The 122,509-nt window shown below is 41.9% G+C and overlaps 10 protein-coding genes, 1 long non-coding RNA gene and 2 pseudogenes across 17 annotated transcripts; 3 read left to right on the plus strand and 10 right to left on the minus strand.

Annotated features, from left to right (window-relative positions):
- Positions 1-6,404: 6,404 nt before the first annotated feature.
- Positions 6,405-6,764, minus strand: LOC121748107 (E3 ubiquitin-protein ligase RNF167-like). Its single transcript, XM_042142323.1, has one exon. It carries the CDS (start codon positions 6,762-6,764, stop codon positions 6,405-6,407), a length of 360 nt encoding a protein of 119 aa, XP_041998257.1.
- A 12,238-nt stretch (positions 6,765-19,002) lies between these two features.
- On the minus strand, positions 19,003-19,422 carry LOC121748109 (receptor homology region, transmembrane domain- and RING domain-containing protein 6-like). Its single transcript, XM_042142325.1, has one exon. It carries the CDS (start codon positions 19,420-19,422, stop codon positions 19,003-19,005), a length of 420 nt encoding a protein of 139 aa, XP_041998259.1.
- A 21,697-nt stretch (positions 19,423-41,119) lies between these two features.
- Positions 41,120-44,197, minus strand: LOC121749778 (E3 ubiquitin-protein ligase SIS3-like). The gene is made up of 10 exons (XM_042144408.1): positions 43,938-44,197; positions 43,710-43,748; positions 43,460-43,526; positions 43,285-43,358; positions 42,833-42,971; positions 42,649-42,741; positions 42,412-42,477; positions 41,904-42,026; positions 41,722-41,835; positions 41,120-41,632 (listed from the first exon to the last, which is right to left on the minus strand). Exons 1-10 carry the CDS (start codon positions 43,964-43,966, stop codon positions 41,264-41,266), a joined length of 1,113 nt encoding a protein of 370 aa, XP_042000342.1. The 5' UTR covers positions 43,967-44,197; the 3' UTR covers positions 41,120-41,263.
- A 903-nt stretch (positions 44,198-45,100) lies between these two features.
- LOC121746756 lies at positions 45,101-47,120 on the minus strand (annotated as a pseudogene).
- Positions 47,121-48,343: 1,223 nt separating this feature from the next.
- On the plus strand, positions 48,344-51,064 carry LOC121748311 (annotated as a pseudogene).
- A 99-nt stretch (positions 51,065-51,163) lies between these two features.
- On the minus strand, positions 51,164-52,647 carry LOC121748313 (bidirectional sugar transporter SWEET5-like). 2 transcript variants are annotated; one of them, XM_042142589.1, is made up of 6 exons: positions 52,549-52,647; positions 52,422-52,458; positions 52,073-52,292; positions 51,839-52,000; positions 51,646-51,765; positions 51,164-51,414 (listed from the first exon to the last, which is right to left on the minus strand). In XM_042142589.1, the coding sequence occupies exons 1-6, from the start codon at positions 52,592-52,594 to the stop codon at positions 51,283-51,285; spliced, it is 717 nt and encodes a 238-aa protein (XP_041998523.1). In that variant the 5' UTR covers positions 52,595-52,647; the 3' UTR covers positions 51,164-51,282. The 2 variants fall into 2 exon arrangements, with proteins under 2 accessions (XP_041998523.1, XP_041998524.1); XM_042142590.1 differs by having other exon boundaries at positions 52,556-52,624.
- A 2,598-nt stretch (positions 52,648-55,245) lies between these two features.
- Positions 55,246-58,546, minus strand: LOC121748310 (benzaldehyde dehydrogenase, mitochondrial-like). 3 transcript variants are annotated; one of them, XM_042142588.1, is made up of 11 exons: positions 58,306-58,546; positions 57,792-57,926; positions 57,578-57,687; positions 57,350-57,503; positions 57,036-57,265; positions 56,822-56,911; positions 56,560-56,733; positions 56,345-56,482; positions 56,126-56,263; positions 55,744-55,805; positions 55,246-55,662 (listed from the first exon to the last, which is right to left on the minus strand). In XM_042142588.1, the coding sequence occupies exons 1-11, from the start codon at positions 58,403-58,405 to the stop codon at positions 55,389-55,391; spliced, it is 1,605 nt and encodes a 534-aa protein (XP_041998522.1). In that variant the 5' UTR covers positions 58,406-58,546; the 3' UTR covers positions 55,246-55,388. The 3 variants fall into 3 exon arrangements, with proteins under 3 accessions (XP_041998522.1, XP_041998520.1, XP_041998521.1); XM_042142586.1 differs by having other exon boundaries at positions 57,578-57,720; positions 58,306-58,545; XM_042142587.1 differs by having other exon boundaries at positions 57,578-57,720; positions 58,336-58,544.
- Positions 58,547-75,853: 17,307 nt separating this feature from the next.
- On the plus strand, positions 75,854-76,590 carry LOC121749589. Its single transcript, XR_006039644.1, has 2 exons — positions 75,854-76,051; positions 76,113-76,590. It is a non-coding gene; the product is annotated as an uncharacterized LOC121749589 (long non-coding RNA).
- Positions 76,591-80,714: 4,124 nt separating this feature from the next.
- On the minus strand, positions 80,715-83,234 carry LOC121747193 (abasic site processing protein YoqW-like). The gene is made up of 8 exons (XM_042141194.1): positions 83,107-83,234; positions 82,833-82,986; positions 82,526-82,611; positions 82,190-82,302; positions 82,028-82,093; positions 81,721-81,830; positions 81,563-81,628; positions 80,715-81,352 (listed from the first exon to the last, which is right to left on the minus strand). Exons 1-8 carry the CDS (start codon positions 83,199-83,201, stop codon positions 80,912-80,914), a joined length of 1,131 nt encoding a protein of 376 aa, XP_041997128.1. The 5' UTR covers positions 83,202-83,234; the 3' UTR covers positions 80,715-80,911.
- A 3,417-nt stretch (positions 83,235-86,651) lies between these two features.
- LOC121746828 (RING-H2 finger protein ATL47-like) lies at positions 86,652-88,276 on the minus strand. Its single transcript, XM_042140767.1, has one exon. It carries the CDS (start codon positions 87,777-87,779, stop codon positions 86,859-86,861), a length of 921 nt encoding a protein of 306 aa, XP_041996701.1. The 5' UTR covers positions 87,780-88,276; the 3' UTR covers positions 86,652-86,858.
- A 4,727-nt stretch (positions 88,277-93,003) lies between these two features.
- Positions 93,004-97,889, minus strand: LOC121748512 (protease Do-like 9). The gene is made up of 9 exons (XM_042142918.1): positions 97,276-97,889; positions 96,059-96,258; positions 95,783-95,963; positions 95,027-95,218; positions 94,114-94,346; positions 93,906-94,007; positions 93,771-93,821; positions 93,530-93,634; positions 93,004-93,440 (listed from the first exon to the last, which is right to left on the minus strand). The coding sequence occupies exons 1-9, from the start codon at positions 97,856-97,858 to the stop codon at positions 93,342-93,344; spliced, it is 1,746 nt and encodes a 581-aa protein (XP_041998852.1). The 5' UTR covers positions 97,859-97,889; the 3' UTR covers positions 93,004-93,341.
- Positions 97,890-101,757: 3,868 nt separating this feature from the next.
- Positions 101,758-109,792, minus strand: LOC121746498. 3 transcript variants are annotated; one of them, XM_042140357.1, is made up of 5 exons: positions 109,669-109,742; positions 109,212-109,579; positions 107,642-108,013; positions 103,208-107,497; positions 101,758-102,522 (listed from the first exon to the last, which is right to left on the minus strand). In XM_042140357.1, exons 2-4 carry the CDS (start codon positions 109,323-109,325, stop codon positions 103,247-103,249), a joined length of 4,737 nt encoding a protein of 1,578 aa, XP_041996291.1. In that variant the 5' UTR covers positions 109,326-109,579; positions 109,669-109,742; the 3' UTR covers positions 101,758-102,522; positions 103,208-103,246. The 3 variants fall into 3 exon arrangements, with proteins under 3 accessions (XP_041996291.1, XP_041996292.1, XP_041996293.1); XM_042140358.1 differs by having other exon boundaries at positions 101,758-102,511; positions 109,212-109,792; XM_042140359.1 differs by having other exon boundaries at positions 101,758-102,514; positions 109,212-109,792.
- Positions 109,793-114,935: 5,143 nt separating this feature from the next.
- On the plus strand, positions 114,936-117,924 carry LOC121746410 (nucleobase-ascorbate transporter 6-like). Of its 2 annotated transcripts, none has more exons than XM_042140233.1 (12): positions 114,936-115,176; positions 115,541-115,626; positions 115,701-115,975; positions 116,063-116,138; positions 116,224-116,283; positions 116,360-116,544; positions 116,618-116,714; positions 116,786-116,931; positions 117,007-117,098; positions 117,171-117,248; positions 117,323-117,483; positions 117,573-117,924. In XM_042140233.1, the coding sequence occupies exons 1-12, from the start codon at positions 115,086-115,088 to the stop codon at positions 117,789-117,791; spliced, it is 1,566 nt and encodes a 521-aa protein (XP_041996167.1). In that variant the 5' UTR covers positions 114,936-115,085; the 3' UTR covers positions 117,792-117,924. The 2 variants fall into 2 exon arrangements, with proteins under 2 accessions (XP_041996167.1, XP_041996168.1); XM_042140234.1 differs by having other exon boundaries at positions 115,541-115,614.
- The last annotated feature ends 4,585 nt before the right edge of the window (positions 117,925-122,509 follow it).

Below are 122,509 nucleotides of genomic sequence, written 5' to 3' on the forward strand. Positions count from 1 at the left end.
TCGAATCAACCCTAGGGTCCTTAGTCTATAAATAGGGCGAATTGTTCATAAACTTTCAAGAAATAAAATATCATCAATTGCCCACATATTTTGTGTTATCTTGAGAAGCAAGTTATCGAGCCTGATCGCCTGACGGGAGAGGATTCCCGCACACGATCCGCTCGTTGTCCGTCGACCCTGACGCAGGGCGCCGGAGAAGTAGGTTCGCCGAGGCTAAGCTTGGCGAGGTTAAGGGGAAAACCCTTAACAACTGGTGCTTTCATCCAGTACTCATGAAGCGATACAACAATAACGGCAAGGCCGTGTGGGGCTCAAGCCGTCAAGATACGTATCCACCAACCAGGTTTGGTGGACGTGTTCCGCCTTTTGGAGGCCGCCGCGATCAGGGTGGGTTGCAGCGGCCTGGTCTGGAGGCTAGTGATTTCGACGCAAGATTTGGGGAGGATTCGACCCCAGAGGATCAGGTTAGTCACAAACTGGATCGATTACTCGAACGCTTTGATAAGTTGGACGTTTGGCGCGATGAAACGGACCGACGGTTTGAAAATCTCGAACCACACTTTTCTCGCGAGGCTGATCCACCGTTGGGTATGGGGGACGGTGACGAGTGGGAGGACGAGGGTAATCGTTGGCGGTATTCGGGGGATAGAGTATCGCGTCCTCGGACCTTCACCCCAGGAGGTCGCGAGACCGGGATGGACTGTCGGGGCCGTCGGGAGACGGGATATCGCGCAGGGTTTGGGGGGGACCAGACCGGCGTGTTCGCGCAACCAGGGGAGCGACCGCTGTCGTGCTGGGACCCACCCCAGCGTTTCCAAGCAGCGGGGTACGATAAGCCGGAGCGAGTTAAAATGCAGCCTCCGCGTTTTGATGGGACAGACGCAGCAACATGGATCTCAAAGGTCCAATATTACTTTAATCATTTGATGATGCCCGAGGCCCAGCGCTTGCATTATGCGGTCATGTTGTTCGACCAACCGGCAGCAGAGTGGGTTTTCAACTATTGCTCAAATAATGAATTTGTGACGTGGCGTGAATTCTTGGAGGATGTACGTCACCGTTTCGATCGACAAAGCTTCAAGAATTTCTATGGGCTGATCGCAAAACTGACACAGACGGGAACGGTGTTGGAATATCACGACACATTTGAACGATACTTGAATCGTGTTAAAGGAGTCCCGGAATCCGATCTGTTCACCCTATTCGTTGCGGGGCTTAAGCCCGATTTGCGGGAGAGATTGGAGTTGCACAGACCGCAGTCCTTGGCGGCCGCTATGGCCCTAGCACTGGAGTTGTCCGATACTATGGTCGAACGCACACCCCAACCATCGACAGGTGCGCGACGACCCTGGCAGAACAGGGACGCGAGGGGACCGCAGAGCGTTACCCCTGCGCAGCAGCCTGCCCAATCACCGGGAGGGACGGCTCAGCCCCAAGGGGGTTCGGGACGGCCAGCCATGCAGTTACGGGCCCCGATGGTCAGGGTTTCGCAGGCGGAAAAAGCGGAACGGGCTCGGCTGGGGCTCTGTTATTACTGCCCCGATAAATGGGCGGTGGGCCATGTCTGCAAACAACGTTTGCTGTGCTAGGCTGAGGAAGATGAAGGCGTGGGTGCGGACGGTGAGTCCGTAACAGAGGAGAATGAGGCATCGGATTTTACCCGCATCCAAGCGATGAAAGGGGGTCAACGGTCACGTCCCCTTAAGGTAACGGGTTTGATTGGAGACAGAGAAGTCTGCATCTTGATTGACACCGGGAGTGACAGAGACTTCTTACACCCTAGGATCGCGGAGGGCCTTCATCTGCCTCTATCGCCAATCCAGCCTTTTCGAGTGGTCGTCGGGAACGGTGAAGCACTGCTCTGTACTCATGTTTCGAAACAAACAAGGCTGGCGGTCCAGGGAACGGTCTTCGTGGTCGACCTGCATATTCTACCTATCCATGGCCCGGACATTATTTTGGTTATGGATTGGTTGGAATCCTTAGGGAAAGTGACGGCAGATTTCGTGGGGAAGACGCTCGAATTTGTGCATGGAGATAAGACGGTTGTCTTGAGGGGGATTCTGCCCCAACCCAGGCGCCTTAGTCTCCATTCTCTGCTAGCCTTGTCATCGTCTCGCACGACGTGTGAATTCTATGAAGTCCTACTATTGGATGCGGGAGATGCCGCCCTGACCGTAGCCGCGAGCGAGGAATTCCCGCCGAACCTACAACCGGAGGTAGCGGCCGTACTAGAACGGTTTCGTCAGGTGTTTAATTTGCCGGAAGGCCTTCCCTCGGCAAGACCATTCGATCATCGTGTCCATCTATTGCCAGGGGCAAAGCCCGTTAACGTAAGACCCTACCGCTACCCGTATTTTCAAAAAAACGAGATAGAGCGGCAGGTCAGGGAAATGTTGGAGCAGGGAATTATCCAAAGAAGCAACAGCCCTTTCTCGTCGCCGGTTCTTCTAATCCGCAAGAAAGATGGGACTTTCCGTTTTTGTATTGATTATCGAGCATTGAACAACGCCACGGTTCCCGATCATTTCCCGATTCCAACGGCGGACGAGCTCTTTGATGAGTTGGGCAAGGCAAGGGTATTCACCAAATTGGACTTGCGTTCTGGGTACCATCAAATTCGAATGAACGACAAGGATATATTCAAAACGGCTTTTCGCACGCACGACGGCCATTTTGAATTTCTGGTCATGCCATTCGGATTGACGAACGCCCCGTCCACGTTTCAGGCGGCTATGAACGCGATTTTCCAACCAATGCTACGGAAATTCGTTATCGTTTTTTTTGACGATATACTGGTGTACAGCCCGTCGCGGGAAACCCATGCAGAACACTTAGCGGCGGTCTTATCGGTGCTACAATGTAACAGTTTCTTTGTTAAACTTTCTAAATGCTCCTTCTGCAGCACCACAGTAGAGTACTTGGGCCACTTGATAAGTGAAGGCCTCCTCAAGGCCGACCCGGCCAAACTTAAGGCGATGACGGCGTGGCCGCAACCAAAGACCGTAAGGCAACTCCGGGGTTTCCTGGGCTTAACAGGGTACTATCGTTGGTTTGTGGCGGGGTATGCAATGGTTGCTGCCCCGTTGACGAAGTTGCTTAAGAAAGATGGGTTCGAATGGTCAGCCGAGGCAGAGGCGAGCTTCAAGGACTTGAAATCGGCCATGACGACGGCGCCCGTTCTAAAGCTCCCGGATTTCGACACCCCCTTTTGCATAGAGACGGACGCCTCGGACCTAGGCATAGGGGCTGTGCTTATGCAGAACAATCACCCAATTGCTTATTTTAGCAAGAAACTGGGTCCCCGCCGTCGAGCAGCGTCAACATATCACAAGGAGCTATATGCGATTGTGGAGGCGGTTCAAAAGTGGAGGCAATACCTACTGGGCCGCGAGTTCATCATCAGGAGTGATCAAAAGAGCCTAAAGGAATTACTCCAACAGGTCGTCCAGACCCCGGATCAACAGTTGTATGTCCGGAAACTCATGGGTTACAAATTCACCATCGAGTATAAGACGGGTAGTTCGAATAGGGTGGCAGATGCTTTGTCACGACGCGATGAGTCGGCAAGGGAGTCAACCGACGGTGCCGTGAATCAACACGGGGAGTCGGCTGCCGAGGCCGCACACGCCGGTGCCCTGCTGACTGCGGCCACCCAACCAGTGCCGCAGCTGCTCGATCTGTTACGACGCGAGACATCCTCCTCCCCGGAAATGAGGGAAATCACCCAGACAATCAATGAAGGAGCCGCACCGCCCCATCTGACTTGGGCGAATGGCCTAGTATATTACAGCCGGCGGATTTTTGTGAGTTCCCGCTCATCTGCGCGAATACCGATACTCACCGAATACCACAGCTCGCCGTCAGCAGGGCATCAGGGTTTTGAACGGACCCTGCGGCGAGTGAGTAGAGACTTTTATTGGCCGAACATGAAGAAGGAGGTGAAACGGTTTGTGGAGTCGTGTGTCGTCTGTCAAACCACGAAGTATTCCACGCAGAATCCTGCAGGATTGTTGCAGCCCTTACCTATCCCGTCACAGGTTTGGGAGGATGTGTCCATGGATTTCATCACAGGACTTCCGCCATCACGTGGGTACACTGTGATAATGGTGGTGGTGGACAGGTTGACGAAATACGCGCATTTCGCACCGCTACCCACTAAGTTTGACGCCATGAGGGTAGCACACTTGTTTGTCAATACGGTGGTCCGACATCATGGGTTTCCCAAAACTTTAGTATCTGATCGGGATTCGGTATTCTTGAACTAGGTGTGGGAAGAGATCATGCGACTAAGTGGAACCAAATTGAATTTCACTACGGCTTATCATCCGCAGTCGGATGGCCAGACGGAGGTGAGGAATCGGGGACTCGAACAGTACCTGCGCGCCTTCACGGCTGATCGACCGGCGCGCTGGACCAACTTCCTGCCTTGGGCGGAGCTGGCCCTCAACTGCTTCCACCATGCGAGGCTGGGGGTATCCCCGTTCAAAGCGCTGTATGGCCGAGACCCGCCGAACTTAGTCTACGCGGCGCCTGGAGCAGCTACTCCCCCATCCGTGGCCGACCTAATCATCGAACGTAGCAAGCTAATCGTTGAACTGCGGAGAAATTTAGAGCGTGCTCAGCAGCGGATGCGGGACTCCGCAAATAAGCATCGCCGTCACGTGGAATATGGAGTGGGCGATAGGGTTTTACTCAAGTTGCAGCCATACCGACAGCACTCGGTGGCGCGGCCTTTATCCGCGAAGCTGGCTCGGCGGTATTATGGTCCTTTTGAGGTGTTAGAACGCGTGGGACCGGTGGCATATCGGTTGAAATTGCCGGAAGGAAGTCGAATACATAACGTATTTCATGTTAGCTTGTTACGGCCGTTCGTAACCAGAGATGGCGAGGCGGCATGCGGTGACTTGCCCACGGAATTTTTAGGGGATAGGCCGGTGGTTTATCCGGTACGGGTGCTGGACAAGAGGGTTCTTTGGCTGGGGGGACGGCCGTAGGACCACGTGCTCGTCCAGTGGTCCGACGGGTCGGAGTCGCCGACTTGGGAGCCGCTAGAGTTGATCAAACGCAAGTTTCCCAATGTGCTCCTTGAGGACAAGGATGTTGCTATCGAGGGGGGAGTTGATACGGTCCCGCAGCCAAGGGAACCGTCTCCTCCTGCAGAGCCGCGACCGACGGAGAATACGGAGGCAAGGCCAAGGGAAGGGGAGTCGATTGCGACGACAAAACCAAAAAGGAACGCTAGACCACCGAAGAGGTTGGGCGACTTCGTCGCCAAATAGAATACTGCCTTAGTTTATATCCTTTATTAATTTTCGGTTATTTTTGTTTTTTTAATTATTAGTTTTATTATTTATTTTACGTCGGGTTTTCTTTGTTGATTCTTTCCCGATAAGAGTAGGATTAGGTCGAATCAACCCTAGGGTCCTTAGTCTATAAATAGGGCGAATTGTTCATAAACTTTCAAGAAATAAAATATCATCAATTGCCCACATATTTTGTGTTATCTTGAGAAGCAAGTTATCGAGCCTGATCGCCTGACGGGAGAGGATTCCCGCACACGATCCGCTCGTTGTCTGTCGACCCTGACGCAGGGCGCCGGAGAAGTAGGTTCGCCGAGGCTAAGCTTGGCGAGGTTAAGGGGAAAACCCTTAACACTGATCCTCCTAGTCTTCGACTTAATTCTCCAGAGCGGTATCGTTCTGGGAAACTTGCAAACGACCAAAGTAATGGATACCAAACAGGAGAACTAAGCTTAAAAGACTAGTTTATTAGAAGAAAGAACTCATTTGGTCTAAATACCCCACACCAGTTGTTTTCACAACCGATGTGGGAATTGAGACCGCAACACAAAGGCATCCTCTCAAGTATGACGAAATTGGGCATTTTGTATGATGTTCCCTCTAGTGTAAATATCATCACCAGATTCATCTATTTTATTTACATATACATTCTCAGGGTAGTGATAAAATGCAAACTCATATATTGTACAAACTTCAAACTTTTCAACACAATATCAGCACAATGTCAACACAGTGTAAAATTTCAAGATTTTGATGTTAAACAATGTCAACACAATTTCAACACAACATCAACCGTTGACATTGTGTTGACATTTTTTGTTGCTATTATTTTATCATCTATTAATATTTTCTAACGGTTCAGATTATAGTACGGTTCAGATTATAGTTTGGAGTTTGTACAATATTTAGAGTTTGTATTTGATCACATTCCCAAATTCTCATCTCTCTAAATATATCTAGTTTTACTTTTTCCCCGACTAAGCGTAATAAATAGAAACCATTTGAAAATATATTTGTATACATATATACCAAAAAAAAAACAATGACAATTACCAATTTGTCCAAAACCCTAACTCTCCAAATTTGAAAAAATACATCCAATCAAACAATAGGTCGCCGGAGAGCCCTAGCTTTGCAGATGGGGCAGAAATTCTGGCCACGGCGGAGCCACCTCTCAATGCACTCCCCGTGAAACTCGTGGCGGCAGTGCAGAGTCGCGACGAGCCCACAGTGCAGCTGCTCGAGACATACGCAGCATATATCCGCCTCTTCTCCATCATCGCCGGTACTGTTGTAGCGATGCGTCTCGAACTGTGAGAGAACCTCGTTGTCGGAACTGTCCTCTTCGACTCCCAGCCATTCCCGAATCCGCCTCTCGAGGTAGCTGGAAATAGCGTAGGCGAGTTGCCTGGCGGCCACGGTCGCGAGACGGCTTATTATCTCAACCACTTCTCTCTCCATTACATACAAAGTTTACGATATGACGAGAGAGATGAAGGAAAGGAATTGAATGAATGATCTCACAAGTATAATATTGGTTGGTTTCTTTCTTCCCAAGAAATCACACCATCGATGGTTACTTGATGTTCAAGTAACCCATAAGGAATCTATTTAGGGTTTCCGTTGTTTAATATTCCAGTCTATACCTCAAATTAGGGCATTTACAATAAGGCCGTGAATCTGGCCCGTCGCTCGTTGATGAATCCGCGAATTATTGATGATGATGAATGCTCGTAAAAATAAATTACGACACGGTGAATTTACGTGGTTCGATTTACTGAGGTAAATCTACGTCCACGGGAAGAAGGGAGGGCAAGATTGTATTGCTTGATCTGGGATTACAGCTTACAACACAGACTTGCTATATGATTTTATCTCTAGAGAGCTTAACCCTTTTCTATCTGATCTAAGTTCTATTTATACATTGAACTAGGATCGTGGTTTGCAGCCCCACTAACAAGATCGTGGGTGAGCAATAACTGCTCAATAACTGCTTCGTACCACTAAATAGATCGTGGGTATAGCGGAGGTCGTGGAGGCCTTTCATGAGTCCACTAACTCCTAGTTCGGTCGAATGCTGAGACCGAACTGCTGGACTTTACCGATCAGCTCTTGCCGATCTGAGAGGAGAGCTTGACTGGTCGGCTTTTACCGAGCTGTAGGCTGAGTCCGAACTCTTTGGTCGTGCCGAACTCTTGGTCGTGCCTAACTCTTTGGTGCCGAACAGGTACTCTTTCTTGGGCTCTGGGCTGATGGGCCGTCACTGTTATTGGGCTTGCCATTAGGGTTTAGTTCGTACCCCATCACTACCCCCCCCGAAAAGCGACGTGAATCACTTCGGCGAGGTGAGTCACTTCGGCACTCTGGATAATGGTAAGGGGGAGGCTGACGTCAGGGGACATGCCTTGCGCGTGCCTGCATTAAATGCGACAGTAAAATCCGGCCGTTGAATCCTGAAAAGGTGGGATTCGAAACGGCGCAACGATCTCGAAATCTTTCCCGTATCTAATAAATATGCTTTTTCTTCCTCATTTGAACACCTTTGCTGTTGCGTCTTCTATACTCTCTCTTTCTCGAGAAATTTTCTTCCGCTTTCAAGAGCTTCTTCAGACTTTCTTCACCTTCAAAAAGTAAGAAAAAATGTCTTCTTCTTCTTCGGAGTCGGGTAGCGGTAGGAAAGGGGATAAGGGGTCTTCTGGCCGGAAAGGGTCCGGGGAGAAGACCGTAGAGTATTTCCATAGTATTTTGAGTAAGGATACTGTGATATCCCTACCCGAAAAATACTTTTTTCCTGGGGGGAAGGCGGTGGTACCTGACGGTGATCATAGGGCTGACTCCCCGCCGGAGGGGTACGCCACCGTGTACGAGGCCTGCTTAGAATGCGGGCTTCGTTTCCCCCTCCCTTCCGCCTTTATAGATTTACTAGATTTTTTTCAGCTTCCTTTAGGCCAAGTGACTCCGAACTCTTGGAGGCACTTGTCGGCCTTCGCTGCCGAACTCCGTAGGTTAGGAAGGGATTTGTCTTTGAAGGCGATCCTTAAATTTTTCCAATTTAAGAGGAAGGGGTCTTGGTTTTACTTGATCCCTTTACAACCCTTTAGGGCCTTTTGTAAAACGAAGTGGCCGAAGTGGCAAAATCGCTTCTTCTACTATGATAGGACCGCGGCTCCTAGTTTTCCCTGGAGAGGGCCGGAGTCCGTTATCCGTCACCCTCGGCCTGAACCGTTGGACGCGCTCGATGGCGAGCTCAACAAGATTCCCATAGTTAGGAAACAATACACGGAGTCTGAGCTCGTCAAGGGCGACGTCGTGTTCGACATCTCGTCTTCGGACGAAGAGGCCGAGGGTGAGGATTTCTCTTTATCTTTATGCTCTACTGCTTTAACGAAGAAAATCTGACTTTGCTTTCTTGCTATTTGGCAGTGTACATGCTGAGTAAGGCTAGCCGCAAATCTTCGGAGTCCAAGGAGCCGGAGAGGCCGAAAACCACCAGCTCGGCGTCTGATGCCGAGAGGACTCCGAAAAGGCAAAAAACCTCTTCGGATCCGAAGAAGCCGGAGTCGACTTCGGCAAAGGGGAGGGGGAAGGCCCAGAAGCCCCCGAGAGCGCCAGAGAAAGACGTGGTCTTGGCGCCTCCTTCGGAACATATCTGTGAACCGTTTTTATGGCCCACGGACTTCGCCGAGGTGAATTCTCTTCTTGATTTTCTGGCCTTACTTTTTTCCTGTATTTTTTGTGGCCCCTTTGTTGACTTTTTTCTTTATCCATTTTCAGAGGAACGATATGCTCTCCAAGCTCGTCGCCGTCGAACTCTCCAAAGCGTCCAATGACTATGCCGAGATGCAGAGGAAGTTGGCGGCTGCTTGTCATCGGGCCGAACAGGCTGAGGCTAACTTTGAGAAGGCCAGAGCTGCTAGGATTTCGGCCCAGGATGAAGCTCAGTTTGCCAAAAACCAGCTCGTCATCCAGCGAGAGCAGACGAAGCGGAGCGATGCTGCTGCCGTGGTTGCCCAAGGGGAGGCTCTCCGTGTTTACACGGAGAAACTCTTTTTGAGCAGCCAGTTCTCGGCCTTTGTCGGTAGCCTGGTAAGGCTAATTGCCGATAAGGGCGAGCAGGGGGCCGACGTCGTGCTGCCTCTGTACAGCCGAGAGATAGCAGCTCGGCTTCAGAATCTGCCGCTCCTTGAGGAGCTCGCTTCATCCTCGGTCCTGCTTTCTGCAGACCGAGTCCGGAGTTGTCGAGCTGATCGGGACGAGAACCTGGAGGCTATCTTTGCCTCCGTGGGACCCGTTTCACCTGCTTCGACTTACAACGGAGAGGGTGAGGCCGAGCCGCCGGAGCTGGAGGCCGAAGTCGAGCGGGCCGGGCATCCGGAGAAGGAGGCCGATCAGGAGGCGGAGGCGAGGCCGGCAGGAGGCGAGGCGGAGGCTGAGGTAGTTCAGGAGAAAGAAGCTGAACCAGACCAAGGAGCCGGAGACGAAGCTGGCGGAGTATGATTTCGTCTCCCTTCTCTTAGTCCAGTTTCTTCCTTGTAAAATGGCCTTGAAGCCCTCCTAGTGTAAAAAATTTTCCTTGTGAATGAAAAATTCTCTACACTTGTCTTCGTATAGCTTTTCGTACTCGCCTTTATTCCTGTTGTATTTTACTATCTGCTCGGTACAGCTGCCGAACTAATATAGCTGCTTTGTACTCAAGGAGATGGAGATACTTCACTGGAAACGGCTGTACTCTTCGGCTTTAGACGAAGCTGAGCAAAGAGCTATAGCCGATCAGACGAAGAATGACGAGCTTCTGGCTCGTTTAGTGAAGCTGGAGGCCGATAATAAGGACTTAGAGTCCGATAAGAAGGATCTGGAGGCCGAGTTGAATACGACCGTTGCTGAGAGGACTGCGTACGAGGATTACATCCGTGTGCGCGGGGGATTGACCATATCAGACGTTCAGAGTCGAGTTGACGAACTGTGGGAGGAATATCATGTACTCCGGAGGAACAATGCGCTGGAGAGCTCGGCTTGCCAACAAGTTGTGAAATCATTACGGCGCTGGGCTTCTCGGTACGACATTGTTCTTTCTCGGCGCCCCTCCATAGAAAGATTCCTTCGGCATGTCGTGCTAACAGATGCTCGCACTCCAGATCAAGCCTCTGGTTCCCTTGTTCAAAATCCTACTTCCAGTCAACAACGAACTCCGGAACAGCCGGAAACGTCAAGACGAGAACGGGCTCAGGAGCAACCGGAATCGTCAAGACAGGGACGGACTGAAATTCGCCGAGGAGTTGTGACTATGAGCGAGCAAGATCAGCAGATGATTATTGCAGAGACTCTTCATCGCCGAGGTGTTAGGACTTCTCGGGCTCGGGGAAGAGGCGTTGGGTCGAGGATAGCATCTCGTCGACCTGCTTATTCTTCATCTGCTCGGAACAACCGAACTCGGCTTCCAGAGGATTTTGCAGATAGGTGGCTTAACTTCAGCAACCCTGGACAGTAGAATAGTCCTTTGTAATAGCGTAACGCCATTTTGTAGGGTAGCTGAGTTGTATGCCGAACAAGATTTGAAAAATGAAATTTTGTTTTCGCTTCTAACACTGTACTTACAGCTTAGCGAAAAAATTTCATCGTACTTGTCCTCGGTCTTATGAAGTAAACTTCTTTGACCGGACTCGTCTTTGGTCTGATGAAATAAACATCTTTGACCGGACTCGTCTTTGGTCTGATGAAATAAACATCTTTGACCGGACTCGTCTTTGGTCTGATGAAATAAACATCTTTGACCGGACTCGTCTTTGGTCTGATGAAATAAACATCTTTGACCAGACTTGGTTTGTGTTCTAATTTGGCGATTTTTGTCGCCGGGATCGAACTTTCCCTTGTCCTAATTCGGCGAGTTTTATCGCGTGGATCGGACTTTCCCAGTTAACCGAAGTGGTCTTATGCAGTAAACCTCTTTGACCAGACATGGTCGTCCCCGGTCTTATGAGGTAAACTTCTTTGACCGAACTTGGTCGTCCTAATTCGGCGAGGTTTATCGCGTGGATCGGACTTTCCCTTATTGCAGTTCGTTTCAGACGAAGTGCTTGTTAAGCTGAATTGCGGTCTTGTATCCTCCTTGGAAGCTTGGACTCACAATCGTTGGCTTATTGCAGTTCGTTTCAGACGGACTGCTTGTTAAGCTGACTTGTGGTCTTATATCCTCCTTAGAAGCTTGGACTCACAATAGTCTTTAATAATCGATCTAAAAAGGGGATCAGTCTTTAAAGAACGATATACCTTGGTACCATTTGTAAGAGACGACAAGCACATAGAGACAAAACACATAGGGAAAAAAATGAAAAAGACGAAAGAAAAAACTTTAAACTTTTTATAAAACGACAAGTAAACAGTACAAGTAAAAGCAAACAAATAAAAACATGTACCCCTATGACCGAACTAGACACAAGACAGACTGACCGGACTTTGTCTCTTACAAGTGGAACTTCTTGAGGTTGGAGACGTGCCATGTTCGGGGTACTTGTTCTCCTGACATGTGAGTCAATTTATAAGACCCTTTGCCGAGGACTTCTGACACCCGATATGGACCCTCCCATGTGGGTTCGAGTTTGCCCAGCTTTTCTGCTCGGCTTACTTCGTTGTTTCTCAAGACGAGATCTCCCACTTGAAATTGAAGCTTTTTCACCCTTTGGTTATAATACCGGGCTACTTGCTCCTTATACTTGGCTGCTTTTATGCACGCCAATTCTCTTCTTTCTTCGGCGAGATCTAGTTCGGCTCTCAGTCCGTCGTCATTCATTTCTGAGGAGAAGTTTAGAGTTCGGGGACTGGGTACGCCGATCTCCACCGGAATTACGGCTTCAGTGCCGTACACCAGACTATACGGAGTTTCACCGTTGGAGGTTTTGGGTGTAGTTCGATAGGACCATAGGACTTGAGGGAGATTTTCTACCCATTGTCCTTTGGCTTGTTCTAACCGAGCTTTTAACCCTTTCACCAGAATCCGGTTCGTTACTTCCGTTTGTCCGTTTGCTTGGGGATGGGAGACCGAAGTGAACCGCTGTTGAATGTTCAGCTCTTGGCACCAATTCTTGAACGTCTTGTCGGTGAACTGAGTCCCATTATCCGAGATGAGGATGTGGGGTATGCCAAATCGGCACACTATGTTCTTCCAGACGAAGTCCAATGCCTTTGAGCTCGTTATCGTAGCTAATGGTTCAGCCTCCACCCACTTCGTGAAGTAGTCCACGGCAACGATAAGGAATTTCATTTGCCGAGGAGCTTGAGGAAGTGGTCCCACTATGTCTATGCCCCATTGCATGAAAGGCCAGGGGCTTTGCATAGTGTATAGATCGGTCTGCGGCATCCTTGGGACATTTGCATGAATTTGGCACTTCGTACACTTCTTGACGAGCTGCACTGCCTCTTGTACCATGGTTGGCCAATAATATCCCCATCTCAGAACTTTTTTAGCTAAAGCTCTGGCTCCGATGTGGCTACCGCACGATCCTTCATGAACTTCTCTGAGGATGTAGTCCGTCTCTTCTGGTCCTACGCACCGCAATAACGGCTGGAGGTAAGACTTTCTAAAGAGGACTCCTTCATGAAGTTCGTACCGAAGTGCTCGGCATGTGATCTTCCGAGCTTCTCTCTTATCCTCGGGCAATTGTCCTTGATCCAGATACTGCAAGATCGGCGTCATTCAGTTCGGCGAGCTGGATACTGAATGTACCTCGGCTTCATCAATGCTTCGATGCATTAATTCTTCCGCCTTTGAGTTCGGATCTGAGGCCAACTTACTTAAGGTATCTGCTCGGCTATTTTCCGCTCTGGGAATGCGGATTATCCGAAAATAGGAGAAACTTCGGCTGATGCTTTGCGCTTTGTCCAAATACTTCATCATTCTCTCGTCACGAGCTTCACTTGCACCCAACATGTGATTTACTATGACTTGTGAATCACAATGGACTTTGAGAGATTTGACGAGCAGACTTTGCGCTAACTGGAGTCCGGCCAGGAGGGCTTCGTACTCGGCTTCATTATTAGTAGTGGGGAATAGGAACCGAAGTGAGTAGGTTACCTCGTGTCCGTCGGGAGCGACAAGTAAAATACCAGCTCCACTTCCCATCTTGTTTGAAGCTCCATCTACGAATCCGCTCCAGCAGTCCGGCGGCTCTACTTCGGATTCCAAGGGCTGTGCTAGCTCGGCATTGGCAGAATTCTTCTGTTCGGCAATAACAGGAATTGCTTGATCGAACTTTGCTTCTGCAAGAAAATCTGCCAAGGCTTGTCCCTTGATGGCTTTCCGAGGTAGATATTCAATTGTGTGCTCTCCCAACTCTATAGCCCACTTGGCGATTCTGCCTGATGCTTCTGGTTTGGTCAACACTTGCCGAAGTGGCAGATCAGTTAAGACGCATACCTTGTGAGCATAGAAGTATGGCCGCAGTCTCCTTGCTGCATTTACTAATGCCAGAGCAATCTTTTCCAGTGGTTGATACCTTGTTTCTGGACCTCTTAATGCTCGGCTTGTAAAGTAGATGGGAAGCTGCTTTAGGCCTTCTTCTCGTACAAGCACCGCGCTGATGGTTTGATCCGATGCCGCTAAGTATAAGAATATTACTTCGGCTTCGGTTGGAGCAGAGAGAATAGGAAGCTCGGCTAGATAACTTTTGAGCTCGTCAAAGGCCTTTTTCTGCTCGGCTCCCCACTCGAACTTTGGTGCCTTTTTCAACACCTTGAAGAACGGCAGTTGCTTTTCGGCTGCTTGGGAAAGGAATCGATTCAGTGCGGCTAGACATCCGGTTAGCCTTTGCACGTCATGTATGGACTTCGGCATTGCCATGTTCTGAACGATTTGAACTTTTGAGGGGTTTGCCTTGAGTCCGTCCTTTGAAACCCAACAACCCAGAAACTTTCCCGAATCTACCAAAAAGGTACACTTTTGGGGATTAAGTTTGAGGTTGGCTTTCTTGAGCACGTTGAGAGTGGACTTGAGGTTGTGCTCGTACTCCGAAGTGCTTTTGCTTTTGACGACTATATCGTCAACATACACTTCGACCTCCTTTCCAATCAGGTGCCGAAAAAGCTTGTCTACCATCCTTTGATAAGTGGCTCCGGCATTCTTTAAACCGAATGGCATCTTTTTATAAGCGAAAATGCCGAAATCAGTAATGAAGGCCGTTTTTGAAGCGTCAATCTCATCCATTAAAACTTGATGGTATCCTTTGTACAGATCAAGAAAACAAAAAAATTTCAAAGCCTACCAAAGCTTCTACTTTTTTATCTATGTTCGGAAGGGGATAGCAATCTTTGGGACAGTGCTTATTTAGATCGGTGAAATCTATGCACATCCGCCATCCTCCTTCCTTTTTCTTGATCATGACAGGATTGGCCACCCACGAAGGATACTTCACTTCGAATAACACATCCGCCTTCAATAATTGACGGACTTCGTCATGGATGACTTGACTTCGTTCTGCCGCAAAGAGTCTTTGCTTCTGTTTTATCGGCCGGACTGAAGGATCAATATTTAACCGATGAGTGATTACCTCGGGGGGCACTCCGGTCATGTCCAACGGAGACCATGCAAAGACGTCTTTATACTCCTTGAGGAGCTGAATGGTTTTTTCCCGAAGTAGGGGCGTTCCCGCGAAGCCGATCTTAACCGTTCTGGATGGATCGTCTTCGTACAGCTGAACTGTCATCGAGTTCGGCTCCGGTATGACTTCGGTCATCGCCTCTGACTCCGGCTGCTGTGATTGCTATGCTTGGTGGTGCCGATCTGACTGCTCGGCACTTCTAAGCGCAATTTGCAGACATTCCTTTGCTCTCTTTTGGTCACCTCGGATGACCGCTATCCCTCCTTTAGTAGGGATCTTGATGGTGAGGTGATAGGTGGAGCAAACGGCCCGAACTGTGTTGAGCCAGTCTCTTCCCAGGATGACGTTGTACGGGGACCGAGCTTTCACCACGAAGAACTCAATCATCGTACTGGAGCTAGTAGGCGCTTTCCCCACCGTGATCGGAAGGCTGATAATACCTTCAGGGCGGGTGTCCTCCTGAGTGAAGCTCTTCAGGGGAAGCGGAGCCGGACTGAGCCGAGCTGGGTCCACTTCCAGTTTGTCGAAGCACTCTTTAAAAAGAATGCTAACCGACGCTCCTGTATCCACAAACACCCTGTGGATCAGTTTGTTTGCCACTCCGGCTTGGATGACAATGGCGTCTTGGTGAGGAGAGATGGCCGGGACGGGATCAGCAGCCGAGAACGTAATCACTTCGTCCTGCTTCAGCCTTTTATGCGTTGGCTCCTCTCGATTGGAGCCTCTGCGCTCTGACTTTAGGGACGACTTGGTCTTCCCGGCAGGGAGCGCGTCAATAGTCTGGATTACTCCATCATATTGCGGCTCGTCATCGTCTTCGGGATCCGGCTGCCTTTTCGGATCCTGAGGAGCGCAGTTCGCACCACTCTGCTTTTTATTCTTCTTTGGCTGCTTACTTCGGTATTTTTTCAATGTCCCTGCCTTCACAAGAACATCGATGCCTGCAGCCAAGTTTCTGCACTCCTCAGTATCGTGACCGTGGTCTTGATGGTAGGAGCAGTAGTTATCCTGTGGTCGGCGCGCGGCTGATTTCGTCATCCGCTTTGGCTTTTCGAACAGGTCAGAGTGCAGTTCGAAAATTTCCGCTCTCGGCTTGTTCAGCGGTACGAACTGAGCGGGCGGCTTCTCGGGATTGAGACGAGGTCCCAATCTGTCTTGCACCGGAGCCCTTTGAATTCTTTCAAATGGAGTCCGGCGAGGATGCCCCTGATCGCTATGATCGGGCTTCCTTCTGTCTCCTCGGGACGATGAGCTGTCTAACGACCGTTTGCGACGGTCTGCCTCATCGGCCCGGGAGTACTGGTCCGCAATGTCCCACATTTCCTGAGCTGTCTGCGGACCGCACTCAACGAGCTTCCTGTAGAGAGCTCCGGGCAAGATTCCATTTTGGAATGCCGAGATGACAAGCAGATCGTTGAGATCGTCTACTTGCAGGCATTCCTTGTGGAATCTTGTCATAAAGTCGCTGATTTTTTCGTCGCGACCTTGACGAATGGAAAGCAGCTGAGCCGAAGTGATTCGGGCTTCCGCTTTCTGAAAGAACCTCCTGTGGAAGGCATCCATTAGATCTCGGTAAGATCTGATGCTGCCCTGGGGGAGGCTATCGAACCACCTTCTTGCGTTCCCGATGAGCAGCTCGGGAAACAGCTTGCACATGTGGACCTCGTTGAGACCCTGGTTCGCCATGTTATATTGATAGCGCCCCAAGAAATCGTGAGGATCCACGAGCCCGTCGTAAGTCATCGACGGAGTTCGGTAGTTCTGTGGTAGGGGAGTTCGGGTGATATCGTCCGAGAACGGAGTCTTCAGTGCTCCGTACACGGCGAATCCGATATCTCGTCGGTATGGAGGAGATTGAGTTCTCCTGTGATTCCGGTACCGAGGAGGAGCTGGAATATGTGGGGGACGGGGATTCTTTCTCCTGGGAGATGCGACACTACTGCGGTAGTGACTTTCTTGTGCGGAGGGAGAAGGAGAATCCGTCGTTTTCGTCTCCGGCTGCTTTTGGCTTTTTCGCAGGAAGGTTAAGAATTCCTCCTGCTTTTCAGCCAAAAACTGCTTGACAGCCTCATTCAAATCGGGCTGCTGGGAAGACTCAGTGGGACGATTTTTGGAGCGGCTTGTTCCTTCGCCATGAGAACTGGTGGTGGATTTATCCCTAGGCTGTTTTCCCGACCTATGGGATGGATTGGCTTCCTCCTGGTTCTCACGGGCTGGAATACGGGTGTTCTGCGATCTGGTATGCATTTTTTGGGTGGAAAAAATGGATCAAAAATTCGCTTTATCACAAATTTTGTTCTCTGGTTCCCACAGACGGCGCCAGTGATGAATCCGCGAATTATTGATGATGATGAATGCTCGTAAAAATAAATTACGACACGGTGAATTTACGTGGTTCGATTTACTGAGGTAAATCTACGTCCACGGGAAGAAGGGAGGGCAAGATTGTATTGCTTGATCTGGGATTACAGCTTACAACACAGACTTGCTATATGATTTTATCTCTAGAGAGCTTAACCCTTTTCTATCTGATCTAAGTTCTATTTATACATTGAACTAGGATCGTGGTTTGCAGCCCCACTAACAAGATCGTGGGTGAGCAATAACTGCTCAATAACTGCTTCGTACCACTAAATAGATCGTGGGTATAGCGGAGGTCGTGGAGGCCTTTCATGAGTCCACTAACTCCTAGTTCGGTCGAATGCTGAGACCGAACTGCTGGACTTTACCGATCAGCTCTTGCCGATCTGAGAGGAGAGCTTGACTGGTCGGCTTTTACCGAGCTGTAGGCTGAGTCCGAACTCTTTGGTCGTGCCGAACTCTTGGTCGTGCCTAACTCTTTGGTGCCGAACAGGTACTCTTTCTTGGGCTCTGGGCTGATGGGCCGTCACTGTTATTGGGCTTGCCATTAGGGTTTAGTTCGTACCCCATCACTCGTGCAGGAGGAAGCCCGCCAAGGGAACCGCAGCTGTGGCGGCGACACTATTGTGGGGCGTTTCTTCCCCGGATTTGAATTTTTTAAAATTTTATAGTATATGTATTTTACTCTATAAATATTTCTAAGTTCCATGAGTTTATTTGTGAACATACTTTAATGCTCGAGAAAGAAGTTCATGCTCAACTCTAGCGAGATATGATCAAAGAAATTTGGTCCCGTAATTGTTGAAATTGAAAATAAAATGTAATTAGTTAGGTTGATTAGTGTAATTAGTTAGGTTGATTAGTGTAATTAGTTAGGGTGATTAGTGTAATTAGTTAGGTTGATTAGTTGGTTTTTTGCTATTCTACAGAGCCTATATATAAGGCTTCATTCTCATTGTAATTTGTAGTCAACTCTTTCAAAATGTAGTCAATAAAAGATATTTTCTCATTATCTCTTTTTTCTCCAGTAATTGACGGTTTCTGCATTTCTCCATCCTCTTCAATGGAGGTTTCTCCATTCCTTTTCAATTCTCCTTTTTCAACGGTAATTATTGAAGTTTGTTTGTACCTTTTTTTTCTAGTTTGTTTCTCGTTGTATTTTTTCTGCAATATTACGTAGATTTTAATATTGTGTTTTTAAAAACTTAAAAATGGTGAAAAAAGTTGGGGCAGATTTTGGGACTAACGCAATTGTAGGTGCTAAGACTGGAATTTAAAATGGATAGGGCAAAACTGAGTTGGAATTTGAAACATGGTCGAATATTTGTTGTGACTTCTTTTTAACTGATTTAGAAGCTAGACAGATCATATTATGCTGTAGATAAATAAAAATAATAAATGATCCATCACCAAATATTTGTCGGGGGCACGTGTTTTGAAAAAAATAATAAATATTTAAAGTAAGCGATATGTGAATAATGTAGAAGAGTTTTTATTTTTATTTATATTTCTTTAATTTTCATCCCACTATATTTGCTTATGTATGATAAGTAGTGCCTCTTGTGAGTTGTGACCAACTAATTTAAATTTATGATGGTGTCACTGTTTCTGACTAAAGGCATATCCAAACACCAACTCGCCAAATATAAATCAATGTATCTAATCAAGCAATAAAAATAAAGCTCCATATATATATATAATAACCTCAATATGAGATGGACTATGTAAATAACTAAATATGAATGTGATCACAAAACACATGCAATAGAAGAACATGACTTAATTAAAAGCCCTTTGCAGAGGGGGCAGAAATTCTTGCCACGGTTGAGCCACCTCCCTATGCAGCAGCCGTGAAACTCGTGGCGACAATGCAGAGTCGCAACGAGGCCACGGTGCAGACGCTCGAGACATATGCAGCAGTCATCCTTTTCTTCTCCATCATCTTCTTGGCCGTTGTAACAATGCGTCTTGAGTTGGGAGAAAAGGTCATCTTTATCCTCAGACGGTGCGGAATGGGTTTCGCCGGAATCAGGCGTCAATGGGCCGAGGTAGTTGGGAATAGGGCCAGCCTCGGACAGGAGGCGCCTCCTAAATATTGTCCTCACCACTTCAGCCATAGCTTCTTCTGCTATCCTCTCCGACTCAGCTATCCGTTCTTCCATGGCCATGACCTTAAGAGACAAAGTTTACGACAGAGAAAGGAAAGGAATTTAGTGATTTGAAAAGTAAATTAGACTTTGATTTGGGTGTCTATTTAACGGGAGAGGGGAATTATTAACTATACCATATGGAACTAGGAGAGAATCTTGATTGGCATTATCTCTTCGTTGTTTAAATTGTGATTTCGGATATTAATAACGACTTTTCAGATATATAGTCTATCTCTACTTTGGGACAACATGTACTACTACTAATAAGCCCTAGAGCCCCGTGGAATGTGGATTGCGTTTAGGATTAATTTTTTGTTAATCATATACTAGCGCATTTATAAATTGAATTAAATTTATAAATTTTCAACTTTTTGCAATTGCTATATTCTATCAAATTCATAAGTTGAATCGGCCTTCTCATTTCTTCTCTATTCTGCCTGAACCCTAATCCCTCTCTCCCATTCTATTCTGGTCTGGTTTTGCCCAAGTCTGAAGCTGGAGACCAAAATTTGGGTGTTTGACATACAAATCTACAACTACACCTTATAATTATCTATATGGCGATGCTTTCAATGAAAAGGATTGTGATTTCCTGCTTGAGAAAGTGAAGCTGTGAAATCAGTCGAGCTCTGCTAACCTCTATCTCGTTGCTTGATTTTGTGCAACGACAGTAGAGAGTAGAGTGGGTGTGGGGAGGAGAGTGTGAGTTCTTTCTATGTGCGTGCATATATAGTGTGTATATATATATACACACACTATATATATATATATATATGGTATGCCTTTTTGTTGGTCCTGAATCTGAGAAATTAAAGGAGCTGTGCCCAAATCTGTTAGCTGTTCTGTTGAAAGTATCGATGGTGCAACTGCCAGAATATTTGGCCTATGTTTCTTGGCATTAAATATCATCATACATGGCAATGGCAGCCTCTTATTCACTCTTGCTGTTTTAACAACTTCTCATTTATACTCTCTGGAGAGCCCTAAACTATTGCTCTTATTTGGCTGTTGCAGAGTGATGGAGTACGTACTAAACAAGCCCAACAGCAGTAAAGCCCATCAGCCTAAAGCCCAAGAAAGAGTATCAGTTCGGCATGACTAAAGAGTATCAGTCCGGCATGACTAAAGAGTTCAGTTCGGCACAACCAAAGAGTTCGGCCCCAGCCTACAGCTCGGTAAAAGCCAACCAATCAAACTCTGCTCTCAGGTCGGCATCAAGCTCTACTCTCAGATCGGCAAAAGCTGCTCGGCAATAATTCAGCAGTTCGGTCTCAGTATTCGACCGAACTAGGAGATAGTGGACTCATGCAGGATTTCCACCTCCACTACACCCACGATCTATTTAGTGGTGTCAAGCAGTCATTAACTCATGCAGGATAGTGGACCCATGCAAGATCGCCACGATCTCCACGACATCCACTACCTAGTAAATGGTGCTGCATGCCACGATCTGGTTCAATGTATAAATAGAACATAGATCAGATAGATAGGGTTAGCTTCTAAAGGGACTGTCTCGCTTTCTAGAGATCAAATACAAAATAGCAAGTCTGTATTGTAAGCTGTAGAAAACAGATCAAGCAATACAACTCTGCCCTCTTTTCTTCCCGTGGACGTAGATTTACCTCAGTAAATCGAACCACGTAAATTCTCTGTGTCGTGATCTGCGTTTTTCCTGCATTCATCACCACCAAAAATTCGCCGATTCATCACTGGCGCCGTCTGTGGGAAACAGAGAACCAAATTTGTGATAAAAGCGAATTTTTGACCCTTTTTCCACCCCAAAAAAATGCATACCAGATCACACACTACCCGTAATACCGTTCGTGATAACCGTGAGAAAGCTAGTCCAGCTCGCAGGTCTGAAAAACGGCCTCGGGAGACATCTACCTCCGGTTCTCACGAAGAAGGAACAAGCCACTCCAGGAGAGATCACACCGAGTCTTCCCAACAGCCCGATTTAAATGAAGCTGTCAAGCTGTTCTTGGCCGAGAAGCAGGAGGAGTTCTTAACCTTCCTGCAGAAGAGCCAACAGCCGGAGAAGACAACGGCGGATTCTCCCTCCTCATCCAGACATGAAAGTCACTACCGCAGTAGTGACGTGTCTTCCAGGAGAAAGAATCCTCAACCCCGACATGTTCCTGTTCCTCCTCGGTACCGGAACCACAGGAGAACTCCATCTCCTCCGTACCGAAGAGATGTCGGGTTCACCATGTACGGAGCATTAAAGACTCCGTTCTCGGACGATATCACCCGAACTCCTTTGCCGCGGAACTACCGGACACCGTCAATGACTTATGACGGGCTAGTGGATCCTCATGATTTCTTGGGACGCTATCAATATAACATGGCGAACCAGGGTCTCAACGAGGTCCACATGTGCAAGCTGTTCCCCGAGCTGCTCATCGGGAACGCCAGAAGGTGGTTCGACAGCCTTCCTCAAGGCAGCATTAGATCCTACCGAGATCTAATGGATGCTTTCCACAGGAGGTTCTTTCAGAAAGCGGAAGTCCGAATCACTTCGGCTCAGCTGCTTTCCATTCGTCAAGGTCGCGACGAAAGAATCAGCGACTTTATGACAAGATTCCACAAGGAATGCCTGCAAGTAGACGATCTCAACGATCTGCTTGTCATCTCGGCATTCCAAAATGGAATCCTGCCCGGAGCTCTCTACAGGAAGCTCGTTGAGTGCGGTCCGCAGACAGCTCAGGAAATGTGGGACATTGTGGACCAGTACTCCCGGGCCGATGAGGCAGACCGTCGCAAACGGTCGTTAGACAGCTCATCGTCCCGAGGAGACAGAAGGAAGCCCGATCATAGCGATCAGGGGCATCCTCGCCGGACTCCATTTGAAAGAATTCAAAGGGCTCCAGTGCAAGACAGATTGGGACCCCGTCTCAATCCCGAGAAGCCGCCCGCTCAGTTCGTACCGCTGAACAAGTCAAGAGCGGAAATTTTCGAACTACATTCCGATATGTTCGAAAGACCAAAGCGGATGACGAAATCAGCCGCGCGGCGACCTCAGGATCAATATTGCTCCTTCCATCAAACCCACGGTCATGATACCGAGGAGTGCCGAAATTTGGCTGCAGGTATTGATGTTCTTGTGAAAACAGGAACGTTAAAAAAATACCAAAGCAAGCAGCCGAAAAAGAACAAAAGGCAGAGAGGTGCGAACTGCAATCCTCAGGATCCGAAAAGGCATGAGGATCCCGAAGACGACGACGAGCCGCAATATGATGGAGTAATCCAGACTATTGATGCTCTCCCTGCCGGGAAGACTAAGTCGTCCCTAAAAGCAGAACGCAGAGGTTCCAATCAAGAGGAGCCAACACATAAAAGGCTGAAGAAAGACGAAGTGATTACATTTTCAGACGCCGATCCCGTCCCAGCCATCTCTCCTCACCAAGACGCTATTGTCATTCAAGCCGGAGTGGCAAACAAACTGATCCACAGAGTATTTGTGGATACAGGAGCGTCAGTCAGCATTCTTTTTAAAGAATGTTTCGATAAAATGGAAGTGGATCCAGCTCGGCTCAGTCCGGCTCCACTTCCTCTGAAAAGTTTCGCCCAGGAGGACACCCGCCCTGAAGGTATTATCAGCCTTCCGATCACGGTGGGAAAAGCGCCTACAAGCTCCAATACGATGATCGAGTTCTTTGTGGTGAAAGCTCGGTCCCCGTACAACATCATCCTGGGGAGAGACTGGCTCAACACAGTTCGGGCCGTTTGCTCTACTTATCACCTCACCATCAAGATCCCCACTAAAGGTGGGATAGCGGTCATCCGAGGTGATCAAAAGAGAGCAAAAGAATGTCTGCAGATTGCGCTTAAAAGTGCCGAGCAATCAGTTCGGCACCATCAAGCATAGCAATCACAGCAACCGGAGTCAGAGGCAAGCGAGATGACCGAAGTCACTTCAGAGCCGAACTCAATGACCGTTCAGTTATACGAAGATGATCCATCCAGAGCGGTCAAGATCGGCTTCGCAGGAACGCCTCTACTCCGGGAAAAGACCATTCAGCTCCTCAAGGAGTACAAAGATGTCTTTGCATGGTCTCCGTTGGACATGACCGGAGTGCCCCCCGAGGTAATCACTCATCGGTTAAATATTGATCCTTCAATACGGCCAGTAAAACAGAAGCAAAGACTCTTTGCGGCAGAAAGAAGCCAAGTCATCCATGACGAAGTCCGCCAATTACTAAAAGCGGATGTACTATTCGAGGTGAAATATCCTTCTTGGGTGGCTAATCCTGTGATGATCAAGAAAAAAGAAGGAGGATGGCGGATGTGCATAGATTTTACCGATCTAAACAAGCACTGTCCTAAAGATTGCTATCCCCTTCCGAATATAGATAAAAAAGTAGAAGCTTTGATCGGCTTCGAAATTTTCTGTTTTCTTGATTTATACAAAGGATATCACCAAGTATTGATGGATGAGAGTGACGCTCCGAAAACAGCTTTCATTACCGATTTCGGCATTTTCGCTTATAAAAAGATGCCATTCGGTTTAAAGAATGCCGGAGCCACTTATCAAAGGATGGTAGACAAGCTTTTTCGGCACCTAATCGGAAAACAGGTTGAAGTGTATGTCGACGACATAGTTGTCAAAAGCAAAAGCACTTCGGAGTATGAAGACAACCTCAAATCCACTCTCAACGTGCTCCGAAAAGCCAACCTCAAACTCAACCCCCAAAAATGTACCTTTTTGGTAGATTCGGGAAAGTTTCTGGGTTGTTGGGTTTCAAAGGACGGACTCAAGGCAAACCCCTCAAAAGTTCAAGTCGTTCAGAACATGGCAATGCCGAAGTCCATACATGACGTGCAAAGGCTAACCGGATGTCTAGCCGCACTGAATCGATTCCTTTCCCAAGCAGCCGAAAAGCAACTGCCGTTCTTCAAGGTGTTGAAAAAGGCACCAAAGTTCGAGTGGGGAGCCGAGCAGAAAAAGGCCTTTGACGAGCTCAAAAGTTATCTAGCCGAGCTTCCTATTCTCTCTGCTCCAACCGAAGCCGAAGTAATATTCTTATACTTAGCGGCATCAGATCGAACCATCAGCGCGGTGCTTGTACGAGAAGAAGGCCTAAAGCAGTTTCCCATCTACTTTACAAGCCGAGCATTAAGAGGTCCAGAAACAAGGTATCAACCTCTGGAAAAAATTGCTCTGGCGTTAGTAAATGCAGCAAGGAGACTGCGGCCATACTTCTATGCTCACAAGGTATGCGTCTTAACCGATCTGCCTCTTCGGCAAGTTTTGACCAAGCCAGAAGCATCAGGCAGAATCGCCAAATGGGCCATAGAGCTGGGAGAACACTCAATCGAGTACCTACCTCGGAAAGCCATCAAGGGACAAGCCTTGGCAGATTTTCTTACAGAGGCCAAGTTCGATCAAGCAATCCCTGTCATTGCCGAACAGAAAAATTCTGCCAATGCCGAACTAGCACAGCCCTTGGAATCCGAAGTAGAGCCGCCAGACTGCTGGAGCGGATTCGTAGATGGAGCTTCAAACAAGATGGGAAGTGGAGCTGGTATTTTACTCGTCGCTCCCGACGGACACGAGGTAACCTACTCACTTCGGTTCCTATTCCCCACTACTAATAATGAAGCCGAGTACGAAGCCCTCCTTGCCGGACTCCAGTTAGCGCAAAGTCTGCTCGTCAAATCTCTCAAAGTCCATTGTGATTCACAAGTCATAGTAAATCACATGTTGGGTACAAGTGAAGCTCGTGACGAGAGAATGAAGAAGTATTTGGACAAAGCGCAAAGCATCAGCCGAAGTTTCTCCTATTTTCGGATAATCCGCGTTCCCAGAGCGGAAAATAGCCGAGCAGATACCTTAAGTAAGTTGGCCTCAGATCCGAGCTCAAAGGCGGAAGAATTAATGCATCGAAGCATTGATGAAGCCGAGGTACATTCAGTGTCCAGCTCGCCGAACTGGATGACGCCGATCTTGCAGTATCTGGATCAAGGACAATTGCCCGAGGATAAGAGAGAAGCTTGGAAGATCACGTGCCGAGCACTTCGGTACGAACTTCATGAAGGAGTCCTCTTTAGAAAGTCTTACCTCCAGCCGTTATTGCGGTGCGTAGGACCAGAAGAGACGGACTACATCCTCAGAGAAGTTCATGAAGGATCGTGCGGCAGCCACATCGGAGCTAGAGCTTTAGCTAAAAAAGTTCTAAGATGGGGATATTATTGGCCAACCTTGGTACAAGAAGCAGTGCAGCTCGTCAAGACATGCCCGAAGTGCCAAATCCATGCAAATATCCCAAGGATGCCGCAGACCGATCTATCCACTATGCAAAGCCCTTGGCCTTTTATGCAATGGGGTATAGACATAGTAGGACCACTACCACAAGCTCCTCGGCAAATGAAATTCCTTATCGTTGCCGTGGACTACTTCACGAAGTGGGTGGAAGCTGAACCATTAGCTACGATAACGAGCTCGAAGGCATTGGATTTCGTCTGGAAGAACATAGTATGCCGATTTGGCATACCCCACATCCTCATCTCGGATAACGGGACTCAGTTCACCGACAAGACGTTCAAGAATTGGTGCCAAGAGCTGAATATTCAACAGCGGTTCACTTCGGTCTCTCATCCACAAGCAAACGGACAAACGGAGGTAACAAATCGTATCCTGGTGAAAGGGTTAAAAGCTCGGTTAGAACAAGCCAAAGGACAATGGGTAGAAAATCTCCCTCAAGTCCTATGGTCCTACCGAACTACACCCACAACCTCCAACGGTGAAACTCCGTACAGTCTTGTGTACGGCACTGAAGCCGTGATTCCGGTGGAGATCGGCATACCCAGTCCCCGAACTCTAAATTTCTCAGCAGAAATGAATGACGACGGACTGAGAGCCGAGCTAGATCTTGCCGAAGAAAGAAGAGAATTGGCATGCATAAAAGCAGCCAAGTACAAGGAGCAAGTAGCCCGGTATTACAACCAAAGGGTGAAGAAGCTGCAATTTCAAGTGGGAGATCTCGTCTTGAGAAACAACGAAGTAAGCCGAGCAGAAAAGCTGGGCAAGCTCGAACCCATATGGGAAGGTCCGTATCGGGTGTCAGAAGTCCTCGGCAAAGGGTCTTACAAATTGGCTCACATGTCAGGAAAACAGGTACCCCGAACATGGCACATTTCCAACCTCAAAAAGTTCCATTTGTAAGAGACAGTCCGGTCAGTCAGTCTTGAGTCCTGTTCGGTCAATGTGCTTTATTTGGTTTACTTGGTCTTTGTTTGTCTCTATGTGCTTTTTATTTGTCTATATGCGTTGTCTGTCTATGTGCGTGTCGTCTCTTACAAATGTTACTGAGGTATCTTGTTCTTCGAAGGCTGATCCCCTTCTTAGAACATATACAAGCCAACGATTGTGAGTCAAAGCTTCTACAGAAGATACAAGACCACAATTCAGCTTAAACAAGCAGTTCGTCTGAAACGAGCTGCAACAAGCCAACGATTGTGAGTCAAAGCTTCTAAAGAGGATACAAGACCACAATTCAGCTTAAACAAGCAGTTCGTCTGAAACGAACTGCAATAAGCCAACGATTGTGAAGTCCAAGCTTCTAAAGAGGATACAAGACCACAATTCAGCTTAAGAATCAAGCACTTCGTCTGAAACGAACTGCAACGAAAGTCCGATTCTCGCGATAAAACTTGCCTGAATTAGGACAAGGGAAAGTCCGATCCACGCGATAAAACTCGCCGAATTAGGACAAGGGAAAGTCCGATCCCCAAATTAGGACAACGGAAAGTCCGATCCGAGCGATAAAACTCGCCAAATTAGGACACAAGCTTAGTCCGGTCAAAGGTGTTTATTTCATCAGACCAAAGACGAGTTCGGTCAAAGAAGAGTTCACTTCATAAGACCGAGGACAAACATCAACTTACCCCGTACCTTTATCCAGAATGCCGAAGTGATTCACTTCGCTTTCCGGGGGGGGTAGTGATGGAGTACGTACTAAACAAGCCCAACAGCAGTAAAGCCCATCAGCCTAAAGCCCAAGAAAGAGTATCAGTTCGGCATGACTAAAGAGTATCAGTCCGGCATGACTAAAGAGTTCAGTTCGGCACAACCAAAGAGTTCGGCCCCAGCCTACAGCTCGGTAAAAGCCAACCAATCAAACTCTGCTCTCAGGTCGGCATCAAGCTCTACTCTCAGATCGGCAAAAGCTGCTCGGCAATAATTCAGCAGTTCGGTCTCAGTATTCGACCGAACTAGGAGATAGTGGACTCATGCAGGATTTCCACCTCCACTACACCCACGATCTATTTAGTGGTGTCAAGCAGTCATTAACTCATGCAGGATAGTGGACCCATGCAAGATCGCCACGATCTCCACGACATCCACTACCTAGTAAATGGTGCTGCATGCCACGATCTGGTTCAATGTATAAATAGAACCTAGATCAGATAGATAGGGTTAGCTTCTAAAGGGACTGTCTCGCTTTCTAGAGATCAAATACAAAATAGCAAGTCTGTATTGTAAGCTGTAGAAAACAGATCAAGCAATACAACTCTGCCCTCTTTTCTTCCCGTGGACGTAGATTTACCTCAGTAAATCGAACCACGTAAATTCTCTGTGTCGTGATCTGCGTTTTTCCTGCATTCATCACCACCAAAAATTCGCCGATTCATCACAGAGGTTGGTTAAGTCCTTTGCAGCAAGGAGGTTGAAGATTCCTTTGGGAAGCTTAAGAAATTAATGGAGGTTCAAAACTTGCTCAACATCTTTTCTTCAAATCCCAACTCCTTGCTAGCTTTAGAGTTGTAGCTGTTGAAAGTTTTATAGCTTCAGCTCCATTACTAAAAAAGATTTCTACCCTTTCTTAATTCATTAATATATACTCCATCAATCCGCGATTAGGAGTAATAATAGCTTCAGTTGTTACAGCTGCAAGCTTTCGATGCAGAATAGTACAAAGACACCTATTGGAATTGAGCGAGAACGTCATCTCCGCCGCCGTCTTCATTTTTGGACGGCGGCGTTGGTGAGGAATGGCCTTGGATGATGAACATCCTCATCAGGTTCGGTCCATCGCCTCACTAATATGCTCCGTGGATGATCAATCACGTTGCCTTGGATACTTTCTCCCATCGCCTTGCCTTGAGAGTTTATGATAGGAAAAACAAAGGAATTATTGGTGTTTGAATTTATTTACCTTATAGCAAAAGGGATAGAATTTGAGTTTATTAGGATTCTTTAGATTTTGAGTTTCAGTTTGGCCTTTTCATTTATTATTGGACAAGGATTTCCATATAGAAAAAGGATAGAATTTGATTGTTATTAGGTTTAGACTTTAGAATTTGATTTAGGAAAAAAGATTCGGTAAAGATTTAATAATGTCTACTCTCTTTCCTTTATATACTCTTTTTTTTTCTCCTGCTTTAACAAGAAATATAATACATTACTACATATCTGTGATGAATTTCTTAGGCACAAATTTTAAGAAAATGATATTTATTGGGTTAAATGTGGAGAATAAAGTGAAAAGAGAAAAAAATATGAAATATAAAGAGAGAATAAAGTAAAAAGTATAAAATAAATTAACCGAGAGAGAATAAAGTAAGAAAGATTCGGTGTTGTTTTTTAATAAAAAAAATCAATAACTTATGATGGGACAACCCAAAATAGAATAATTTATTCTTAAATATAATCGGTCAAAAAAGTAGCCACACCACTCCCGCCAATAATCAATCAACACATTGTATAAAGTATAAACAAAGACAATTGAAAAATTATTTGAACTAGAATGAATGGGTGTGTATATTTAAATATCAATTTTTAAAAAAATTTTGCTCATATTTTATGTATCCAATGAAGCAACAAAAGTATTACTATTGCCTCCGTCCGAAGGAAGATCCCTTTCTTAAATGACACGAGATTTTATACAGTTTTATTTTTCCTAAGTGAAAATAGTAAAGTAATTAAGAGAGATGGAATTAAATAGAGATAAAGATTTTCATTTTTAAATAATAAATTATCTTAGTTGGAACAAACTAAAAAATAATGTGTGTGATGAATCCGCGAATTATTGATGATGATGAATGCTCGTAAAAATAAATTACGACACGGGGAATTTACGTGGTTCGATTTACTGAGGTAAATCTACGTCCACGGGAAGAAGGGAGGGCAAGATTGTATTGCTTGATCTGGGATTACAGCTTACAACACAGACTTGCTATATGATTTTATCTCTAGAGAGCTTCCCCCTTTTCTATCTGATCTAAGTTCTATTTATACATTGAACTAGGATCGTGGTTTGCAGCCCCACTAACAAGATCGTGGGTGAGCAATAACTGCTCAATAACTGCTTCGTACCACTAAATAGATCGTGGGTATAGCGGAGGTCGTGGAGGCCTTTCATGAGTCCACTAACTCCTAGTTCGGTCGAATGCTGAGACCGAACTGCTGGACTTTACCGATCAGCTCTTGCCGATCTGAGAGGAGAGCTTGACTGGTCGGCTTTTACCGAGCTGTAGGCTGAGTCCGAACTCTTTGGTCGTGCCGAACTCTTTGGTGCCGAACAGGTACTCTTTCTTGGGCTCTGGGCTGATGGGCCGTCACTGTTATTGGGCTTGCCATTAGGGTTTAGTTCGTACCCCATCACTACCCCCCCCGAAAAGCGAAGTGAATCACTTCGGCGAGGTGAGTCACTTCGGCATTCTGGATAATGGTAAGGGGGAGGCTGACGTCAGGGGACATGCCTTGCGCGTGCCTGCATTAAATGCGACAGTAAAATCCGGCCGTTGAATCCTGAAAAGGTGGGATTCGAAACGGCGCAACGATCTCGAAATCTTTCCCGTATCTAATAAATATGCTTTTTCTTCCTCATTTGAACACCTTTGCTGTTGCGTCTTCTATACTCTCTCTTTCTCGAGAAATTCTCTTCCGCTTTCAAGAGCTTCTTCAGACTTTCTTCACCTTCAAAAAGTAAGAAAAATGTCTTCTTCTTCTTCTTCGGAGTCGGGTAGCGGTAGGAAAGGGGATAAGGGGTCTTCTGGCCGGAAAGGGTCCGGGGAGAAGACCGTAGAGTATTTCCATAGTATTTTGAGTAAGGATACTGTGGTATCCCTACCCGAGAAATACTTTTTTCCTGGGGGAAAGGCGGTGGTACCTGACGGTGATCATAGGGCTGACTCCCCGCCGGAGGGGTACGCCACCGTGTACGAGGCCTGCTTAGAATGCGGGCTTCGTTTCCCCCTCCCTTCTGCCTTTATAGATTTACTAGATTTTTTTCAGCTTCCTTTAGGCCAAGTGACTCCGAACTCTTGGAGGCACTTGTCGGCCTTCGCTGCCGAACTCCGTAGGTTAGGAAGGGATTTGTCTTTGAAGGCGATCCTTAAATTCTTTCAATTTAAGAGGAAGGGGTCTTGGTTTTACTTGATCCCTTTACAGCCCTTTAGGGCCTTTTGTAAAACGAAGTGGCCGAAGTGGCAAAATCGCTTCTTCTACTATGATAGGACCGCGGCTCCTAGTTTTCCCTGGAGAGGGCCGGAGTCCGTTATCCGTCACCCTCGGCCTGAACCGTTGGACGAGCTCGATGGCGAGCTCAACAAGATTCCCATAGTTAGGAAACAATACCCGGAGTCTGAGCTCGTCAAGGGCGACGTCGTGTTCGACATCTCGTCTTCGGACGAAGAGGCCGAGGGTGAGGATTTCTCTTTATCTTTATGCTCTACTGCTTTAACGAAGAAAACCTGACTTTGCTTTCTTGCTTTTTGGCAGTGTACATGCTGAGTAAGGCTACCCGAAAATCTTCGGAGTCCAAGGAGCCGGAGAGGCCGAAAACGACCAGCTCGGCGTCTGATGCCGAGAGGACTCCGAAAAGGCAAAAAACCTCTTCGGATCCGAAGAAGCCGGAGTCGACTTCGGCAAAGGGGAAGGGGAGGGCCCAGAAGCCCCCGAGAGTGCCAGAGAAAGATGTGGTCTTGGCGCCTCCTTCGGAACATATCTGTGAGCCGTTTTTATGGCCCACGGACTTCGCCGAGGTGAACTCTCTTCTTGATTTTCTGGCCTTGCTTTTTTTTCTGTATTTTTTGTGGCCCCTTTGTTGACTTTTTTCTTTATCCATTTTCAGAGGAACGATATGCTCTCCAAGCTCGTCGCCGTCGAACTCTCCAAAGCGTCCAATGACTATGCCGAGATGCAGAGGAAGTTGGCGGCTGCTTGTCATCGGGCCGAACAGGCTGAGGCTAACTTTGAGAAGGCCAGAGCTGCTAGGATTTCGGCCCAGGATGAAGCTCAGTTTGCCAAAAACCAGCTCGTCATCCAGCGAGAGCAGACGAAGCGGAGCGATGCTGCTGCCGTGGTTGCCCAAGGGGAGGCTCTCCGTGTTTACACGGAGAAACTCTTTTTGAGCAGCCAGTTCTCGGCCTTTGTCGGTAGCCTGGTAAGGCTAATTGCCGATAAGGGCGAGCAGGGGGCCGACGTCGTGCTGCCTCTGTACAGCCGAGAGATAGCAGCTCGGCTTCAGAATCTGCCGCTCCTTGAGGAGCTCGCTTCATCCTCGGTCCTGCTTTCTGCAGACCGAGTCCGGAGTTGTCGAGCTGATCGGGACGAGAACCTGGAGGCTATCTTTGCCTCCGTGGGACCCGTTTCACCCGCTTCGACTTACAACGGAGAGGGTGAGGCCGAGCCGCTGGAGCTGGAGGCCGAAGTCGAGCGGGCCGGGCATCCGGAGAAGGAGGCCGATCAGGAGGCGGAGGCGAGGCCGGCAGGAGACGAGGCCGGGGTTGAGGTAGTTCAGGAGAAAGAAGCTGAACCAGACCAAGGAGCCGGAGACGAAGCTGGCGAAGTATGATTTCGTCTCCCTTCTCTTAGTCTAGTTTCTTCCTTGTAAAATGGCCTTGAAGCCCTCCTAGTGTAAAAAATTTTCCTTGTGAATGAAAAATTCTCTACACTTGTCTTCGTATAGCTTTTCGTACTCGCCTTTATTCCTGTAGTATTTTACTATCTGCTCGGTACATCTGCCGAACTAATATAGCTGCTTTGTACTCAAGGAGATGGAGATACTTCACTGGAAACGGCTGTACTCTTCGGCTTTAGACGAAGCTGAACAAAGAGCTATAGCCGATCAGACGAAGAATGACGAGCTTCTGGCTCGTTTAGTGAAGCTGGAGGCCGATAATAAGGACTTAGAGTCCGATAAGAAGGATCTGGAGGCCGAGCTGAATACGACCGTTGCTGAGAGGACTGCGTACGAGGATTACATCCGTGTGCGCGGGGGATTGACCATATCAGATGTTCAGAGTCGAGTTGACGAACTGTGGGAGGAATATCATGTACTCCGGAGGAACAATGCGCTGGAGAGCTCGGCTTGCCAACAAGTTGTGAAATCATTACGGCGCTGGGCTTCCCGGTACGACCTTGTTCTTTCTCGGCGCCCCCCCATAGAAAGATTCCTTCGGCATGTCGTGCCAACAGATGCTCGCACTCCAGATCAAGCCTCTGGTTCCCTTGTTCAAAATCCTACTTCCAGTCAACAACGAACTCCGGAACAGCCGGAAACGTCAAGACGAGAACGGGCTCAGGAGCAACCGGAATCGTCAAGACAGGGACGGACTGAAATTCGCCGAGGAGTTGTGACTATGAGCGAGCAAGATCAGCAGATGATTATTGCAGAGACTCTTCATCGCCGAGGTGTTAGGACTTCTCGGGCTCGGGGAAGAGGCGTTGGGTCGAGGATAGCATCTCGTCGACCTGCTTATTCTTCATCTGCTCGGAACAACCGAACTCGGCTTCCAGAGGATTTTGCAGATAGGTGGCTTAACTTCAGCAACCCTGGACAGTAGAATAGTCCTTTGTAATAGCGTAACGCCATTTTGTAGGGTAGCTGAGTTGTATGCCGAACAAGATTTGAAAAATGAAATTTTGTTTTCGCTTCTAACACTGTATTTACAGCTTAGCGAAAAAATTTCATCGTACTTGTCCTCGGTCTTATGAAGTAAACTTCTTTGACCGGACTTGGTCCTTGGTCTTATGAAGTAAACTTCTTTGACCGGACTCGTCTTTGGTCTGATGAAATAAACATCTTTGACCGGACTCGTCTTTGGTCTGATGAAATAAACATCTTTGACCGGACTCGTCTTTGGTCTGATGAAATAAACATCTTTGACCGGACTCGTCTTTGGTCTGATGAAATAAACATCTTTGACCGGACTCGTCTTTGGTCTGATGAAATAAACATCTTTGACCGGACTCGTCTTTGGTCTGATGAAATAAACATCTTTGACCAGACTTGGTTTGTGTTCTAATTTGGCGATTTGTGTCGCCGGGATCGAACTTTCCCTTGTCCTAATTCGGCGAGTTTTATCGCGTGGATCGGACTTTCCCATTTAACCGAAGTGGTCTTATGCAGTAAACCTCTTTGACTAGACATGGTCGTCCCCGGTCTTATGAGGTAAACTTCTTTGACCGAACTTGGTCGTCCTAATTCGGCGAGGTTTATCGCGTGGATCGGACTTTCCCTTATTGCAGTTCGTTTCAGACGAAGTGCTTGTTAAGCTGAATTGCGGTCTTGTATCCTCCTTGGAAGCTTGGACTCACAATCGTTGGCTTATTGCAGTTCGTTTCAGACGGACTGCTTGTTAAGCTGAATTGTGGTCTTATATCCTCCTTAGAAGCTTGGACTCACAATAGTCTTTAATAATCGATCTAAAAAGGGGATCAGTCTTTAAAGAACGATATACCTTGGTACCATTTGTAAGAGACGACAAGCACATAGAGACAAAACACATAGAGAAAAAATGAAAAAGACGAAAGAAAAAAAACTTTAAACTTTTTATAAAACGACAAGTAAAAGGTACAAGTAAAAACAAACAAATAAAAACATGTACCCCTATGACCGAACTAGACACAAGACAGACTGACCGGACTTTGTCTCTTACAAGTGGAACTTCTTGAGGTTGGAGACGTGCCATGTTCGGGGTACTTGTTCTCCTGACATGTGAGTCAATTTATAAGACCCTTTGCCGAGGACTTCTGACACCCGATACGGACCCTCCCATGTGGGTTCGAGTTTGCCCAGCTTTTCTGCTCGGCTTACTTCGTTGTTTCTCAAGACGAGATCTCCCACTTGAAATTGAAGCTTTTTCACCCTTTGGTTATAATACCGGGCTACTTGCTCCTTATACTTGGCTGCTTTTATGCACGCCAATTCTCTTCTTTCTTCAGCGAGATCTAGTTCGGCTCTCAGTCCGTCGTCATTCATTTCTGAGGAGAAATTTAGAGTTCGGGGACTGGGCACGCCGATCTCCACCGGAATTACGGCTTCAGTGCCGTACACCAGACTATACGGGGTTTCACCGTTGGAGGTTTTGGGTGTAGTTCGGTAGGACCACAGGACTTGAGGGAGATTTTCTACCCATTGTCCTTTGGCTTGTTCTAACCGAGCTTTTAACCCTTTCACCAGAATCCGGTTCGTTACTTCCGTTTGTCCGTTTGCTTGGGGATGGGAGACCGAAGTGAACCGCTGTTGAATGTTCAGCTCTTGGCACCAATTCTTGAACGTCTTGTCGGTGAACTGAGTCCCATTATCCGAGATGAGGATGTGGGGTATGCCAAATCGGCACACTATGTTCTTCCAGACGAAGTCCAATGCCTTTGAGCTCGTTATCGTAGCTAATGGTTCAGCCTCCACCCACTTCGTGAAGTAGTCCACGGCAACGATAAGGAATTTCATTTGCCGAGGAGCTTGTGGAAGTGGTCCCACTATGTCTATGCCCCATTGCATGAAAGGCCAAGGGCTTTGCATAGTGTATAGATCGGTCTGCGGCATCCTTGGGACATTTGCATGAATTTGGCACTTCGTACACTTCTTGACGAGCTGCACTGCCTCTTGTACCATGGTTGGCCAATAATATCCCCATCTCAGAACTTTCTTAGCTAAAGCTCTGGCTCCGATGTGGCTACCGCACGATCCTTCATGAACTTCTCTGAGGATGTAGTCCGTCTCTTCTGGTCCTACGCACCGCAATAATGGCTGGAGGTAAGACTTTCTAAAGAGGACTCCTTCATGAAGTTCGTACCGAAGTGCTCGGCACGTGATCTTCCGAGCTTCTCTCTTATCCTCGGGCAATTGTCCTTGATCCAGATACTGCAAGATCGGCGTCATCCAGTTCGGCGAGCTAGATACTGAATGTACCTCGGCTTCATCAATGCTTCGATGCATTAATTCTTCCGCCTTTGAGCTCGGATCTGAGGCCAACTTACTTAAGGTATCTGCTCGGCTATTTTCCGCTCTGGGAATGCGGATTATCCGAAAATAGGAGAAACTTCGGCTGATGCTTTGCGCTTTGTCCAAATACTTCTTCATTCTCTCGTCACGAGCTTCACTTGTACCCAACATGTGATTTACTATGACTTGTGAATCACAATGGACTTTGAGAGATTTGACGAGCAGACTTTGCGCTAACTGGAGTCCGGCCAGGAGGGCTTCGTACTCGGCTTCATTATTAGTAGTGGGGAATAGGAACCGAAGTGAGTAGGTTACCTCGTGTCCGTCGGGAGCGATAAGTAAAATACCAGCTCCACTTCCCATCTTGTTTGAAGCTCCATCTACGAATCCGCTCCAGCAGTCCGGCGGCTCTACTTCGGATTCCAAGGGCTGTGCTAGTTCGGCATTGGCAGAATCCTTCTGTTCGGCAATAACAGGAATTGCTTGATCGAACTTTGCTTCTGCAAGAAAATCTGCCAAGGCTTGTCCCTTGATGGCTTTCTGAGGTAGATATTCAATTGTGTGCTCTCCCAACTCTATAGCCCACTTGGCGATTCTGCCTGATGCTTCTGGTTTGGTCAACACTTGCCGAAGTGGCAGATCAGTTAAGACGCATACCTTGTGAGCATAGAAGTATGGCCGCAGTCTCCTTGCTGCATTTACTAATGCCAGAGCAATTTTTTCCAGAGGTTGATACCTTGTTTCTGGACCTCTTAATGCTCGGCTTGTAAAGTAGATGGGAAGCTGCTTTAGGCCTTCTTCTCGTACAAGCACCGCGCTGATGGTTTGATCCGATGCCGCTAAGTATAAGAATATTACTTCGGCTTCGGTTGGAGCAGAGAGAATAGGAAGCTCGGCTAGATAACTTTTGAGTTCGTCAAAGGCCTTTTTCTGCTCGGCTCCCCACTCGAACTTTGGTGCCTTTTTCAACACCTTGAAGAACGGCAGTTGCTTTTCGGCTGCTTGGGAAAGGAATCGATTCAGTGCGGCTAGACATCCGGTTAGCCTTTGCACGTCATGTATGGACTTCGGCATTGCCATGTTCTGAACGACTTGAACTTTTGAGGGGTTTGCCTTGAGTCCGTCCTTTGAAACCCAACAACCCAGAAACTTTCCCGAATCTACAAAAAAGGTACACTTTTGGGGATTAAGTTTGAGGTTGGCTTTCTTGAGCACGTCGAGAGTGGACTTGAGGTTGTGCTCGTACTCCGAAGTGCTTTTGCTTTTGACGACTATATCGTCAACATACACTTCGACCTCCTTTCCAATCAGGTGCCGAAAAAGCTTGTCTACCATCCTTTGATAAGTGGCTCCGGCATTCTTTAAACCGAATGGCATCTTTTTATAAGCGAAAATGCCGAAATCAGTAATGAAGGCCGTTTTTGAAGCGTCAATCTCATCCATTAAAACTTGATGGTATCCTTTGTACAGATCAAGAAAACAAAAAATTTCAAAGCCTATCAAAGCTTCTACTTTTTTATCTATGTTCGGAAGGGGATAGCAATCTTTGGGACAGTGCTTATTTAGATCGGTGAAATCTATGCACATCCGCCATCCTCCTTCCTTTTTCTTGATCATGACAGGATTGGCCACCCACGAAGGATACTTCACTTCGAATAACACATCCGCCTTCAATAATTGACGGACTTCGTCATGGATGACTTGACTTCGTTCTGCCGCAAAGAGTCTTTGCTTCTGTTTTATCGGCCGGACTGAAGGATCAATATTTAACCGATGAGTGATTACCTCGGGGGGCACTCCGGTCATGTCCAACGGAGACCATGCAAAGACGTCTTTATACTCCTTGAGGAGCTGGATGGTTTTTTCCCGAAGTAGGGGCGTTCCCGCGAAGCCGATCTTAACCGTTCTGGACGGATCGTCTTCGTACAGCTGAACTGTCATCGAGTTCGGCTCCGGTATGACTTCGGTCATCGCCTCTGACTCCGGCTGCTGTGATTGCTATGCTTGGTGGTGCCGATCTGACTGCTCGGCACTTCTAAGCGCAATTTGCAGACATTCCTTTGCTCTCTTTTGGTCACCTCGGATGACCGCTATCCCTCCTTTAGTAGGGATCTTGATGGTGAGGTGATAGGTGGAGCAAACGGCCCGAACTGTGTTGAGCCAGTCTCTTCCCAGGATGACGTTGTACGGGGACCGAGCTTTCACCACGAAAAACTCAATCATCGTACTGGAGCTAGTAGGCGCTTTCCCCACCGTGATCGGAAGGCTGATAATACCTTCAGGGCGGGTGTCCTCCTGAGTGAAGCTCTTCAGGGGAAGCGGAGCCGGACTGAGCCGAGCTGGGTCCACTTCTAGTTTGTCGAAGCACTCTTTAAAAAGAATGCTAACCGACGCTCCTGTATCCACAAACACCCTGTGGATCAGTTTGTTTGCCACTCCGGCTTGGATGACAATGGCGTCTTGGTGAGGAGAGATGGCCGGGACGGGATCAGCAGCCGAGAACGTAATCACTTCGTCCTGCTTCAGCCTTTTATGCGTTGGCTCCTCTCGATTGGAGCCTCTGCGTTCTGACTTTAGGGACGACTTGGTCTTCCCGGCAGGGAGCGCGTCAATAGTCTGGATTACTCCATCATATTGCGGCTCGTCATCGTCTTCGGGATCCGGCTGCCTTTTCGGATCCTGAGGGGCGCAGTTTGCACCACTCTGCTTTTTATTCTTCTTTGGCTGCTTACTTCGGTATTTTTTCAATGTCCCTGCCTTCACAAGAACATCGATACCTGCAGCCAAGTTTCTGCACTCCTCAGTATCGTGACCGTGGTCTTGATGGTAGGAGCAGTAGTTATCCTGTGGTCGGCGCGCGGCTGATTTCGTCATCCGCTTTGGCTTTTCGAATAGGTCAGAGTGCAGTTCGAAAATTTCCGCTCTCGGCTTGTTCAGCGGTACGAACTGAGCGGGCGGCTTCTCGGGATTGAGACGAGGTCCCAATCTGTCTTGCACCGGAGCCCTTTGAATTCTTTCAAATGGAGTCCGGCGAGGATGCCCCTGATCGCTATGATCGGGCTTCCTTCTGTCTCCTCGGGACGATGAGCTGTCTAACGACCGTTTACGACGGTCTGCCTCATCGGCCCGGGAGTACTGGTCCGCAATGTCCCACATTTCCTGAGCTGTCTGCGGACCGCACTCAACGAGCTTCCTGTAGAGAGCTCCGGGCAGGATTCCATTTTGGAATGCCGAGATGACAAGCAGATCGTTGAGATCGTCTACTTGCAGGCATTCCTTGTGGAATCTTGTCATAAAGTCGCTAATTTTTTCGTCGCGACCTTGACGAATGGAAAGCAGCTGAGCCGAAGTGATTCGGGCTTCCGCTTTCTGAAAGAACCTCCTGTGGAAGGCATCCATTAGATCTCGGTAAGATCTGATGCTGCCCTGGGGGAGGCTATCGAACCACCTTCTCGCGTTCCCGATGAGCAGCTCGGGAAACAGCTTGCACATGTGGACCTCGTTGAGACCCTGGTTCGCCATGTTATATTGATAGCGCCCCAAGAAATCGTGAGGGTCCACGAGCCCGTCGTAAGTCATCGACGGAGTTCGGTAGTTCTGTGGTAGGGGAGTTCGGGTGATGTCGTCCGAGAACGGAGTCTTCAGTGCTCCGTACACGGCGAATCCGATATCTCGCCGGTATGGAGGAGATTGAGTTCTCCTGTGATTCCGGTACCGAGGAGGAGCTGGAATGTGTCGGGGTTGAGGATTCTTTCTCCTGGGAGATGCGACACTACTGCGGTAGTGACTTTCTTGTGCGGAGGGAGAAGGAGAATCCGTCGTTTTCGTCTCCGGCTGCTTTTGGCTTTTTCGCAGGAAGGTTAAGAATTCCTCCTGCTTTTCAGCCAAAAACTGCTTGACAGCCTCATTCAAATCGGGCTGCTGGGAAGACTCAGTGGGACGATTTTTGGAGCGGCTTGTTCCTTCGCCATGAGAACTGGTGGTGGATTTATCCCTAGGCTGTTTTCCCGACCTATGGGATGGATTGGCTTCCTCCTGGTTCTCACGGGCTGGAATACGGGTATTCTGCGATCTGGTATGCATTTTTTGGGTGGAAAAAATGGATCAAAAATTCGCTTTATCACAAATTTTGTTCTCTGTTTCCCACAGACGGCGCCAGTGATGAATCCGCGAATTATTGATGATGATGAATGCTCGTAAAAATAAATTACGACACGGGGAATTTACGTGGTTCGATTTACTGAGGTAAATCTACGTCCACGGGAAGAAGGGAGGGCAAGATTGTATTGCTTGATCTGGGATTACAGCTTACAACACAGACTTGCTATATGATTTTATCTCTAGAGAGCTTCCCCCTTTTCTATCTGATCTAAGTTCTATTTATACATTGAACTAGGATCGTGGTTTGCAGCCCCACTAACAAGATCGTGGGTGAGCAATAACTGCTCAATAACTGCTTCGTACCACTAAATAGATCGTGGGTATAGCGGAGGTCGTGGAGGCCTTTCATGAGTCCACTAACTCCTAGTTCGGTCGAATGCTGAGACCGAACTGCTGGACTTTACCGATCAGCTCTTGCCGATCTGAGAGGAGAGCTTGACTGGTCGGCTTTTACCGAGCTGTAGGCTGAGTCCGAACTCTTTGGTCGTGCCGAACTCTTTGGTGCCGAACAGGTACTCTTTTTTGGGCTCTGGGCTGATGGGCCGTCACTGTTATTGGGCTTGCCATTAGGGTTTAGTTCGTACCCCATCAGTGTGTTACTTGATAGCCCTAGCTTTAAATTTTCTTAGTTGGAAGCCCTAGCTTTGCAGAGAGGACAAAAATTCAGTGCAGCCACCCTCCCTATGCAGCCACGTGGCCTTGGATACTTTCTTCCATCGCCTTGGCGTTTGAGAGAGAGAGTGTGTGTATGATAATAAAAGAAAGGAATTTGGTGATATGAGAACTAATAAAAGAAAGGAATTTGGACTTTATTTAATGGGAGCGGGGAAGTTTACCTTATAGCAAAGGGAGAGAATTTGAGTGTTAACTAGGAGTCATCGGAGTTTAGAAAGAAGAGGTTGAGATCAACTTAGACATGATGCACTATCAAAACAATCTTTGTCTATCACCCACTCTATTGTAAAAAATAATTGCACATCACAAATTCATTGTACTATCGGAGAGCCGTAGCTTTGCGATAAATTTTGATAGGCTGTTATTCAATTTCCGATTATGAAAGATGAGTTATTATTGTTTATAAAGGAGACGGAGTGAATTTCTTTAAAAAACAGTGATTCTAAAATATTTCTTATATATGACTTATACTCAATTGAGTTTATATTAAATGGGCAAAATCGCCATTTTGTGTAGAGGACGAGAAATCGAGATCCAAATCCTTGTATGTTAATGGAGCTAGCTAGCTTGGAATTTTTTTTCTAATGTTATCTTATTTTCAAGATTATTGATTGTCTGAGAACTTATTTTTGTCATTATTTTGCAGCTCCCATAAACAAAAGTAAGTAAACAGAGTAATGTTGTCTGATGTCAAGATTCAAGGATACACAAAATTCAGCCTTTTTTTCATTCATTAGTAGAGAGTAATGTGCTTGTAAAGTAACAACGGAGGTAACGGCCGGAGACGGTTGCAAACGGTAAGCAATCGAGTTAGGGTGGTTAGGCTAACGAGAATCAAAGTAACTAACTCAAGGCAGGGGCGGAGCCGGTTCGTCGAGAACCACTCGCACATGCTCCGAGCTATGCGACGTCCCTCGACTCGACTGTGTTTCTGCAGCATCCCCCTCACTGCCGTTCTCCGAACGTACGGGGCGGAGAAACCCCTGCATTCTCAACAGATAGCTTTGGCTAGGAGTCTGGTTTCTAACATATGGAGCAGCAGTGACAACGTTGGTAGAGGGCGGTGGCCTCTCTGTATCTGTGGGGATGTTCGACAACGCACTCAGGTCGAGGTTCGGGAAGACGGAGCAACGACATCTGGGGCATTTCACGTTCAGCCGGAGCCACTCGTCGATGCACTCCACGTGAAAATTGTGAGCACAGGGCAAACCTCGAACCTGCAACAGACAGTGTATCATCCTTTACTCAGACTTGTAAACACACAAACGTCGCCTTTGTTGGACCAAAATAGACTCTTTTTTTTTACCTCGTTTCCAACGCGAAACTCCTCCAAGCATATTGGACACTCACTGCAATCAGTCGGAACTGCCTTGAGCCTGAACTTTGGAAGTTCTTGAATTAGTGCCTCCACTGCTTCTCTCTGTATGCCAAAAGAAATCAGAAGCTCATTCATTTAAAGACGAAGGTAGAATTCTGCTCGTTCGTTACCTGAGCTGGGGTCATGTAAAGTCCTGGGTGGTACGTCGCTGCTGCATCTTGACCCATCCCTCTCATCTCTTGCCCAGCAGCTTCAACGGCCCAATCTGGCACTCTAACCATGTCGACTAGAACCTATAGGAAAAACATCCCATCGAGGGAAAGAAGGTTAGACGCAGCTCGTATTGCACAGTGAACGATCAGTGATATTCAAGGGGGAATGATTCAGTATCAAAATCGACATTATATCACTATCACTGAGAACCACTGACATTTAATCTCTATTTATAGCAACGTAACTAACTGTCCTAACACGGTGCAGTTTCAACATATGCAATCTTTCCCCACAAACACACCATGTGAAGCTTCCAATTAAGATAAAGCTCGTAAAAACTAGTGAACCCATTGTCATGGAACACCGAGCAAGAACATTGTTCTAGAACCACTTCGACTAAGTGTAGTAAATTTTGCATATACAAGTGTAAAGCTATTGAATGAACAAGAAGTTAAACGAACTTACTCCATATTCTGAAACGGGGATCCCTTGTTGTGCACGCAATTGATGTGCCTGTCTCCTTGTTAACCACTGCAAGATATGAAAAAAAGATAAAACTTAGAATAAAAAATTGTTAAAATGAACAATCTGTTAAAACACTTAACATTAGTGTCGTCATCTTATAGGATCATTCATGTGCAGAAAGAAGCCTACAAAAGCTCGGACAAGGTAAGGTGAGGTCTAACTAAAGGCATCTCTAACCTTTCCCATACAGATGCAAGCAATGCACACGAGTCCACAATAGCTGAAAAGCAGCCAAATAAGGAAACCCCATTTTTGACCATCTTCTGGCAACTGAAAAATGGTTCTAAACATTATACCCGTTCCAGTTTTACAGCAGTGTAATATACTAGCTCATGCTCACACGAGATAAGGGGAGACTTACGCAGGTTCTTGTACGATTGAACCAAAGAGTACCAATGACCGTCCAAGCCAGAAGGAAGGGATAAAGTAGCAGAACAAGGACGGACAGCACAACAATCCTTCCGTAAAAACGTTTATATCTCTGCTGCCAACCGAGATCTCTGAGCAATTGTCAACAATGCTAAGGTTATTACATAAAGGAAAGACAGGTAAAAGCATCTCCAGAATTTGAACATTTTGGCTAATGAATTAACATCTGTTACTATTCTTTATCTAAACGCACCACTTACTATATAGCAAGACCTCTTACTATTACTAATCCATGATTCTCCTATGATGTTGAGACCAAGATTTACATCAATACGTAACATCCTAAATAAAGACGGCAATGAACTATAAACCACACATCCTAGAGTACAAATTTTACAATATAATCATGAATAAAACCGAGGCTGGGAGAAGAAAGGTCCTTACAATCCCATTCCAGCAGCCAACCCATTATCCACAAACATCAAGAGCCGGAAAATGAACACAGTCGTATAGTCAACCTAACAATATGAAGAGAGAAAAACACACTGTGATTATTAACAACCTCAATACTCTCTTCAATAAACCCCATTTAGCCTTCTTGAAAACTTAGAAAGCTCACCACAATCCATATGTGCAATGGGTTCGCACATGAATGGTATCTCTTCCAATTGATTGCCACAATGATTCTAACATTCAGTTAAGGAAACTATACAAGATGAATTATAATCATATTTATATTCTATCAATCATGAGCAAAATATTGTCAGATTTTACAAATACGTAACCTCCCAATATCTGAAATTGATAGCACTAAAAGATATCATGAATCAAGAAATGAATTCTACAACATCCATTCATCAAAAGGATACATACTTGTAGCTAGCATAGACAAGAAGAACCCATCATACCTGCAAGAAATTAGAACCCAAATTCAAAATCCAGAACTGAAAACCATAAAAATTGGAACCCTAGATAGATTTTCACCCAAATTCAAGAAATTAGAAGAAAAAACAAAAACAAAAGCGAAAGCGAAAACTAAAGTTTCTGCTTGATTTACTCAGCGAAATTGAAGTTAAAAGTTGCAGTGAAAGACATACCACTTGAAATCAACCCCTTTGATCGCCATTAAAATTTTCAGCTGTGAATTCAAGATTTGATGTTCATTTCTCCGATTGAACTCCCAATTAAACCGAGCTCAACCGAAATTAAACAAAAATTGCTGAAGCAGAACTATGAAGTGAGTGTGTAGAGATCGAATAAGCAAAAAACTATATTTTGAGGCCGACAAGATTAAAGATTTCAAATTTTTTTTACTGGGAAGGGAAAACAGAGGAAATTTGTGAATTTGGGCTCTCTGAGTAATTTTCTTTTCCATTTATATATGATTACCGAAATCTCTCCCGCGATTACTCTTTTAACTCTGTTGTAAATTAAATAATTTACAGGAATAATAGGGTTTAGAATAACTTAAATAAATAAGCTGTTTAATTCAAACTATTGAAAGGAGAAAAACAAAAGAAAAGAAAACTGGGAGAATAATGCCATTTATCCATTAACAAAAACAAAATCATGATTCAATAATTAAATAGTGGAGTATTCTTTAAGGTAAGCTACATGTAGTAAAAAAATATTAAAATAAGTAAATAATAATCAATCTTTTCTGTATTTTTCAAAAATAGTTATGTTTTTTTTTCATTTTAACACATCCAAAAAATTAGTCAATTCCTATTATCTTACAACATTATCACTAATTATATACTACAGTATTAAATTAATCGCTTTTATAGTTAAGTATTAAACAAAAGCCTAAATAATACTCCTCACATGTAATTGTTTACTGCCACTATATGTGGATAGAAAAGTGAATTGCATTACGATGAACATGAATTTCTTTATTTTATGGAAATAAGTAATTTTATTCTCTTTTTAAAGTATTGTAGTACATTGTTAGGTCGGTTTAGGAAAGTCGGCCAAATAGGCTTATCAACCAATCACGTAATACAGTAGTATTATTAAATTACAATTTGATCTAAAAATATTATTTTACGAGATTAATTGGTTGCTTACTCGATGCAATTCTCAACTCACCACCTTTTTTTCTGAATAGTGCATAGGACCATAATTTAAATAAAATACTAATAAATCTAAATTTACTATTTCATCCCTTGAATTAATATTAATAAATTTAGTAATTTTTCTCGCTGGTTTATATCGATTTTATTTCGTGTAAATATGTAATCAGAAAAACAAATTAAATTTCTTTAATTTAACATCACCTTAATTTCATGTCATATATCTGTAAATAGTGAAGAACAACTGAAACTGAAACTGAGATGTTTGCTTCATAATGTTTTCAAAATATACAAGGATTAAGAAAAAGACTAAATGAGACTATCAAGTGCAGTTTGGAGGATTGAAGCACTTGTAAACTGCAGATGCAGGCGGTTTGTAGGCTGGTATGCTGCTTGCATCAACACGCCTCACTTCACCTGGACCAAAGCAAGATCCATATGCCTTCTTAGTTCTAGGCCAACCATCCCGGCTTGCAGCACCGACAAGTTTTCTGAATCCGGGGAGACTATAACGACCGTGTTTCCAGAGTATTGAGTCTCAAGAATCGACATGAGCTGTGTCACGCGAACAAACACATCTTGAACGCTCTCGTTTGGTGTTCCATCGCTTACTGGTGGTGGCTTGATGTTCGGGGGAGAGGCTATCCGAGGCGTATACCTAATTAACATGGTTTATACCACAAACTATTAGATAGGAAGGCAGGCAATAAGCTTAGCACTAACATGATAAGTTAAGTGGAGTGGTATTTTTGTTACCTCTGAAACTGAATCTAGTTTTTTCCCTTCGTACGCGCCCAATCCACGAGCATCCAAGAAGCTGTATTCGGGTACTATATAACTGCAATAATGTAGTAGCGTTTTACATTGTTGAATTCGGAGCTTCTCATCCCAATTTTTGATCAATTCTAGATAGTTGCCAATAAACATGTAGTGACATACTTATTTCACATGATTTTGAGGACAAGTGCAATAATGTAGTACTAATAAGCAAAACTCCTTTTCTCACACTTCAGTATTGTGCCATTAATCACATCCACTCTTAAAAATGATAGGTTTGCATTTGCAATTCTCTAGTTCAAGACAGAACAAAGTAAGTCTATTTCAGAGTTCGAACACGACTTCAACCACACATTCAAGAGCACATCGAACAAGATAAAACGCAAAACACGACAACATTCAACACGCGACGTAGCTTAGAAACTCCATGATCTTGGTCTTAATCTCAAAGCAATGAAATGAGCAAAGTGGGATGAGAAAAGGAAATAGGAGGTGAGAACCTTCTGGAAATGCCATTAACAGAAGCAATAATCTCAGCAGCCTGGTAAGCCCTCTGAGTAATAGAAGGCCAAATCCAGCAATTGCTTTCACAGGCCCCTATTGATTTCAACTCCAATGCAGCCCTCAATGTCTGCTTTATCCCTTTCTCGGACAGCCCATTATCCACCGATGTTTTCGCAACCGGATTCGTGTTGATTATGTCCAAACCCTCATACTGAGACTCCCCTGCCCTCATCAAATAGTACCTTCATAAACATAACCCACAAATCAAAATCATTTTTAACAACCACATAGAAACCTAATAACAAAGTTGAAGATTCTTGATACCTTTACAAACATAACCCAAAAATCAAGATCACATTTTTCAACCCCTAAAACATGTACTACTGAGACTCCCCTGCTCTCACCAAATAGTTACCTTCACAAACACAACCCACAAATCAAGATCACATTTTTCAACCCCCAAAACAAGTAAACACAATACTGAGACCAAATAGTACCTATACAAACACAACCCACAAATCAAGATCACATTTTTCAACCCCCAAAACAAATAAACACAATACACCCAATTCCTGATAACCTACTTCTACATGTAACAAATAAAATCTTGAATTTGTAGTCTGAAATGGAATTAAAGCAAGATTAAACTCAAGTAATAACTGAAAATATGTTTTGGGGTGAGAAACTATACCTGTTTACGAGGCGAACAGGGGGCATTTGGAAGATGCCACGGGCGTGTGCATAATGTGAGTGGTTCTTGAATTCATCAAGTGTGAGAAATGGAGCGAGTGTTAAAGAAAGAGAAGCGAGAAGATTACGGCGGTTGATGGAGATGATCTGGGATTGTTTGGAATCCGATGAGAATAGAGGTGGAGTGGGAGGATTTGAGCTAGATGATACCGGTTTTGTTGTGGCAAGCATTGTGTTGTGTTGGTTAACGGTTAAGATTCTTGTTTTTTGATGAAGGTAGCAAAAAAAATATCTTTGGTCTGAAGCACGTGAGAAGCACGTGGTTGTGTGATGTGGAGTAAGGTACTCATGTGGCATCCTTTGCAAAAACTTGTGTTCTTTGTAATTACTCCACTAATTTTTGAGTTCTGAAAATCTTGATTCATTTTTAAAAAGCAGCAACATGATAGAAGATAGTATTTCGTAATGACTAATGACACGTGTAATAAATTGTTATTGGAAGATGATCTCTAAAATCACAAACTTTGGTTGAAATTTGATATTTTTAACTAATTTAAAATTTGATCGATATACCATGAACTTACACCTTATAATGAATTTTCTACGAGTTTGATATTTTTGAAAATTAAATTTAATGTGAAAGGTCGCTGAATAACATACAGTAATAAATGATGTGTCTTTTAATAGTGGTGGACAACGTTGCATTGTGTATTACTTGAGATTTAGAATTCAAATTTCACTAGAATTTCAAACTGTGGAAAATTCGCTACATGCATAAGTTCATATTTTTTGTGATCAAGTTTTAAATTTGCAGGAAATATTACAGGCAAAGTTTATGATTTTTGATACTAATAAGCCCTTTTAATTTATATTTAGATAAATAAAATTTAAATGACACGCAGAGGATAAAGATCCACGTATGTATGATAAATTTCCTTTTATATTTATGGGCTATAACTTAAATGTGGCCCAAGTTTCTATTCAAATTAATGGGCTCATGGAGATTTTCAAAAACTCAGGCATATACTATGGTTTAATTTAACTTATTTTTAAACTGTAACGAGTGGTAATATTTGTTGTTTTCTACTCCGTCAGAAATAGGCCATTTAAGGATGACACGAGTTTTAATGCATAAATAATAAAGTACAAAAGAATGAGTAAAAGATTGTCATAAATAGAAATAGATTATATGATCTATTTCTATGGGACGGAGGGAGTAATATAATTATTTTACTTTTATCTGTCTCTTTCATTTCCTGCAATTTATTTCTTGCTCAAAACCCTATTTGGTCGATAATTTGCTGCTCGACGGGATTCTCCTCGTGAATGAACCAATATCTTCTCGGTGATTTCTCGCAGTTATCCCTCGATACGAGTTTACTCGTATCACGCTAGTTCAAGAATCACACTTAGTTCAAAAATCTAACCATGATTGTTGGTTTTGGAAGGGTTTTGCCAGTTTTCTTTTTCGATTTTTTCCAGGTTTGGACCAAAATCAGCGGGAAACCTACGGCGAAGCCACATTCAGTGTCATGCGCGAGTAAAGATGGAGTATAAATTAAAACATAATTATTTTAGGACGCAGCACATTCAAGAATTTTAGTTTTGTTCCAAAAATTGTAACCATAACTATCGGTTATTTGATAGTTTTTGCCGTTTTCATCATTTTTTCCCATTTCTTTTGTTTTTGACCAAAACCACACTGATGGAACCGCGATATGTGGTTCCAGTTTATCAAGTGTGAGGCAGTTGAAATTCGAAAATCGGAACCGTTGACCTGTTTCCTGACGGAATCGACGATTTCGATTTAACCAAAAACCAAGATTCGATTATGATTGTAGTATGCACCAACACCCTCCAAGAACCAGTTGAGAAATGGAGAAGAGCAGCAGCAATGGGTTCGTGAGGGCAGATCAGATCGATTAGAAGAGCTTGGATGAGCAGCTCGAGCGCCATTTGAATAGGGCTTTGACTTTGGAGAATAACAGAAACACTCAAGACGATTTTCCTCACTCCTCCGCCGCCGCCGCCGCCGTCAGGAGGCCGAGGCAGGAATGGGAGATTGACCCTTCAAAGCTGATCATCAAGACAGTCCTTGCACGTGGCTCTTTTGCCACTGTCCACCGTGGCATTTACGACGGCCAAGATGTCGCCGGTCAGTCTCCCTCTCTCTATCTTTTTCAATCAGCAGATTCCTTTTCAAGAATTCGTTAAAGTTGTAAACTTTGTATGAAGTCTTGTTTCTGTAAATGTGTCACAGTTTTGATGGATTAATGTGATCAGGGAGTAGAAAAGATGGAGTCTTGATGGCCCAAGACATTAGTTTGGTCCAAAAATTAATTCTTTTTGATATGTCAGTTTGTGATGTGCCTTGTTCCCTTGTGGGGTAGCTCCAAGAACTCCAAAGATTTCATCTTTTTCCACTAATTTTGTTTGGGAGTTAAATTTTTTTTTAATACCTTTTTCCCTTTTTGTGTGTGGATGTGGGTATGGATTTAAGAAATTGAGAGTTGTGTAATGGAATCCATGACTAATGGTGGGGTTGAAGGTGACTGCCATAACTTAATCTTGTATTTTAGCTTTCATGTGATTGAACCATTTTATTTTAATGTTTTGACTTGTATGTATCTCAACAAAGATATGAGAGGAAAAAAGAGTTGTTCAGTCTGGGCAAAGAGAGGCCTATTATTTTTAAGTTTTTTAACTGTAGTGGTTAAAGTGAAGATACATTTGTTAATCTTTACTTCTACCTAGAATGCAGGATCTTGGCTTTCTATTACAACATTATATACATCATGTGATGTTAACATCTATCATAGTTTATGTTTTTGGAATTTTTTGCCTTTTGTTGTTTCATCTATTACTCCTTTTCCCTATTGATTATTCAACATTTGCTGAGGTTAGTGTGGTTATTAATGTTTCGGTAGTGTTGTGCGATCCTCAGTTAAACTGCTCGATTGGGGGGAAGAGGGCCACCAGACAGAGGCTGAAATCCAATCCCTTGGAGCAGCTTTCACTCAAGAAGTTGCTGTTTGGCATAAACTCGATCATCCTAATGTAACAAAGGTCGATCTCCATTGCTATTTCTTGCACCTTATTTTGTCGATATTGGAAAAGAAATCACCTTTAAGCATCCGTGTCATCCAATTGCAGTTCTTAGGTGCAACAATGGGCTCTTTGGGGCTCAACATTCAAACAGAAAACGGCCATATCGGCATGCCTAGTAACATTTGTTGCGTCGTTGTGGAGTATCTTGCTGGCGGTGCGTTGAAATCCTACCTCATAAAGTTCAGGAGAAAGAAGCTAGCGTTCAAAGTTGTCATGCAGATGGCACTCGATCTGGCTAGAGGGTACCTTCCTCGTTCAGTTAATTTGCAGTTTTTTCGTGTTGATTTTTTACACGTAGCATCATCATCTTGTTTTGGCCTTGCCTTGTAGGTTGAGTTACCTTCATTCTCAGAAAATTGTTCATAGAGATGTGAAAACGGAGAATATGTTGTTGGACAAGTCGCGGACAGTTAAGATCGCTGATTTTGGAGTGGCTCGTGTGGAAGCCTCGAATCCGAACGACATGACAGGGGAGACGGGAATGCTCGGATACATGGCTCCAGAGGTTCTCAATGGCAACCCTTACAACAGAAAATGCGACGTCTACAGCTTCGGAATCTGTCTGTGGGAGATATACTGTTGTGCCATGCCATATCCCGACCTCAGCTTCTCCGAGGTCACATCAGCGGTCGTGCAACAGGTAACCGACATTGCTCGTTTCTGATTTGTGTTGATCGACCTCGATCTCACTGTGTTTTTCCACAGAACTTGAGGCCTGAAATACCGAGATGCTGCCCGAGCTCCCTTGCAAACGTGATGAAGCAGTGCTGGGACGCGAATCCGGACAAGAGGCCCGAAATGGACGAGGTGGTCGCCATGATAGAGGCCATCGATACGTCCAAGGGTGGCGGAATGATCCCGGTCGACCAGCAACAAGGCTGCCTCTGCTTCCATACGAAACGAGGTCCGTGAAAATAAAGTTTGATTTGTAACAAGAAGAAGATGTGTTTGGTAGTTGTGGATATAGGCTAATTAACAACCTTAGTTTGCTTCATATCTTTTGCTTGGTGTAAAATTACAAGTATTCTTCATCCCCATTCTATCAATATTAATTCATTTTTATTTTCTTTTCATTCAAGATGTGAATACACGAAGACAAAAATGTGTTAAATTTCACTGGATTAAGATGAGCTTGCAATTGTAGTAGAAAGCAAAGGAAGGTAAAATGTGTATTGATGTACTGATTATTCGGATTACATATATAAGAGAATGCAACATCAAATTAAATAAGTGAAGAGGAATAAACAAGAGCAAACGCTCAAGTATTATTAATGATGCGTGCATCGACGAATTAGGCCTTGTTGTGGAGCTCTGTTTCCGGTTGGTGAACGCTGTCGTCCTCGTCCCAGTTAGTCGACTTGTAGTAGAATGCGTACAAGCCCAGCTGCACCAATCCGGATATTGTTCCCAAACCATTTGGAATCTACACACACCACAATCAAAATCATAAACATCGTCTACTATTTTCTACTATATTTTTTTTTATCATTGAGAACCCTGAGAACTGAAAACCATATCATATCAGTCGTTGTTGACATCACAAAACATATTAGTTTCTACCTAATATGTTTTGTGATGTCAACATTAATGTATTTACAATCATTGATATAATTTAGTGTTTCCAAGTTTAAGAAAAGTAGTAAAATGTAATTACCAAAATGTAGGAATCAAACTTGACAAGAGCATAGATGGACCACACAGTGCCATTGGCAAAGTTGGCCAATGATAAGTAGAATGGCAAGTACTTCACACTCTTGGTCTTGATAACTCGTTTCTACATACAACCATGAGTCATTAAATAAATTATAGTGACATACGTATTAAATTTAGGTCAAATTAATAGGTACCATGACGGTAAGGGGGGCTGTGTACATTCCAATGTTCATGACGATGCAAATGAGTCCAACGAGCATGGACCGATTCGTGGTTCCATGGAGGAAAAAGAAGGTGATGAAGACGACGACCATGAAGAAAATGGCTTCCCCGACAAGGCACATGATTATCGTTTTCTGGTAAAATCAAATCAAATCAAATCAAAAGACGTGACGTATGTATAAAAAATGCAGTGACTAAAAACGTACGCGTTTGGGCCAGGTGTTGGAGTAGATAAAGAAGATGCCGACATAGATGAATTCAATGACAAGCCCGATGCCGTTGATGGTGATAACGAGGAGGCTGTCGGGATGCACGGCGGGCGTGCCATACAAGCACCACAATGCGCAGTTGAGCACCGTCACAAGATAAGGGTGTGGTTTGAAATGTTGTACTGATTTATCTTGCCATATCTTCATGAATGTTGGGCTGCATGCATTCACAAAATCATTATAAATCAATTATTGCAGACCAAACAGTAAAACTCATCAGTATCAGTAAACTTCACATCAGTTGATGTGGGATACTAGAGTCTGTAACCGAGGGTCGGAAAATTACACGGGGGAGAGGAATAGGAAGAAGGAGATCACGTTTCCTACAAATGGAAATGATCAAATGAGAATAAATGCATATGTAAATATATGTGTTGATTAAATAGAAACAAAAAAAGGGTTAAATAACAAACCCATGACCCCAACAAGGGTTCTCAAGGCATCTGGATCCATAGCCATTTTGAAGACTTTAATTTGTGAGAGTAAATGTGAATGAGATGATTGATTGTGCAAAGAAGATGATGAGTTTATGATTTGAGTGGGAAAGTTGAGACATATATATACAAAACAAGTGAGAAGTGGAGGTCGAATATTGACCGTTTATCTTAGCTAACGAACTGAACGCACGCAGTTGAATATATTTCTCTTTCGCATGGTGAGAGTTTTCGGGACAAATGTGGTTTTGGTAAGTTAGTTTTGTGTCTTTTGAAACTTTCCAACTAGTGATTTACTTCTACTTGCTTTGTGTAGTGAATTTTAATTATTGTTATAAAAATTAATGTCACATTAAAATAAAACATACGGTTGACGTGGCAATGCCATGTCGAAAAGAGAGTTAATTATACAGCTATTAATTTTTTTTATTTTTCTGAAATATTTAACAAATAACTCAATTATGTCATTAATTTAAAACATATACTATATGTCAAAATCAACCATATATTACAAATAGGAATTCGAAATATTTTATTGTGAAAATTTGAAGAAAACATTAAAATCTATGATTTTACGGCTAACTTTTAATGTTGCTATTTTTCGTCACTATGATAAAAAAAAAATCATTGGTAAATTATTAATAAGAGGATCAACGACAAAATCTAACCTTAAGGTGTCGCCGTGAAAAAAATAACGTGAGAGCATCTTCAAGGGGAGAGTTAAATGGAGAGGTAAACTAATATAACTAACATATTTAGTGAAAAATCATTCTCCAAAAGAGAGGTATTTGAGAAGGTATTATACATTTTCCCATTTTGAAGAGATATCTTTATCTCTCCGTCAATGAAGAGGTAAAATCTTACAACTATCATATTTACCTTCTTTTCATGAAAAATCATTCTCTAAGAGGAAAGGTATTTGAGAAGGTATTACACTTTATATGTTTTTAATGCATTTTGTACGATTATTTTATTAAAAAAAATTAATTTAGCTTTCTATATACCTTTTTCCTTTAGAATATGTTACTTTTTAGAATGGTATATTTCACTTTTTGAGAATGCAAATATATTATTTATCTTTTCTATATACCTTTCCTCCTTGGAGATGCTCTGAGAGAGCGTTATCATATTTCAAAAAATGATGTACGTATTTGTTTTTGGTTACAAAAAATTTATTTGTAAAAAAAAAATAGTCTCACAAATAAATTAATCACATCCAAAATACCAAAACAAAGAAAATGCATGCATAACGATTACACATTTTCCTCATAGATATATGTTGTTGATAATCCATCAATAACTAACGACAGATTAATGTCTATTTAAAATTCGTCGGTAAATTCCACTTTTTGTAATGTAGTTGGCCTTTCTAAAAATATGGTAATATGGTTTTTCAAAATTCTAATGTATTTATATAATGATGAAATTTATTTCATAATAAATACTCCATTTGAAAAGTAAATTTATTAGCAGAACAATATAGAACACATAAAATTATGGGACAAGAGTTTGACCCAATTCTCGCAATATATGATTGGAGTCGTAGTTGACACAAATGTTATTAATTTACTAGACGTTTATTTGAGGATAATATTGCACCAATATATTAGGGGGTGTTCGGTTTGTAAGATTGTATCCGAGATTAAATTTGTAGTGTGTTTGGTTCATGAGATTTAACTCCACGACTCAATCCTAGATGGATAATTAGTCATAGCTAACCCACTATGACTAAAATAATCTCACAATTCAATCATAGATTGAATCTTTGTATTATTTTATTTTAGAAATCGAACATCACCTAGGTATATGAACCTTATCTCCACATTACTGATCCAACCACTGGGATAGGAGGATCTTTCTTTTTTGGGATATTTAAAAAAAAGTCTTATCTTTTGGTAATTTACGAAAATGGCAAAAACACATCAAATGTAGTGCGCGTTTTTTAAAACCGGCATATTAAAACGCATATAGTGTGAGCGTTTTAAGTAAAAATCCGATTGTTGAAATGATTATGGATATTAGACTATGTATTAAAATATTATGTGGATAGACTTGGGTTCATATGTACTCCATTAAATACCTCTAAATTAGATTCATTTATTAAAATCTATTATGAACATTGGATAATTTATAGAGATAAATTTAAATCACAAGGTCAACTTCTAGTCAGCCAGTAAGGCTTGAAAATTGAATTAAATTTATCATGAAGAATTAATTTTTTCGTTTGTCCACTTGTGTACAAAATGATGTTTTCTTTAATTCTCAAAGCGACTTCGTTTAGTTAAAGTAAGTGTTCTTTTTTTTCCACATATTTTAATCGAACAATGACAATTTTAGGATTACTAAACAAATCATTTTATACAGGGACGTGACAGTTGAGAAAATATGAACGTTGCAATTTAATAGTATTATATTTTTTTAATCTTATGAAAGTGACCAAATTTTGCAATTTAAATGACTATCATAGAACATCCGCACAGCTTTCATAGTTGGCATGCACTCGCTGCGTTTGCAACAATCCATTCGAGGCTGAAAATTTTTAATGTGTGTAAACAACCTTTTGTGCGTAACTTGAGCTTAAAATTTTCTCTCAAATTTCAATTGAGAAAATTTGCTATACTAAATAAGTTCATAATTTTGCAACTAAATTTTAACTTCATGAAAAATACTCCAAACTTTTATCAAAGTTTGTAATTTTAGGGACAAATAACCCTAATATCATTATGAAAAGGCAATTACATGATCAAAATAGCACACGACATTATTGGACCTTATTAAAAATGTTTTATCCATCCATGTCTGAAGCAAACAGTTCTCTTTTACAACCAAGCAGGATTCTTCAAAGGGGAAACCACAGCTTTCACCTGCAGGTAGTTGCTGAGGCTGTAGACCCCCTTCTCCCGCCCGATGCCGCTCATCTTGTACCCTCCGAACGGGATCCCCGCGTCGAACACGTCGAAGCAGTTCACCCACACCGTGCCGGCCCTCAACCCCCTCGACATCGTGTTGGCCGTGTCAATGTTAGATGTGAACACGCCCGCTGCTAGTCCATACCGCGAAGCATTTGCTCGTCTGATCACCTCGTCGATGTCCCTGCACGCCCCAACATCGATCACTCCGTGCCACACTTATACAAATGTGTAACCAAATTAACAAGAGTAGTGCAAGACTTACTTGAACTTCAAGATGGATTGGACCGGCCCAAAAATCTCGTCCTGTGCTATCAACATATCGTCCTGTTTCACACTTGTCAGTTAGCAAGGGCAGACGCAGAAATAATTAACGATAAGGGCTGTGATTTCTAAATTTAGTTTTAAAGTATATTTTTGGGTGTTTTAGCTTATTTATAAGGGCTTTTATATACTAATTTTCCTTAAATTTGGATAAATTTTAAAAATTTATAAAAGGAAAAAGGTTAAAAAAACATTTTGTCAAGGGCTTTAGCCCCACCCTCATTACACATGGGTCCGCCCCTGTCAATTAGGATCGTAAACAAATTCACATCGACTTGGACCTACTCTGATACCAAATATAGACGGTGTGAAGACAGCCATACCTTAACGTTGGAGAACACCGTTGGCTGAATGAAGTAGCCTTTTGATCCGAACCGTTCCCCTCCACATTCCAGAGTGGCATTGCTGTCAATGCCAGATTTTATGTAGCCAAGAACCTTCTGGAACTGCTCCGAGTCGATCTGATAAGATGTCGAAAGCAATCATTAAGCAGATCATACGACGAATGTGGTTACAATGTACAAATGCAGAAAGTTACTTACCTGTGGACCTTGCTCGATCTCTTTCTTGAAGGGGTCGCCAACTGTGCGTTTAAGAGCGCGCGCCTTAGCCTTTGCAATGAACTCGTCGTGGATCTTCTCGTGGACATATGTGCGCGAACCAGCGCAGCAGCATTGGCCCTGTTTGATGGTAGATTTGTGTGATAAAATATTGAAATTTAAGTGTTTGATCATCGAATTGAGATAGTTGATTTAACCTGGTTAAAGAAGAGAGCAAAGTGTGCTAGCTCCACGGCTCTATCGATATCAGCGTCCTCGCATATGATGAACGGAGACTTGCCTCCGAGTTCGAGTGTCACCGGCTTGAGGTTGCTCTGTGCAGCTAGCTCGAGGATGATTTTACCTGTCTCGGTTGATCCGGTGAAGGCAATCTGCAGAAGAGCAGCAGAGGTTTCATAAAATAAGTTGAGTTTGAAACTTAGATGTCACAAAATTAAATGTTATTTAGTAACAAAATACCTTGTCTACATCCATGTGACTGGCGAGAGCTGCACCGGCAGTTGGGCCGTATCCGGACACAATATTGAGAACGCCCTCAGGAAGGCCGGCCTAATGAAAAGTCGAAACGAAATCAACCTTAGGCGGATGAGTATAACAAAAATTGAACTTGTTATTTCAACCATTTATGAATAAAGATACGTTGCACGAACAACAAAGACGAAAAGAAAGCTACCTCGTGGAACAATTTGGCGACATACAAAGCAGTCAAGGGCGTCTGCTCGGCACTCTTGAGGACAATGGTGTTTCCACAAGCAAGAGCAGGGCCAACTTTCCAAGCGAACATGAGAAGCGGAAAGTTCCACGGAATGATCTGGCCAGCAACACCGATTGGCTCGTGCAGAGTCTGAACGTGGTGAGGTCCGTCAGCAGGCACTGTCAGTCCGTGGATTTTATCCGCCCAACCTGCACACACAGGAAAACAAGCAGACCCTTACGAGTGTTGCCTCATTCAACAACAACATATCGGGCACTCAAACGATAAGTTACCAGCATAGTAATGGAATAGCCGAACAAACATAGGAAGTTCAGCTGTTAAAGCTTGCTGGTATGGCTTGCCATTGTCCCATGTCTCGAGCTGAGCTAGCTCTTGAATGTTTTTCTCGACTAAATCAGCGAAACGCAGCATTATACGCGACCTTTCCTAAACCATCAAACACCATCAGATATGTAACAATCTTAACAAAGGCATGGAAATGCAAATGCACATATTCTTACATAAGCACTCATTTTAGGCCATGGCCCTTCGTCAAAGGCCTTACGAGCAGCTGAGACTGCACGGTTGATGTCTTCCTTATCGCCCTCAGCAACGTGGGCGATGACTTCTCCTGTCCGGGGATCCAAAGTGGGGAATGTTTTTCCTGAACAGAGTGATTAAGTCCATATCAATTGAAATATGCAGAAAGACTAATTCTTGCATAAATTCTATTACCAGATGCTGAATCCACAAATTGGCCATTGATGAGAAGCTTTGTGTAATTGATTTGAACAGGAGGGGTTATTGGCTCCTCAAGAACTGCAGCTGTACTAAATCTTTGCTTTCCCCTTCCAATTCCATATCTTCTACCTATAAAAAGTACATCAATTATTAAAAAAAAACATATCTTTGCATTGATATCAAGTAATAGAATCATTTTGCTCTAAATCAATTCATTGGATGCTCAGAAATTGGATTCCTTGCAAGAAAAAATCACATCTTTAACTAGGATTATCAAGATTATCCACACCCATAAGTCTCAAAGTCCTAAACCACTTGCTTGAATCACTAGCAAAAACATGAAACTGAATCTACCATGTAATAATATAAATAAAACCCACAAAAAAGATCACAACTTTATCTAGGATTATCAAGATTATCGACACCCTTTAAGTCTAAAAGTCCTAAAACAGTTGTTTGAATCACTAGCAAAAACACAAACTTGATTCACACAGAAAAAAAAACACACAGTGGAGGTGGAGAGGGATTGAAAAATCACAAAATGAAGAAGCAGGAGAGGTGACAGAGAGAGAGCGAGAGAGCATGGCGGAGATTCTTCGAGCTGCCATGGAGAATCTTTTTCCTTTTTGTGAGCCTTTAAAGTTCTGAAGATATGATGAAAATGGTGAAATGTATAGTCACCCTCTCACTTCACTCCAGCAAAAGGCCTGTTTGGGAAGGTATATTCAGAATCATGTATGTAACCTGCTAACCTTTTACATTATGACGTATAAATCCATATTATATATGAGCAATAGAGAAATGAGCCAAACACGGCCTTATTTAATCTCCAAATTCAACAAAGGTGACTTGTCTTTATCCTGCATGTCTCTATTTGATTTCAATTATCTCTATAGCTTTCCACGTCTTACCCATTCTCTCTGCCTCTCCAATTATTTAATTAACCATTATCGTCTAGCTTTTAATGATTATCGTGGTGTTTAATGCTCTTTCCATCTCATCATAAAAATCACGTTTTGCCATTTTTATCCGTCCCATAATAAAAATTACACTTCATTCTTACTATAGATGATAAGTATATCACACATTACACTAACTCACCTCACTCAAATTTTATTATAAAACTAATAAAAAATAGATCACATATTCTATTAATTTTTTCAATCTACTATTCTTTACATTTCTTAAAATTCGTGTACACCACAATAAGGGTGACACGTATTATTGGACGGAGGAAGTAATTAATTAATGACATAGCAACTAGAGAAATTGGTGGAACAAAACTACACAAGAGACATGCTTCACCAAATTAAAAGGGAGATAATACCAGATCAATTACCTTTTATTTTTCTAATTATGAGCAAAATTCGTCAACATTTTCTTTATGAAATTGACAGAACACCACATGGGGAATCTGTACTTCAACTCAAACTGATACTCCTTTGTCTAAGATAATTTGTCCCATTTTTTCATTTTGATCCGTCCCACATAATTTGTCTCATTTCACTTTTACTATTTTTGTAGTGGATCTCATATTCCACTAACTCATTCCTATTCACATTTTATTATAAAACTAATATATAAAAGTACGACTTACGTTCCACTAACTTTTTCAACTCACTTTTCGTTACCTTTCTTAAAATTCGTGCCCGGTCAAAGTGAGACGAATTATCCGGGACAGAGGGAGTATATTACTAGTATAATATAGAAATAAAATACTACTATTGGTGAATGAAATAGAGGTAGGAGTATTAATTAATGGAAAATTTATAATTATATATTCAGTTAGGGAGAAAACTCATAATGCTTCACATGTGGAATATAGTCAGTGATATAGTGTAAAAAGATTTGGTTTGTTAGGTTGCGTGATTATGTTTGAAGTCAAAAAAGCCTCTAAATTTTCGTGTAATCGATTTTTTAATAATAGTATTGCTTATTTATTCAAAAAAATGAAAGGGATCTAGAGATAATGTAATATAATAACTTAAGGACCTTACACCTTTTTGAAAAAATATTTTTATTGACACATGTCACTTAATTACCATCCTTAATATTACGTCTTAGTATTACTTATATTTTGACTGATGAACTCACCATAATTATTATTGCTATAATAAAATGATCGCAAAACATCATAAATTCATAATATCAATCAATTTAAAACTATAATAAAAATAGAATTTTCATCCTACTCCAACGTATTGAAAAGTATTGAAAAGTATTCAAAACTAGCTAGCAGAATCAGAATTGATTTTCTATATTTCGAAAGGATAAAATTTAACAAAACTAGCATAAATACTTTGAATTAAAATAAAATGATATTTTACTTTTTCTATTTGTCATTATTTCCTTATGTAATACATTCATCATTGTATAATATAAGTACGTCTTAATGGAGAGTGAGTTCTATCTAATTAATTAGTAATAAGTAATAATGATATAAGGTGCAAGTAAAATGTTAATGTAGTTTAGATTTTCCAGGAATAGACGAATTAATATTTTTTTATTTCTTGTTATTTGGCTATAATATTGTTTTAATAATAGGGATAACTGCCTTCAAAGTCACAAACTTTGCCCGAATTCCGGTTTTTTCCATGAGCTTTAAAATTGGCGTATAAAGTCACGAACTTTGCATTTAGTCTGGTATTTCCCAACCCGACCCGACCATGCGTTTTCCAGCAACTCAAAATCCTATGTGGCATGCCTGAATATTGACGTGTCCGGCATCAGAAAATCGTAAAACGACGTCGTTTCTAACCCCTAAAACGACGTCGTTTTACGCAGCTGCTTCCTCCTTCCTCCGCCAGCCCTCTTCCTCCGCCGCCCAGCACAGCCGCCAGCTCCATCGTCGACAACGCCACCACCAGCTCCGCAACGCCTGAAACCTCTCTCCCTGTGTCGCCAAGTCCCCCACCGCAGTCTGAATCCTCCCAGCCACGTTCCTCAGCCAATCGTACCTCCGGACTCTCGCTCGTAGCCAAGGTGTAAACATTATCGTAACATAATCACGACATCTTCACCATTCGCTTTAACTCCATATTTACATATTTCTCTCTCTATAAAAGCTTCATCAGTCTTCTTCTATTCCAACACTCTCTCTCTCTCAAAATTTCTACTAGAATCAGTAAAAAAAATTAGAGACAGACACAATTTTGAATTCAGCGGGAAATCGGAAATGGTGAATATTCCGGCGAGGTTCGGAAGGATGGCGGCGGCCTTCGACGAGATGTCGAGAGATAGGTCGTTCGAGAGTGGCAGCAGCCAGCACTCCGCCGATTTGTCCGATCTCGTCAATTCCTTCTTCGAGAGAGAAATTAGGGAGCAGAGAATCGGCGGAGATGGCGATCGAAACGGAAATCCAGTTGAGATCGACGATGATGAATTTTGAGTAAATTGTTTGATCGCGGCGACAGTGTAGGGAGAAGCATTTCTACTGCGGTGGAGAAGGCGATGGAAGTCGTCGGCGGCGAGGATTCGTCGTCGGAATTCAATCGGCGGCTAATGGCGCGATTGCGAAGTAGTGGCTTTGATGCTGGTGAGTTTTTTCATTAATCTTACTTCAATCTATAAAAATTGAAAACAATATAGTACTGTATGATTCTTTGTGTTTTAAGTTTTGTAAAATTTTATGTTTTTTAATTTTTTAATTTTGTGTTTTAAGTTTTTTTAAAGTTTTTAAATTTTGTGTTTTAAGTTTTTTTAAGTTTTTTCTATTTTTTGAATTTTGCTTTTTAAATTTATTTCTTTAATTTTTTTCACAGTCACGATGCCTATGTAAGCTGCCACGAGACGCCACATCATTTAAAACGGCACGTCACCTCAACATTTCGCCGGAAAAACAATCATGGGAAATCGGCGACTAAATGCAAAGTTTGTGACTTTATACGCCAATTTAAAGCTCGTGGGAAAAATCAGAATTCGGGCAAAGTTGGTGACTTTTAAGGCAGTTATCCCTTATTATAATAAGACAAAGAATGGACTCAGCTTTCGAACTATTGCAATCATCCTCTTTCCACTTTCTAGATGTTAACGAAGTGGCTGCAATCATCCTCTTTGATGAATCCGCGAATTATTGATGATGATGAATGCTCGTAAAAATAAATTACGACACGGGGAATTTACGTGGTTCGATTTACTGAGGTAAATCTACGTCCACGGGAAGAAGGGAGGGCAAGATTGTATTGCTTGATCTGGGATTACAGCTTACAACACAGACTTGCTATATGATTTTATCTCTAGAGAGCTTCACCCTTTTCTATCTGATCTAAGTTCTATTTATACATTGAACTAGGATCGTGGTTTGCAGCCCCACTAACAAGATCGTGGGTGAGCAATAACTGCTCAATAACTGCTTCGTACCACTAAATAGATCGTGGGTATAGCGGAGGTCGTGGAGGCCTTTCATGAGTCCACTAACTCCTAGTTCGGTCGAATGCTGAGACCGAACTGCTGGACTTTACCGATCAGCTCTTGCCGATCTGAGAGGAGAGCTTGACTGGTCGGCTTTTACCGAGCTGTAGGCTGAGTCCGAACTCTTTGGTCGTGCCGAACTCTTTGGTGCCGAACAGGTACTCTTTCTTGGGCTCTGGGCTGATGGGCCGTCACTGTTATTGGGCTTGCCATTAGGGTTTAGTTCGTACCCCATCACTACCCCCCCCGAAAAGCGAAGTGAATCACTTCGGCGAGGTGAGTCACTTCGGCATTCTGGATAATGGTAAGGGGGAGGCTGACGTCAGGGGACATGCCTTGCGCGTGCCTGCATTAAATGCGACAGTAAAATCCGGCCGTTGAATCCTGAAAAGGTGGGATTCGAAACGGCGCAACGATCTCGAAATCTTTCCCGTATCTAATAAATATGCTTTTTCTTCCTCATTTGAACACCTTTGCTGTTGCGTCTTCTATACTCTCTCTTTCTCGAGAAATTCTCTTCCGCTTTCAAGAGCTTCTTCAGACTTTCTTCACCTTCAAAAAGTAAGAAAAATGTCTTCTTCTTCTTCTTCGGAGTCGGGTAGCGGTAGGAAAGGGGATAAGGGGTCTTCTGGCCGGAAAGGGTCCGGGGAGAAGACCGTAGAGTATTTCCATAGTATTTTGAGTAAGGATACTGTGGTATCCCTACCCGAGAAATACTTTTTTCCTGGGGGAAAGGCGGTGGTACCTGACGGTGATCATAGGGCTGACTCCCCGCCGGAGGGGTACGCCACCGTGTACGAGGCCTGCTTAGAATGCGGGCTTCGTTTCCCCCTCCCTTCTGCCTTTATAGATTTACTAGATTTTTTTCAGCTTCCTTTAGGCCAAGTGACTCCGAACTCTTGGAGGCACTTGTCGGCCTTCGCTGCCGAACTCCGTAGGTTAGGAAGGGATTTGTCTTTGAAGGCGATCCTTAAATTCTTTCAATTTAAGAGGAAGGGGTCTTGGTTTTACTTGATCCCTTTACAGCCCTTTAGGGCCTTTTGTAAAACGAAGTGGCCGAAGTGGCAAAATCGCTTCTTCTACTATGATAGGACCGCGGCTCCTAGTTTTCCCTGGAGAGGGCCGGAGTCCGTTATCCGTCACCCTCGGCCTGAACCGTTGGACGAGCTCGATGGCGAGCTCAACAAGATTCCCATAGTTAGGAAACAATACCCGGAGTCTGAGCTCGTCAAGGGCGACGTCGTGTTCGACATCTCGTCTTCGGACGAAGAGGCCGAGGGTGAGGATTTCTCTTTATCTTTATGCTCTACTGCTTTAACGAAGAAAACCTGACTTTGCTTTCTTGCTTTTTGGCAGTGTACATGCTGAGTAAGGCTACCCGAAAATCTTCGGAGTCCAAGGAGCCGGAGAGGCCGAAAACGACCAGCTCGGCGTCTGATGCCGAGAGGACTCCGAAAAGGCAAAAAACCTCTTCGGATCCGAAGAAGCCGGAGTCGACTTCGGCAAAGGGGAAGGGGAGGGCCCAGAAGCCCCCGAGAGTGCCAGAGAAAGATGTGGTCTTGGCGCCTCCTTCGGAACATATCTGTGAGCCGTTTTTATGGCCCACGGACTTCGCCGAGGTGAACTCTCTTCTTGATTTTCTGGCCTTGCTTTTTTTTCTGTATTTTTTGTGGCCCCTTTGTTGACTTTTTTCTTTATCCATTTTCAGAGGAACGATATGCTCTCCAAGCTCGTCGCCGTCGAACTCTCCAAAGCGTCCAATGACTATGCCGAGATGCAGAGGAAGTTGGCGGCTGCTTGTCATCGGGCCGAACAGGCTGAGGCTAACTTTGAGAAGGCCAGAGCTGCTAGGATTTCGGCCCAGGATGAAGCTCAGTTTGCCAAAAACCAGCTCGTCATCCAGCGAGAGCAGACGAAGCGGAGCGATGCTGCTGCCGTGGTTGCCCAAGGGGAGGCTCTCCGTGTTTACACGGAGAAACTCTTTTTGAGCAGCCAGTTCTCGGCCTTTGTCGGTAGCCTGGTAAGGCTAATTGCCGATAAGGGCGAGCAGGGGGCCGACGTCGTGCTGCCTCTGTACAGCCGAGAGATAGCAGCTCGGCTTCAGAATCTGCCGCTCCTTGAGGAGCTCGCTTCATCCTCGGTCCTGCTTTCTGCAGACCGAGTCCGGAGTTGTCGAGCTGATCGGGACGAGAACCTGGAGGCTATCTTTGCCTCCGTGGGACCCGTTTCACCCGCTTCGACTTACAACGGAGAGGGTGAGGCCGAGCCGCTGGAGCTGGAGGCCGAAGTCGAGCGGGCCGGGCATCCGGAGAAGGAGGCCGATCAGGAGGCGGAGGCGAGGCCGGCAGGAGACGAGGCCGGGGCTGAGGTAGTTCAGGAGAAAGAAGCTGAACCAGACCAAGGAGCCGGAGACGAAGCTGGCGAAGTATGATTTCGTCTCCCTTCTCTTAGTCTAGTTTCTTCCTTGTAAAATGGCCTTGAAGCCCTCCTAGTGTAAAAAATTTTCCTTGTGAATGAAAAATTCTCTACACTTGTCTTCGTATAGCTTTTCGTACTCGCCTTTATTCCTGTAGTATTTTACTATCTGCTCGGTACATCTGCCGAACTAATATAGCTGCTTTGTACTCAAGGAGATGGAGATACTTCACTGGAAACGGCTGTACTCTTCGGCTTTAGACGAAGCTGAACAAAGAGCTATAGCCGATCAGACGAAGAATGACGAGCTTCTGGCTCGTTTAGTGAAGCTGGAGGCCGATAATAAGGACTTAGAGTCCGATAAGAAGGATCTGGAGGCCGAGCTGAATACGACCGTTGCTGAGAGGACTGCGTACGAGGATTACATCCGTGTGCGCGGGGGATTGACCATATCAGATGTTCAGAGTCGAGTTGACGAACTGTGGGAGGAATATCATGTACTCCGGAGGAACAATGCGCTGGAGAGCTCGGCTTGCCAACAAGTTGTGAAATCATTACGGCGCTGGGCTTCCCGGTACGACCTTGTTCTTTCTCGGCGCCCCCCCATAGAAAGATTCCTTCGGCATGTCGTGCCAACAGATGCTCGCACTCCAGATCAAGCCTCTGGTTCCCTTGTTCAAAATCCTACTTCCAGTCAACAACGAACTCCGGAACAGCCGGAAACGTCAAGACGAGAACGGGCTCAGGAGCAACCGGAATCGTCAAGACAGGGACGGACTGAAATTCGCCGAGGAGTTGTGACTATGAGCGAGCAAGATCAGCAGATGATTATTGCAGAGACTCTTCATCGCCGAGGTGTTAGGACTTCTCGGGCTCGGGGAAGAGGCGTTGGGTCGAGGATAGCATCTCGTCGACCTGCTTATTCTTCATCTGCTCGGAACAACCGAACTCGGCTTCCAGAGGATTTTGCAGATAGGTGGCTTAACTTCAGCAACCCTGGACAGTAGAATAGTCCTTTGTAATAGCGTAACGCCATTTTGTAGGGTAGCTGAGTTGTATGCCGAACAAGATTTGAAAAATGAAATTTTGTTTTCGCTTCTAACACTGTATTTACAGCTTAGCGAAAAAATTTCATCGTACTTGTCCTCGGTCTTATGAAGTAAACTTCTTTGACCGGACTTGGTCCTTGGTCTTATGAAGTAAACTTCTTTGACCGGACTCGTCTTTGGTCTGATGAAATAAACATCTTTGACCGGACTCGTCTTTGGTCTGATGAAATAAACATCTTTGACCGGACTCGTCTTTGGTCTGATGAAATAAACATCTTTGACCGGACTCGTCTTTGGTCTGATGAAATAAACATCTTTGACCGGACTCGTCTTTGGTCTGATGAAATAAACATCTTTGACCGGACTCGTCTTTGGTCTGATGAAATAAACATCTTTGACCAGACTTGGTTTGTGTTCTAATTTGGCGATTTGTGTCGCCGGGATCGAACTTTCCCTTGTCCTAATTCGGCGAGTTTTATCGCGTGGATCGGACTTTCCCATTTAACCGAAGTGGTCTTATGCAGTAAACCTCTTTGACTAGACATGGTCGTCCCCGGTCTTATGAGGTAAACTTCTTTGACCGAACTTGGTCGTCCTAATTCGGCGAGGTTTATCGCGTGGATCGGACTTTCCCTTATTGCAGTTCGTTTCAGACGAAGTGCTTGTTAAGCTGAATTGCGGTCTTGTATCCTCCTTGGAAGCTTGGACTCACAATCGTTGGCTTATTGCAGTTCGTTTCAGACGGACTGCTTGTTAAGCTGAATTGTGGTCTTATATCCTCCTTAGAAGCTTGGACTCACAATAGTCTTTAATAATCGATCTAAAAAGGGGATCAGTCTTTAAAGAACGATATACCTTGGTACCATTTGTAAGAGACGACAAGCACATAGAGACAAAACACATAGAGAAAAAATGAAAAAGACGAAAGAAAAAAAACTTTAAACTTTTTATAAAACGACAAGTAAAAGGTACAAGTAAAAACAAACAAATAAAAACATGTACCCCTATGACCGAACTAGACACAAGACAGACTGACCGGACTTTGTCTCTTACAAGTGGAACTTCTTGAGGTTGGAGACGTGCCATGTTCGGGGTACTTGTTCTCCTGACATGTGAGTCAATTTATAAGACCCTTTGCCGAGGACTTCTGACACCCGATACGGACCCTCCCATGTGGGTTCGAGTTTGCCCAGCTTTTCTGCTCGGCTTACTTCGTTGTTTCTCAAGACGAGATCTCCCACTTGAAATTGAAGCTTTTTCACCCTTTGGTTATAATACCGGGCTACTTGCTCCTTATACTTGGCTGCTTTTATGCACGCCAATTCTCTTCTTTCTTCAGCGAGATCTAGTTCGGCTCTCAGTCCGTCGTCATTCATTTCTGAGGAGAAATTTAGAGTTCGGGGACTGGGCACGCCGATCTCCACCGGAATTACGGCTTCAGTGCCGTACACCAGACTATACGGGGTTTCACCGTTGGAGGTTTTGGGTGTAGTTCGGTAGGACCACAGGACTTGAGGGAGATTTTCTACCCATTGTCCTTTGGCTTGTTCTAACCGAGCTTTTAACCCTTTCACCAGAATCCGGTTCGTTACTTCCGTTTGTCCGTTTGCTTGGGGATGGGAGACCGAAGTGAACCGCTGTTGAATGTTCAGCTCTTGGCACCAATTCTTGAACGTCTTGTCGGTGAACTGAGTCCCATTATCCGAGATGAGGATGTGGGGTATGCCAAATCGGCACACTATGTTCTTCCAGACGAAGTCCAATGCCTTTGAGCTCGTTATCGTAGCTAATGGTTCAGCCTCCACCCACTTCGTGAAGTAGTCCACGGCAACGATAAGGAATTTCATTTGCCGAGGAGCTTGTGGAAGTGGTCCCACTATGTCTATGCCCCATTGCATGAAAGGCCAAGGGCTTTGCATAGTGTATAGATCGGTCTGCGGCATCCTTGGGACATTTGCATGAATTTGGCACTTCGTACACTTCTTGACGAGCTGCACTGCCTCTTGTACCATGGTTGGCCAATAATATCCCCATCTCAGAACTTTCTTAGCTAAAGCTCTGGCTCCGATGTGGCTACCGCACGATCCTTCATGAACTTCTCTGAGGATGTAGTCCGTCTCTTCTGGTCCTACGCACCGCAATAATGGCTGGAGGTAAGACTTTCTAAAGAGGACTCCTTCATGAAGTTCGTACCGAAGTGCTCGGCACGTGATCTTCCGAGCTTCTCTCTTATCCTCGGGCAATTGTCCTTGATCCAGATACTGCAAGATCGGCGTCATCCAGTTCGGCGAGCTAGATACTGAATGTACCTCGGCTTCATCAATGCTTCGATGCATTAATTCTTCCGCCTTTGAGCTCGGATCTGAGGCCAACTTACTTAAGGTATCTGCTCGGCTATTTTCCGCTCTGGGAATGCGGATTATCCGAAAATAGGAGAAACTTCGGCTGATGCTTTGCGCTTTGTCCAAATACTTCTTCATTCTCTCGTCACGAGCTTCACTTGTACCCAACATGTGATTTACTATGACTTGTGAATCACAATGGACTTTGAGAGATTTGACGAGCAGACTTTGCGCTAACTGGAGTCCGGCCAGGAGGGCTTCGTACTCGGCTTCATTATTAGTAGTGGGGAATAGGAACCGAAGTGAGTAGGTTACCTCGTGTCCGTCGGGAGCGATAAGTAAAATACCAGCTCCACTTCCCATCTTGTTTGAAGCTCCATCTACGAATCCGCTCCAGCAGTCCGGCGGCTCTACTTCGGATTCCAAGGGCTGTGCTAGTTCGGCATTGGCAGAATCCTTCTGTTCGGCAATAACAGGAATTGCTTGATCGAACTTTGCTTCTGCAAGAAAATCTGCCAAGGCTTGTCCCTTGATGGCTTTCCGAGGTAGATATTCAATTGTGTGCTCTCCCAACTCTATAGCCCACTTGGCGATTCTGCCTGATGCTTCTGGTTTGGTCAACACTTGCCGAAGTGGCAGATCAGTTAAGACGCATACCTTGTGAGCATAGAAGTATGGCCGCAGTCTCCTTGCTGCATTTACTAATGCCAGAGCAATTTTTTCCAGAGGTTGATACCTTGTTTCTGGACCTCTTAATGCTCGGCTTGTAAAGTAGATGGGAAGCTGCTTTAGGCCTTCTTCTCGTACAAGCACCGCGCTGATGGTTTGATCCGATGCCGCTAAGTATAAGAATATTACTTCGGCTTCGGTTGGAGCAGAGAGAATAGGAAGCTCGGCTAGATAACTTTTGAGTTCGTCAAAGGCCTTTTTCTGCTCGGCTCCCCACTCGAACTTTGGTGCCTTTTTCAACACCTTGAAGAACGGCAGTTGCTTTTCGGCTGCTTGGGAAAGGAATCGATTCAGTGCGGCTAGACATCCGGTTAGCCTTTGCACGTCATGTATGGACTTCGGCATTGCCATGTTCTGAACGACTTGAACTTTTGAGGGGTTTGCCTTGAGTCCGTCCTTTGAAACCCAACAACCCAGAAACTTTCCCGAATCTACCAAAAAGGTACACTTTTGGGGATTAAGTTTGAGGTTGGCTTTCTTGAGCACGTCGAGAGTGGACTTGAGGTTGTGCTCGTACTCCGAAGTGCTTTTGCTTTTGACGACTATATCGTCAACATACACTTCGACCTCCTTTCCAATCAGGTGCCGAAAAAGCTTGTCTACCATCCTTTGATAAGTGGCTCCGGCATTCTTTAAACCGAATGGCATCTTTTTATAAGCGAAAATGCCGAAATCAGTAATGAAGGCCGTTTTTGAAGCGTCAATCTCATCCATTAAAACTTGATGGTATCCTTTGTACAGATCAAGAAAACAAAAAATTTCAAAGCCTATCAAAGCTTCTACTTTTTTATCTATGTTCGGAAGGGGATAGCAATCTTTGGGACAGTGCTTATTTAGATCGGTGAAATCTATGCACATCCGCCATCCTCCTTCCTTTTTCTTGATCATGACAGGATTGGCCACCCACGAAGGATACTTCACTTCGAATAACACATCCGCCTTCAATAATTGACGGACTTCGTCATGGATGACTTGACTTCGTTCTGCCGCAAAGAGTCTTTGCTTCTGTTTTATCGGCCGGACTGAAGGATCAATATTTAACCGATGAGTGATTACCTCGGGGGGCACTCCGGTCATGTCCAACGGAGACCATGCAAAGACGTCTTTATACTCCTTGAGGAGCTGGATGGTTTTTTTCCCGAAGTAGGGGCGTTCCCGCGAAGCCGATCTTAACCGTTCTGGACGGATCGTCTTCGTACAGCTGAACTGTCATCGAGTTCGGCTCCGGTATGACTTCGGTCATCGCCTCTGACTCCGGCTGCTGTGATTGCTATGCTTGGTGGTGCCGATCTGACTGCTCGGCACTTCTAAGCGCAATTTGCAGACATTCCTTTGCTCTCTTTTGGTCACCTCGGATGACCGCTATCCCTCCTTTAGTAGGGATCTTGATGGTGAGGTGATAGGTGGAGCAAACGGCCCGAACTGTGTTGAGCCAGTCTCTTCCCAGGATGACGTTGTACGGGGACCGAGCTTTCACCACGAAAAACTCAATCATCGTACTGGAGCTAGTAGGCGCTTTCCCCACCGTGATCGGAAGGCTGATAATACCTTCAGGGCGGGTGTCCTCCTGAGTGAAGCTCTTCAGGGGAAGCGGAGCCGGACTGAGCCGAGCTGGGTCCACTTCTAGTTTGTCGAAGCACTCTTTAAAAAGAATGCTAACCGACGCTCCTGTATCCACAAACACCCTGTGGATCAGTTTGTTTGCCACTCCGGCTTGGATGACAATGGCGTCTTGGTGAGGAGAGATGGCCGGGACGGGATCAGCAGCCGAGAACGTAATCACTTCGTCCTGCTTCAGCCTTTTATGCGTTGGCTCCTCTCGATTGGAGCCTCTGCGTTCTGACTTTAGGGACGACTTGGTCTTCCCGGCAGGGAGCGCGTCAATAGTCTGGATTACTCCATCATATTGCGGCTCGTCATCGTCTTCGGGATCCGGCTGCCTTTTCGGATCCTGAGGGGCGCAGTTTGCACCACTCTGCTTTTTATTCTTCTTTGGCTGCTTACTTCGGTATTTTTTCAATGTCCCTGCCTTCACAAGAACATCGATACCTGCAGCCAAGTTTCTGCACTCCTCAGTATCGTGACCGTGGTCTTGATGGTAGGAGCAGTAGTTATCCTGTGGTCGGCGCGCGGCTGATTTCGTCATCCGCTTTGGCTTTTCGAATAGGTCAGAGTGCAGTTCGAAAATTTCCGCTCTCGGCTTGTTCAGCGGTACGAACTGAGCGGGCGGCTTCTCGGGATTGAGACGAGGTCCCAATCTGTCTTGCACCGGAGCCCTTTGAATTCTTTCAAATGGAGTCCGGCGAGGATGCCCCTGATCGCTATGATCGGGCTTCCTTCTGTCTCCTCGGGACGATGAGCTGTCTAACGACCGTTTACGACGGTCTGCCTCATCGGCCCGGGAGTACTGGTCCGCAATGTCCCACATTTCCTGAGCTGTCTGCGGACCGCACTCAACGAGCTTCCTGTAGAGAGCTCCGGGCAGGATTCCATTTTGGAATGCCGAGATGACAAGCAGATCGTTGAGATCGTCTACTTGCAGGCATTCCTTGTGGAATCTTGTCATAAAGTCGCTAATTTTTTCGTCGCGACCTTGACGAATGGAAAGCAGCTGAGCCGAAGTGATTCGGGCTTCCGCTTTCTGAAAGAACCTCCTGTGGAAGGCATCCATTAGATCTCGGTAAGATCTGATGCTGCCCTGGGGGAGGCTATCGAACCACCTTCTCGCGTTCCCGATGAGCAGCTCGGGAAACAGCTTGCACATGTGGACCTCGTTGAGACCCTGGTTCGCCATGTTATATTGATAGCGCCCCAAGAAATCGTGAGGGTCCACGAGCCCGTCGTAAGTCATCGACGGAGTTCGGTAGTTCTGTGGTAGGGGAGTTCGGGTGATGTCGTCCGAGAACGGAGTCTTCAGTGCTCCGTACACGGCGAATCCGATATCTCGCCGGTATGGAGGAGATTGAGTTCTCCTGTGATTCCGGTACCGAGGAGGAGCTGGAATGTGTCGGGGTTGAGGATTCTTTCTCCTGGGAGATGCGACACTACTGCGGTAGTGACTTTCTTGTGCGGAGGGAGAAGGAGAATCCGTCGTTTTCGTCTCCGGCTGCTTTTGGCTTTTTCGCAGGAAGGTTAAGAATTCCTCCTGCTTTTCAGCCAAAAACTGCTTGACAGCCTCATTCAAATCGGGCTGCTGGGAAGACTCAGTGGGACGATTTTTGGAGCGGCTTGTTCCTTCGCCATGAGAACTGGTGGTGGATTTATCCCTAGGCTGTTTTCCCGACCTATGGGATGGATTGGCTTCCTCCTGGTTCTCACGGGCTGGAATACGGGTATTCTGCGATCTGGTATGCATTTTTTGGGTGGAAAAAATGGATCAAAAATTCGCTTTATCACAAATTTTGTTCTCTGTTTCCCACAGACGGCGCCAGTGATGAATCCGCGAATTATTGATGATGATGAATGCTCGTAAAAATAAATTACGACACGGGGAATTTACGTGGTTCGATTTACTGAGGTAAATCTACGTCCACGGGAAGAAGGGAGGGCAAGATTGTATTGCTTGATCTGGGATTACAGCTTACAACACAGACTTGCTATATGATTTTATCTCTAGAGAGCTTCACCCTTTTCTATCTGATCTAAGTTCTATTTATACATTGAACTAGGATCGTGGTTTGCAGCCCCACTAACAAGATCGTGGGTGAGCAATAACTGCTCAATAACTGCTTCGTACCACTAAATAGATCGTGGGTATAGCGGAGGTCGTGGAGGCCTTTCATGAGTCCACTAACTCCTAGTTCGGTCGAATGCTGAGACCGAACTGCTGGACTTTACCGATCAGCTCTTGCCGATCTGAGAGGAGAGCTTGACTGGTCGGCTTTTACCGAGCTGTAGGCTGAGTCCGAACTCTTTGGTCGTGCCGAACTCTTTGGTGCCGAACAGGTACTCTTTCTTGGGCTCTGGGCTGATGGGCCGTCACTGTTATTGGGCTTGCCATTAGGGTTTAGTTCGTACCCCATCACTCTTTCCAACTCTTCAAATTGTAGAAATTTCAAAATAAAAATCATTTTTTTGAAAAGTTGAAAATAATAAAATAACTTAACTGTGTTGAAGAAAAAAAATATTTGCATACTTCCTGTGTGTGTTTATTTATAAATAATAAAATAATTTGATTAGCAAAACCAAAGCCCAAGTTATATACTAGTACAACTCTATCTTCAACTTTTAATTATTTTATCAAATATCAACAACTTTCGATTTTTGTCCCTAATTTTTAGGATTTGTGCTAAAACAATATTGTTATTTTTGCTAAAAAAATACAGTGTTGTTTCATGTGTAAAAGATACGTCACATCATCACACTTAAAAACCCCTTCTGCCGCATCATCAACACTTAAAAACTCTTTCTATCATATCATCAGGACAAACAACTAGACAAGCAATAGACTAGTCATAGGCTAGCCACAATAAACAAAATTATAAAAATAAATAATTAATAATCACACAAAATACGGAATTAAATTTACGACACAGATACGGAAAAATTCAATAATAATATTAAATTTTTTAAAAAAGTACATTAATTAAAAAAATTACATTAATTAAAAAAAACTCCTCTTCCACACACGAGCCCCCCCCCCCCGCCTCCGCCTCACTCCTCGCCGCCGCCGCCGTTGTCGCCGCTATCCGGGACCCCCAAATATGAGGCATCTGAGCCCGCGTTTGAGCCCCCCAACTGTGCCGCGGCGGCATCCAAAACGCCTTGCATACTCACGAGCAATGAGTTAAGAAAACTCTTCTCCTCGGGATCAGTTGCCGCCTTCCAGTCAGCTAAGATCTTGTACATCTGAGCCCGCGTTTGTTGACGCACGAAGAAGGCGAGCTCGACTGTCGACTTGCCAACAGGGGGGATGCCGACTGGACCTCCTGGGACCCCTGGCGAGCCCGTTGCGCCCGCATTTGACCAACCGGGCGAGTGCGGTGAGTAAACGCGGGAGGGGACGGGAACTCCTGAACATCCTCGGGGAGGTCGTGGGAACCGCCGCTGTAATTACCGGTATAGTTCAGTCGCTGCTTCTTCGGCCAGCCAGCATCGACATCTGTCCGAAACTTCTCGGAGTCCATCAGCACCTCAAGCAGTTCCAGTAGGTGAACTCCTTATAAAGCCCGGGCACGGGGAAGGCTTTCTCCGCTATCCTCCTGCAGTCCTTGCCAGTTTGGCCACTGGTCTGCATGCAGAGGGCGTTGGTGTACAAGCCCGAAAATCGGGAGACCGCAGCCTTGATTCGGTCCCACCCCTTCCGGCACTCCTCCCCGCTGCGTGGCCTCCCCTCCGGGCAAAATGCCTTGTAGGCTGCTGCTATTTTAGCCCACAAGTTGACGATCCTCTGATTGTGCAAGGCGAGGGGATCATCACAAACACTCACCCATGCCTTGGACAGCGCGACGTTCTCCGCATCCGTCCACTTCCTCCGTGTCGGGCTCTCGTCATCAGCCTTCTGCGAAGACTCGCCGACCACCCTCTTGCCCTTGCCCTTCTTCTTCTTTGGAGCGCCCCGACCCCGCCTTACTCCCCCCCATTTGAACGGGAGTGTCCGCATACCCTAGATCTATCCCCAACTCCTCTAAGGAGAAAGTATCACACCAAGTGAACTGTGTCTCTGATGTGGTCGATGTGTGCGAAGAAACAGTCAAAAAATCAAAACTGGGGCGATAGACGTTGTCCCCCCCGGCGTCCCCTGCATCCCCGGCTGCCACCCCGGCATCATCTGCATCCCGGGTACCCCCTGCCGGCCCGGCATCGCCAGCCCGCCCTGCATCCCCTGCCATCCCGGCATACTACCCCCGGATGTCATCCCGGGCATCATTTGCTGCCAATGGTACATGTTGTAGTACCCGGCCATCGGACCCCATCCATTTCCCACGGCTACCGTGGGAGTTTGAGACCCGCTCGTCACTGGAGTAGATTCGTTGTTGTGCTCCATTTCGTGTTGTTGCTTTTGTACATAAATTAAGATAGAGAGAAAACTCGTTAAAACAAGTTGTGCGAATGAAAATGACGTGCAAATTGCGTATATACACTGTTTCGAAAATTAAATAAAAATAATAAAAAATCGATTGGCCGATCGCTCGTCGATCGGGGGCCTGCAATGGCGGCCAGCGCCCGGGAATCTGCGTGCGCTCATCGTTTTTCTCGCCGATTTAGCGCTCGCCTGCTGCAATGGTTCGGTGAGCGGACCGGCCAGCACCAAGAATCGGCTAGCCGGTCCGCTCGCTGCCATTGTGGATGCTCTAATAACGTAAATACTCATTTATGATTAGTAGATAACTTTCGGTGGTATTTGAGGGAAGAAGCCTTTATTGATATCTTTTGGGGAAATTGCAGCTGATGCTGTTAATGACTAATTCCTTCTAGAATTAATTATTTAGTGTATAAAAACATAAGTTACTTGATAACATGTGACTAGTTTCAAACATCTCACGGGTGAAATTGGACAATCTGATAGTGTGATGGAGATTCCGGTTGGTGCCGAGCGTTGGGCTCGGCGATGAGGTGGTCGAGGAGGCAAGGTTGAAGTGGAATTGTGTTCGCTCCTACTATGTTATGCGTGCTTTAGGTTAACACCAGTGACAAAGAGCAGTCTCATGTTTGCGCTACTGTGAGCCACATGAAACAATTAATTAATCAACTTAATTAATTCTTAACCAATTCAATTAATAGTAGTAGTACTTAATAAGTACCTTCAAGCTTCTTGGAAATTATTGTAAAATTAATTTGCGCACAGAATATGCACGTATATCAAAGTATTTATCTTATTTCCAAGATGAGATAAACATTTATCAAAATGTTTAGTCATCTAAAGAAGTTAATTTATCTTGAACTAAAACTAAAACACATTATTACCTAAACATAGTATCAATTGTTTTCAGAAACAATGAAGCGTATCTTAGTTCATAAATCGTTTTACCAGTAACCAATGAGCTGACCCGAGGGTTAGGTTCACACGGGCTGCAAAATTAATGTAAAATTATTATTTATTACTCCAATATTTTAAAAATAAATAAAATAAAATAAATATTACTATTAGGCAATGGGCCAATAAAAGATAACCCACTTCTTTGATATGATTAGTGGAGCCCAAGAATCACCGGAGCGACTCCGAAGAATCACAGAAGTTCACTTCTCAAATTCACTGACATTTCCGTCGTTGTAGCAACGATTACGAAGCAAGAACATGGGTTCCCATTTTAGGGTTTCTGTTATACCCTTCTTTCTCTTGTTCACTCTCCTTTCCTCCTCGGCGCAGGTAATTTCATTCTCTCTCTCCAAATCAATCAATAAATAATATGTGGTACGTGAACTTGCAGAAGCATGTATGGTAATCGAGAGAGGTAGGGCAAGAATGGATAGACATATTTGTGTGCAGAGAATGATATATTTTGAGTATTTCGTGGTGAAATGACGACTGCAGCTTTGTTTGAGGGCTGGACTCTCTGGCCTTTCAGTTGTCTTATAAATGGCTCTGAGCCGGGTTCTTGGCCTTGCGAATGACAATGCAATATTGTAAGAGAAAGGCCTTGTTCAATAGTTTACTTAGAGGAGTATATATGTAGGTATCATCCATATCTTGTTTAGTTTCGAATTCAATTGAATCTTATATTATGGTATTTATCATCTTGCAGATGCAAGTCTAGGGTAAGTTATGCATCTCACTTTTAATACATGGAATTGGATCCAATTTGGTTAGAAAGGTTATACTCATTTGTAGGAGTTGTTTTAGTCTTATTTGAATTAATAAACAGTTTATACTCGTATTTAAAATTTCTTGGAATTTTTGGATTTGAATAGAACGGTTATAGGAGTACTCGTTTCAAGCAGTTCTTAAATTTGATTTTTCAAATTTTTAAATAGTTTGTACTCGTATTCAGAAGTCTTTGAAGTGAATGTTTGAATAGTTTATGCTCATATTTAGGAGTTTTTGAACGAGAGACGTATAATGGAATGGTAATTTTAAGAGCTGGAAAGGATGCGATTAACTCTTTCATGTTGATTATCTATGAGAATGACTCATGTATAACTGTGCAAACTTGTTGGATACTTTTGGTATCTCATTTGGCATATACTCTTTGCTCTGTGTGATCTGTTGACGCTCCTGATTGCGATACTATATGGGCATGGTGAAGAAGTTACTTAATGTAACAAAAGTGTGTCAACAAATATTTGCTGATATTTGATGGCATATTAGGTGCATATCATTGTCATGTATATTGGCCCTATTAGTAGAAATTCACATTTCTGCAGATTTTTTAAGTTTGGGGGATTAATATGATGTGATATTCCACTATCCATGTCCATCACACACAGACACACATGTGGTTGTGTGTGTATGTTTGTCTTCAAAAAAAGTTGTGTTAAACTTATAAAAACTCATCTGCTACAGCTACTGTAGAGGATCAAGTTAGTCATATTCTAGCATATGTGTGGTTCTTAGTTAAAGGAGACTGCTGTCTTTTACATATGTTATTTTTTTTGGCAAGGTTGGTGGCTGTCTTCCAACAATCATTAACTTTATTTAATTTTTTAGGGTCCCCCACTATAATCTGGTGCAAATAATATTCATTTAATTAAATCCGAGTCTGATTGGAAGTATTTATTGGATATTCATTCAGGCCTCTACTCTATCCTAATCTTAACTAGAATGGAGTACTAATTATTTTAATTCATAAAACTTTATGAAACTGTATCACAATGAGGTGGTCGAAGATTCATAAGTTAATAAATGTATCTAACTAATAAATGAGGGGTATCTTTCATCCAGACTAAAGATATTTAACAACTTATTCAAAGTTTGTTTGAAAGGTAAATTAGGTATTGCAGAGCAAGTTTAATTTAAATTGGATGATAATTAGGTATGACAGACGGAGTTTTAATCCAAGTTGATGATTTTAAATCCTGTAAAATCAAATTTGATAAAAGAAACCATTAATATTTGGGTTGTGCTTGTGCCAAGCCACCAACTATGATACACACAAAAGTAAGCTTATAATTAATGTTTAATTCCATGATTTATACTTATTTCAGAATTAATTTTGTCAATATTGTGAGTAGAGATGTGCGCACCCAAGCTTTCATGTTAATATTTTATAAGACTCTAATTACATCACAGTATTAAGTCAAATAGTAACTTAGAATTAAGTGTAAAGCGCATTTGTCTTCACATGTCTAGAGAGAGAAAATATCTATTGACAGGCTAATTGGACTGTTGGTATAATCAGGTCAATTAGTTGATCATTAGATCTCTTATTAGTTTCTAAAGTGTAATAGTAGCACACTTGAAATTGGACCATTTTAAAGAAAAATTTGTGAAAAAGCATTAAATTTTGATATGTCATACAATTTTGTAAAATTAGTAAAAAAAACAATAAAATTCTGTTCAATTAAAATCAATTTCTTTATGAATAACCAATCTCTTTTAGGTCAGCGGCATCGACATCGACATAGTAGCATTATGCCTGATTCCCCGACTACAATATCAGATAATTATGATTTAACCGAAAAATCTTGAATAATTACATTTTATACTTTTTGCTAATTTTTTATATTATGAGACGAAATTGAATCCGATTAATAGAATTTGATTTTATGGATTCTATATTCGCGAGTAAATGAGTAGTGAAGACTGAACCTTATCTCTTGATGACACGTATACAACAGGTTGGACTGGTTTCCGGGCCCAGTTTGTTCGGCAAAATTACAATTTTACCCCCATCTCCCGCTATACTCCCCTCTTGCGCTAGAGCCCATTTTCGGAAACATCAATAACTATTCACCCCTTATTCGCTGCAAAACCAGAGCTCACAAACACACAGAAATGAGAGAGAGAGAATAATTCGCCAACCATTTCACTCTCCGCCGCTCTCTCACACACACATACATACATACACAAGTATTGAAGTATACATGCTAATTAGCCAAGTCATGGAGCCTCCTCGCGAATCCCCAATCCAAATCACCGAACAATCCGACGAATCCTCCGAATTCCGCAGCCGCCGGCGCGGCTGCTTCAGCCTTCCCTGCTTCGACCGCCTCCGCAGCGACTCTTCCGGCGCGACGACGTGGTGGCAGAGGATGCGCTCGCGCGGCGTGGGCGCGGTGATGAAGATCCGCGAGTGGTCGGAGCTGGTGGCCGGGCCGAAGTGGAAGACGTTCATCCGGCGGTTCAATCGGAACCGCAGCGGCGGCGGAAAGCACGCGAATTTCCAATACGATCCACTGAGCTACGCGATGAATTTCGACGAGGGGCCGGGGGGGCAAACTGGGGATTTCGCCAAGGAAGGGGAAGACGCCGACGGTTACTATTACGCGTCGCGGAATTTCTCGTCCAGATACGCCAAGGGATCGATGGACATGGGCAAGGATGGGCCCACCTTCGTCTAGCTGTACTGTACTGTACTGTATTGTATTCGTATACACTGCCAATCATTTTCAATTATTTGTAAGTATTGTATTTTCATTACTTGTTTGTGAATTAATACTTTTTTTTATCAAAATTGGGTAGGCGCAACCGCAATTATGATTAATTACAGCTCATCGATGTTGGACTCATTTCTTTATAGTTTTTTTTATTATTATTGTTTGTTGTTGGAGGCATAAAGTTTTGATGTGGATTAGTGAAATTGGAAGGCATGCTTACTTTTTTTGTGGATAAGTTTTGCATTATCCCAATTGGTGAGGTATAACAGAAGATATGCTGGGATGGTGAGTGAGTGGTGCCTTTTTCTATTATTCTTGACCTAAAAAGACCTATTTTTCTTAAAGCCATTGATTAATTTTGGATTATTTGCTATGGGTCATGATATTTTGACAAGTATTTTCTAGATAATCTTTTCTGATAGTATGGTTTTTTACTAAAATTATTATTTTTAAATAAAAATCAACTTATTTATCGAAAGTGACTGTGCAGCAAATTTTTACTGATTGTTTGTTAAAAGGAGTAATTTTTAATAGATGTATATTAAAAAGAAAGAGAGTCATTTTTAAAGAAAGTAAGTTGGTCTGTAAATAGATATTTTTCTAGTTTTTTTTAATCTAATAAAATTTTGGATTTTCTAGTTTTCTTGGAGTACTTTTTTTTAAAAATCAAAGTTGGTATATTCATCAGAAGTGACAGTATGGTGAACTAGGTGTTAAACTAGGTACTAGACCGATCATTAAAATGATACTCCTTTTTTTACTGTAATTGAATTGGAGATGAGAGCTTTTGTGCAATAGAAAGTTGCGCCATTGATGTGTTCAAGTTTTTGTGAGTGAATTTTATTTGAGTCGAGTGTAAACAAAAGTTTATGACATTCTACAATTCAAGATATCATCACATTATATTACATACACTTACAATTTGATTATGAAAAGAAACGAAAAAACTCCTGAAGGAAAGCCTTGACAGCATATATCGCAAACTAGGAGCCGAGCCCAGTTCTCACCTTTACGGCAAAAAATCCATCGAGAAAATGCCTATAAAGAAAAAAGAACATTCGTCTACAGCCAAAAAAGAACCAACACGAAGATGAAAATATCCAGAAGGCATCAACAACCCAATGGCAATGAGCAACAACACCAACTAGGACTAAAATACCTCGAATAGAGTGCACACGAAGCTTAGCAAACCTACCAACTAGTCCAACTCATCCAGTCAGGCTCAAACATAGCGTACCGATAATTTGAAAACCTCAATTTTATGAGAGCTATGCTACACTGCATGCACGCAAGTGAGATTTGAATCCAAGACCTCTTGCTAAGAAGAGATTCGTGATGTCTCAACTTTATTGCAGCACAAGTGAAAAAGAACCTCATAAGCTACTTGAAAATCAGGGTGGTTTTTCACTATTGGAACTAAAACGGAGGCATGCACAAAGCCACAAATCGTATTTCCTCAAACGCTAGAGAAATTTGGAACCAAAACAAGAAGCTGATAACACAGGTTCAAGAATTAGATATATATTACTAGAACGTTAAACCATCAAGAACCTAATGATGGTTATACACAAAAATTTCTAGTGAATCTATTCTTGTAAATCTAACCTAGTTCAGAACTTCCAGCTAATATTCTCCATAAGCTTATATATACATAAGATGTGCTAATACAACAAAACCACAAACCAACCGACTATTAGTTCTTACCAAAGTAGGAAAAGAGAGTTGGTTGCTTATCACCCGCACCTTGTCCTTGTTTATCATTGGCCCCAATTCTTCTTTTCTTGATTGGACTCATGTGCAGTAGCCTTAGCCTATCAGTTTCTTTCGCAGATGGCTTTGCATGATCTGCATCTTTGGTATCACTCTCGCCTGTTTTTGTAACAGATTCTTCTTGGCTACAAGGTTCCTCTTTCACAATTTCTTGTTTTGGTTCTTCTATCACACTAGCTTCATCCTTCATTGCAGCACTTTCAACTTTAGACTGATTTTGAGGTTCCTCTTTCTCAATTTTTGGTGCAATACATTCCTGGAGCTCTTCTTTGATCGGTGTTTTTTCAGGTGTTGGATCCTCTGATTTGCTTGCTTGTTTCTTTGAGAAAAACTGAGAGATTGTCTTGGTCTCCTCCAGTTTTACCTGTGTAAAGAGAGCTTAGTCTTGTTACAAGATTCAACATGCAAGAATGTAACATATCATATCACTATCTAGTTATTTCCAGAATGATGACATTTAAGTAAACTTCTTTGACTAAATGCAGTATATCTTCCTAATGGTGATTGAGACCAACTACAAATCAAGTCTTGATCTGATTAATAACTGTGTGTGTGCTTAATAGAAAATTATTACCTCCTTAATGCACTCAGGTCCATCAAAAGAAATTTTACCAACTGCAGGTGTAACAGGATACCAGGCCTGTAAGAAAAAGCCAATTTCTTTCAAATCCCAGTTCACATCTCCAGCAACATATCATCAAGGACAAACAACCAGAGAAGTTGGGTTCTCACCAAATCTGTTTCTTCATATGGTTTGAGTATTTTGTCAAGACTGGACAAAGAAGAATCATTCAGCCACCAATCAGTTGATTCTTTGCTGCCCAAGATTACAGGCATCCTATCTGCAATGTGGTAACAAAAAATCAAACAATTGCTGCGAATACGAATGCAGACAGACATGAGTTTGAAATCAAATTGATCTCCAAAAACAGCAGCCATGACAGCTGAGAGATGTTGTACTTGAATGAACAAAACCACATTATGATCTGTTCAAGTAGAAGTGTATTATTTCATCATCAAAAGGAGGGAAAGTACAAACCATGAAGCCATTCCAGAGATGACGAGGATGAAGTAGTGATAATAGTGAAGGTGTAAAGCGTTTCTCCTGCATAATGAATGGGAACAACAGTACAAAAATGGCTCAGCAAATGCGCATTGGTCATAGTCTTATGGACATGTTCTTTATTAATGTGTATTTCACCTTCTGAATTTTTCCAAGAATCGAATAGAGCAGCAAAAACCATTGGACGACTGTCCTTAAAGTGGACGTAGTAAGGTTGCTTTTTAGATCCATCCTTCTTCCATTCATAAAATCTGAAAACATAATTTTATCAGGTAAAGAACTAATACAGTAATAGGAGTATATCATAAAAGCATACATCACATTTTTTCAGAGCAGAAAATTCAGAAATGATGATGATGATGATGATGTTGGAGCAGGTGCACAAAACATGATATTGAGGTGTTAATCACTCTATATATGAACTTTCAGAAACAACAAACAAGAACATATGCATAGAGTTGGTGGTAGACATACCCTTCAAAAGATACCAAACACCTGTTCTTTGGAAGAAGTCGGCGAAAAGAAGCCTTCTGTCTTATCGATTCACACCTCGCATTGAACTGTAAAATCACAACACAAGTGAGATAGCTTGAAACAAAAACAATCTTTTCTTGCTTCAGTCAACTCTCTCTCTCTAACGCGTGCACACACACACAAATGCACAGATGTAAGTCAAAATTAGAAGTTACAGCATTAGTCAACTCTCTCTAAATGCACACACCTGCTCAAATGCGAGTCAAAATTAGAGAGTACAGCACTAGAGAAAAGCAATTAGCATTACCATCTTAAAGTGATCGATTTTATCAGTTTTCTTAGTAAAACTAGGAACTAGTCCCCACTTCATGCAGTGCGAAACGACGCCGTCGCCACCGCCATCGTCTAGTCGAACCACCGGCACGTTGAACCCCGGCGCGACGTTGTACGACGGCCGATACCTAATTCATACACCAATTTCACTCAAAATCAACAGTTTTCTTCTTCGGTCGAAGCAAGTAGTAAATGAAACTCGAATTGGCGAAAATGCGACAATCATAGGGCGATTTGCGAGAACATACCGATCCATGTCGACATGGCGGATGGGGCGAGAGTTGAAATGGCAGGCCTGAGCAATGCCATCCGCTCGAAGAGTACACCTTCCTCTTCCACACATAGCTTGTTTTTCCTTCTCCTCTTTCGCGGGCTTTGTGTTTTGAGGGTTTCTGAGAGTGAATATCGACCGTTGGATGATAACGATTCATTTGGACGGCCGGATTTTAAGTCGGCATTTGGCATTGGTGTTCGAGTATACTCTGTTTCCAAAGTGTGTTACAGCAACAAATAATATTATCAATAATAAATTAAATCATTTATTATTGATAATAATAATGCCTTAGATCAGAGGTCTCGTGTTCGAATCCTCCGTAGCGCGGCCTTTAAATTTATATTTATTTAACCATAAAAAATAATAATAAATGAAATCATGCCCATGACACGTTATAGTACTCCCAAAACATTTCATTAAATATAAAATTACTAAATTTACTCTTAAATTTTGAATAATAAATTATGAAATTTCAAGAACTTTCAGTTGTCCCATGATAACTTCCACAAGGAAATCGAAAGCTAAATTGATATATAACGTGTAAAATTTTGGTGATATCAATTAATAGTGATGATGTGGATGACTAAACAATGTCATTTTAGGCTTAAGAAACTAAAAAAATAAAATATAGTAGTAATAGATTTGGCTAATAGAATAATTAAGAACTTTTAAATTTTCATTATTGGTTAAGTATTTAAAAAATGTGAGAAAACAAATTTCGTAATTTTAAAAAATGCAGGATGTACTAGAATGAAATCTATATAAAATGATAATATTTCTTTTAAATGTAAAATTACCTTCATAATAGTAAAACCAAAGTAATCTCGCCCTTATTTCATTGCATTTATTTTGTTTATGGTTAGTCTCATTTTAAGTGTGATGATGAAGCAGTTGGTAAGATTTTTTTTCTTCTTCTTATTAATAGATTATGGATTCGAGTCATCACAGGATAGATGAGAATCATTAATGATTTTTTTTAAGTATGATTTTAAGTGTTACATTTTATTTCTTGGTCGTGTCTGTCGAAGAAGTTTGGGCCGAATGCTGCCTCCAGTGCATTGTCTCTGTCGTCATAAAATTTTTCTCTTTCTTTTATTTAGATTTCAAATTCTTTATACATTGATAGTCAGAAGTGACATGACAAATAGTGACTTTAATTATCTTATGAAGTATAAAAAAATTACATGGTAGTTTAATTGCTGTTTAAAATTAAAAAAATAGAAAAATATTTCCATTAAAACACAGATAGGATAAAGATTTTGCAAGTGAGAATATAATTCCATTTACATCTTTAATCACTATGAAAGCAATGAAAAATTCGACTTGCCTTATTTTTTAGCCTTCCCCTTTTTTCCTTTAAAGGTCGAATAAAATCTTATTCTGAGGCTTTAGAGCATCTACAACCGTGCTCTTGCCAGCACGACGGTTGTGGGTCCGACCCCACTTTTTCTGTCTGCTCTCTGACAAAAGCACAACACCCACAGGTGTGCTCTTCCGCAAGGACGAGCACAATTAATTTAAAATTCAATTACACAAAAACATTTCCATAATACTAAAATTCATTAAAAAACCACAATAAATATTACAAATTACAAATAAAATAAAAAAGACATAATTAAAATCCTAAAAATTAAAAATTACATAATTAAAATCCTAAAAATAAAAAATTACATAATTAAAATACTAAAAATTAAAAATTACATAATTAAAATCCTAAAAATTTAAAATTACACAATTATTGGCTAATATTACCCGAGGAAGACTACGCATCCGGCGGCACCAACCCCAATTGTTTTTGGAGACCCAATATCATGGTCTCGTGCGTTTGAAGTTGCGTGGGGGTCATAGATGACATATCGGCCATATTGAGTTGGGCCAAAAGGGCCCACAACGAGTTGTTCGGGGGTGGAGGTGGAACATAGGGTGCGGGTTCGGGAGCGGGGGCAGATGGAGTCGCGGCGCGACGGCGTTCGGCCGCTGCCTTCTTTCTTCCTTGCGGTCGGCGTCGGGAACCGCTTGGTCCGGCGTCGGGGCTACCCAAGTTAGCTTCAGCGAGTTGGCTAGCCACTTCTTCGCCGGCGTCGGATAGGGATGTCGACCGTGACCGTTTGGAGGAGCCGCTAGAGGAGGATGTTACGCCTCCCAGATACTTCGGGTGCGTCCTCGTTTCCTGCCAAACATTTAGGTACTTGAACGACTTACCGTTCATAGATTGGTAGGTGCTCAGCGCCGCAGTGATGATGTCGACCTCGCTCCGGCCGCTCCCGGCATTCTGCGACTCCTGGAGGAAATAGGCATTGAACTTGTCAATTTCGTCGTTGGCTCGGCCGATGCAGTTGCGCACCATACTCTCGTTGCGCTCGATCGTTCCCGGCGGCCGGTTTGCATTGTATCGCCGAGAGACGCGCCACCAAAAGTGATCGCCGGATTGGTTCGTGCCAACCACCGCATCTTCGGATATTTCCAAGTACGCCTTGAACAATCTATCCATCTCCACCGGTGAGTACGGTGTGCGGACATCGGCGCGAGATGGAGAAGTCAGAGTTTGGGAAGGGACGGGAGGCCTAGGCTCCGGTGTCCACCCGTATCGCCCATCGGAGCCACCTTGGTCGTCGACCGGGTATGGCCGGTAGCCACCCGGAACGCCCGAATCTTGGGTGAGAGGAGGGGCCGAATAGTCCGTTTCCGGACTAGGAAACGGTTGTGAACCGAACCATTCGGGGTTCCAACCGTGGGAGTCGCTTGGGTTATCGTCGTGACCGGACATAGTGGTGTTGTAGGGTGTGAGAGAATGAAGATGAAAATGGATATGAGAGATTGAAGATGAGAATGGAGATGAGAGAATGATGATGAGAATTGTGTTGTTTGATGTGAATTTTTGGGAGTGAAATTGAGGGTATTTATATATGAAAGTGTGTATTTTTGGGGTAAAAAATTAAAAAAAAATTAAAAAAAAATTAAAAAGTGGGAAAAAACGGTTATAAACGGATATAATTTTTTTGGGAAGTGATTTTTTTTTATCGGTTTTTTTAATTAAAAATCGATTTTTTTTAAACAAAATAATAATTTAAACACAACGGCTATGCCGTTGACGAATGAGGGCGCGCCACGTCAGTTGCTCGCTGGCACGGCGCTGCTAGACGAGCGCAGCGGCGGCGAGTGGCGTCCGTTCCAGCGGCGCGGACCGCCGTGGCGACGGACGCCACCGTTGTAGATGCTCTTACAAATTTACCTTTTTTCATGCATACTTTTTCTCTCGATAAAATGCACCCCAATGAATGAAAATTAGTCAGAATCCTCATAATTAGATATCACTAATTCACAAATATGATGAACTTGGGAGTATTGACTAAAAACTTAGTCAAAAAGGGCTTCAAACTTATAACAATAATAATAGTGCTTCAAAATGAACATAAAATCAATCAATTGCACCTAAAAAGAAGGCTAAAGCCTAAGAAGTCTTCACACATGAATCACATTAACACCCTACCAAAATTTTCTTCTAAAAACAGAATAGGGTAAGTGAAAATGAAGCATGTTGGCACATACTTTTTCACCTTCATCTGTGTGAAAACTTGCAACATGCATTGTAATTTGTACAAAAGTAGTTATTGTAAAAAATTAGTCATCTTTGCTGCTAAGGTAAAAAGACTAATGCTTTTCTCTATTGTAAACAAAATACTATAGTTTCTCCTAATCCAAATACATATCAAAACAACCTCTTTTTCATACTAAATCACTTACTACTATATTTTCATTTGCTTGTGATGTAGGATTGAACTTGCCTTTCTTGGACCATAGCCAAATCTTGGATACAGAGAAGCTATCACCTCTACTCCTAACACCAATCTTCTTCTCATCCGCTTCCTCGCTGCCAAATCGCGCTTTAGCCCTCGTTGCAACGCCACTGCAACGAGGCAGCGCCACTTGAAGGTTGGTGTCACCAACAACATATTGAAAAGCACCCATAGAATAACATCTCCTAGCATCAATGTTGCTGCTAGTGACTTCATTTTGCATCTGGATTTCACTACCTACTCCTTCATTAGTGCTCCTAAACTTCCCAAGACGAATGGAGAGTGTCCTGGCCGCGCCAGCATTGCTCGTCTCGGGCCTAGAATTTGCCGGAGACGAGCCACTAGGCCCATCAGGGCAAGACAAGCTGCTCCATTGGTGATCCAAATCACAAGTGCTGAACAAGGGGCTATCAGCAGAATTCCCAAATCCGATTAGGCTTCGACATATGGGGCAAGTCGAATTCGACAGCAGCCATGTTTCAATGCAGTGGATGTGGAAGGCATGGCTGCAATTAGGCAGGACCTTGAGCTTGTCAAGAAATGAGAACTCAGAGAGACAGACAGCACAATCAAATGGCTCCTTCAATCCTATGATGTCCTTGTAGTAAAAAAGAGGCAGAGCATCGATCAACGACTGGTCGAGGCCCGAGTCATGCAGCCGGAAAAGCTGATGCAACTGCCTCTGGAATGTGTGGGAAGCAGCATCAGGGAGCCTGCTGGATTGTGAGATTGAGGAAAATGATGGACTTTTCATCACACACCTAATCACAAGCTGTAGTAATCCAAGTAGGAAGAAGCCAATTGCAAGAATCACTATCACTAGGAGAATTATTGGGCTAATTCTACCCATTGATGAGAACTGCTGAAATTCAGGACTAGAAATCAAGATTCTGTCTTTGGCCTAAAACTTATATAATCAGAACTCAAGAACATAGTTCACAACAAGGGCTTTATAAAAACTCAAAAGAACTTGCCAAGATTCATGCTTTTAAATTGACCCTTCAAATGGAATTCAGACAGGAAGAAGTTAAAAGGAATAAAAATCTGTTCTTGCAGGCAACCTACCTCTCTGTGAGAAACTGAATTGAGCTGACAGAAAAGACTAACAATCTACATAGGGATTTACTGGGTTGGTGAATATTGGAACTACTTTTTGACAATATCAAGACTGCCAGAGAAAATATGTCAAAACAAGATTGACAAATAAAAATAAGAAAAAATGAAGTTGAGATTGTGAACTGAAATTTGCAAGAAAATACAGAGGGAGAGAAGGTTGGATAAAAAAGGCAAATTTGAAACTATGGTTTCTGTCTTTTAGTTAAACTGATATCAGCAAAAGGGTGCCCTCATTTGTCACTCTCACCAACCTTATGGTGTGTGTATTTAGTGTCTTTATCTAATTTTGTGGACACATTTATTCGATTTCCTTTTCTTTATACAAGATTTAGGCAATCTTTTGTTTTCAAATATTTTAAGTCTTGTCCTTCTCTGAATATTCCTAATGTTGACTTCACATCCTAACTTCGTATGATATTTCTTAGCCATTTAAAATGTAAAATACTTATAAATCATTAATTGAAAACCAATGATTAATATTTAATCATTATAGTAAGATAATATAAGGGCACTTTAAAAATTAGTAATATAAGTAATAAATGAATAAATAAATTTTGATGATGATATAAAGGAGACATGAATTTGGACAGGAGCTAATGGAGGGTCCATTTCAATGGATAAAAAACACTGCTAATTTTGCCTTGCACGCATGCCAACTAATTCCCAATTCAAGAGGGTGATTATGACTAATCATAATTTGTCAGTTTTTTTCTCCAACTGATAACTGAGTTACTGAGAAGCAACCCCTTTTGTAAAAGATTGTTCTTTTTTTGGTTTTGTATGTGAAGTATAGAATATTTCTTCACTTGCGTGTAGCATATGTTGTTAGAATCAATAAATGGTGAAGTTTAGACAAAGTTTGTTGTAAAATTTGATCTTTTTTCTTAATTTTTATTAAAACAAGCAAATTAAGGCCAATGTCTCAACAAGCTAGTTTGTTCTAATTGGGTAAATCAGTGTGTGTGTGTGTGTGTGTGTGTGTGACTAGAGAGAGAAAGAGAGGGGGGGGGGGGGGGGGGGGATGGCATGGAGTGTGTAATAGAATATTGAGTGAGGATTCTCATAGCCTATCATACTTGAACCTCAAGTTCAAATATGAAAACATAATTATGTAGCACTGTCTTAATCAGCCGACATCAAATAGCATACAACAGAGTAAAATGCATTAAGACCAAAAAAACATAATTACTGATCAAATTTCATGGTGGCTAAGAGCACCCGCAACGTGGGCAGCCGGCGTTCCGCGTTTCGTGCCGGCGGAACGAAACCGGCGCGCGACGCATTGAGGGGGTGCGTTCCGTCGCCGTGTCGTGCCCATGCCGTCGCGGGTGCCGTCGTCGGGAGACGCGGCACGGCCTGTGTCGCCACGCGCTTCGGCGACGTGGCTTGCCCCTGCGTCGTGCGTGACGCCCACTCGCCGGCCCGCGAGTGGGCGTCGTCACGTGCTGACGCAATAAATCTTTTTTAAAAAAAATCAATTTTATAAAAAAAATAAAATTAAAACGGTAATATGACCGTTTAATTTTTACCGTTTATTTATTTATTTTTTTATTTTTTGACTCTATAAATACTCCTAATTCATCCTCATTTCACACACAACTACACATCTATTCTTCCTAAATCACCTTCATTTCCTCTCCAATTTTCATCTGACATCTCATCAAAAAATATCTGGCGACGGCAACTCCGGCGGTGGCGGCTCCGGCGGGTAGGATCTCAACACGTTTACCGATTGGGGGACCATGTACAACACACTTGGTGGTTCCAGTACGTCGACGCAGGGCACGGCGGGTTCGGCGACGCCGGGTGGGTACCAACCACCCACTTTCGACGTGGATGCATACGCTTGAACCCAGTCTGGGAGGAGGCCGAGGCGGGCGAGGAGGAGGAGGAGGGGGAGGAGGCAGATGCGGTGGAAGCTCCAGGGCGGAGTCGGAGGCGGGCGAGGAGGAGGAAAAAAGAAGAAGAGGAGGATCTAGGCCGGCATCCGTACAGCAACAACGAGACGATGGCGGTGTACAACGCCTGGATCACCGTCTCGTATGATCCCATCGTCGGGAATCAACAAGCCCACAAGCGCTTCTGGGAAAAGGTCACCGAGGTCTACCACCAGATTAAGCCGAAAGGCTCCCGGAAGTGCACATATACAATGCTCCGCTCTCACTTTGGCCGAGTCGACAAACAGGTCAAAAAATTCTGCGGCATCTACTCGACCGAAGCGGCGCACTACCAAAGCGGAGCTTCGAGAGCCGACATTCTAAGGGCGGCTTTGCGCGTCTACAACCAGGACACCGGCAAACAATTCAGATTTGTTGATGTTTGGCAGGCTATCAAGGACGAGGAACGGTGGGCCGGCGGTGTCCGCTCCAGCTCGGGCTCAACCTCGAAGCGCACGAAGCACACGACGAGTGGCCAATACTCGTCTGGTGACACCGGTGAGGGCAGCGACGGACAAGAGGGTGCACCTTCGGAGTTTGCGGGTACGGCCGGCGATGACAGGGGATCTAGCCGTGGGCGCCGTCGGCCGCAAGGGACGAAGGCGGCGAAGGTGGCTAGAGCGAGGAAGAGCCGAGGCGAATCAAGCCAGGCGGGCTCGGGGGAGGCTCGAACACCCTTATGGCGGTGTACATGACCGCCACAATGGCGGACACTTCCCGCTTCTCGCCCTCTCAATACGCGGCCTGGTGGAACGGAATTGTGCATATGGCAGCACAACTTGGCCTTCCGACTCCCCCTCCACCTCGACTGCCTTCGGGGGATGATGCGCCGTCGGAGTAGTTTTTTTATTTTCTTTAAATTTGTATTTTAAATTATGCAACGTTTAATTTTTTAGGATTTTAATTGTGTGTTTTTTATTTTTTTAGAATTTTAAGTTGTAAATTTTTTTATGTTGTGTGTTTTTGAATGAAATGTGTTTGTTTTAATTGAATTGAGTTGGAAATAAAAATAAAAAATGAAATTGAATGAATAGTAATTTAAGGAACGGTTAAGAAACGGATAAGGAACAGAGGGTTGCAGGTTCCGTTCCTTAGTTAAGAAATGGAGTTAAAAAGTACAGTGAGGCCCGCAAATAGTAGTTTAAGGAACGGTTAAGGAACGGTGGGGAAACGGCGTAGTGGATGCCCTAACATAGTTTCCTCAAAAAATCATGTCATATAACATGAAGAGCTGAATATCAGAATATACATTTATGCCTGATCACATTTTTTATAATGTTTGTTGTCAATTGGTTTGACACTTTGACTGTTTAGTAATCAATTTATCATAGTTGAAAAAAAGACTCCACCTATTTTGGAGAGATCGGAGAAGAATCTAGAAAAGTTGAGATACACTCCATTTTAATAGTAAGAAATTTTTTTAGAACCAACTAACTAGAATTATCTAGGTTTATTAAATCGGCTACGATTGTTGCTTATAAATAGGAAAAGGGATCAATATGTAAGGAAGCGTGGAGAGTAAGTGATTAAGTTCTTTCTAATGTAATTAAGTTCTTTCTAATATTTATAGAGATTTCGAAAAAAGGTCTCAATTCGCCGGCCGGCCTTTCGAATTTAGGGATCAAATTTGCTGACCTTTTGAAATATGAGATTGTGACATGCAAATTTTTCAGAATAAGGGATTTTCGATTTTTTATATACTTTAGCATTTTTGTTATCATTATTTTTTGCACAATATTCATGAATAGACCAAATTATCCTTAATATTTTCACCACAATTTTAATTTTTTTTCCCTAATTTTATTTTCACAAATTATCCTTAATATTTTCACCACAATTTTAATTTTTTTTCTCTAATTTTATTTTCACGTAAGTCTGCAGATCACAGCCATCACCGCTGCTCCACCCTCATTCTCATCCTCCCTTAGCTGCCGTCCACCCCTTTCTCTCTCACTTCCGATCCATATGAAAAAAATCAATTACAAAAACTCAAATTCCTCTACCCCCTTAACGCGATTGCGTCCTCTGTCCAGCACGCTAGATTCTCAGCATCCCTCTCGATCTCCTCTCTTAAAGGAAGATCTCGCCGCCTCTTCCTCTTCGCTACAGGGGTCACCTGATGCTGTCCGGCGAGGGTAGCCGCGGTCAAACTGCCGTCGTCGCAGATCGCCGCAGCCCCCAGCGGCGTGTAGTACAACCGCTTCCCGGTGCCATTCCAGCTCGGGCTACCCCATTTTTCCCAATAAGTTCTTAATTTAATTCCACGTTTGACTCTAATTTTGGATTGTTTGATTAATTTGATTCAATTTACGGATTACATGGATGCAAATACATGAAAAAAATTGGAATTGGATGGTGGGAGAGATAAAGATATACCTTTGCAGTTCGATTAGCAATTGGATGGTTTATGCAATTGCGAAGAAATTTGGCCTTCGTGGGCAGAGGAATAGGACTGGGAAAGAGGGATTAAGAAATGGAGCTTCGGAGCTTACTGTATTTGGCGATGAGTTGAGCTTGGAATTAAGAAAATAAACTGGAATAAAAAATACACCATTAAAATTGAAGTGATAATTTAGGGATAATATGGTCCATTCGTAAATATTGTGAGAGTAATAATAAGAAAAAAGAAAATAAAATATATAAAAATTCGAAAATCCCTTATTTTGAAAAATTCACAGTCACGATCTCATATTTCAAAAGGTCATTAAATTTAATCTCTAATTTTGAAAGGTCTGCGAATTGAGACCTTTTTTCTGAAATATCTTCAAAAAGGGTAGGAAATTGCATAAGATCCCCAAACAGGGCACGAAAAATAATTTGCAAGGAAAGGCCCAAAATTGTTAATGGAGGCCACAAATTTCATAATAGTAGTCATATTTTTGTTGTCGATCTGCAATGTCAATCTCTCATGAGATATCACAAGCACTTTCACGCTTTTCGTGTCTGTACATTCTCAATAAACAATGTTGCTCATCAGATTTCTCTCAAGGATCATGAATTTTGGTAAAATAAATTGGAGAATTTGGAAGAGAAATCAACTTTCAGTAGGTAATGTAAACAAAGTTCAAGGACTGTATAGTCATTCCAATTTCCACATCAACTTTCAGTAGGTGAATGTAAAAAAATGGGATTCAAAAAGCTTAATTAGAGACTCAAAGAGTCTTCACTACTCACTCGACTAGATCTAACTCAACTTGCTTGGAATAGCTTTTGAAGCCCATTTCTAAATAGTTGACAATAAGGGTAGCAGAAAAATTTGCAGTATAAGGAGCTACTCCCAATCAAGTAGTGTATTGAAATCATCTAAAGTAACTTTATGCTCTCCCCCTATAAGACTGAATACGTATGGTTGCACCGTATCATGCTTTGAGATCGTCCGACATGGCTGATGGTATACAGTGGGTCGCAAGAATGTCCAGGGTTGCGGCTTTAGCCGTCTTTGTCTGGAGGACCACAATCTACACAAACAAGAAGATTCAAGGTTAAGATTTACTTAGCATGAAATATATGAAAGATCAGTACCAAAGATAGAAACCGGAAACCCCACCTGTTGATATTCCAGATCAAATTTCAAATATTCGTCATTGCAGCTCTCGACCATGCTAGCCAAACTCTTCAGGTTCTTTACAGGCTGACCATTGAAGGCGTGGATCTAGATGCATAGAAAGACCGGTGTGGATAAGAAAGATTGCCTTTTGGTGGACTATGGGCATATATAAATTTTCCACTGATAGCATTTATCTATTATTGAGTTAACCTTATATCAGAGGACTGCCATTTTTACTAACCTGGGTGTTGACGATATCCTCGTAGCCAATATTGATGTCAGCCACAAGCACCTTTAACAAGTTTCACAAGCAGAGAATTGTTAATGATCACTATCTAATATTAAACATGAGCATCATGGTGCTGTCAAGATTAACCTGAGAAACAACAACGATTTGTTCATCCTCTGACTGTGGCAATTCATGCAACAGTTTGTCCAACAACTTGACTGGAGCTTCATACTCATAATCTTTTCCATACTGGAGACAGGGACAGAAAAGTAAGATAATAAAGCTAGACTTACACCAATATAGGAATAAGTAGGTATATCTTGAATGTTAATGCTGTTGGGAGCAGAATTCTAACCTCAGAACGTAGGTATGGAACGGAAACAGTAGAAAAAACAAATCCAGCAACAATATAATATGAAGGAGGCCGTCCCTTATTGTGAGCCGGAACGAGCCTTCTGTGCTTGCCAAGTTTGACTTTGAACTTCAGAGTTTCAGAATTTCGGAGAACTTTAATTGCAGCAGTATCCCCAGTATACTTTTGTGAGACCAGGTAGCTAAAGCCTATGCGCTCACCATGCCTAAAAGGAACTGCATGCGACCAATGATGAGTTATGAGCCCCACATTGCAAGGCTTAAAAGAGAAGAGAAGCTATATAAATCTTGTGGCAGTAAAATTAATGATATGTAACACTTCATTCATAGTTACAATTATTATTTCTGAACTATTGCCCCGACAGACTATCTAGGCTAAAGTTTCCGTATCATACCCATTTGCACCATAGCTATTCCAGCTTGTTTCTATAAACATGATAAGGCGTTTGTCAACAAGAAAAACTTTAATATGTTACACAACTGCTAATATATATTCCTTGAATATATGGGGTTTCAAGAAACTGCCTTCTGGTAGTGTTTAGGAAGATGATTCATTGATAAACATATAAGTGAACTTGTGGTCTTCAATGCTTATCAAGAACTTTCTTAGAGTGCGGGGTAGATGACTCTTTCTGCATGCTAGAGATTTATTTAGGAAGTTCAACTTCATAGAAAATAGAAAGCAGCATTTAAAAAACAAAAGTCTGTTTCACACAACCAGCCAAAATAGTATGGGTGTTGATAATAAAAAAGGAAGGCTTTTATAAGAGGATAGATTTACAAAAACCAGCATATAGTTCAACAACCACAAGTAAAGGAAGAGGTAGATAAAGGAAATAGAAGTTGTAGACATATTCATAAGATTAAAACCAGAGAGCCCTTTATGTGCACCATACCTGTTCCATCATTAGCAATATGGACCCCATCAAAGCTAAGTATAACATCCGACGGTTTCAAAACAGAATACTCAGGCGTAGTGGGATCAATTCTTCTTATGCGTACACCCTTCTGATCAGGTTTCATCCCCATGGACAAACGTAAGTCTGGATTTTCAATCTTTTGCCACTCAACCCCAAGAATTGGGAACCCTGGCATGCAACAAATACTTTGTGTCAGGGACTCAGAAATAAGCATTAGGCAGATAGTTGCTGAATGCAAGTCAAGGGATATACATAGAAAGTTAAAATTAAAATACAAAGAAAGAAACAGCATGACATACAGCAATTTACTTCCATACTAATCAATAAATTGCAATTGCAGTCTAGAAGGCCATTATTATCATGTCAATTGAGGAACAGAGTCACGACTATCAATCAAGTACCAGAGACCAAGATATCAGACTAAAATTGCTTGACCAACATCATACTTACATCCTTAAGAGCACATTAAATGAAGGCTTGTCTAGAAACATGGAAATTCATGTGTAATTACAACCATAAGACCTGTAAACTAAGTTATCTTAGTGAAGGAGGAGATTCGTATAATCTTAGAGCCTCTGAACTCTACTACCAAAATATTCTATATTTTGCAATCGAGTCTATTGGTACTCTCATTTTTTCAATATTTAAAACATCATCCTCCCTCATGTCTCCACAAATTTCTTATCAACTATAATTGGATCCAGAAACATAAGAGACAGCCAAGAATAATACCAGTATATGTTCCATTCTTCTCATAATCTTGGATGAAGTGCATAATGACTGGTGTTGGTATGACATAACCAATATTTTCGGCATCCTCATGCTTGAGTGATTGGAATGCAATACCAACACAAGTTCCCTTATCATTAAAAGCAGGTCCACCAGAATTTCCAGAATTGATAGCAGCATCAATCTGCAAGAAGACAAAATTCAGAAACATCAGTGCGACTTGCGAGAGTACAACTTCATTTAGTAATTCAAACCGAGGAGCTCAAATGGCTTCTAAACCTGCAACCCCAGAAGTTCGGTTGATCCGTGAACGTATGAAAGAATTTCTATTCGTGAAACAACACCACTTGTTACAGAGATTGTATCGCCCCCAATTGGATAACCAACAACGGTAACTGCATCTTGAAGTGCAGGCAGATCCCCAAATTCCACCGGAGAAACCCCTTCCCAGAACTCATCATCTTCTACTGTTAGCAAAGCTGCAGCACCAAATAAAGAAAATAAATCTCATCAGCATTTCAGATACTTCTAGTCTTGTCCATAAGATACATGATAATCCAAAGGTACATCAAAAGAAAGTTGTAGAAGCAAAACTTGAACACTATCACGAAAAAACAAGTCTTTCAGAAAACTAGTCCTTAATTTCAAGAATAGGGATCTTATAAGAAAGACGGCTTTATAAAAGGAAATTAGTAATGGTAAGTAAATGCAAGCCTAGCCTATATTTTTTCTGCCAGGGCACGAAAACTTTCCAGACACACGAGCAATACAATGTATAATCTCCAAGCAGACTCAGTTTGTCGATGCACATGCTTGAAACAGAACCATTTTTTATTAAACATGTATTACAACATAATGTCAGGAGCAACTTTTTTCATACTACATACGTAGCATACTAGCATTATAATTGAAACCAGTGATGAGACCCAAATAGCTGCCTTTATGACTATATAGACCTACGACAGTTCATTTTAAAATCTGGAATATTCTACCAACATAAAAGTTTAAAGATTTGCAAAAGCATATAAGAGGAACTAAGAGTGCAAAAGAATAATCCAAATGTCATAACTACTTGTCCTAAATTTTCATAAATACCGCATCTTTGGGTTCGTATAAATACAGCCGCCAATGTCCCACTCAATTAGCCAAGGAAAAAGGTCTACAAGCACTCAAACTTTGTCCATCTACCTAACATTTCAGATATATCTTTCATCCTACACTGAAAAATGTGTGGACGGATATGAATAATCATAGCTTGCTCAACTGGAACAAAGCTCGAGTCAGGAGACTGCACAAATCTTGCACACCAAATATCAAACACCATAAACTTTAAAATTACCCTATTTTGCTAAAATAATTCAAAGTTTGTAGCATAAGTATTTAAATTACTCGAATGGAAAATGAAATCCAAATCTCTCTGAAGAATAGGACAAAATTCATTTCACCAAGCTTTCAAAATTCAAATGCTAAACTTCGAAAAACAAAAGAGGCCTCACCAATATCGCATTCTGTCCCAATTGCAAGCACAGTAGCTACGTATTTCGTATCCGAACCCCTCTTCTTCAACTTAACCTGTGTATAATGCTCCACCGAATGCGCATTAGTCAAAACCCTCCTTCCCTTTATAACAAACCCACTGCTGCTCGAACTATACTGCCGCTTTCTCTGCCACGGCAGCGAGAAGTTCGGCTCAGTGTGAACACAAAACACCTTAACCACCGCGTCCATCTCCGGGACAGCCCTAGCCACAAAATTCTCCGCCTTGATCAACGAATTAGACACTGCGCCATTGGCAACGGGCAAAACTAGGGTTTTGGCATTGGCAGCTGGCGCGGATGGATCGGGCTCGGGGACTTTGCGCGGCCGGCCGCGACGGCGGACGCGGCGGTCGGAGACTGAGGGAGCATTCGTGTTGGCGAGCTCCACGTTGTTGGCGGAGAAGACCGCGTCGTCCTCTGCGGCGCTGGGGGAGGGCGGGGAAGCTGTGTTGTTGTTGATGTTGGTGTTATCGAGCTCCGGCGATCGGGTTTTGGTGCGGCCGCCGCCGCGCTTGCGCTTGTGCTTGGTTTCGCTGCACATTGTGGAAATGGAATTGAAGAGAGGGGTTTCGATTTAGAGGGCAATGGCGGAAGGGATTTGATATAAGGGTTTATAAACATTTGGAACTCATCATACGCCGTCGTTTCATCGCGTTTTACCCACTTGTCAGATTGTAATAATCTTTTTTTAATATTCAAATATTTGTTATGCTACTTGTACTAGTCGATTTAATCGTTAAATAATCTTTAAAATTTTATTTATTTTTATTATAAAAAAATAAGTTGAATGAGTTTACTGTTTACGGATTACTGATAAGTTGGGGTAATTGTTGGTTCTGTTGATTACAAGAGATAAAAGTCGGGCGTAATACAACCCAAAAGAAGGAATATAAGAAACGAAACTGAACTGAATTACAATGAAACAAATAAACCGTGAATGTTTAGCCGAGTCGAGGAGGCCTCTTCCCGCAAGACGAGATACGCCCCGGTAGTGCTCTTCGGTTTGGCGTTTCGTCCCCAAAGGTAAAACGACTACGTCTCTTTTGCCGCAATCAGTAGAGCTCCGGCGAACTGGATGGAGGAGAGGGCAGAGCTTCGACAGAAAGACAATGCAGAGAGGGAGAGAGCTTATGATGCAGAGAATGCTTGGAATTGTGTGTCCTAGAATGCTTGGAATTGTGTGTCCTAATGCAGTGGTATGGCTAGCCTATTTATAGGCCAAGCCACCATGCAGGGTCAACCGAGCCATGAAGGCTCATCATGGCAGATTCGTAACCGACGTCGGTTACGAGCGTGTGGCGTGTGCCTTTCGCATGTGGAGCGTGTGGATTTCTCACGTGGCAGTCCAAGATCGGGATCGGGCCCGGGCCCGAGGCCCGCGAGCGCGAGCACGGGCTCGGGCTCGGGCTCGGGCAGGCGGCGGCGGCGGCGGCGCGCACGTGTGCGCGCGTGTGGGCTCTTTCACCCATCTTGGTCCACTATAATTATTAAGTAACATAAAGTCACTTAATTTATTCACATTAAAAGATGTGTTAATCCTCCAATGTGGGATAATTAACACTAGTTAATTATTCCCTAAGCTCCAACTCCAAGCTTTAATTAAAAGCTAATTATGCTCAACTTTAATCCACTATTTCTCACTCACCGGAAATCGGATTTGAGAAAGTGAATATACTACATTTATCTACGTAAAATGTAGATCGACGCTATGTCATTTAATTTCACAAAATTAAATGTCTCGTCACATTTATTATTTGGTCAAAATCCATTGACCGGGCATATTTAATACCATGATTTCTACAGTAATATATTGTACTTTCCACTAATAAAATATGATCTCAATGATCATAATAAGAATTAAATGAAAAAAACTTTATTGATTCTTAAAAACACTGCTTGAGTGTCTTTACTGAATTGAGTTTGTATAACATGGAAGCTAGAAACTAAATATATATACGTATTATTACAATCCCTTTTTAAAATAGAGATTTTTGGAGTGACATGAATTTTAATATAAAATCGATAAAATTTAAGAGAGAAAGAGAAATGATAAATAATATTTGTGGACAATAAAACCCATCTTCTTCTTTTTTATGGTTAAATGAATATAAATTTAAAGATCTTTTTAAGGCCACGCCATGGAAGACTTAGGCATTATTAATCTCTTTATCGCTTGGCCAACTCACACACATATGAAACCCATCTTATTAGTAGTGTAACATGTGGTACTAGAAAGTTTTTAAAAATAGAAAATGGACAATTTTATAAGACCTAACTAAAATGGCAAAAGAAACTATTTTTGGGACATGAGTACAACACAATTTAAACAAACCAAATCGATCATTACGCAGATCCAACCATTCATCAACACGTCCAACTTTATGATTAAATAAATAAATAAAGCCCGATGGAATGTATCAACACGTCCAACTTTATGATTGGCTTAATGGATGAGTTGTTACATATTACTATTTCTTTAGGGAGGGATTAGTGTTCACTTTCCATTTTTTATAGTTCCATCAAATTTTGGTAAATAACACGTAGTATAATATACTTTGACCATTTAGCATTGCTTATTTCGATTTATATATTTAGTCTGATTCTAATACATTAAAATATGTAGTACTCGAGATTCTTCCTATTTAAAATGTTCACATTCTTAAGTTGCACGAGTTTTTGGGGAGAAGTTGGTAAGTTGAATAAGTAGAGAGAAAAAAGTAGTTAAATATTTTAATGAGAAAGAGAAGAGAGAGATTTATTTTCAAATATAGAAAGTATGCATCTTAATTGTGACAAATTAAAAAAAAAAAGGCGGACATGCTGAGTGCGACTGAGGAAGTAGTAGTATATGTGAAGGACCTATTTTTTATTTTAGTCGATGAAAAATCACTACCGTCTTGTATTTAATCATCATCGAACAATGCCGAGCATCGTCACTCTCACTATGTCGTGGACGACGAAGACCATGAGTTGGCACAGAAGTTAGGGAGAAGGTAGAAAAAGTCCGACAGAAAGAGTTCAAAAATAAAATAAAAAATTTATAACTCCATAAACAAACAAATTTTCAGGAATAAAAAAGAGCAGCCCAACACTGAGACAGGCTTCGAGTGGCCCATCAGGCTTTTTGAGGTTATATAATTGGACCTTCTATATTTGGATCCATTACCCCAGGGGTATTTTGGGAATTACAATAGAAGATGGCCATCGAATCATCACAATATGGAATGTGACATGTAGTTAAGGTTGTCGGGCCATGTGATTCCGTGCCAAAAAAGCTGATGCAGCCTGATATGTCGGAAAAAGTTGCAGAGGATGTCGCTATTTTGCTAGATTTGCGGCGTAAATAGCAATTATTCCCTATGAATCTAATGGCGATTAAGTCCTGTTTAAGTTAATTTCAGGTTCTTATACTAATCATTGACAGGTCTTCTCTTTGTTCTCTTTTTCTTATTATTGCACTACCCTTTTTAGTTAAAAATTAAGATTAAGATTCCTCAAATTATTGTCAAATTTTTGTCAGCGTGAAGTTAAAATATTAAATCAATTTTTTTCAATTGTCTCATTCATATACAAAATGTAGTCTTTTGATGATGTCTAATACGACATGTTTTATCGAAAAAAAAATAGATTTCTTATTTCTTTTCTTATTCTATTAAAATAATATTTTTAACATTACAAAAACTATCATTTTGTTTACAAATGTAATAAATGAAAAACAAAAACTTGATGATTTAATATATATAAATTTCAAAGGTTGTATGTTTCGTAAGAATTTGACTATACTTCATGAGCTAAATAGCTATTATCCCCAAATACTAAGAGAATTGATAGTACTATCTCCCTCTCTTACCAAATTTGTTAACAAATTGCACATAATGAACGTATGCAATAACCTTTGTCTTAAACACACTTAAATACTTCTTCCTCTAATACTATATTACTATCCCTTCAATAAAAACACACTCCCTATGTCCCACCCTTTGTCCCACTATAAGTGAAGCGTATTCTTTTTTGGGTTATCCCAATGTAAGTGAGACATTTCTTTTTATTGCAAAAAACAACACTCTATCTATTTTTTACTGTATCATCTCTTCTACTTTTCCCCTCTACTTTTTTTCTCACTCCTATTTTATTCTCTCTTCATTTAACCACTAAACATCACTACCTAATAACTTGTACCCAAAAAAAATGTCAATGTAGGGATGGAAGGAGTAATTTTTTTTCCTTTTTGCACCAACCACCATAGTATTAAAAAATACACTAAATTAAATATTTTATCAGGTAGTTAAAAGTACAATATACTACTCCCTCCATCCTACAAAATGTAACTAAAGTACTGTTAGTGAAAAATGAACCCTAAATATAAAAGTTTCTAAAATTTAAAAAGTGCATATTCTTATAGAATGGACTAAAAAACATACTTTTATGAGACAGAGCGAGTATTAAGCATCAAATAGATTCATACTAGTCCTTTCTAAAATTGCATAAAGAGCACACTTGCTTAAAATTGTGTTTAGTTCACTGGTATATGACTTTGAAACTAAGTTACGATATAAATGTCTGTAATTCAATGCCATAAAGCATTTAAATTTCACATCTCTGTTATTTTCTCCTCCAACACTGCTGCTCTGGGCAGAGGCCACCACGCAAAATCTTGATCGTCTTTTACACTTGCCAACATCGTGCATCAGAAATACACAACAACGCACATCTCTGCTTTCGTGCTATGTAAACCGAATGCAGACTGGAAACCCAAGATGAAGTACAACAAAGGCCATTACAACTAAACCTTGAGACGAAAAACCATCAGAACCAAAATTCGACATAAATCTACTTATAAATATGTGGGCGGAAAAAAAATAAGAATAAAAGTATAAAAGTACAAAGGACGATGACAGTAAAAGCTCAAAATTCACAAGGGCTTGTATAAAATCCAAGATCCAGCCTCCTCAGAACGGTTAGCCAGAAACTATGCACATCAATCTTCAGTATATCTTGGCGCCAAAAGCTCAGGCTTCTCCAGGAGTCAAACTATGTACAGGTAGATTAGGACCTCTATCCTCCCAGTAGTGTTTGGAGAGGTTATCATTGATGCTCAGATGAGGTGGGACTTCAGAGACCGGATAGATAAGAAATGAGTTTTTCAGATAACCGACGGTTTGAAGATTATCCCAGCAGGATGAGGGTTCAGAACCTGCTGAAGAGCTAGGACAGTTAAGATACACGAATTAGATCCACATAAAATAAAGTCCAATTTTAGAAGTAGATTTTGTATGTCATAGTGCAGCCAAACACCTGACACAAGCACATATTTACAGTCAAAAAATGACATGGACAGAAAAATCATGCAACAACTGAGAGTGGGTTCCAACCTAAAGGTAGCCCACTAAAAGTGTAATAGCATTTTAAGCCGGTTAGGATACTTACAAAGTGTAACACTAATGAGTTTAGTAAAATGGAAGTGGGTTCCAACCTAAATGCAAAGGCAGATGTGAAGACCTAAATGCAAAGGCAGATGTGAAGACCTCTGCTTTATGCAATATAATGTTTCACAAGCGCATTATTTCAAGTGGCAAAAAGTATATTTGGAATCTCCAGATAAGAAAAATGCCTTACTGTTTTCCTCGCAAACAAAAGCAGAAAAGTAACCGTGCCCTATCCCAGGTTTTGGAAACTTAACGATACCTATAGGTTTAAAAGTTATACTCCCTTTTAGCTATTATCAGTAAACTATAGACTCAAATGGAAAGTAAAGCAAATTGTATTTCAATATGCACAAAACTATATCCAGATCAATCATACCGAACAGTCGGCACTCAGCAGAATAAAAACAAGAAATTATATGAGCATGGGAACATCAATTAAGCACGGGAAATAGAAGCAAACTTACAGGACTTGAATTGAGCAGGTAGCCTATAAATTTACAGTCCTACTGCCATGACTGCTTGTATCTGAAGTTTTCTTTATCCCACCCTCCGTCGGGTTCCGTCCTCTTCAAACCTGAAGCTGGATAGAGCCTAGCTTGCTCCTCTGCTTGCGCATGTGAATTGATAACTGAGTGTTGACTTGATGAACGAGGCAAATTATCTTCCCTGACATCACCTTCAACAGTTCCAGGGCCAGCATTGAGGTCAAGACCTTGTCTACCCCATGTTCGGCTGTTTTCCAGTCCACTATTGCTGCTATTATCTGGAAGGCTGACCATAAAAGGTCTCTGAACTTGGGGTGAAATTGCACCAACTGGTCCCAACAACTGAGAATTGACAGGTGGTGCAAAAAACCTAGTACCAGATGAGGCATCTGCGTATGAGGTTCCACTGATTGGAAAACTGGCAGATGGAAGAGGAAAAGAGTGTCCATAAGGGAACACTGGAATCTGGAAAGGACCAGATGGGTATGACGCAGCAGGAGAAGATGACAATACTGATCCACGGTAAACATCAGGTGTAAATGGAGATATGCTAGCAGGGCTAAAAATTCTCTGTGATGCTCCAGGTGGAATTCCTGGAAAGGATTGGTCAGTACGATCAGGTATAATTGATGGAATCGCCACAGTTGAATAAGCACTAGCTGGTGGGAACCAAGACGACAAACCACCTAGTCCTGGATTATTTGCTCTAAGACCAATAGAAGGCAACTGGGATGTCAAAGCAACTTTGACTTGTTGCGTGGTCCTTAAGTGCTCTGCACCACCATCATCAAGCCCAGGCTGATCATTGAGATCAAAACCCCTTTGAACATCAGCAGGCATTAAGTCTCCCGAGGGTTTGAGATGCAATAAAGAACTCTCTTCATTATAACCCCGGCTGGTAGAACACTGTCCATTCTCATTGGATTCATCAACTCTATTCAAATCAAGATCCAGCCCACCAGAGCCAAGAACCGGTATAAAACCAGAACTTTTATTAAGCAATATAGAACTATCATTAACCAAATAACAATCTCGAGAAGCTGTCTCCTCAAGAACTTTTTCATCTGGCTCATTCAGGTCTATATTGAGATCTATATCCAACATAGTGCGGCCATTTTTACTGGTAGAAGCATCACATGAGAAATTAGTTGTAGCCAAAGGCGCTTCAATTACTTTTCTAGGTTCAGCTGGCCGAAATGCACTAGTGGCAGCAGATCCCTTCCAACCCAATTCCCCTTTACTTCTCAATAGGTCCTCTGGAGGAACAAAAGGGCCCTTTGCAGCAGCAGCCACTGTAATGGAAGCAGGATGGAGGGTAGGAAAAGGATTTACAGAAAATTGCAGACTGTTGGACATCTGAACAGTTGTTGAAACAGAGGCCGCCAAACTCCCTGGCTCCCCAAATTTTCCATCATCAACAGTAAACCCTTCATTCAAATCAAACCTTACTTTTGTATCTGAATCTGCTCCTGCTGCAGCAGAGGGCGTTTTGGCAACATCTAAAGCAGATTCTACTTTGTCAACTTTATTGCCAAGAGGCTGTGATCCTCTAATGTTGTCATTTGTATGCCCTTCGTTCGCAACAGATGCAGGAAACCCTGTCTCAGGCAGTGAAACTGGTTCGCTGATCGCTTTCTTTTCTGTATCACTAGTGGATTCAACCTCACTCACATAAGCCCTGATATTCTTTTCATCAATTTCTCTAACTTTCATTTCATCACCATCTTCAGAAAGTATTGGTTGTGATGAGGTTTGTTGTGGCTTCTCATCACTAACTCTATCTTTGAGTTCAGACTTTACAACTGTAGCAGTGATTTTCTTCATGGAATTAGCACCCACCATCAATCCATCCTTCACATCACTCTTGCACTCGATATTACACAATTGGTTCAGAGATGCATCTTTAGCAATAATTATCCCCTTAGCTGTGTCTGAGGGATCATCACCAGATTTGTACTCGGACCCTGCAACATTAGTTCCATTTTTTTTACAGTCGACAATATTATCGATGCAAGAATCACTTGTTGGGGTCTTTTCCTCCTGATATTCTTCATTTACTTCACCATCTCCAGTCTTATGATTGGCACCAGTCAATTGAGTCAAACTCTTACTAAGCTCCCATTTATGGTCAGCAGTGCTTCTAGAATCTGTGCTCGTATTGTCATAGGGTTTGTTTTTCTCTCCAGCTGCCATGTCTGCAGAAGTATGGGATGGACGACAATCCACGTCCGGAGAGAATGGTGCTTGTTTAGGCACATGTAATCCATCTTCCAAGCATGAACCATTTAAAAAAACCTGTTTCTTGAGACCACCTTCTCCGTCATCACAAAGCTGCTGACTTTCAGTTCCTCGAATTTGATCTTCGGGGGAAGACTTTGATTTTGCATCATCACTAACGCAAACTCCTGTTGCAGGTGTGCTTCTTTCAGTTGAACCAGTAGGTGAAATCAATTCTGTTCTTGACATTTCACCAGCTGCCACACTAGCAAGTAAGTTCATCCCTACATCATCCTCAGGGGACAATGAAGAGTGCGCACAGCTTTCAATTAAAGCATTCATGGGGCTAAAAGAAGTTTCATGCGACTTTCCACATTTCAGTTGGTTCCTTTTTGTGCCTTCCGCAGATTGCCTGGAGTCTTCAGTTGACATACTTTTTTCTTCTTCGAGAAGAACAGCAGCTGACCCAGATCCAGTCACTAAACCTTTCATATCATTGACTCGACAAGATTCAACATTCGTGTCAGGACTAGCCTTACATCGAAGAGCATCACTCTTCGTCCTTGAGTTATTGTCAAACTGATCAAGTTTGTCTAAAAGCACTGGTTGAGATGATTGGCTACTCAGAGCAGAAGGATCTTCAGGAGATACTCCACTGACACCTTGACTTGGACTCCGTGACCAGTTTGGTATCTTAACAATTAGCTTTGGATTACCTGCTTCAAGCAACGGTCCATCACTAACCCTTTCAGTCGCCATACCAGATTGAGAAACTTTATCTGAGGTACAATTTCTTATCGATGATAAACTTCTGCTAGAGCTGCTGTCTTTCTGAACTCCACTAACCCCTGGAAAACAACCACCTTTTCGATTTCGAGAACTACTGCTTGATATCTTACTAGCAGATGCAGAAACAGCAGCCGAACTTTTTCCCTCCTCCTTTGTTGAAATTGAAGGACTGTAAATATGAGACTGGTTTGAACTGCTGCTCCTATCCTCCCTAGTCAGAGGGGCTTCAGGAGTGTCACTGCCACCAGCAGAAGTTCCAGGTTGGCTCTCCTTAACAGATGCCGGTGGCGAAGATGGTTTTACTGGACCAGGAGATGAAGATGCAGACTTTGTGTTATTTTCTCCATGCGAGGACTTTACTGAAGTAGTTTTAGATGCAGAATGTTGAGTGATAGAGTTTTTCACGGCAACATCAGATCCACTAAGTGTTCTGCTACCAGCATGGGAAGCCTCTGGGAGGCGTGATTTGGAAGACCACACGGGTCCACCTTGGGCGGAACCAGTCTCTGCGTCATTATTAGTCATTTCCGCTTGAACACGTTTCTTCCACGTGTCAACTAAACTTCGAGCCTTTCTTTGAATTTCTACGTTTTTATGTGATCGTAGATGATTCACAGATCTACCAATGTTGCATGTTTGGAGTGCAGGGAGGTTCACAGGAAGTTTATCCAGTGCGCGAAGTAAAACCAAAAGAAATTCTTCAATGGATTCGTCAGCATCCTTTGAATTATTCCCACCACCAACCTTCCCCTTATGGATCTCCTGGAGCCACTCATCAAATACAGATAAACCCTTCAGCTGCACAAATCGACTGAGGCACTCAATCTTCTCAGTCGCAGCTACTACACCAGTAAGCATAGAACGGCTAATTAAATCCAATTTCTTCTCCACTCTATGTTGCATTAATTGTAAAAGCTTCTCAACCCCTTCAAAATCTACAACTCCACCTTTATCGGATATCTTTGCAATATCAGATTTCACATTATTTTCAATTTTGTGTGGACTAGAGCCACTATCATCTGTCTTTAAGAAACGCTCCCGTTTGATAGGATCAGTGGAATGGTCTCCTCTTTCCCTTTTTTTACCCTTGGTTTGAGAAGGAAAGGAAGTTCCACTATTCTGAGCATTCTCTGAACTAGGTTTCAATTGTGATGCTGAAGTCAGGCCATTAGCTTGTTTCGGGGAGCGGCCACCAGGCAGCAATGTTCCGTGCATTTCTGTCTTTGTTTTGTCTAAAAGCTGGTTTACTTCTTCTTGATGCTCCTGCAAGTTATGCGTAAATGTTTAGAGAAAAATTCTGAGGGAATGAAAACTCAGCAAGGCTACCTTACCCCAACGGTTCTCTAATCAGTAAAACATATAACTGAAAGAAGAAAAAATTACTGAAAAATGCCAACAACAACTAACATTAAAGTAATCTTGATCTGTTAGCCACCATAAACACTTGTTTTCAATGTCATATACGCGCCGACAAACAAAAGAGGATGTCCCTGTAGGAAGTTCAGCACCTCTTGGAAGAAATGCAACTTTACAAGGATGAAGTAAAGAGGCAGCAAGAGTTTCGTCTTTATGAAAGGAGTAAAAGATTTCGTTTGGTGCACCGTCCAAGAGAGGGCCTTTTTCGAGAGTTAGCTCAGCAGGTCGATAAAGCCAATTAACTCCTATCCGCAAGTTATTATCTTTACTTAATGTCAAGCGACGAATTAAACCAATAAAAGGCGGAGAATCCTGTGGAGGTTTGAAAAGAGCACAATCGCCAACATTGATTTTGCGACCATCCTGCAAAACATGAAGACGACACATGGTAGTCAAGTTTCATGCAATCCATTGACATTTTGCTTCTTAAAAAATAAACCTGAAATGGCTGGCAAGCCATACTATATAACTGAAAAAGGTGCAGTAAGCTTATTTGGGATGTGTACGTCAGAAAATTAGTCCAAATTACACTTAAGTCACATGGTATTCCATTTTCCTCAAACAAAATGTAAAAAAGAATCAAAACTACGATTGGTTGAGATTACTATTCCCCAAAAGAAAACATCATTAGATTCATCAAAAGTCAGAAGTAAGTATTAATGATAATAAGTAGCAGGAATAGATGATATAAGGTATACAGAACCAATGGTTTCCATACCTCTGAGAAGTATAAATTAGACAAACTCACTTATTCCATATACAGGTGAGGAACCTAATCTAATTCAAAAACCAGTGAATAATCATCATCCACAAGAATCAAAACAGCATTGATTGATCAAATAAACAGACAAAGCCTAGACAAAATATGATCACCTCATAGTCATAGCCCCTTCATTAGAATGTACCTTAATACCCATTTCTTTCCCGACCATTATTTCTTATGAAGGTGTAGATGGCCAATTACAGTTAAGTCTATAGTTTCTTAAGCAATCCTTCATATTATAAATAAGATTTTCTAGAATTCGCAGGGTTGTAGTTGGTATGGATTCTCATGTGACATACTTGGTAAGCATGGTAAACTACTAGCTATTTGAGGAATGAAAATGCTGTTTCTGAAGTTTTGGCAGGTCAATCTGTCAACTGCCAACAGAAAAATGCAAAATCCTGGCCCAGCTGTACAACTAGTACAAAATCCACTAATACACTATTCATGAAGCAGAGGGAATATTTTCATATCTGCATACAATTAACATAGAGCTGTTCACAAAATCCACGCCAAAGCACAAGGCACAAATGAAATGTTTTCATGGTAAATCTTACGCATTAATGCATAAACATCAACAGTTTAAGACATCATACACAAAAATCGGTATCTACCTAATTGTTCAATTGTTTGCAACGCTGCTCACGATTGGCAGAAAATATGTCATGGCTAAAATCGTCAATTATTGACATATTCAATCAAACATGATATATTCAATCAAAACAATCGACAGATACAACATACTGGAGTAGTAAAGAATCAAAACTTTGACAAGCAAAAACAAAAAGGAGTCCACACCTTAAAAAATGAATTTGAATCCGCAGCAATTACAGTTGGGTGCATATGCCAACTGATACTGCGCTGTAGACTTCTGCAACTCCCCTCACCTTCCCTCCGAAACCTCCCATGCATAATAAAAATCCCTTCTTTGCATTTTTCCGAGATTCAACACAACCCCAAAAACTGCCTTCAACCATCAATTCAAATCAATTGCCCTGAAACTTCACCCTTTCCGCTTCTCGCAAATCCAAAACCCTAACTATCTCGATTATTCAAAAAACCCTAGAAATCCCTAATTGGCAATCAAAAAACCCTAAACCATCCGAAATTAATGATCGAAAACGGCCTTCAACACCTGAAAGTAGCAGCTGCTTCGATTGCGCGATCTGCAAAACGTGGAAATCACAAACTCATTCAACCTACCGATCCGAACATGTGATATACATAAACCCAAATCGAGTGAACTAATCAGTACTTTCGCGGGATACGGTAAATCTATATATAGGTATATGGCACAATTAGCGGATTATATGAATCTGATACAACGAGAATTTTTTTTTTGAGAAATGAACAGACTGACAAACGGAGCGACGCAGTTCTTATTTTCTCATTGGGCGCACGGAATTTAGTGATAATTATGAATCTACTCCTTTAGATTTAGGAAATCTCATTTGTAGCCTCTCTGTTTCCATAAATAATTGTTGACCTAATATTCATTTACTAATTAAAGCCAATAATTATTGTTCCTTATATACCTGATCTATTGCATAGAAGTAATATTCATAATCTAAATATGTAAAAGGAATAGCAACAACAGAAACGATATCTTGCACCATGTTACTATTTTAAAAACTATTATTGCGTGCTTCCTCCGCCCCACCAAATATTCGTTAATGCGAGTTTTAAAATATTGTTTTAAGTTTATAATAAATAATAGTAGTAGATATATATTGCCTCTTGATAAACTTGTATTTTGCGTAGTTTTAGGGGGCAATTTTAGCATGCTTAACTTACTTTTATGGCTAGTTTTTATTTTTATTTTATGTCTAATCATCTGTAAATTACTTTTGTTGATAAGTTTATTAAGTTTTGAAGGACAAAGGGACTGAAATAATGATTTCTAATCATTCTATGAAGGATACAAATCTCTTCATCATTGAAAGAGCTTCACGTGGGTATCTTGCACGCCTCAATCAGAGCTACGTAAAGAAAGTTATACTCATTTTCACGTAGGTTCTGCCACTTGAACTTTAAGAGAAAGAAGAAAGAAGAGGCCATCTGGGATCAATCTGAGCTCAAAGCCGGACTTCTATTCCGATCAAATCATCCTAGGGAGTACTTAGAGCATTTCTGCTCATCTCTTTAGGCCCCGTTCGGTAGAGGTGCCCACGGTTCTAGAACCGGCGGTTACGGTTCGGAACCGCCGGTTCCGTTTTTGGACTTTGCCGAACCGGAACCGAACACGAGGGTGTTTAGCGGTTACGGTTCAGGTTCCAAAACTGCCAGTTTCGGTTTCGGTTCTGAACCGGCAGTTTTCAGGTGGTTTTTTACGGTTCCGAACCGCCGGTTTTTTGCTGTTCCGGCTTGGTTTCACGGTTTTTCGGTGGTTTTTCGCGGTTCAGGTTTGGAACCGCCAGTTCCGGCACGGTTTTGGTTCGAAAATTTTTGAACCTGAACCGAAGCACGGTTCAAAAACCGACGGTTTCGGTTCAAAACCGTAACCGACGGTTACGATTTCGGTTTTAACCGCCGGTTCGGTAAACCTTGGGAAGGTCTACCGTTCGGTTGGCGAGATAGCCCATGACTTCTTATCTTCATCTCCTCTAATCTGCTGTTCGGTTCTATTTTTTCCTACAACTCGGCCCGAGACAAAGTTATCTAGTAGCCCGTCGCCGCGATGTATTTTTGACAGTTATTTCATGACAAACCATACGCCCCCTACCCTGCGATAAAATTAGTCCAGCTAATAAATGAAAGGAAGAATGTCTGATGCGGGAGAGGAGAGGAAAATAAGGGGGGGTGCACGAATGGATATTAATTAATTCAAATTAACATATTTTACTTTGTGATTTACAGCAGGGAAGAATGATAGAAGAGCTAAGAACGAAGACCATTTTCCTAAATCAGTCCAATTTTCTCTCACTACATGAGCGAGTTTATATATAGTATGATCAAATACAAACTCTCTAAAATACAAACTATACAAACTATGTCATCGGAGTGTACAAATTCTGTCACCGGAGTGTACAAATTATGTCAACGGACTGTACAAATTATGTCACCGGGGGTCGATGTCAACGGAATGTACAAATTATGTCACCGGGGGGATGTACGGAGTGTACAAATTCTGTCGACGGGGGTGTCCAAATTCTGATTTTTCGATGTCAAAATGTTGACATTAGAAAAATCTCTTATATTAACCGTTGATTAATTGTATTAAGTGAGTATGATTAAAGTTTGTATAGTTTGTATTTTAGAGAGTTTGTTTTTTATCACACCCCTATATATATATATATATATATTTGTGTAATTTATAGTTAATATTATTTGCAAATGCAAGCATTAGTAGTATATTAGTGGAGAGATAATTGAGCTACTACAGAATTTGTAATTATGACACTTTTGGTTTTTGGAAAATTCTCATCAATATATATGTTCAATGTTAATGTTTTAATGGGATTAGTAGAGAATAATAGGGGTTATTGCTTTTAATTAATGAGAAATGAGACTGTATTGCTTGATTACTTATCACATTATAAAAATAAATAAATTATTGTTAATATCTAAATGAATTGAATAAAGTAATCAATTATTAATTATTAGTTAATTTGAAATTGATTTATAGTTATATAAATAAACTCAAAATTAATATGCATTAGTCTTGTTATTAATATTATCAACTAAACACTTTATTAAATCTATCTTGTACATAGTCTTATTAACCAAACACAAAATAAAATTCAATACTAATTTAATCCAAGACAAAGCCCATCTTATCTTATCCCATATTGTATCTCGGTACTAATTAATGTACTCAACCGAACACCACCTTAGTGTATAACTTTGACACGGTGATGACAATGATTGGCTAAACATTTTGTATAGAATTATTGGTGAAGATAGATGTTTGAATGTTAAATTGTGTTGTGTGATCATAATTGCCTATTGTTCTCATATGCTGCTTAAAGTCATGTCTTGAACTTGATTTTTTATATGATTAGCTATCTTGTAACCTCATGTGGATTAACTATGGTATTTGAAAGATAAAGTAGTTAATTGAAATTAAGAAAGAATCAATGACAAAACCAATATACTACTATGTGTGAAGATTTTGTGTGAAGACTTTGCTCCTATGTTCTTAAGAGTGTCCACAATAGCACCGCCCCTGCAGCCGCCGTGCCGCCGGCGGTCTATTGCTGGACAAGGGTGAGCCGCGGCGAGGGGGGCTGGACGAAAGAGAGCCGCATTTGCGGCGTGGGAGGGGCGGTGGGGGCAGAGCCGCGACGCCTATTGCACGCCGGAATGGGAGCCGCGGCAGCCGCCGTGCCATTTTTTCTTAATTTATTTTGTGATAATGTGGCGGAAGAGTTTTTGTGACCGTGGAAGAGTTTTTGTGATTGTACCTTAGCGGAATCGTGGCTGTTCCACTCTATTGTGGACACTCTAAGAAGTTTAACACTAGAGATTTAAGGGTCACTTTGATACTACAAGAATAACCCGCTTAGGTGATCATATATAAGGCTTAACCTAATTGTGCGACTGACTTAGTAACTAGAGATCAAATAAAGACACGGTGATCACATAACTTTACAAACCATTTATCTAGTTTTGTTTTTTTTTAAAATTAAGTAGACTTAATAAAGTAAAAATCGAAATTCAATTATTAGATAGCTATTGTAGTGATAAAGATGGGTCCATGGTACCTAGGCCTAATACATTAGTTTGTAAGGGATCAATAATTTTACTACTTTTCATGCTATAATAACTACATACACATAAGGGTTGAGGTTAGTCTTTAAACTATTTAAATAAATTCAAATTATAAATGAAATTGAAAATAAATTAGAAATTATGTTCATGATTCAATACAAAACTATTCATTCATATGTAGAATGGAAGGTTTGGAGAAAATAACAGAGTGAAGAGGAAAGTTTTTGGTTCTTTGTGGTGAATAGAGGAAGTAAAAGTGAACAGTTTTGAAAAATAAATTGAATATTCATTTCATAGACGAAGGTTATAAAGGGAAGACTAAAGTCCAAGTTTGGTCCTTTACATTTGCTCCAAAAAACTTTTTGGCCCTTTACATTAAGTTTGTTACCTTTTGGTCCCAAACAATATGTTTTGGTCCAAAATTAACCTTTTCCGTTAAACTTAACGATCAAACGTGATTTGACCAAATTAATGACTTAATTATAAATCCAATTAATCAATTAACCTAACTAATTCAATATTAAAATTTATAAAATATTTTTTTACATATATCAAAATATATTAATATTCATAAAATATTTTAATACATATAATAAAAATTGAAATTTCTAAAATATTTTTTTACCTATATCAAAAATAAAATTTAATTAAAATTTATAAATATTAGAAAATTTAATAATATTAAAATTTTATAAAATATTTTCTTACCTATAATAAAAATAAAATAAAATAAAATTTATAAAGTATTCACAAATTTAATTTTTACCACAGGTAAAAAATATAGGTAAAATTTAATTTAATTTTTATATAATATTTTATAAATTTTAAGTTAATTATAGGTAAAATTTGTTAATAAATTTTAACATTAAATTAATTAGGTTAATCTGACTAACTAGATTCATAATTAAGTCAATAATTTGGTCAAATCACGTTTGACCATTAAGTTTAATGGAAAAGGTTTAGTTTGGACCAAAACATATTGTTTGGGACCAAAAGGTAACAAACTTAATATAAATAACCAAAAAGTTTTTTAGAGCAAATGTAAATGACCAAATTTGGACTTAAGTCTAAAGGGAAGTATCCATGGTATATTTCAAAGCAACCTTTTCTCGCCATCGAATTTACGAAATTTTTATTCATTGTTCGTGAAAAAAAAGCATTGTAAACAGTATGAGCATCCATGGTATACCAATCTACTAGATGTTTAATTATCTCATAAGGGCCAGTTTTGTTCGGATTTCTTCTATGTACCATAGAAATATAAGCATATTTAATTTCCAATTTAGTTTCAGATTCGCTAATAACATTTCAAATAGAGGAATGTATGTCATTTTGTATCCGTTATTTATGTGATTAAGTACAATTAAACACATGCAAAGATTGACTAATTTAGTAGGAGTACATATCTATGGTGAAATCAGTCATACCTTGGTGAAGTACAAAAACAATGTCATCCATTAGTGCATGTCCTATATATATGTAATTGTGGTAAAAAAATGTAGAAAAAAAGGTAAAAATGTGATTTCCTCAGTATATTGATTAGATTTCGAAAAAGTGAGAAACCAATTGTCCAAAAACCTGACTAGTTTGAATTCAACTGGTTCTCCAATACCAGTCTGCAGATGAAGACCTGATTTTCAAGTTTGAACAGTTATAAACTGTACCGATAACTTTTGGCAACAGTAAAATATTCAATGAGGTTACTTTGTTGGAATTTTATTATTAGCTTATTTAAAGATTTAAATCATCAAATTATTTTATCCAATCAAGAACGCATATGTATTGAGAGAGATTCCAGTATGAAAAATTGGGACCAGTTTTCATCTTTTTATCTTCACATTTTGCATTGCCACCTCTCTACAAAGTTCTTTCCTTTTTCAGTGCTCATATCTTTACCTCAACTTGTCTGAAGAATGAGAGTTTAAGTTGATGTTTACAGAGGGAGATTGAAGAGAGAAAGAAATGGCAGCAAAGCTAGATGAACCAGCACCACATCCTCCTAAAGATCAACTTCCAAATGTTGCATATTGCATCACCAGCCCCCCTCCATGGCGTCAGTATTTCATGATTTGTTTCTATTTTTAATTTTATTTTCATTAATTTTTAGTATACTATGTTCTCTTTTTGTGATTGTGGATTTCTTGGCCTTTAATCCTCTCTCTTTGTCTGATTTCTGCATATCTATAGATGGCCATGTTATCAAGTGTTCTGTTTGTTTGACCAAGTTTTGATCTTTTTTGTGGGATCATTCATGTTTTTGCTTATTTCTATTCATTCATCAAATTCATAACTAGAGTTCTGTTTATAACATGTATCACATGTTTGATCTTACAATATCCAAGCATACTTCTCAGACAATACTTGTTTATTTTATCAGTTTTAAGAATATAGAGATGTTTGATGTCTTGGTTTTGCAGCTGAGGCCATCCTTCTTGGCTTCCAACATTACTTGGTGGTGCTCAGCATGACTGTCCTCATACCGACTGCATTGGTAGGAGGAAACGTGAGGCGAACCGCAGTTTTTTGCTTTCCAAATGAGCCTTTATTCATTAGTATAATCTACTTGCATTTATGCAGGAGGAGAAAGCAAAAGTCATCCAAACTCTGCTGTTTGTTACTGGGCTCAACACCCTCCTGCAAACATGGTTTGGAACCCGATTACCTGCTGTGATCGGAGGCTCATACACCTTTGTTGCGCCCACAATCTCAATCATCTTATCCGGTAAATGGGATGATCCAGATCCTATAACGAGGTTCAAGAAATTAATGAGGGCCACACAAGGCGCGCTTATTGTTGCCTCTACCGTTCAGATAGTGATAGGCTTCAGTGGTCTGTGGCGCAACGTTGTTAGGTAGATGATTTACACAAAACACCAGTCTCTTATTTACTTTTGATATGAGCTAATAAACATTGTCATGAATTACTGCTATGTGATCAGGTTCCTAAGTCCGATTTCAGTTGTTCCGTTGGTTCTTCTTTCTGGTTTAGGCCTCTATGAACTTGGTTTTCCTGGGGTACGTGCAACCCCGCTTGCCTCCTTATCTGTATGTCACAAACCTTTATGACTTGAAATCAGACTTACAAGCCTTCCTTGTTCAGGTTGCTAAATGTGTTGAAATCGGGTTGCCCGAGCTAGTTCTTCTGGTGTTCTGTGGTCAGGTATAGTCTAAACTGGTTTTCAGTTTTATTTCTTTTCCTCTTCATAAAGCCTAATTCTGATCATTTGTTGATGCAGTATCTCCCACAAATAATAAAACCAGGAAAGCATATATTCGAGCGCTTTGCAGTCCTTATCACCGTGTCAATCGTGTGGATCTACGCACACATACTCACCGTTGCTGGTGCCTACGACAGTGCATCGCCAAAGACTCAAGCAAGCTGCAGAACTGATCACTCTGGCCTCATCAGTGCTGCTCCATGGTATGTTCCACTTATCGATGATTCACGGATAAATCCATGAAGTTTTACATACTAATGATCTTGAATTGTGCAGGATAAGAGTCCCGTATCCCTTTCAATGGGGAGCGCCTTCGTTTGATTCTGGTGAATGTTTCGCGATGATGATGGCTGCGTTCGTTGCTCTCGTTGAGGTTCGTCTCCACTTAGTACTTTTCTGTCTGATTATTTCTCTCCAAAATTTGTTCATGTTTTCTGTATATAGGCAACTGGTGGCTTCATTGGTCTGTCTAGATATGCTAGTGCAACGCCATTGCCACCGTCCATCCTCAGCCGGGGCATAGGCTGGCAGGGCATCGCCACCTTGCTGTCCGGTTTATTTGGAACCGGAAACGGATCATCAGTATCTATGTAAAACACTCAACTAAAAGCTTTTAATTTCTGTTTTATAAACAACCTATGATACTAATCATGGCTTTCTTGCAGAGAGAATGCAGGTCTTATTGCAATGACTCGCGTTGGCAGTCGAAGGACCGTGCAGATATCTGCCGGTTTCATGCTTTTCTTCTCTGTTCTTGGTAACCTATTTTCCCTTATCTTTGATTAGGAATTTGTCTACCAAAAACTGCAACATGTATGTCTTTTTTCAGGCAAATTTGGAGCAGTTTTTGCTTCAATTCCAATGTCTATTGTGGCTGCTTTCTACTGTGTCTTCTTTGGCTATTTTGGTGAGCATTTCATTACTTCAAAACCTCAGCTATTAGCCTATTTCTATGACTTAAAACAAAATTGTTATTACAAGGTGTTGGTGGGCTAGCTTTCCTACAATTCTGCCAGCTCAACAGCTTCAGAAACAAATTCATATTAGCAGTTCCCACTTTCCTGGGCTTGTCCGTGGCTCGGTACTTCAACGAGTACACTGCTGTTAAAGGATACGGCCCCACACACACGTCCGGGAGATGGGTACGTATGCGCTTCTTCGTCTTGATCAAGATCAAGGCCAAGCATTGGTGGCCTTTTCTTGACTGATTTCTTTGGTTGTTTCTTGGCAGTTCAACGACATTGTGAACGTGCCCTTCGCCTCCAAGGCGTTCGTGGCAGGCGTGCTGGCATTCGTGTTCGACAACACGCTGGACAAGAAGGATCCTCAGATAAGGAAGGACAGAGGCAAGCATTGGTGGGATAAGTTCAAGGATTTCAAGACTGATAATAGGAGTGAGGAGTTCTATGCCCTTCCTTTCAACCTCAACAAATACTTCCCATCTGTATAAATCGGATTGTAATTTTATCGTGCTATAAATCTCCAACTCTACAAGCTATTTGGGCCTATCAATAGGTTTCGAACTGCATTGACATCCCTAAAATGAATAGTACTACTTATTTTAAAAGTATTTCAATTTATTATTTCATTTTATAATTATGATTAATATTGCTATCTTACAACTATGGCCCTTTAAAAATTGAATGTACATCCAAGAACAAACAAAGGTTTAGGTGATAGAATTGGAAAATAATAATAATAATTTAATTATCCTTTGTTATGATTAATATTATAATTATTAGCATTTACATTCTCCTTACAATAACATATATAGTGAAGCAGTTTTGTCTCATAAATCAAAAACCAATAAAGAGAAAAGTGGAGCATGAACTGAACAAAGATTTTTTTGTTTTCAAAAGAACCAATGCAATCTAATTATAAATAATTCAGAAGATTGCTTGACCAAATTATAGTGATATTAAATTGAGTTTTTATTATAAAAATGTGGACCACTATGAATTGTCATTCGTCTGATCTGAAGACATAAAAACCTAATAAATTAATTAAGCCAAAAAAATTTAATCATTGCGATTTTCTTTGTTTTCAGTTGGAAAAAACCACTTGATCTACTCCTCTTTGTTTGTTTCAAGCTCCCAACCACTAATAATATCACTTTTACATCTGTTAATTCTATGTCATTTATGGATTTTCATTTGACAATATATTCATTATTTTAATGATAATATAACTTTTGTTACAAAACAAGTAAATAGCTGATTTTTTTTAATTGCAATATATCTTTAATTTTGTAGTACTGGTTACAAGAATTATGTGCTTCAACTTTTTGAAGCAAACGAAACTTAAATATTTGTTGAAAAATATTTAGTGAGTCAGGTGTATGGAATTATGCAGTCGTAAAAATAAATATCAGACCAGATTCGTTTAATGTGAATCATATTAATGTTAGGGGTCAGAAGTAGGTATACATACATTAATTTACAAATATATTAAAGTGGTATCTAATATTCATTAATTAATATATTAGGAACAATAAACTTTCTTCACCAAAATAAGATTCTTTACAACAAAACAACAATTGACATCTTCGCTTATTTAATCTCACTAAAAAACAATAGTACTGAATCGTACCATAAATAATTCAAAATTAATTGGAGATGACATTTTAAAATTATTTTCTTGTAGAAATGGATCTCTCAGGCTACACATCACATGTTTTTTGAATTTTGGAAATTAATAGTTTTGGACCAATGATTAATTCCAATTATTAATAGTTTTAGATCTGGTCCTACTAGGCTTGTACTCGCTTGATGCCATCAAAATTATGTCCAAGTATGTAGTATAATTAAATTTATTAATATAAATAATTGTGAAGGCGATGGTACAACTATAAAATTATTAATTTAACAAATCTAGTTTATTGAACGATTGTATAGTTAAAATTACTTGCGAATTTTTTTTGGTGTATCTTAAAAGAAAGGAAACATCAATTTTGTAATGAATTAAAGAAGCACATACACTTTGAAAATAAGCATAAATACAAATGATTGATTCATGGGTCGAACTATCACAATAATTCAATCCTCTAATATAATCTATGTAGAGTAGGAGTAGCTATTGATGATAAAACCATTCAATCTTACAAATGTTGGTATCAACTACAAATGCTTTAGGTTGGATTAGACGTTGTTGGATTACATGCTCTTCTCTTCTATATCGTATTTTACTTTGTGATGATTTGCACTAGTATGGACTCTTGCTCGTCTTCTAAAATTCGAGTTTTCTTTTGTTTTTAAGAAAAAAGGTCCTCAAATTTATTGCATCTTCATTGTTGTTAGACTAAATTTCTTGGCACACTTGGAGAAGAAACAAATATTATTTGTTGGGGATCGGTGGTGCACACCCGAACTCCATATTAGTATGATATTGTCCGCTTTGGGCAAAGCCCTCACGGTTTTGCTCTTGAGGTACTCCCCAAAAGGCCTCATACTAATGGAGTTAGGGTAACTTATTTATATGCTTGCAACTCTTATTCATTCTCCAAGATATTGTATGCCCTCACATTATTTTGATGGCTGATTTCAAAAAGAATTGGAGGCATGGGCTAATAGAGCGTTAGAGCTACATGTTTCATGATTAAGATCACATCACCCTCAAAATGGATTTCCTTTTTATTCCTAAAATATCAATAAATAATTTGTTTAATTATTTGAACCTCAAAACTAGTCAAAGATAGGTCATGCATAATTATTAGAAGCAAGGAGTGCTACATTACACATCAATTGGTGGTGGTGCATGAGCAATAATTAGTGTCTTACTAGATGTGAGTGAAATATGTAAACATAACTATCCAAATTTTAATTTTTCTAAACTTTAGAGAAGAATAAAGAAAAAAGGGGAATTCCTTTTAGTCAATTATTAATTTAGACAGAGAGTGGGGTTAGTTTGTGTTCAACATTTGGGAAACAAAATTAAGATGAAAGTCAGTAAACCAAGAGGGGTTGTTAGTTATATTATTATGGAAATTGTAATCTTGAAAATGGCAGGAAATGTTTGATAAAGGAGGAAGTGACCATGGACAAAACCTGAACAATTTTATAATTTTTAATGTTGTTGGTGACTCATCAATCGAATGTAATCCCACAAAGATAAAAGTTTGATCCAAAAGAAAATTCACATGCGACATCCACTTAATTATTTGGTGCTTCTTCTTTATGGGAGTATAATTCAAATGCAAGAAATTGAGTGAACAAATGAATTAGAATTTGGTACATTACTTATTGCTATCTTTCTTGGTTCTCTTATAATCTTATTTGCGATTGAATTTGGTACATTACTTGCTAAATGATCATATTATGGCCAGCCATAAACTTAAAATATTAATAAAAAATTATACATTTATTGCTGATTCACTTTAATTTATTTCATCTAGAAAGCAACAATTAGTTTTTGACTATATTATCCTTGAACATGAACACTCTAGTAAATAACAAAGAGAAATGTAACCCTCTTTCAATTCTTTTATGTTGATTTCATATCACTTTTTATATTTTTATTTATTATTTTTGTATTATTGTTTAAATTTTATGTGAAATAAATTTTAAAGTTATAATATAAATATCTAATGATATTATAATTCAATTGTTACTAATAATTTTTGTTCTCCTTTATAGCAAAACGTCACTTTTTGGCCATGAAGGATAATGAAAAGCAATAATAACTGTGAACTAGCAAATCGTCAATTTAGAATATGGAGTTTAATGTTTATATTTCTAGAATTCATTATTAGTGATAATAACATATATACCAATAAAATAGCAATTCCTCTTGGGCATCCACATAACATAAGTAGTTTCTTACTCTACAATTACTCTCCAATCTCCATCCAAATGGAGTCAGAATGCTTCATAAAATTTATGACGATGCCTATTCATCGCTAATTTTATAATCGAACTCATTCGCCAACATTATTTTCTTAAGTATCATGCAAAATTTTTGTTGTAAATTATTATGGAGAGAGAATGTTGTAAATTTAAATTTAAAGTAAAAAATTAAGAAAAGGGTAATTAAGTAAAATTATCTTAGCAATAACTATTACTATTAATTTATTGCATTAACTTTTATAATTATTTACAAAAATGTCATTGTGTGGCTGACCACATTATGGCCGCATAGCATTACTCTTACTTATAATATTTTTCCTTATAGTACGTAGATATAAATATTTTTCTTTGTGACAGTACAATCTTTTTTGTTTTATTGAAGATTTTGCTTGATGTGCTTTTTTTCTTTGTTGATCTTCTACTCATATTTAATTTGAGTTTGAGCATTTTGTAATCATGAAAAAAAGCATTTAGCATAAATTTATTTATTCAAGAAAGGGGCGGGACAAAGAAAGAAATGAGCGTGCAAACTTTGAGATTTGGACCCCTTTATAATTTAAAAATATAAAAAAAAAATTAAAATAATCCTCAAAGTTTGATTTATTCACAATTTGGGTCGTTTTTAAAAAAAGTTTCCGAATATGACCTAGTTGCACAAGTTTAACCAATGAAAATATAATAGGACCACACAAATAAAATACAAACATCGACTCCTATATGAAGGAGAAAATTACAACTAAAGTCAAGAGGATTCGAACTCGGCACCTCATATGATAATGTCTAAGTTCCTTGCCGTTAGGACAAAGGCTCTCGACCATTAACACACCGACTTGTTTATATTGTTTAACTTGCTGCATAGAAAAGATAAATGATTTTAACTGAAAAAGTAAATAGCGTGCCATAAAAACATTATGTCTTGCATAATTTTAACGTTTACAAAAATATTAAGCATCTGAAAGGAAAAGGGTTTGCAGATTTATCATTTACTACTAAGTGGTCCAAACAAAGGCAGTATTGACTTAACGAGGAGACACTAAATGAACATCTTCTTACATGTTTTTGTTTCCTTTTGCATTTTATATAAAAATATAGTTCAAGCACCCCCATTTTATGACATAACGTGATCTCGTGAGTAAACATAGATCTATAATATAATTATACAAATTACATTGAACATGCTTAATAAGGAAGAAAGGATAGCAAATCAAGAGTCCAACAAATTAGAGTAGAAAATCACTAAAGCAACTACAACAAGACAAAACATATAAACAAGATCGGTCTATCGAGTCGAGCCTAGATGTAAGGGGCTTAAAAGTCAAACCCCACA

The sequence above is a fragment of the Salvia splendens genome, chromosome 9 (genome assembly GCF_004379255.2).
Source record: "Salvia splendens isolate huo1 chromosome 9, SspV2, whole genome shotgun sequence".
Classification (NCBI taxonomy): Eukaryota; Viridiplantae; Streptophyta; class Magnoliopsida; order Lamiales; family Lamiaceae; genus Salvia; species Salvia splendens.

Excerpts from the sequence above, each read along its gene's own strand:
- LOC121748107 (XM_042142323.1), bottom strand. The coding sequence starts at position 6,764 with ATGGAGAGAGAAGTGGTTGAGATAATAAGCCGTCTCGCGACCGTGGCC.
- LOC121748109 (XM_042142325.1), bottom strand. The coding sequence starts at position 19,422 with ATGGCCATGGAAGAACGGATAGCTGAGTCGGAGAGGATAGCAGAAGAA.
- LOC121749778 (XM_042144408.1), bottom strand. The coding sequence starts at position 43,966 with ATGGCGATCAAAGGGGTTGATTTCAAGTG. Across the intron at positions 42,972-43,284 it reads TTGGCTGCTGGAATGGGATT|AGATCTCGGTTGGCAGCAGA; the intron begins GTAAGGACCTTT and ends ACAATTGCTCAG. Across the intron at positions 41,633-41,721 it reads AGTTTCGCGTTGGAAACGAG|GTTCGAGGTTTGCCCTGTGC; the intron begins GTAAAAAAAAAG and ends TGTCTGTTGCAG.
- LOC121748313 (XM_042142589.1), bottom strand. The coding sequence starts at position 52,594 with ATGGCTATGGATCCAGATGCCTTGAGAACCCTTGTTGGGGTCATGG. Across the intron at positions 52,293-52,421 it reads TTCCTATTCCTCTCCCCCGT|CCCAACATTCATGAAGATAT; the intron begins GTAATTTTCCGA and ends GAATGCATGCAG. Across the intron at positions 52,001-52,072 it reads CCAACACCTGGCCCAAACGC|AAAACGATAATCATGTGCCT; the intron begins GTACGTTTTTAG and ends TGATTTTACCAG.
- LOC121748310 (XM_042142586.1), bottom strand. The coding sequence starts at position 58,405 with ATGGCAGCTCGAAGAATCTCCGCCATGCTCTCTCGCTCTCTCTCTGTC. Across the intron at positions 57,721-57,791 it reads ATTTGTGGATTCAGCATCTG|GAAAAACATTCCCCACTTTG; the intron begins GTAATAGAATTT and ends CACTCTGTTCAG. Across the intron at positions 57,266-57,349 it reads GCTATTCCATTACTATGCTG|GTTGGGCGGATAAAATCCAC; the intron begins GTAACTTATCGT and ends CTGTGTGTGCAG.
- LOC121747193 (XM_042141194.1), bottom strand. The coding sequence starts at position 83,201 with ATGTGTGGAAGAGGAAGGTGTACTCTTCGAGCGGATGGCATTGCTCAG. Across the intron at positions 82,987-83,106 it reads CGCCATGTCGACATGGATCG|GTATCGGCCGTCGTACAACG; the intron begins GTATGTTCTCGC and ends TGTATGAATTAG. Across the intron at positions 82,094-82,189 it reads TTCTTGGAAAAATTCAGAAG|GAGAAACGCTTTACACCTTC; the intron begins GTGAAATACACA and ends TTCATTATGCAG.
- LOC121746828 (XM_042140767.1), bottom strand. The coding sequence starts at position 87,779 with ATGGGTAGAATTAGCCCAATAATTCTCCTAGTGATAGTGATTCTTGCA.
- LOC121748512 (XM_042142918.1), bottom strand. The coding sequence starts at position 97,858 with ATGTGCAGCGAAACCAAGCACAAGCGCAAGCGCGGCGGCGGCCGCACC. Across the intron at positions 95,219-95,782 it reads GAAGAATGGAACATATACTG|GGTTCCCAATTCTTGGGGTT; the intron begins GTATTATTCTTG and ends GTTGCATGCCAG. Across the intron at positions 93,441-93,529 it reads TTGATCTGGAATATCAACAG|ATTGTGGTCCTCCAGACAAA; the intron begins GTGGGGTTTCCG and ends TTGTTTGTGTAG.
- LOC121746498 (XM_042140358.1), bottom strand. The coding sequence starts at position 109,325 with ATGCATGGGAGGTTTCGGAGGGAAGGTGAGGGGAGTTGCAGAAGTCTA. Across the intron at positions 108,014-109,211 it reads ATTCAAATTCATTTTTTAAG|GATGGTCGCAAAATCAATGT; the intron begins GTGTGGACTCCT and ends CATGTTTTGCAG. Across the intron at positions 107,498-107,641 it reads CAGATCAAGATTACTTTAAT|GAGCATCAAGAAGAAGTAAA; the intron begins GTTAGTTGTTGT and ends CATAACTTGCAG.
- LOC121746410 (XM_042140233.1), top strand. The coding sequence starts at position 115,086 with ATGGCAGCAAAGCTAGATGAACCAGCACCACATCCTCCTAAAGATCAA. Across the intron at positions 115,177-115,540 it reads CACCAGCCCCCCTCCATGGC|CTGAGGCCATCCTTCTTGGC; the intron begins GTCAGTATTTCA and ends TTGGTTTTGCAG. Across the intron at positions 116,932-117,006 it reads AACGGATCATCAGTATCTAT|AGAGAATGCAGGTCTTATTG; the intron begins GTAAAACACTCA and ends GCTTTCTTGCAG.